The following is a 121,896-nucleotide window of genomic DNA, read 5'->3' on the forward strand; positions in this document are numbered from 1 at the left end:
ACTAATCATCAGCCATATTAGCGCCCCATATCTCCTTGGGTTATGTCCAAGAGATTTTCTCTTGATATGTTCCAACAAGATCTAATCTTGTTATGTTCCAACAAGATCTTATCTTGTCTTTTTCAAACAAGATCTTATCTTATCCTTTTTCGTAATGAAACAATTTTCATAGCCAATTCTAATTTAATTATTAAATTCAAATATTAAAATATTAAAATTTAAACTTTCAAACATTCAAATTCAAATTTCAAATTTCAAATTTCAAAATTCAAAATTCAAAATTTCGAATTCAAATTTCAAATTTCAAATTCAAAATTCGAATTTCAAAATTCAAATTCACAATTTAAATTTCAAATTTTAAATTCCAAAATTCAAAATTTAAATGTTTGATAATTAATTAATTTAACTAATTAAATTAATTAGTAATGACTTGGACTATCCAAGCTCATTACATTAACCATGCGCCCTCCACCCCTTTAGGTGGAGTTCCAAACTACTTCTTGGGATAATAACTATTATAAGGCCCAATACTTTTAATGCTAGAGCATCTAGACAATTAGGTGTTTGTGTGTGACCATTAGGTCCAACATAGCCACTGACATAAATGGGCTTGGGCCCAATAAGCCCACAACTCATCTAATGACAACACAGAGCACTAGCAATGCTTTGTTGCTCCAGAACTAGTTAGATTAATGATTTGATCATCCTATTAAACATATTTGGTTGTCGTATGTTTGTCCCTTCGTCTCGGTTACCTTCCCATAAAACCTAGGGTAAAGAAACGTATCATCCCTTGTGATTTAGGGTTAGCTTTTTATGAAATAGGGAGTCTTCAATTTACTGACTCTAAAGGCAGATCATCTTATGATCTCTTTTACTATGTATAGATTCCCGATCACTGTAAATGTCATCCCGATTTCTCCGGTTTAAGGATAACCTAATCTCTCACAGAGATTTGACGAATTCCTTCAGCTTATCACCCTAGCCCTGTGCCCTATCAGGACAAGCCCAAGAGCATACCTATGAATCTCCATGTTTCAGGCAGACGAGGTATACAGTCAAAGCATGCCTTCTAGAACACAGTCTAAGTGATAACTTCTGGTCTAAGGAAAGACATACCCAAATATAAAGAGACTACTCTAATGATACTATCTGTGAGATTTCCTCATAGAGTCTCTTTGTGGGTCCGTTCAGTGCGAGCTATACTCTTATAGGTCCACCCACGACTTTAGCTAAGACATCTCCATCTCTGTAGCACATGAGGTCTATACCTTGTATCCATATACAAGTAGATAAGTCATGCTAGTCTTACCCGAGATTACTGACCCCATTCTCAGTATCTCTAGACTAGGAACATAATATTAGGAATAAGCATCCGGTATTCTTGAATCCTCATGATCGTGATCTCATCACAGATATTCAAGAGATACCTATTTTATTCCACGGGGTTTATCAAGTTATTCATAATATATTAACATTAATATCGAGACAGAATTATGAAACAAGATAAAGAGTGCTTTTATTTATTTGCAACAATATTAAAAAGGTCTACATCTATGTCCTTATTTAATCATAAGATTGTCTCTAGGACACCCAAATACTAACAGTGCCATCATACAGAAAAAGTTTCCATCCAAACTCAGTGATCCATGGAGCTTCAATATTCGCATTGCAATTGGTAATACTGATGTTAGCAGAGCAATGTGTGATCTTGGGGCAAGTATTAATTTGATGCTGTTATCTGTTTGCAAATCTTTGGGAATTACTGAATTAAAATCCACTATGGTTTCGCTTCAACTTGGTGATAGATCTTTGAGGAGACCAAGTGGTATTATTGAAGATGTTCTTGTTAAAATAGACAAGTTCATCTTCCCAGCAGATTTTGTGGTGTTAGATATGGAAGAAGGTACTGAAATGCCTTTGTTATTGGGTAGACTGTTCTTGGCTACTGCTCGAGCCATGATAGATGTTGAAAATGGCAAGCTTGAGTTTAGAATGTATGATGAGACCATCACCATCAACGTCTTTGACTCCAAGAAACAATCTTCTGATAAAGGCGATTGCTTTCGACTTGATATTCTAGAGCAAGTGGTGGAAGAAGAGATACCTTCTAGTCAACAGTCTGAGGAAGAACTTGAAATGCATGAATTAGTTACTTTGAAGGAAGAAAAAGTTGAGGTATTTGAAGTTCTTGAAAAGAAAGATTCTGACAAGGAAGATGGTGCCCCAAAGGTTGAGTTGAAGGAACTTCCAGAAACTCTTAAATATATCTTCTTGGGTGCAGAGGAGACTTACCCTGTTATCATTAACAAAGGGTTGTATTCTGAGCAAGAAACCAGATTGATTACAGTGTTGAAGAACCATCAGACTGCTATAGGATGGTCAATTTCTTATTTGAAGGGTATTAATCCCTCATTCTGTACTCATAAAATCCTCATGGAGGATGAAGTTTGACCAGTAAGGCAGCCTCAAAGGAGGCTCAATCCAACAATGAAGGAAGTTGTGAGGAAAGATGTTGTGAAACTTCTTGATGCTGGTATGATTTACCCAATTTCGGATACTGCTTGGGTGAGTCCAGTGCAAACTGTTCCGAAAAAGGGAGGTATCACTGTAATCCACAATGAGAAAAATGAACTTATTCCAACTAGAACCATTACTGGTTGGAGAATGTGTGTGGATTACCGGAGGTTAAATACTGCCACAAGGAAGGATCACTTCCCACTTCCTTTCGTTGATCAAATGTTGGAAAGATTGGCGGGTCACATTTACTACTGTTTCTTGGATGGATATTCTGGGTACAAACAAATTCCAGTGGCACCAGAAGACCAGGAGAAAACAGCCTGCACTTGCCCGTTTGGAGTCTTTGCTTATAGACGGATGCCGTTTGGTCTTTGCAATGCACCTGCCATATTCCAGAGGTGCATGCTCTCCATTTTTTCTAACAAGGTGGAGAAAAATCTTGAGGTATTTATGGATGACTTTTCCGTTTTTGGCTCTTGTTTTGATTTATGCTTGTTAAACTTAACTCATGTGTTAAAAAGATGCCAAGAAACAAATCTTGTACTTAACTGGGAAAAATGTCATTTTATGGTACAAGAGGAAATTGCCTTAGGTCATAAGATATCTGAAAAAGGGATCGAGGTAGATGAAGCAAAGTTAATGTTGATTGAAAAACTTCCTCCCCCTAATAATGTGACTAGTGTTAGAAGTTTTCTAGGACATGATGGGTTTTACGGGAAATTTATAAAAGACTTTTCAAAGATAGCTAAACCATTAAGCCAACTTTTAGAAAAGGATTATGAATTTCAATTTGATGATGCATGCCTGAAAGCTTTCAATCTTTTGAAAGAAAAGCTCACTACAACTCCCATTCTTGTAGCTCTTGATTGGAGTTTACCTTTTGAGCTCATATGTGATGCTAGTGCCTATGCTATAGGTGCAGTCCTTGGCCAACGTAGGAATAAATTGTTACATGTCATATACTATGCTAGCAAGATTTTAAATGAGGCACAAGTAAATTATGCCACCACTGAAAAAGAGATGCTAGCAGTAGTATATGCCTTGGACAAATTTAGATCTTATTTGTTGGGTCCCAAGGTGATTGTTTTTACTGACCACTCTACTATCAAGTATTTGATGAATAAGTAGGATGCCAAGCCCCGTTTGCTAAGGTGGATGCTCTTATTTCAAGAGTTTGACTTGGAGATCCGAGATAAAGCTGGAGTGGAGAATAAAGTGGCAGATCATTTGTCACGCATCCAGGAGAAAGAATTACAAGATGGTCCAGAGAGAGAAATAAATGACCATTTTCCTGATGAAAGAGTAATGGCTATATTTGTACCTCCTTGGTTTGCAGATATTGCCAATTACAAGGTGATAAAAGAGTTTCCTCACAACCTCACTAGGCAACAACAGAGGAAGTTCCTCAGCAATGCAAGGAGATTTCATTGGGATGATCCTTATCTGTATTTCCAGTGTGCTGATGGAATTATAAGAAGGTGTGTGCCAGAATTTGAAGTTCATGAGATCTTGTGGCACTGCCAAGTATCAAACTATGGAGGACACTTTAGAGGCAATAGAACTGCTCAAAAAGTCCTACAAAGTGGTTATTATTGGCCTACATTATTCAAAGATGCAAGAGATTATGTTGAAAAATGTGATAAATGTCAAAGAGCTGGAAACATTTCCCGTAAGGATGAAATGCCTCTAAATAGCATATTAGAGGTAGAACTATTTGACGTATGGGGGATAGATTTTATGGGACCATTTCCTTCATCATATTCCAACCAGTACATCCTTGTTGCTGTTGACTATGTCTCCAAGTGGGTTGAGGCTGTCGCGCTCCCCACTAATGATGTTAAGGTGGTTGTAAATTTCTTGAGAAAGAACATTTTCACGAGGTTTGGTGTACCAGGGGCAATAATAAGTGATGGAGGTACGCATTTTTGTAACAAACAGTTTGATAACCTACTGGCTAAGTATGGTGTTAAACATAAGGTTGCTACACCTTATCATCCTCAAACTAGTGGTCAAGTGGAAGTTTCTAACAGAGAGTTGAAGAGGATTCTCGAGAAGACTTTTGGGAACTCCTTGAAGGATTGGTCTAAGCGGCTGGATGATGCTTTGTGAGCATATAGGATTTCTTTCAAAACTCCTATTGGTACGTCACCTTATCAGTTAGTATTTGGAAAATCTTGCCATCTACTTGTGGAGTTGGAGCATAAAGCTTTCTGGGCTATCAAATTTTTGAATTTTGATTCAACAAAAGCTTTAGAGAAAAGACAGGCTCAATTGAGCGAACTTGATGAGTTCAGAAATTCTGCTTATGAGAGTGCCAGAATCTACAAAGATAAGACAAAGAAGTGGCACGACAGAAAGATTCAACCCAAGGAATTTGTGCCAGGACAACAGGTATTACTATACAACTCTCGACTGAGGTTGTTTCCAGGTAAGCTTAAATCTCGTTGGTCTGGTCCATAATTGTGAAAAATGTATTTCCATATGGTACAGTAGAAATATCTCCTCTCAAAGCTGAAAGACCTTTTAAGGTCAATGGGAGTAGATTGAAATTTTATCATGGAGAACATGTGAATAGAGACACAATTTCTGTCCCTTTGGCTTCACCTGAATCTTAAACGGTTCCAGTCAGGCTCGTGACATTAAACAAGCAATCACTGGGAGGCAACCTAGCAAGAAGAGTTAGTTTAGTTATTTTAATTTAGAGAATAACAAGCTGGGAATTTGAAATGACGCTACTGGCGTCATATCCACGCTCTAAGCGTGAGAATGTGAAACAAGTCCCACGCTATCAGCATGGTATTGACGCTTCTAGCGTGAGGAAACAGGAAGCTCCACGCTGTCAGCGTGAGACTCACGTTGGAAGCGTGAGAAATTCAAAAATGGCATCCACGCTATCAGCGTGGTTTTGACGCCACAAGCGTGATCGTTCAGAGAGACCCACGCTAACAGCGTGGTGTTGACGCTATGAGTGTGGGATTCAAAAATCAGAGTTTTACTTTTAAAACCCTAAAGGGGCCGTCCATTTTTTCCCCTCACTCAGCCGTCACCACCATCCTTCTTCTCTCTCCCTCTCATCACTTTCTCTCTCTCTCTCAACAAATCGACCTCCACCGTACACCATTTTAGCACCGTCACACACCACCCATAACCACCGTACATCACCACCATCCCTCTCCCTCTCGCTCGATCTCACCGACCATCACCTTCACCACTCTCCTTTACACCAACCCACTCAACCCCCATCAACGACCACAACTGATTCCAAAACCCATTCCCTATCGCGTAGTGGTGGCTGTCACAAGCTAGGGTTCTAATTTTAAGTGGGCATTTAAGGATTTTCCGAACGACTGTTCAGAGCTAGGGTTCTTAGATTTTTCTTGCAATTCTTCAATCCATCAAATGGCAGGAGACAAGGTAACAATCGATTACCTTTATTTCCTCTTACTCGATGATGATTGCAAGTGTAGGGTAAATCTGAACTCAATACTCCATTGTGCTAGCATGTTGATTTTCTTGATGTCTGTGTTGGAAATTCGTGTAGAAATTTGAATTAACTGTTTCATAAATCCTCAAATGTAACAATGCATGCCAAGTGTTTGTCAATTTTACTCAGAGATTATATGGAACAAGTAGGGCAAGTCATTTTTCAAGGTTGCATGGGGTTAAAATTGATTCATATTGTATGGACCTGGTACTTTTTGGCAAATATAGTTGGCATAAGGCAAGAATATGAGTTACATTAGACACTTGATGTTTGGCAATTGGATTATTGAAATGGATTTTTGGCTAAAACTTGAAACCTGGCATGTCAATTGTTTGACAGAATGTCTCAGTCAAATTACATGTAATTATTTTGGTAGCATTGACTGAGGGCATAATTTTTATGGAACTCATTTTACATTCTGAATTTGGATTTTGAAATCTTCACAGTTGTAGTGTGAACCATAGTGATTAATTCTCATATCATTGCTTTTAGTATTCTGGTCAAGCAGCTGATATTGTGATGATTTAATTGTTTTGGGAGAACTTCTGATTTATTTCTTTCTTTGAAAGCCTCTGTTTAAAAGACAAATCTGGGAATTGGGTTTTTGGTTTCCTGATATGACTAAATTTTGGCTATTGTTTCATGACATGATATTCACTGATGCATTTTCAAGTTATACATACATGGATTCTATTGTGTTGAAACTTTTCTGAGTGCAGGGAAAACAGGGTAAAAAGACCACAAAGGGAACTGGCCCAGGTAAGAACACGAGAGAGAGTAGTGCTACTGGCACAAAGAGGCCCAGGACCTCTTCTTCATCTGCATTTGACAGTACTCAATTCTTATCACTTGAAGCCTAGTACCGGTACTACAAGTGGTTTGTTCCAAAGAAAATCATTTCAGAAAGGTCAATCAGTTTCTTCCTGGATAGGGATTGTCCAGTTAGATTAACAGCAGAGAGGAGGGAATGGGAGAAGTTGGTGAGATTCCTTGACCGAGATCCAGCACAATTCTAAAAGAATTTTGTGCAAATGCTAACAAGGAGAAGGTAAATGAGACTCGGAAAAGTTGGGTGAGAGGACAGGAAGTCTCTTTCTCAACTGCAGCAATAGAGAGATTTCTGCATACTACACATGATCGTAGTAAAAGTTGCCATTTTGTGCAAACATTTAACATGATGCAGCCATCTAAAGGAAGAGGTCTTTATTGGGAAGACATACCTGAAATTGCTGAGAAAATCCATAGTGCTATTACTCATCCTTATTCTACATGGAAGCCAAAGAGTGGACATCCGGATGTGCCAGAAAAGTTGGATAGATTGGATCTTAATCCAGAAGCAATGTTTTGGCATACATTCATTAATTTTACTGTCATCGCATCCACTAATTTGAGTGATGTAAATGTTGAGCGAGCGGTATTGTTATATACCCTTATGGGAGAAGAAAATCTCAACATTGGCGCTATTCTATCTGAAAGGATAGTGTATATCATCACTCAAAAGAAGGCAGAAATTCACCTTGCACACATTTCTTTGATTGAGCAGCTATGTCTACAGGCTGGGTTGGAGATTTCTGATGACGAGCCCTATGATGTAAAGATCAAGTTAGAGATGACTCAGGCACACTTTACAACTATGAGGACTGAGTCCAGCCGTCATGCCCTCTGGAAGGCATCCCATGCCGCAGATGGAGCACCTCCAGAACCACCACCAGCATCAGAGCCTGAGGATGAGCCAGTGGCTGAGCCTTCTGCAGATTCCCTTCTTCTTCAGACTTTGGATCGCCGGACACAGCGGATGATGATTGAGCACCAGTATATGATGAGTATGAGGGAGAGATTATGCAGTGATCGAGGGATTGATACTGCGAGTTTTAAGCCACAGTTTTCACCTTCCCCACATCCAGTGGAGGCTGCACCACCGACAGTTCCAGCTGATGTTGATGCTGATATGGAGGATTCTTGATGATTTTGCATTGTTTCACATGTCACCCACTTCACCATCACATACATTTTGGTGGATATTATGGTTGGATTAGTCTCCTTTATGCAGTACTCTTTGATGTTTAATATGTTTTGTTGTTTAACAAATGTGTGTGTGTGTGTTCCACCTAGCAGAACTAGCTTCTTCGACTAGTATAGTTTGTTGCTGGGGACAGCAATATTCTAAATCTGGGAATTGGTCGCATGTTGTATATGCGAGACCTGCTAACTGCGGAATCACACAACAGAACGGAACAAAAATTCTATCTGGAAAAAGGGAGATACTTCAACTTTTGAATTTTTGATTGTTTAATAATTTTGCTGGTTATTTCAAATTTATCTTTAAAAAAAAATTGAATTCCTGAACAAGCAATCTCAGATTTGACAAAGCTGGCTTAGTACTATTGTGGATTGAATCATAACAAGCATCATATCTGTGAAGCATTCATTTGTTTTATATAATCTGAGCATGATGATTGCTCGTTTGTATGAATGTTCTTTGGTGAATTATTCTAAGATAATGCTTGATGTGAATTCTGGAAATTAGATTCTAGCTAGACTTATTGCTGTGAGGATTGAGCCTAAACAGACATTTTTTTTTTAGAACGGCCTCACTGTAGCAGTTTTCTAGAATTTGAACTGTTTCTCTGGCTTGCATGCAAGACTGATATGATAAGGGCACATTTATTCTTGTGAGCTTAGAGCCAAATAGCCTACCTAGCAAGAATTTCCATTGTTAAACCCCTTTGAGCTTGAGACCAATTTGTTCAAAAACCTTATGAAAGTTACTTAACCATGTTCCATTGACACACCTTGAGAGAGATTGAAATGCTGATTCCAAGAATTAGAATCAAGGTACTTCTCAGAAGAAAAAGTTAAGTAAATGAAAAAGAGGAAAGGTCTGAAAAATTTAAATGTAGCTTAGAAGAGACAAGAAAACAAAAGAAAGAAAAGGTAGTGAAAAAGGGAAAAGAATCCCAACATGTCAAAATGGCAGAATTGAAGAGCTGAGAAGGAACTAATGCCAAAAGTATTAGGATTTCAGTCTCTCCAATTTAATCAGTCTCTAACCAAAAGATTCTTACCCCTAAACCAGGCCAAGTTATAACCTATCAAAGACCTTTTGATCAGTCTATGCATGGCAAATGGGTTCCTCACTTTTAGGAACTTGAGAATATGTTCAAGATCATGGAATTATTGCTACATTGATGGAATGAGTGCAGAAACCTCAGACACTGAGTGATGAGAATGTATTTATCTGGTGAGGAATATTCAAGCTAGAATCCAAGTTCTTGATACAACTGAAGAGCTTTATTGTGAAGTTTTTACCAGGAAGTTATACATGCATAGCAGTTTGATTTCTTAAGATGTTTATGTTCATGTGTTCTTCACAGAGTTGATCTTGTTCTTTCTCTTTAATCTATTACATTGCTGAGGACAGCAACGTTCAAATCTGGGAATTGTTTGATATGCCTTCAGCATATGGGTAAATTCAAGCCAAAAAGAGGAAGATTAATTGTTAATCCTGAGTAAAAAGGCAATGCTTATTGTTGTTTTGCTGAAATTCTAAATCCAGGATTGTTCAACTGATTTTATGCTGATTTTGTAGGAAAGCATACAAATTGGAGTCAAATGGAGACGTGCCAAAACGAAGATCCACGCTCATAGCGTGGATTTCACGCTGATGGCGTGAAGAACCAGAAACTCCCACGCTCATAGCGTGGTGTTCACGCTGATGGCGTGAAACCATCCTTTCTCCCATGCCCAAAGTGTGGATTTCACGCTGATGGCGTGATGATTCAGAGGCAACCACACTCTTGGCGTGGAACTGGAGCTGAGAGCGCCAGTTTGCGAAAGTCAAAGACTGTCTTAAGAAAGGGCAATTCTGGAAAAGGAAGAAAGGGATTATAAAAACAGGCTTTCTATGACAGAAACGTCAGATTTTTGACGGCAGAGAAGAAGAAAAACAAGGATTGCTTCAGAAGGAGAGCTCCAGAGAAAATTTCATCTTCATCTTTATTCTTCCATTCTTTCATTCCAAGTAACATTGAATATTGATTTTTTAGCCATAACAATGGTTGGCTAAGTTTTCTTTTATCGTAGTTAGGGTCACAAACCCTATGTGAACCCTTGTTACGCGGATTGATTTATAATTGCTCGTTTATATAATTATCTTTATCTCTACCATGTTCGTATTTTATATTTTCTTTATTAGAATTGATCACTCTAATAGTTGATAATAGTCTGAGGGTTAGAACCCTAGATAGGAATATTGGGGTTTTCATCCTGAAAGGGAGTAGGATAACGGTTCGTATGCATGCTAGGAATAGATGTGTATTGTTGCGGATGTCTAAATTATTGAGTTCATCGCTTAATTTTCATGAGGGGTTGCTAAGGGATTAGGATTCCAATTGAGATTAAAGGGTTAAATTGCCAAGGGATTGGGATTTAACTAATTATTTTAGATAATAAATTATCCGAGTAATTTTATAAATGAATATTGTAAATCAATCCAAAGTAAGAAGTGGGGATCATAAGGTGAGTGCGCTCTAGCTACAATGTTTTTCTCATATTTTCACAAACCAATTTTTATTTTTATTGTCTATTTCTCATAAGCAAAAATTACAAAAATAAGTCTTTATTTTCAATTCTCAATTTCACACGAATCGACATTATTTGTCACAAACAAACCATTTGAACACTTCCATTCTTGAAAGGAACAATTAATTGATATACGATCACAATCCCTGTGGAGACGATACTCTACTTACTTTCTATATTACTTGTGCGATCGGTATACTTGTCGGTGAGCATCAATTGCACAATTACCCTATGTCTATCCCTAGATCACAAGGATTATGATAAATTTTTCAAGTCAGGGTTCATGCACCAACATCCCTATTGTCATACAATTTCCCTAAATCAATCTATAAGGAGCAAACTCATAGAAAGCATTAAAGACAGATAAATTTATTCAATTATAAAAAGAAAAGAATTCAAGAACAATTTAATCCATAAACATAAACGATTCAATTGGGTTCCATCTACCCCTAACTACATAAAAGACTAGCCTAGCATACTGAATTCAAAAGCAATAATAAAGAAAAGAGAATCCCAAGCCTCCGTTGGTAGGATGTTGACTTGGTTCCTCTGTGTAATTCTCTGGATTGGTTAATTGGTAAAAGTCTGTGAATAAGTGACCCTCAGCTCCCTATTTAAAACCATTGAAGACATATCTCCTAATCCTCCATTCAATCTTCTCATGAATCCCTATCAAATTTGTAATCAAATCTTTAATTGCTTCCTTTTCTTATTTAAGATCTTGCAAATTGGGTGACGGATTGAGCTTCGAATCTTTGTTATGATCCCTCTTCAAATCTTCCCAGGAATCTCTATCAGTTGATAAATTAAGACTGATTTGTTTCCGCTTCATTCAAGAAATATTACAATTCTGTATCCTGTGGCAAATCTCCTTAAATCTTCATTAAATCTTGGTTGACTGGTTCTTGTTTGGGCGCTCAAGCGCGCTACTGGGCGCTTGAGCGTCCTATTGAGCATGAATTACTGGATTTTGCCTGCCTTGACGCGCTCGAGCGTCCACTTGTGCGCTCAAGCGCGCTCCTCGATGGTGGATTTTTGTGAATTTGGGCGCTTGAGCGTCCTGAATTGCTCAATTAAGCTGTTTTCCCTGCCTGCACGCGCTTGAGCGTCTATTCTGTGCGCTCGAGCGTGATATTCTGGCCTTTGACTTGTAATATTTTGGCTTCCTTTGGTCCATCTCGAGCCGCAACTCTTTCTTATGAGTTCTTCATCACTTTTTAGCACCAATAAGTGTGGTTTTACCTTCAAAATGCAAAGAACTTCAAAACGTTAGCTCAAATTCATATCTTATGACTTATATGTTGTAAAACCTTGAATTCCATGCAATCTATGATATATTTCTCATATAATTTAGCCTAAAAATATGGTAAACCAAAGGTATATCAATATATATATATATAAATTAAAAATGCTTTAAGGACTTTATAGTCTTGGAACATTGCTTGGCCTAATGGCTCAGTCTCACATCTGCCTTTCTTTTGTTCCGATCATAGACCCCTCTTACTTGCTCATGGCAACTCATTTCCCCTTCCTAATTCTCAGAAACCCTTCAGATTTCTTGATGTTTGGCTGTTGGATGAGAGATTTAGTGGGATTGTCAAAGACTGTTGGGATGGAAATAACAACTGGTTGGAGGTCAGAGACTCTTTCCAAGATAAAGTCCTTCACTAGCATCATCATTCCTTTCAAGCTTTTCCTAGACAAAAAGGGCAGATCTTTGTCAAACTAAGAGGAATTGATAGGGTCTTATGCATTAACCCTGATCGTGATCTAAAGAGTCTCCAACGCTCTTTTTGGAGAAACCTTGGGAACATCCTTGTTCGTGAGGAGCTTTCCTGGTATCAGAATTCTCGCTTTAATTAATTAAATTTTGGTGACAGAAACACCAAGTTCTACTACTCCGTAATGATTATTAGAAGGAGGCGTATTAGAATTGACACTATAAAAAATGACCAGGGAGTTTAGATTTCCGATAAAGAGGAGATGGTTAACATTGCAGTTTCCTTCTTTAAAAATCTTTACTCCCAAGACTCCTCCCCTTTCATGGCCTTTTCCCTCACAGGAGCCTTCCGAAGCTTGAAAACCTTGACCATCTGAAGATTGGTAGCTTTTCTAGTGCGGAAGAAATCAGACAGGTGGTCTTTAGTATGGGGAAGCTTAAAGCCCATAGGCCGGACAGAATCTTCGCGACCTTCTTCTAATCCCATTAACAAGATGTTGGTATGTCTATTTGTAAGTTGGTGAATGAAATTCTTCACTTTTCTGAGAAAGTCAAAGAGATTAACCATACCCTTCTCTGCCTCATACCTAAGGTGGAGAAGCCTGACAATATGAAGAACTTTTTCCCCACTAGTTTATGTAACGTCTCTTACAAGATTGATACTAAACTCATTGCGGGCAAGTTGAGATGCATTATGACTAAATTAATCTCCCCCAACCAGTGTAGCTTTGTCCTAGGAAGGCATAGTGCATATAATATAGTCATTATGCAAGAAGTTGTTCATTCCATGCGCATGAAGAAAGGAAAGAAGGCATGGATGGCCGTTAAACTTAACCTGGAGAAGGCTTATGACTGCCTCAGTTGGGACTTCATTCAACAAACTCTTGTAGATATAGGTCTTCCCAGCATAATTGTTAATGTTATAAATAACTGTATTTTCGGTGTTTCTTATAACTTACTTTGGAATGGGAATAGGAATTAGACAAGGTGACCCAATGTCACCTTATTTATTTGTCCTTGTGTAGAACATTTAGCCCACTTGATCCAACTTGCAGTTGACAATAAGGATTGGAAGCCTATTTTTTTGAAAAGAAATGTCTTTCCCATTAGCCATTTATAATTCACGGATGACATAATCATGTTCTTTGAAGCCTCAGTTGAACATGGCTATGTGATGAAGCGGATTCTTGACACCTTTTGCAGTGCATCTAGGCAAAGGATTAGTAAGGCCAAATCGAGAGTTTATTTTTCCAAGAACGCCAGTTTCCCGAGAGCTAAGGAAATCTATGATAAACTTGATTTTGGTATCACATCGGACTTAGGCAAATACCTTGGCATTCTTCTCCATCATAAAAGACTCAGTGGGAACTCATTCTCTCATTGTATTGATCGAGTACAAAGTATATTAAATTCCTGGAATGCCTCGTCCCTTTCCCTCGCTGGGCGCGTTACACTAGCGAAATCTGTATTAGTGACTATCCCCAGCTATACCATACAGACATCTATATTACCTTTGTCAGTCTGCGATGCTCTTAAGAAATCCATTCATTATTTTATATGGGGCTCTAGTCCTAATAATAGACGCACTCACCTGGTGAACTAGAAGAAGGTTTGCAGTCCCATGCAGATTTGAGGTCTAAGGATGAGGAACTTACGTAACCTTAACTTGGCTTATATTATGAAATTGGGCCACAGTCTTCTTACCAATAAGATTTTTTTATGGGTTAAAGTCCTTATAAACAAGTACGATCTAGGATAGGGCCTTGTCCTAGAGATCAAAACCTGTAACCAAGCTTCGAACCTCTGGAGAGGAATTATGAAATCTTTGCACCTCATTCAAAAAGGATCGAGGATCATGCTTGGGAATGGTTAGTCTACCCGCTTCTGGCTGGATACGTGGCTTCCATAGGGGCATACTCTTGTTTTGGTTGCTATCACAAATATCCCAGCTGATGCAATCTAGCACAAGGTAGCTGAGTTTGTTTACTCGAATGGTAATTGAAAATGGCATTTATTCCAACATTTAATTCCAGATGAAACCTCTAACTACATCTCCTGAGTTTTTCCCCCTTCACCTTTAGATGGAGAGGATCATGTCATTTAGAGCTATTCTAATAATGGCTGCTTGATGAGTCTTGAATTTACTAACGGGTTAATATGAGCATGAAATTGATTTAAAAGTAATTAAAAGTTATGAGAATTATAATTAAATTGTTATTTTATTTTCAATAATATTCTCATAAGATTTCTTATATTTTGCAGTAAATTTCAGCTCAATAAAGAGATAAATTGGAGAGATCAAGTAGATTGCTTTGAATTTCTGAATCATTCAAGATCTTATCAAATCTTCGTGAATATTTTTAAGAAAAGCTTTCCATTAAAGATTTGATCAAAGATAAGATTAGAGATTCTAGTGAAGATTTCTTTGAAGATATAATGAAAAATTAAAAGATATGGTTTTCATCCCTATAAAAGGCATCTCTTGGAAACTCAAAGACAATTCGACAGAGGCAACAATATTCAGAGGAGGAGACTCATGCCAAAGATCAGGATTCCGGAGAACTTGAAGATTGAAGACCATTGATCTTTCTTCTTCATCTTTTTCTTTTCTTTCTTTGTTATGAATTCTTTTTACTATTTGAATCTGTTTAAGTCAGACATAAATATGTCTGGCTAGTTTCTTTTTGTAGTTGGGATCACAGACCCGATGTGAATCCTTTATATTTTCTACATTGTTTTTATAATTTAATTAGTTAGTTTGTTTTATTCTACCTGTGTTAATTTTTCCATATCCTGATTAGAATTGGCCACTCTAATTATAAAGCTTTGAGGGTTAGAATTCACAATAGACATATTGGGGTTTAATCTGGACAAGGGTAGAATAACAATTTGTGTATGACCTAGACATAGGCTTACATAGATTGCAGACTTATAATTCTTTTGCTTAATGCTTAATTCAAGAGGGATTGCTGTTGTGCAATTGTGTACCCCTTTTAGCAATCACACATTATATAAGTGCACGTGTCACAAGTAATAAAGTGGATGTGTGAGCCCAGATATCGTTCCCACGAAGAAAACTATAAAGTTGGGATCAATGTGAAGCAATAAAGGTAACAATGTTTATGAAAGTTTTATGAAATAAGAACTAAGGACTAAAATAATACTAGCTACTGACTAATAACTAAAAGCAAAGTAAAAATAAACTAAGAGTGCACTCAAGAACAAAGAAGTCAAGTTATAAAGTAGATTGGGATCAATTTCCCCATTATTGCAGTTTCACCTGAATGCAGCCACAATGCTACAACAATCATCCAACCAGTAATCAGAACACTAATGCATGCAAGGACTCTTACCAACAATACATGTATACTAAGTCCTACATTTCTATGGCCAACATAGTTATAAATCATTAAGTTCAACTTGCATATGATTTTGTGATGTGAATGATCTCTCTACCCACAATTAACCAATTAAATTAGTTAAACCACAATGCTTAATAACTTTCTTTCTTTTTTAAATAAAGGAAATTACATCAGCTAGTTACATATTCTGAGATTCCCAAACCCCAGTTCATCCCTACAAATAAGTGGCACACAACCATCAGGGGGTTGTTCTAGAACACTGAGGCTCCAATCTTCATGGTCGTGGCTGAAACCTTCGAGCCAATGGCCACCATGTTACCTTCTCTAAAGGTGTGGGTTACGTTGATCGACCAAGGGCCAGATAAACATCTTCTAATTCTGGAAACAAGTGCAGCGAGGGGATGTTGAGCTCTGCAACCAGATAAAATGAGTTGAACCGCCGTAACAGAATCACTCTCCAGCCAAACATGTCTAAACCCTGCACTCCAGGAAAGCTCGACTCTATGGATTAGGCCCCAAAGCTCCGCTCGAAGAGCCGTTCCACTCCCCGTGTTTCTATGGTAGCCCATAATCCAGTTGCCATTCGCATTCCTGATAACTCCACCACAGCTAGAGTTTGAGCCTCCGTTCGAGCATGACCCATCAGCATTTAGTTTAACCCAGCCAGATTGGGGAGCTTTCCAGTAGACTAGGTGATCCGCTTTGTCATTCACACGCAGCCCTCCTTTAGCCAGTTTGCTGTTAGCGTCAACCCAGTTCCTGGCATAGAGTAGAGCCTTCGTGGTTATGGACGTAGGCTAAAGGTTTCCCCCTCAAAGATGAGTTTGTTTCGTGCTTGCCAAATGTGCCAACAAAGAATACCAAACAAGACATTCCACTTCATGCCTTGCACTCCTGTCTTGACCGTGGCCTTGAGATTACCCTCAATCCAACCGTCCGGATCAAGTTGGAAAAAATCCCTACGCAGCGACATAAGAACCCAGTTGTCCCAAATGATTCTACTTCCACTGCAGTCTCTAAGGACGTGTATGCGATCCTCACTAGCGCCATGATATCTTGGACAAGCAGCATCGGTGACAAGATGCCTATCTCTCCTATTAGCGTTCGTTAGGAGGTTGTTGCCTTTGAGAAGCCAAAGAAAGGCCCTTATACGCTGGGGACCCTCCCATTTCCACACGATCTTCCAGTTATTCATGCTGGCAGATTGGGGGCTGTCTATAATAGTATCATATGCCGATTTGATATATAACTTCCCATCATGAGAGAAGTCCTAAACCACAACATCATTTCCCATGGTTGGGTCGGGTGGGGCTATGGCAGCTATTCTAGCGCAAGTGTCATCATCAAGGAAAGCTTGGATGTTGGGCCATTTCCAGGAGCCATCAGAGGTTACATACCTATCCACCATCCAGTCCGCTTGGTCTTCAGGGATAGGGATTATAGTTTGGTGGGCTAAGGTGTTCCATCTAAGGATCTATTTCCCAGCCCAGAACTTTGTCCATTTCCCATCTCCAAGCTAGCTACTTGATCCTTCCAAAATGTTAGGCCAAACTTTAACAATTTCTTTCCAGATAAAGGATGAGGACCGTCTAGATGAGACGCGGGGAAAAAGGTAATTCCCAACATTATATTTATTCTTGAGGACCCTCACCCAAAGGTCATTGCGTTTAGTGAGTAGGTTGTGCCCCAACTTCATCATAGTGGCTTGGTTCATCTTCTGAGTATGGCGAATACTAAGTCCCCCCTCCTCTTTGTGCCTGCAAACTCTCTCCCAGGGAACCGCATGGATCTTACGGCTTTCCGCATCAGAGCCCCAAATAAAATCCCTTACCCTCTTGTGCTGTAAAGCAGGGACGTTGCTGTAGCACTGCTCTTGCAGCAACCATGAGCTCCACCACCATCAACCTTGCCTCAGCCGTCGGAATAGTGCAGCAAGTTACTGGGTTCGATTATCTCTCTATTGAACCCTAGCTCCTTCCTTTGATTCGCTGGATCTCTCTCAATGAACCCTCAAATTCCCTCTAAGTGTTTATCCCAGTTTCTCTCTCTAGACCAGCCTCAAAGAGAGACTATCCAACCTTGTTTGATATGTGTAGGCTTCCTCTTTTTATAGACTTTGATGAATTGGGCTCCAATTAGCTCTTCAAATCCAATTCAAATTATGTTCAAAACTGCTCTGTTTTGCTGCAGCTATGATTGAAGATACAACTCTGTTTTGCTGCAGCACTGATTGGAGATTCTTCCTTATTTGTTGCAGCGCTGAATGGGGATACAACTCTATTTTGCTACAGCGCTGATTGGAGATTCTTTCCTTATTTGCTGCAGCTATGATTGAAGATACAGCTCTGTTTTGCTGCAGCACTGATTGAAAAAAATTTCCTTATTTGCTGCAGCGCTGATCAGGGACAGCGCATAATGCTGCTGCATATCTTCTCCAAATATACTTCAGATTTGATTTGGATTTGTTCGCACAGATTTGTGGGATATTTGATTAGGATTCTTGAAGATCCTTGAGTGATTATTCATATCAGAATATCTATTTTCGTGCTCAGAAGCTTCCCACCATTAATTTGGGCTTGGGTCCATAGCTTGCTGGTGATGATGACAACCAGACATGCTGCTGACCTTATCTTCGATGCTACAACATTGTTTTTCGATGCTACAGCACTGACCTGCAATAAAATAGAAAATGAAATAAATGGTTCGTACACTCAAACTATCTTCAAATATCAACACTTAGCATATTTCTCATTCAAATCATGAAAATATAGAATTCATGCATTAATCATATAAAACCAAGAGAATTATGTATATTTATGACACCAAAACATCACAAATAAGCCTAAAAATAACTCTCTTTCAGAGAGTTATCAATTACTAAGACATTAGAATTCTGATTGGGTTAAAGGGTTGAAATCACTAAGACATTAGGGTTCAACTATTTTATAGGAAAATAATGAATTGTCTGAACAAACCAATTAGTTAATTATAAAATACAATATAGGAAGGCAAAATGATTTCTGCAGCTACTGTACCTACAGCTAGCCAGGATCCGTGTGCGGATCCTAGGATACGGCAACGGATCCTTTTTTTTTTTTAAACGCCGTGGGGCCCACTTTTCTGTGTCAACTGTAGAGAGTGTTATCTACGGTGGCTGCAGAAATGTTAAGCCCGTATAGGAATATAAGGGAGGATCAGAGGTGAAGTGCATCCTGGCTACAGCCTTTTTACAAATTTTTAATCAATATTCTCTTAACGTTCTTGATCTTTTCTTGCATGCGTTCAAATTTAATTGTTATTAATTTTCTGTTTTAATTTTAGTTGTTTTTAAATTCTATTTTGAAATTCCATAATCACTTTCACAACACAAACGAATTTTCTTTTCCAACTTAAGGGGAATAGTTGAATTAATACTTGGTGCATTAATCCTCAAGGGAACGATACTTCACTTATCACTTTATTACTTGAAACGAACGGTATACTTGCCGTATTCGCAACACTGCTTCTCAGTGAAATTTTCCTATGATTCAATTGGTGTTCATAACATTACTCCTTGCTCAGTGGATTGGTCGGTTGTTTGGAACTAGGAAGGACCACAGAGGGTGAAGAATTTTCTTTGGCTTCTTTTGGGAGATAAACTTTCTCACTAATGAAAAGAGGATTATTCGGCACATGAGTGAGGGTGCATCTTATCCTCGTTATGGCCACATGATGGAAAGCAACCAACATTTATTCAGGGAATGAGCTTGGGCAAAGGACGTGTGGTGCAAATTTGATCATTTGTCATAGGATGTTACTCTTCAGTTAACTTTAACCTTTGGATTACTTCTAATCTTCGCAAGGGCCAGGGGCAAACACAAGGTGGTAGCTGGGCAATGTGATTTGGGATCACTTGCTGGATATTGTGGCTTGAAATGAATAACCTGGATTTCAGTGCACAACAAAGTCAACGCTTTTGTCTTTAGCTTGGAACACCCGAATACCCTTTTATCTTCTTCAAGTCTCTCTATCATGACAAAGAATGAGGTATTTGTCAAATGGGTTTTCCCCAACCATGGTTGTATCAAGCTGAACACGGATGGGTCGTGCAATGTTAACAATAGGAGAATGTGGTGGTGTTTTCAGAGATAGTGCTGGGAACTGGCCTTTGGGATTCACTAAATATCTTGGTAGTGGCAATTCGCTCCTAGAAGAGATTTGAGGGGGCCTTAGTTGGCTTGGAGATTGCATGGAAAAAAAGCTTTAGGTTCGTTTAGGTTAAGACCGACTCCACTGTTATGCAGAAACTGGTCGTAAAGGGTGTGACAATCTCAAACCCTTCTTCACGTTAGTCAAAAGAATCAAAAGTTGTTTGCAAAATGATTGGAACGTGACTGTATCCCATGCTCATAGGGAAGCCAATGGGAAAATTCGCTGGCTGGAAAGCCATAACATCAACCAAGATTGGAATCCTATTCTTTTTTATCATCCTCCTCAAGGATGTAGGGCTCTCTTTGCCCAGATTAATTAGTTGCTAGTTTGTTTCTGTGTTTTTCTTTCCTTTTGTATCCAAAAGAAAAAATTAGTCTCATAGCAAGACTTTATTGTGCTTTGTAAAATAATTATACCATCAAATTAAAATTATCATGTTGTATTATTGCTTATTAAATTTAACTATATGTTTTTCTTCACATAAATCTGGTAGGTATCCTTGATAAGATGATGCACTTCATGTCTGCCCATCAAGCTTAGAATAATTAATGCAATAGTTTCAGCCCTACCTTATACATAAGACAATGAGTACATAAAATTTTGATGTTTGGTAGAAGAGAATTTTTTTTTTTTTTACCCAAAAATCAAGATTTCGGGGAATATGGTGGAAAAGTAAGTTTTTCAATAATGTTACCAAAAAGTTTTTTTGTATGCCAAAATATTATTGGAATTTTTGTCAGAATTTTGCATCTAATTTTCCATTTTCCCGGGAGAGGGTGGTATTTTGGTTTACATTTTGTACACAAAATAAAATCCAAAGAAAATCATATTTCTAGGAAAATTTTCAGAAATCTTTTACCATATATGAATAAATTGGATTATTGCAACGCTCGGCTGCTTCAAGAATCAATGACTATCCCCATATACTAACACGAGACTTTTCAGTGTGTTTTATACTCACTCACACTCTTCTTGAGAAACATCATCCATACTTAACTATGGAGTTCTTCCGTTCCGGGCCTGCATGTTATTGCAATGCAACCTGCAATTAAAACTACTAGGCTATTGTTTACCGAAAAAAAAAAAAAAAAAACTAGGCTATTTGTAACGAACGCTGCTTGGAGAAAGCCAATAACAGAGTGCGGATTTGCAGCTTGAGACGCTGTTCAAACAGACATTCGCAACAGATAATATCCTTATGAAAACCTCAACGGTCAACATGACTTTTACTTTATATCTTTCTGCTTTGTTTCGATTTTTCTTTATTTTGTGGAGTTCCACGTTTGGAAGCTTAAACAATGACTTGTGAAAAAATAAAGCCTTTTGTTGTCGGAATATCTGATTAAATATCCATTTTGAACTTTATAGATCCATTAGATATAAGGAGAACGATAGAATTTTTGGTTTTCTAGCATGAAGATGATAACTTGGAGTGGTTTATAGCGATGGAATAGTGAGAACAGAGGAAGCAATCTACAAATATAAATAGTAGTAGCAGGTTCATGTCACGTGGCCCTATTGAATTCATTATCATTGGGGTGGTCGCCTTCAAGATATCTAAGCGGATCAATGACAAATCTTAAGAATAGGGTAGCTATAACATGGGACCAGACCCAATTGAGAATGATAGCCGTGCAAGCTATATAACACACCCGTGATTGCATCACTTTTCCTTTTAATGAACAGTTGTCATATATACTTTGCAAGCTGCATAATGAATGTGCAGCAGCCAAGAATTGTTCCTTTTAATGGAAAAGGATAAAAGGTGAATTGGAGCAATGAGGTTGACGGAGCTTGTCCTTGTCCTCATCAAAAAGAACTCCGAACCTCTTCCATTCATCAGTATCAAGCCATTCGTCTTTGACCAACTGAATAATTGAGAGTAAGATATAAAGTAAACGAACACACACTAAGCCACTAGGATTGATTGATCAAGTGGTAAAGGATTTAGGTTAGTTGTATTAGATCATGTATTCAATTCTCACTTGTATAAAAAAAAAAAATACACACACTTACATCTACCTCCCTTTCTCCTCATATAGTCCCTTCCCATCTATCTCTTTCTATCTGGTACAACAAGGCACAGCTGCCTGCTGCCACTGTCACTGCGGCCTTTATCCATAGATTCCCTACTGTTGTGTCAAACAAGTAAAAGAAAAGATTCCTTTGTTTTCTCGCAGTCCAGCTATGCCTATAACAGTCCTTTTGGACCATCTCCTTTCATCTGCATTCTGCCCCCAAACCTCCACTTTCCCTATCTCCCATTCTAATTAATTTGGAATCTTTCAGAACCGTGGACCTGCGAGCTAGTAGAAATCACAGCAGAAAAAAAAAATATGCATTCTATGTCGCACTTTTTATCTTCCCACTTTATAATTATAATCTATGTACCATCATATATCATATTACACCGTACTTCGAAACAAGATTTCATGTTTTCAACTCCAAGCATTATCTAGTGGTAAATACGCTGTTGTCATGTGAGCTGTGACTTAGGTAATTGTTCTGCCGAGTTTAATGGGCGACCCTGCGAGTTTGGAGGGGAAGGAAATGAATGTAAGAGGAGGAAGGAAAGAAAATTGAAGGTATTTTTCTCTCTGGTTTGGGAGTTAAAAAAAACGGTAAGAGAAAAAAAAAATAGAGGGTTAATGAAATATTTTTATCTTTTTACCCCATTTTTAAAATTAATATAATTATTATGTTTTACAAATTAAATTAAATTTAAAATTTCTAACAAAATTATTTATGTACTTTTCTCAATACTAAAAAAGATCATATTATTGTCGGAATACTTTTTGTCGAAAAGCGACAGAATTTTTCTATGATTAAAATTTTTACAAAAATAAATTTTCTATCGAAATTTTCAACGAAATTTAGTTTTCGTCAAAAGTTTTGACGAAAATGATTTTCTCCATCAAATGTTTTAAAAGAAAAAAAAATTTGACAAAAAAATTTGGCAGAATATTTTCCGTTCAAAATTTCGATTGAAATGTGTTCTGATATAAATTTTGACGAAAATTGTTGTGTCAAAACTTTTGAAGAAAATGTTTCATTCAAAAATTTCGATAAAATTTAGATTCTGTAAAGATTTTTGACAGAATATTCTTTCCGTTAAAAATTTTTACAGAAATATTTTCTGTCAAAATTTTTTGACAAAAATGTGTTCCGTTCAAAATTTTGATGGAAATATTTTTTATCCAAAAAAAATTGACGAAATTATTTTCCGTCGAAAATTTTCATTGGAAATGTGTTTCGTTAAAAATTTCGACAGAAATTTTTTTTGTCAAAAAGTTTAACAAAAATGTTTCCATCGAAAACTTTCGACGAAATTTAAATTTTATAAAGAATTTTGATGAATTTTTTTCCGTCAAAAATTTTCGATGGAAATGTGTTTCTTTGAAAATTTTGATGGAAATATTATTTGTCAAATTTTTTTATAAATATGTTTTTTTGTGAAATATTTTGAGGGAAATGTTTTGACGAAATTTAGATTCCATAAAGAATTTTGACAAAAAAAATTTCCGTCAACATTTTTTTACAAAAATGTTTTTAGTCACAAATTTTGTTGGAAATGTTTCCGTAAAAAAATTTGACGTAATTGTTTTATGTCGAAACTTTTCAATGGAAATGTGTTTCGTCAAAATTTTCGACGGAAATATTTTCGTTGAAAGTTTTGACGAAATTTAGATTGTATCAATAATTTTGACGAAATTTATGTAAGTGATTATGGCAAAATCTAGTTCTGTATCTAATTTCGTCTTTAGTATTGACAGAAATTTTTTGACGTATTTGATTTTCATCAAAAATTCCATCACTATTTTTTGACAATATTTTTCGTCGATAAATTCTGTCGGTATTTTAGTCTTTTCTAATACTGTCACATTTAAAAATTGTTCACATTTATGTAGTTTTCACATTTTAATGTTAAGGGTAGATAAGTAATGTTCAATATTTTCTCCCTCAAACCCTCCAAATTGGGGGAACTATAATTTTAAGAAGAATGAGGGTTTTGGAGAGTTTAGTAAAAATCCACAATTTCTTTCCCTCATTTTTTTATACTCACAAACAAGGGAATGACTTACTAAAACCCTGTTTTTCCTTTATTTCCCCTCCTAAAACCAACTCCAAAAAAAGCCTTAGATGCCTACTTAAGGGGTCATTTGTTTACTTCCTTAAATTTAGACTTTATATCTCGCTCCTTGCAAAACTCACTTACTACATGTCTGGAGGTGCGTTTGCCTCACAAATTGCACTCTGGCCCATTGGGCTAAACAACTGTGGTTCTATTTCTCATAATTAGAGAATATTTTCACATATATAAAGACCTCACTTTTAGCTTCTGAAAATACATATTACATCCAATATTTTCATGAGTTGTTATTCTACTGAAAATTAGAGTCTCCATGTCTTTTCACCATCCTCTTTCTTAATCTATGGCTGAGATACTCACAGTGTCTCTTCCTTAGAACTTTAGTCTATACCACTCATATAAAAAAATGTTACATTAAGATATTTCACCCTGTTAAATAAAACATACCTAAGTTCCTTATTAAACAGTTCATTGCCATTGTCTGTAGGGCAATGGTAAACTCATATTCTTATTCATATGCTTATAAAGCTCAAGCAACCACCAGAAAACACAGATCTCACAAAAACTTATCAGCTAAAATGGTTCAAACCAAAAGAACCCAGCAACCCAAAGCTCACACCCTTGAGTGCCATGTAGATACTCTCTACAAAGACTTGTCTCATCTATTCAAGCCCTAAGGGCTGGAGTTGTTGTTGTGCAACCTATTGCTCAGGTTGTTACTATTGTCGCTGCTAGCCCAGTCATCTTCCTGTTGTCTTAGAAGAAGGAACTTGTGCGGTGATTGATAAAATAAGCAGGTAAATTCAGCACCTTACCTTTGTCAGTTGACCCTTCAGAACTAGCAACAACAAACCTGATTGAAGCTCAAGCAAAGAGCATAGGTCCATCTCAAGTTCTCAACCCCTTCACCAAACAATTGTTCCAGCAGGATAGCATGTTGTCGTAGCGCAGCAACAGTTTGTTGTGTTCTCGAGTGCAACAAGTGGTCGTTCAACTTACTCCATCAATATCTGTTGCGACTTCGGCAAGTGTACCAGTCGTACAAGTAATAGAGTAGTAAAATGAGTGGGGTTGTCGTTTTCACGAAGACTGATTACCAATCACTAACTTATCTACGCGATTAAAGTTGTATCGATCTTGAAACGGATTTGTTGAGAATATTGATTTAAATTATAAAGACAGAATTCTAAAGAAAATATTTTTAGTTTTCAATATTAAAATTATAGAACAGTATTCAAGAACGAAGAATGCGAAGAAAAATGGATTAACTTTTAATTAATAACAAACATAGCTAGGGATTCTACTTCCCCAACGGTTTCCTAACGAGTCAACTTTCATGCAATCAACATTCACAATCAATTATCGACAATTCTTTCTAAACTAACTAAACTAGCTATCCCTTGGTGATTTAGTTCTTTTCTTTAGTCCAAAGCCCTAACAACTTAGAGCCTTTTTCTAGAGCAAGTATTAAGGTCAAGAATCATAAGTCATAGAACTTGTAAGCCTATGCCTAGAACATACAAACTCTAGCAATTAATCAAATGGAATCAAGAAAGCAAAATTCCCATTAACATCAAGATTCTAATGCCCATTCAAGATTGGCCAGATTATAAATGAGAGTAGAAATTGAAAACAGATTAATTGCATAATTGAAACATGAAAATAATTGCAAGAAGGATTAAACAGCGTTCAGGGACCCATTAATTCTGTCACGCCCTAGCTACATAAAAAGAACTAGCCTAACATGTTCAAGAAAACCAAAACAATAGATAAAAGATAAAGAAAATGCATGATAAAACTGAATTAAAGATGATCCACGGTGAAGCTTTGAGTTGTTCTTCTTCCTTCTCCTTTCCAAGAGCTCTCCTTTGTTTCTTCTCCATGTCTCTAGCCGCTTGAATCCCAGTCATAACCCTAATGCATTCTTTTTAATGAAGCGTGTTGGGCTATTGATTTGGGTTTAGCGAGCCTCTTAGAGAGAAATTTTGTTACACTCGCTTAATTTCCCGTTGGAGCGAGCTTAAGAGGGAAGGAAGAACGAGATAACCAACGTCCTCAAAGACCCTCCTCACTGAACCGAGAAGGCCATCGTGCAGGAACAAATTTAGAGTTTCTTTGGGCAAGCTCGCTAGACTTACTCGCTCAAGCGAGCAAGCCAGCGAGCATAAAATAACATTGATTTTTCTTTAATTCTTCCATTCTTCTTGAATTTCATATCTTCTAACTTCAATAATTTCTAATAATTATGATTTATCATATTAAACCTGAAAATAACACAAAAAGATATCAGAATCATATTCAAATATTAAAACTCTAATTCTTTTTCATTTAATTAATTTAGACTGTTATTGACCATTTTTAACATTATTTAACATATCTTTGATCTAAGAAACAAAGTGTACTTGACACTTATCAATACCAAAAACAAATTCCCCTCCAACAAGTACAAGTACATCAAGGCACTACGAGTGCATTATCCAAGGAGAACAAGTGATTGATTGAGGTTATCCATTTGGTCCTCATCCTTTTAGGATTCAGAAGCATAGAGGATTACTTGATATATGATCCATGGAGAATACTGCAAGATTTGGAATAAACTGAATGTTTGATTCAGACGAAGAATGTTGAAGAGTATTTTTAATTTTGTTAGTGTCAGCTAGAAAGTTCAGTAGCTTCTTATCTTTTAAGTAAAATATATTGGACATGTGGGTGCACTAAAATTGTGTAATGAGTTTTTTATTGGGGATGTTATAGGTCACTTATTGATAATATATTGGAGCTCTTATTAGCACTACAAGAAAATAGGTAAATGTCGCCCATTTATCAGCGAAATCGCCTCCAATTCACATTTTGATGTAGTTCCTTCAACGTTACATTGCTTCGAGGTGGTTACATCATAATTGCCTCTAAATACACATTGGGGGAAGTTAAAATAATCGCCCCAATTGAACATTTAGAGGCAGTTAAAATACGTCAATTAGAGGCAGCTACATCACAACTGCCTTTAAATGTTCACTAAGGCCGGTTATTTTAACCGCCTCTAAAGTCAATTTAGAGGCTGTTACGATATAACCGCCTCCAAATGTATATTGGATGCGGTTAAAATAACTGCCTCCTATGAACAATTGGAGGCGGACAAAGGCTTTGCTCACACTGTTTCGGGCAGTGATATTCAAAGAGTGTGATCTCTTTGTTCAGCCGTTGGATCGTCCTCAAATTTGATCATTGTATTCTTCTCTTGTAATACTTTTATTTGACCGTTCAGATTTTTTAATTGAATCATCTAGTGTTATATATAAATGTCCAAAGATAGTTGTTCCACATTAAAAAAATCATCTTACCTTCACTTTGAAGTCCCACCACATTGGATGACCGTTGCTCATCCTTCTCCATTCCCTTTTATATAAGAACCCACACTTAGACACTAACACACACCTACACTTGAATACAAGTACACACCAAGAGACTTATTGAATAATCCATCAAAGACACTTGAGCTTAATATTATAAAGTTTGTGTTATAGTAAAAAACTGCATTATACAGTACCATTAGGGAGACGTTTTAACTAACTGCATTTGGAAAGCTTGAACCCATTATTGAGGCGACACAAAACTATAGAACCTCGGTTACACATTATTAGGAGGCCGTGATATTAATTGCCTCATAATGTCATTTGGAGGCGGTTATTCCAGCGGTTCTTGAGAACCACTTTGATTTACCTCTCAACAGTGTTCACAACGATGATTCATGAATCTCTGATTTGAGCAATTAGTGACGGTTAAGTCCCTGTCTAACCGTCGCTAAATACCTTTTTTTTGTAGTGTGGTATTATAATGAATCATTTATATAGTGTTTATTTGGGTTATCATGTGTCTCTTCATTTGTTACAGTTAAGTTCTATGTTTTACCTATAATAGGTTTTGTTGTCTTGTAGGATGAAGAGTGCATAAAGAATAAAGATTCTCTTTTCTAATATTGTGAATTCTAGTTTCTGTATTTTATTTTAGGGGAATATATTTCTTATGTTAGATGAGATAATTTTATCCCATGCAATACACAAAAAAGTGGGTGCGACCTACTAAGGAGAAGAGAGAAAAAAAAGTAGATCTAACTCATTTTTTGTGTGTACATGAGACAAAATTGTCTCATACAATATAAAAAACATATTTCCCTTTATTTTATGGGAAAAATGTTTTTGCAGTTAATGCAGATATGTTATCTGCATTTATTCCTAAAACAACGTCGTTTTGGTATTGAAATCTTAAAAAATTATAAATATAAAGACTATTATTACCCTAAAACAAATAAAAATTACAAAAACACTATGATTTTCGTCCCAAAATGACGTCGTATTGGGCTTACTGCAGAATAACTTATCTGCAGTAACTGCAGAAAAAACGAACCCTTATTTTATACATTAATTATCAACAGAATTGTAAATTTAATAACTTGAATGTTATATATAAATTGGGGAAGGATCCGTTTACAAACTTTTTTGAAATTTTTTTACAAACTACACTGTAAATTTACTTGAATGTTATATATAAATTGGGGAAAGATCCGTTTACAAACTTTTTTGAAATTTTTTTACAAATTACACTATGTTCTTCCGGGAGAACATAGTGTAATTTGTAAGAGTTTATAAACAAAAAAGTTTGTAAATATAACCTGCCCATATAAATTTTGTTTAGTTTGAGAGGGAGAGTTTGTTACGTTACATCTGGTAAACCTTACAAATTATTTATCTGGGCAAAATCGAATATCTAGTGGATTTGTTATAGACTTATGCTTAAAAAATTATAAATTAGTACTTTTATATAGTGATTCATTATTTTCGTAAGAAAAATATAGGATAATATGAAATATGTTGAGAAGATATTCATCAAAGTTGTAATATTTTGTTTATTCTATCTTTTCATAAAATTACCTATTGAATATTCTATCTTTCTCAAGCCTTATGATGCATTTTTTAAAATATTTGTACAAACTTATAGATGAATTAATTTATTTCATATGCTAACTGTGTTTTTGTGTTTCTTGAGTTGTTGAGCTATAGTTGTTGACAAGTTTTGAAGTTAGCATGATTTGGGTGAGCTTGTAGCCTCCCCTAGTTATGCACTCGTAATGGATCAATGATATCGATCTTAAAATCCACAGTGATTAATGGAACTGATAAGTAAATTTAAATTCAACAATTAGTTCAATTATATATATATATATATATATATATATATATATATATATATATATATATATAGGGGAGGGTTCTTTTTCTACAAAGTAAGACTTTTAAGTCTTACTCCCTATCTCAAATTTTAATGTATGGAAGTCAATGGTTGTCATTTGTAGTATAATTAATAATTAATTAATATAACTTTCTAAACTATAACGGTTAGATGGGTGAAAATTAATGATTAAGATGGAGAGTAAGACTTGTGAGTCTTACAATAGAGTCAAAATATTTCTCTCCATATATATATATATAGAGAGAGAGAGAGAGGTAAAATCGTTTTTGCAGCTGCTTTACGTACAGCAACAACAGGTGTATGGTTATGATTCCTCACATTTAATGCTTTCATCTTTTGTATGATTATGATTCCCCACATTTAATGTTTTCACGTATATATATGGAAAATATTTGATTGTTGTACGTACAGCAGCTGCAGAAATGTAAACCCCATATACATATACATATACATATATATATATATATATATATATATATATATATATATAGAGGTAGGATCATTTGACACTGGTGTCAAATTTTAAGTTTGACACCTCATCTGAGAGCCGTTAGATCAAAAAAGATCAACGACTCTGATTTGTAAGCATGTGACACCATTGATCTTTTTTGATCTAACGACTCTGAGATGAGGTGTCAAAATTGAAATTTGACACCGGTGTCAAAGGATCCTATCTCATATATATATATATATATATATATATATATATATATATATATATATATATATAGAAAAATAGATGTATCATGTTGTAGGAAATTGGTTGTGTCATGTTATAGACACAACCAATATGGACCCCACCACTTTTAAAATAAAAAAAAAATAAAAGAAAGTGGTGGGGTCCACATTGGTTGTGTCTATAGCATGACACAACCAATTCCCTACAACATGATACATCTATTTTCCTATATATGTGTGTGTGTGTTTGTATATATATATATATATATATAAGGTAGGATCCTTTGACACCGGTGTCAAATTTGACACTGGTCCTGAGAGCCGTTCTATCAAAAAAGATCAACGACTCTGATTTGTACGCATATGACATCATTGATCATTTTTTATCTATCGGCTCTCAGATGATGTGTTAAATTTGAAATTTGACACCTCATCTGAGAGCCCGTTAGATCAAAAAGATCAACGACTCTTATTTGTAAGCATGTGATACCATTGATCTTTTTTTATCTAAAAGCTCTCAGATAAGGTGTCAAAAGATCCTACCTCTTATATATATATATATATATATATATATATATATATATATATATATATATATATATATATAACATTATCCGTTAAGAAATAGCAATAAACAATTAAAAGAAAAAACAAAATAAAGTTAAAATAAGATACATAAGAGGAAAAAAGAATAAGAAATTAAAAATGAAAAAATAAAGAAAAAATATACATAAATAAATAAGAGAAGAAAGATGAGAGGAAAAAAGAGAAATAAAAGAAAAGAAGGAAATAAAGAAAAAAATAAAAAAATGGCAGGTAAAGACTGAAATAAAAGGAGATAAAAGAAAAAAATAATACTAAAAATGAATAATCTGGATCATAGGAGAAAAAATAGATATAACCCTCCACAATATTAATAGCTCTCTTTTAATTAATTCACATTGTTTGCCAATTTATATCTCTCTTCGTTAAGCCTTATTTTACTACAATCTTTCAAATAAGTTTCGGTCTTCCTCTTCTTATTTTAGTGTCAAACTCTTGGTAACAAAATTTTATTCTTACACAAACATCTAAGAGGTATCTTTTTATTTTGGTATAAAAATAAGAAATTCTACTCCCTAGCTTAGAATTGATTTTTGTGTATCTAATGACGGAAATTTATTATGTCTTAATAATTAATTAATGGGTATATTTTAATAAATTATAATTGTAAGATGCAGAGGTCAATGATTGAGATGGAGAATAAAATTTCTTAATTTTACACCTATATTAAAAGATACTTCGAAATTTTTTTTTACCTTAAACCCAAGTTATATTTAATTTGATACTTATTCCTTTTAAAATCCGGAAGAAATGTCTTTTTCTCAAGACACGTCTCTAAACTTGATTATATCTGCATAAGTGCATACGCTTTCTTAAATTATTTAATTGTAATACTTGCATACTCGTAGATATCATATTGCAAAAATCAGTTATAAACACCTTTAGCCAACTTATTGCTTAAATATCAATCTTTCCGAAATCCCATCAATATGAGCATATGTTCGAAATTTGTCTGTAGTGTCCCGTTGTGTGTCAGGCCTTCTTCGAGGTTGGTAAATTATAATTGTCCCAAAGCTGAATGTGCAAATCGGCATGATTATTTTTTAGGGATATATTTTTCTTATGTTGTAGGAAAAAAATTACTTCATGTTGTAGAAACAAAAGTATAAGTGGGACCCACAGGTAAGAGAAAAAAGAAAAAAGAGTGGTGGGACCCAATCCATTTTTGTGTGTGTAGGAGAGTTATTTATCTCATGTAAAATAAGATAAACATAACCCTATTTGGGTTTAAGTTTTCTTATGTATGTTGTAGGATTGTAAGAGAGAAAAAAAATAAAGAGAAGTTAAATATGGGTCCCATATTTTATATTTAAAAAGAAAAGAAAAATTAATTAGCACAGAAAATAAATTTGTGTAAGAAAATGATTTACTCTCATGTATCATGATAGTATTATTTTCCAAAGTTGAAACCGTAAACTCAACTTCTTTAATAGCCTGGTTGCCAGTAGAAAGCTATCATTATCATAATTAATACTCACAAAACAATAGTTTATAGGTTATCCACTATTCCACTTCATGGACCGCTGGAGGAAAACCTTAGACTTTCCCCTAAAACCTGAACTTCAAAATTATTGAAGAGTAATGTAAACAACCACAATATATATAATCACATAAGAGTTGTATCCAAAAAAAATAATCACATAAGAAATGAAGGGCTAAAGTTGAAGAAATACGCCTAAAAGCTGAGGTAAAAGGTTGGGAAGCAAAAGAAATATTATAGCATTGGTCCAATATGTATCTGTAGTTGGCAATAAGTGACTAGAACAAAAAAAAAAAATAGAAAATTGCTTACTACACATCTCCTTAATAATCTCCCATTTCTCATACATGCACACGTAATAAAATTAAAAGGTAAGTATGAAAAAATGAAATAAATCGAAATGTAAAAGAATAATAAAAATTATTCAAATATATAAAATGTTATGTAAGTTTATATGAATGGTTAAATGTTTTATTGTTAATTGCGCAGCCACTCAAATCATTGACTCACGCACTCACAACTCAGCCACCATCAAAGCAAAACCTCCTACATCCTCACTTCAATCTTTTTTTCTTTTATTTTATTCTACTTTATTCTTTCGGTTTTGTCAGACACGCCGAAGCAGTTGACCAAAGAAAAACCCAACCTTACCATAACCAGATGATGTTATTTGGCAATTTGGGAGGATCACTTTTTTTTATAAACTAGGAATATTCTCTAAGGGAATCAATTTTGTTCGGAGTGAGTATAAGATTAAGGTTTTAAATTTTTCCTAAAAATTTGGAAGAATCGAATACATCTCTCTCCATCACATACTCACCTCTTATCACTACAAGAAAACTGGTATTTGGAGGCTGTTAAATTGAGCGACTTCACTTAAACTGCCTCCAATTTTTTACATAGTGGCGGTTTTTCCGGCGATTTAATTGATTCGAGGCGGTTCACATGAAACTGCCTCCAAATATAAACTAGAGACGGTTAAAATAACCACCTCTATTTATCATTCAGAGGCGGTTACATTAAATTCACATCTAATTGCTATCTTTAGAGGCGGTTAAACCATAACCATCTCCAAATGTATATTAGACGCAGTTAAAATAAACGCCCTCATTGACCATTTAGAGGCGGTTAAAACCGCCTCTGAATGGTAAATAGAGGCGTTTAATAACCGCCTCTAGTACACATTTGGAGGCGATTTCATGTGAACCGCCTCAAAATGTATATTAAAGGTGGATAAAATAACCGCCTCCAAAATATATTTAGAGGCGGTTCAAGGTGTATCGGACAGTGACATTCAAAAAGGAAAATCTCTTTGTTCCACCGTTTGATTGTTCTCAAATTTGATTAGTGCGTTCTTCTCTTGTAATACTTTAATCTGACCGTTCAGATTTTTAAGTTGAATTATCAGATGTTATATATAAATTTTCAAAGATGACTCTTACACATTGAAAAAAACCATCTCACCTTCACTTTAAAGTCCCACATTGGATGGCACTTGTTTCTCCTTCTCCATTCCCTTCTATATAACAACCCACACTAACACACTCATATACAAAATTCTATAAGTTATTTATATTCAACTAATAAAGATTATATTAACTTTTAAAAATATTTTTTTAAAAAAAAATTATACTAAAAATAAAAATTATATTAACTTTTAAAAATAACAATTTTAATATTAAAAATTTAAAATTCATATAATTTTAACTATTTAAAGGCGGTTACACGTTATTTGGAGGCAGTTAATATAACTGTCTAAGATTATCATGTAGAGGCGGTTATTCCAGCGATTTTTTAAAACTGTCGTATTTTGCCTCGCGACGGTGGTAAACGAGGCGGTTTATGAACTGTCAAACCTAGCATTTAGAGGCGGTTTGAACCGCCTCAAAATGCCAATTTAACCGCCTCTAAAAACCAATTTTCTTGTAGTGTATACGCCAACAGAAATACCATCATTCGGTGGATAATAACTTCTCTACCATTCGTTATCAATCCGGAAAAGAATTGTCCAATATAAAAAGAAAGTCGGGCTATACTGAGCATCACTCTATGCCTATCACATCTTATCATCCCTATTACCATTATCTAGAGGTGTGCAAAATAATCAAAAAATTGGGTCGAACCATGAACCGTATCAAACCGCTCCATAAAATAACCAGTTTTTAAAAACCAGTTCATGAACCGAACCGAATTTTAGAACCGGTTTAAGAACCGAACCGAACTACTTTCAAAACGAATCAAATTAATTTTTATAACTTTATTTTTTAAATTTTTAATGTTTTTTCTTTTCAAAAGAGGGTCGACCCGAACCGGTTCTGAACCGAACCAATTTTGAACCGAACCGAACCACTTTCGAATCGAACCATTTAAACCAATTCGATTCGGTTTTTCAAAATAACTGGTTCGGTTCGACCCATGCACATCTCTACCATTACCAATAGATCAATAGAGGAGGTGAATAACAGATCCCGAGGGTTAGATTTAAATTTAATCCGACGATAATAAAAATTGGGGTTGATAATTCATTACATGACCCATTGATATTACACAAACACGATACAAAATTTTCATAATCAAGTTTATCGGGCATTGACATTCGTATTATATTCATGTTACAAAAAAATGATATAAAAAAGTTTATGTTGTGTTATGTATCAACTTGAAAACACAACATTGACTTGCGTTAAGACTAAATGATGGTAACTCGGTTAGTGCATGAGAGCTGAGCACGTGAAAGTGAGAACAAGTATTCAATTATCCCCAATATCATCTTTGGGAGAGGTTTAAAATCTTGATCCTGGACTCGTCCTAAACAAGATTGCCTCCTACGAAAAATACATGTGGTTTATCCAAAAAAAAAATAAGTGAAACATCTTGAGCTAACTAGTTATTCGTGTATAGTGTCAAACTACAAAATTCACAAGTCATGTTTGTGTTGAAGGTGTTGATATAAATCTATATTCGTGTTGTGTTCGTATTGAATATACCAGAATAAATGGGGCAAATAGCCTATCGAGGATCTACATCAAACCAAATCTTGTCTAGCAAAATAAAATATACTCAAATCTTAAAAAAATCATTTACAAACTGGTCATAACCTTACTTTTACAATGCTTGACCCATAAGTTTATAGATCGACCTATATCGTATTATTTATTTGAATTAAATTAAAATTTATAATAGAATTAATTAATAAAATAATAATATTATATATATATATATTTTTTAATTCTTGGTAAATATGGAAAGCTTGAAAGACTTAAATGGGCTCATAAGCCTAAATTAGATCTTTTGATTTTTTTTAATATAGATCAGCCCAGACCTATAATTTAGTTTAGACCAGATTAATATATTAGGCTCAAAATATTTATCGTAGACTATAAGTTTGACCTATTTATACTTAAGTATGGTCCAACTCATTTACATCCTAATTGAATGCATATGTGTTTTTATCAAAACTAACACAAATTGTCACCCCTAATAAAGGTGATAATAAAGTGATGATAAGTATATTCGACCTCTAGAAAATTAACTAAACTATTGCATTTTATTTGAATGGTTACTTTATTTGTTTTTGTTTTTCTATATTATTTTATAATTATTATTAGTATAATTATTATTATTACTATTATTATATTTAAATTTATCGACAGTCGATCTCAATTAATTTGGAAAAAAAAATATTGTTGACTTTTTCGTTCTCCATTTAACGGTGTATTATGTAAGTCACATCTCCTAGTAGCCCCTCGAATTGTACTCCATATATATGAATTTAAATCAAACCCTATGTATACGGCGAGAATATCGAATGAAGATAGTGCTTATCATGATAACAGATCAGCCATCCGAGGTTGACTCCATCTTTTTTCTTGAAATAAATTTCTTTATGCACCAGAAAAAATTCTTTGGAAATCTCTTTTTTTGCGTGAATAGAATTGTTTACGAGAAGTATTACAACTGGAAGCCAAGATTATTCAACTCAACAAAAACACCCGCGTAAACGAGATTGTTATTTAGACATTCTGAATTCGAGGCTTCTCTTTCGACTAGAGATAAAAATTGTCAATTGGGACGCCTCAATTGCCCGTAACACACACGGGATGGTATTCATATGCTGATTTTAGAGATCTTTTGACAAACACGAAAGAGAGAGAGAAGGAAAAGACAAAACCATGCATTGATGCATATGTATAAAAAAATGAAATAATCTACGAATGGCACTAAAGTAACTAAACTGGACCTCAAACGGTAAAATATAAAAACAAAAGAGACAATACATTGATCTTAATTTATTTATTTTTAAATAAATGAAAAGGCACGAACGCAACACGTCGCAATCATTACAAATATTATTCTTTCGTTCTTCTAAAACTGACCTTACTGCCAGCACTGTAGAACTTGACCGAATATATGTATTTTTTATTTATTGATGACCGAGAAAAACAACAAAATGTTAAATTAATGACAGTAATTTAATGAAAATTATATAAAAAAAAAAGTGAGAACAAATGCAGACCTATTCTGAAGATCCAAACACAAAGAAGGGTCTCTTACTTGAAAAGATGAAAAATTTCATCCTAATAATAAACAAAAAGAGTGTGTGTGAGAGAGAGAGAGAGAGAGAGGGAGAAGAGAACTATAAGTTCACACTAATTGGCGAAATGAAAAGGCGGAAAAAAAAAAAAAAAAAAAAAAAAAAAAAAAAAAAAAAAAGACAAGGAGGGGGAAGGGTGGAATTGAGAGAAGAAAAAATGGGAATCATGGAGAGCCATTTTCGGATCGATCAAAGTGGAGGAGTTTACCAGTACACTTTGGGCAGTCTTGAACGTGTTTGGGCATCATGAAATACATGAGACAGCTCTTGCACCCAGCCACCACCAGAACATTCTGTTTCTCTACGATTCCCTGAAAGTGTTCTTTGGATGAAGAGGGGCATGACTCCGATGAAGACTCTTCGCTGTCGTACCAGCTCTCTTCTTCCGACTCATAATCCCTATTCACACTATACTCTGCTGCCCTTCTTGGATCCTCCTTTGCTTTCATCCCGTTCCTCCAGTTTATGTAATAAATTTCCCCCGTCTGTAACCAATCAATTATTCATTCATTCATTCACACTCATTTCAGTACTTTATCACAAATAACTTAACAAACCCAGGCAGTAATCACTCAAATACAAAATAGAAAAACCAAACACACCCTCTTACCCGAGAATATATAGGATCGAACAAACAAATTAATTTAAGGAACATCCTACTTCTCTTCTACAAGACTAGAACACATCTTATAATTACTTACAAATAAAATTTCACTTTTCCCCCCTCTTCCCAAACAACAGAACCGAAGTTATGCTATCTAAAATTTTCAGGATGGTCAAACCCAGAAAGTTGCCCCTTACCTGATAGATGAAAAAGGGAAATGAAAAGAAATGAGAAAAATAAAATAGCAAAATTCATTTTCTAGGGCTTTCGTCCGTGCAGTGTGCAGTAGTGCTGTTCTCATTCTTGGGAAAAGGTATTGGATGCACAACAACCCTTGTGTGAACTAGAAACACAAGAGGGAGACCCAAGATCAAGTTTCATGCAGAGTACAATATTTATAGAGAAGAGGGAACAAGAAAAAAGGTAGAGAAAATTGTATGTTGCTGTAGTAAAAGGGGAGGGGGGAAAAGAGAAAAGAGAAAAGAGAAGAAGGACAAGGGAATTGAACCTTTAAATCTAGGCATTGTTCCCAATGGTAAGGGAGTGAAATGTGGGAGTTGAGCTCTAAAGTGGTGTCGGAGTTGGATATATGATTATCTGGGACATCATCTGAGCTGGATGAAATTCCTATGCCTGCTGCATCTGCGGCTGTGCCGTCTTCCCTCCCGGTTTGGTGGTTGTTTAACGAACAGTTTTGAAGAGACCTCTCTAAGGAAGCCGCTATGGCCTCCATATTTGGAGCTGTCATTGTTGCCAACTACAATTAATGAAAACCACAAGCATGTATATATATATGTATAACCTTAAATTTGTTATCTCATATCATATATTTATATACGGGGGGATGCGCCGCTATTACCTGCCACTGCCGAGCAAAATCAAATGAACAGCTACACTAAACTAGTTGTATTAAACAACACAGATACCCACCAGATCAGAGAAAAACAGAATCAAAAAGAGAGAGAGAGAGAGAGAGAGAGAGAGAGAGAGAGAGAGAGAGAGAGATTTCGGAAGCAAAACAAATGAGAAAAGAGAACTAACGAGCTAGGGCCTCAAGGGTGCGAGGGAGAGGGGTATGTTGACATTGCTCTTGATTTAAGGGTAAATTAGACAGATGCCACACGCCCTCCAAATGCGCTTGTGAAACGCTCATATTAACTGGGTGGGGTAGTAGTAGAGGTGTTTGCTTTGCATATATCATGTCAGACTCGACCTAGAATATGCTAACGCCTAAAAAAAAGTATATTTAGAAAATAAGCTATAAATTTTCTTTTACTAGTCGAGTTTATAAGTCTACTAGTTGGCTTATATTCTATTTGTTTACATATCGGGCCTAAAAATTTACTAGACGGCTTATATCATATTATTTATTTTAAATAAAATAAATAAATTATTATTTTAAATAATAAAATAATATTATTTTAATTATTCTTTAAATTATTCAATGTTTACTAGATTTAAACAGACATAAAATAAGACTTTTGTTTTTTAAATATAAACCAGATCAAACTTATAATCTGAATTTATACAAGGCTAACATATCATGCTAATCCTAAAGTATTTTACACGGAACTAATTACTTTAAAGCAAAGTCTAACCGGCTAGCTTATTTACATCCTTCGATTTGCGGGAATCATGCGGGGAGAATATATTTAGTGCTATGAATGTATTGAATTTTTGGTGCATCTTTCACCTATGATGTGATACTATTTTATATTTGTCAAATAATTAATAAATAATTTAAAATTAGGTGAAAGAATGATTTGATAAAAAATAAGACACGTATCATATTGTAAATAAAAAATATACCGAAAATTCAGTCTATCATAACACTAAAAAATTTCCCACTGTGGGTTGCATTTTTACCCGTTTGGATAGGTTTTTATTCCTAAAAAAGTTGTTTTTTTTAAAATAAAAATCCTTTTGAGAATTTTTAGATGTTTGGAAAACAAATTTTTAAATAAGCAAAATTTAAAATGAAAGTTAAAATGCTGATTTTTTTTAGCCAGTAGTTGGTTGCTTTTGAAAAAAGCATAAATTAAAAGATAATATAAAAAAAATTTGAAAAACAGATAACATAAATTTTTTTTGAAAAAAAAAGATAATATAAAATTTTAAAATACAATTTTAACTTCATCCTATCATACCTATTTTATTTCTCTTTATCACAGGACCATGCTATTTTATCTCTTCTTTATTGTAATTTTATATATAAAAAGTATTTTTTTTTATTTTAACATCCATACAACTTTTTTTATGTAAAAATAATTTTTAGATCATACATCTAAACATAAAATAACTTCACCTTTTATCAAAAGTTCTTTTAAAAAAATAATACATAAAAAGTCATTTTTTAAAATGTTCATCCAAACGCGTCCTTCTCCTTTTGCTACTTTCGCCGCAAACTTCACGCGCTGTCCGGGAGCCTCGTGTTCCGCACTGTTAGCTCACAAATGAATCCAAAATTAAATATAACTGTAACAACAGTATAAATAAATATGATATTTATAAAACTATAACTTTTATACCTTAATTAAATTGACAATAAGTTTATTTTATTTTAATCTTTAATAAGGGTACCCTAAACCCAATATTATAAAACTAATTCTTAACAACTGTGCCTTGTTTATTATTACATATAATGTTTTTGAGACGGTTCTATTGACCAATTTTTTTTATTAAATTTATAAATTACATTATATCTTATCCGTAAAATTTCATTCAAGATGTTTTACCGGTAAGACTGTAATTTATAAGAATTTGTAAACAAAAAATTTGTAAATATAATACTGCCTAATTTTTATTAGTATAATAATAATGTATTTGAATATTTATTTTTATTTACAACTTCTTATTTAGTAATTATTTTTATGAAGAATGCTCATTTTTTATTTTAGAAATAAAAACTTCTGCTCTTAAAAAATATAAAATAGTTTTTATTTAAAGTTATTCATCTTGTTGATTAATGCGCTATAGCTCTTTTTTAATACAATTTTTTATGGGTTCATTTTTTCTGCAATTATTGTAGATAAGTTATCTGCAGTAAGCTCAATACGACGTCGTTTTGGGCAGAAATCATGGTGCTTTTATAATTTTCATTTATTTTAATGTTATAACAGTGTTTATATTTATAATTTTTTAAGATTTTAATACCAAAACGAGTCGTTTTAGGAATAAATGCAGATAACTTATCTGCATTAACTGCAGAAATATTTTACCTTTTTTTATATAAAGATTGATAATTAATGTAATTAAAAAAATGATGACATTTTATATGCTTGAATATGACTAACCAGATCTGAAATCGAAAAATCTATTTATCAAGAGAGAGATAATGGGATTGGTAATCCTTGAGATTATCCCAAAAAAATAAAAAGCGGAGGTAGAATCGCGAATGCCGAAAAGAATGCCAGGACTTTCCTGAAACCGTTTCTCGTCTTTACTTGCTCTTTCAACAGTATATATTATTATACTGTTTCCAAAAAAAAAAACAGTATATATTATTAAAACAACAAAGAGAATGGAGTACTATATTATTATATATAATACTACCACAACACCCAGCTCGCTGCTTTCTTTCTCTCTAGTAATATACTAACATAAAGTTATAACGATATGCTAATTAAGCAAGCAATAGTAGTAATCCGTTCAACTTCCAATGGTAAAATACTGTGTAAAAATTTAAAGTTCGATACTGATTGAATAAGAAATTATATATATATATATATAATAACATAGGATGGAATTGAGGTGCAGTGAAGTGATGCAGAAATATATTGAAGAAAGAGAAAAAGAATTTTAGGGGTGTGAGAATAAGAAAGTAGAAGAGTGGGACGCACAGAAACGGACACCAGCATGGCCGAATGTATTGGGGCTGCTGCTGCTGTGGCTGGTGGCAACTAAAAGGTGAACTTGAGAAACACACAACACAACAAAAATCGGGGAGTGACTGAGAGAGAAAATACATGGGACAATCAGGATAGGAGGGAAAAATAAAAAAGAAAAAGAAAGAATATTTTGTGTAAAGGTGCATCTTGATTGTTAAAGTAATTTGAATTGAAACTTCACTCACGAGATGGCAAAGCGCTCATGACTAGGAGGCTATAGATTTTAGAAAACTATTGTTAAAAAGGAGATGAAGTGAGGGGTTGAGAATTGAATCACAAAATGCTAATGCGTAGCGGGGAGGCCCAATGCACATCCGTCTGCACTTATTCTGTTTGTGGAATCTTTTCTGAACTCTTGCGGGGTCATCTGACAGCAATGCCTCTATAATGCCCCCACTCTTATCTCTCTCTCTCTCCTCCATTCCCATGCGCTTCCTACTCTTTATACCAAAACTATTCCTGCAAATTCTATCTTCCTTCGCAAATTATTTTTACTATAATTACCTGACAGTCAAATGTTAAATTCAAAATACAATAATGCCTCCCATCTTTGCATAATGCTCAACTCTTAACATTTTATACAACATAATAATCCAGAGGAAACAGTGATGCACGGTAGAACTTTAACCTGTACCCACACGATGCAAACTTATCTTTATCGTGCTATGATCCCCCTAATATTTTGAAAATAAAATACGACGTGTTTGATCAGTTGGCAATATTACTAACTGTTATATTGGTATTGAACAAATCTCAATTATATAATTTATTAATTAAAAATATAGGACTATCATACATTATAGATATCAAAGAAACCTCACACGTCCGGTGCACTTTAGAAATATAGCTAGACTGGAATCTTATGGTTGTATTCCTTCTCCAACATCTAAAAAAAATATGTTAGAGAGATACAAAAGATACAACAATATTAATTAAGTCTCATCTAATACCTTAAAGTTATGGTTAAAGTAGCATTTATCATATTTACTAGGGAAAAAATAGCATTTATCATGGTATCAGAATTGAAATGACCACGAGGTCGTATGGTAGAATAGAGATGCAACTGAGAAAGAAAAGGGGAGAGAAGATAGAGAAACAGAGAAAGGTGAGAAAAGAATTTCTTTATTTCAAGACTAACTGAATACATGCCCCTTGTGTAGTTCCACTTTTCCTTTTATTTCCTATGTAACCACCGACTTTACTAACATTCACATGCTTTATTAGTGTTCCTAATTACACGTCATCATCTAATACAAGTCATCTCTAAATCTACGTGGCTTCCTTCTTTCCCTTACAGCTTTCCTTTCAGCTAAGCTTGGTTCCTGTTGCTTATTTTCTTTAGTTGCTATTGCAGTTACCTGTGTTGCTATAGCAGTTTCAACTTCCTTTTCCACCGCTTGATTAGCTTGTGTATCAATACCCCCACCATTAAAAATAACCTTGTCCTCAAGGTTCAAATGTGGAAACTGCTGCTGGAACTCATGTAATGGTTCCCACGTGGACAGTTCTAGTGGCATTCCCTCCCATAACACTTGAATTTCTTCAAGTCCTGCAACATTCCTCCGGAAAGCAAGCACCTGTTGGGGTTGAAGAACTGGTAAACCAGAAGTAAATATCTCTGGTAACGGAAAAGGAGGTGTATCATGGTCTCCTCGAAATGGTTTTAAAAGAGAGACATGAAATGTATTGTGAATTTTTGCAGCTGATGGCAGAGTGAGTTTGTAAGCTACTTTACCTACCCTTCGCTCAATAGGAAAGGGTCCAAAGTATCGACGACTAAGCTTGTGGGAGCTACGAAGAGCCACTGATTGTTGTTTATAAGGACGAAGGCGAACCCACACAAGGTCACCTGCCTTATACTGAACATCATGTCGATGCACATCTGCATAAGTTTTCATATGACATTGAGCTTTCTCTAGATTGATCCTTAGTTGCTGGAGTAATAGTTGTCGCTCAGTAAGTAGGGAGTCAACCTCTGGAATTGTGGCTGTGGTAAGAACATAATCCAAAAGAGAGGGAGGATCACGACCATATACCACCTTGAAAGGAGCCATGCCTGCTGCAGAGTGAAATGCAGTGCTATAACATAACTCTGCCCATGGTAACAGCTTGGACCAATGCTTAGGAGAGTCAGCCACAAAACATCTCAAATATTGTTCAAGCACTCTGTTCACCACTTCAGATTGACCATCTGATTGTGGGTGATAGGCAGTAGACCTCTTCAAACTTGTGCCACTCAAAGCAAAAAGCTCCACCCAAAATTTGCTCAAAAAAATAGGATCCCTATCCGAGATTATGGACCTTGGGATGCCATGAAGCCTGCAAACCATATGAGTGAAAATAGTGGCTACCTTAACAGCATCCTACTTCTTAGATAACAACCCAAAATGTGCCATCTTCGACAATCTATCAACAACTACTAAATTGTAGTATAACCAAAAGAATTGGTCAATCCTATAATGAAATCCATTGAAAGATCTTCCCAAACTCTCTCAGGTATAGGAATTGGCTGAAGAAGTCCTGCAGGGGATTGCATTGGAACTTTAACTTGTTGGCAAGTCAAACAAGAGTTAACAACTTTTTTGATGTCTTGTTGCATATGAGACCAAATGAAGCTTGTAGAGACACGTGCAGATGTTTTTTGAACACCAAAATGGCCACTAGCCAATGTTGAGTGACACTCCACCAAAATCTAAGGAATTAAAGGTGAAGAAGGGTCAATGAGCAATTTACCATTCTTCAATAGTAAACCATCACGGATTTGTAATTTTGGATGTGAAGTTGGGTCTGACTGCAATGCTTTATATTTTTCCTTAAATAATTCAGAATTCAGATTTTCCTGCTTAAGAGCTGTAAGAAAATCATACTGGTTGATTGAGAGAGACATAAAACTCATGACATCTGGTTGTCTTGATAATGCATCTGCAACACGATTATCCTTGCCTGGCTTGTACACAATAGAGTATTGGAAACCAAGCAATTTGGAGAGATAATATTGCTGCTCAGGGGTTTGAACTACTTGGTCTAATAATGCCTTTAAACTTTTCTGGTCTGTTCTAATCAAGAACCTTCTTCCTAACAAGTATTGTCTCCATTTCTTCACGGCCTCGGTGATTGCATAAAGCTCCCTGACATATGTTGCAGCCCTTTGCATTCTAAGTGGTAAATTTTTGCTGAAATATGCCAAAAGGTGATCTGCTTGAAGTAATACAGCACCAACACCCAAATTTGAAGCATCAGTCTCAATTATGAAATCTTGATCAAAGTTAGGTAAAGCTAAGACTGGAGCAGATGTCATAGCCACCTTGAGATTGTCAAAAGATGATTGGGAAGCATTACACCATAGGAAAGCATCTCTCTTGAGTAACTCAGTGAGGGGTGCTGCAATGCTAGCATATCCTTGCACAAATTTGCGATAATAACCCGTTAGGCCAAGGAAACCACACAATTGCTTAATGTTCCTGGGAACAGGCCAATCTAACATGGCTTTTACTTTATTAGGGTCCATACTCACACCCACATTGGAGACAACATGCCCAAGGTATTCAACCTCTTTCTGAGCAAAAGAGCATTTGCTTTTCTTTATAAAAAACTGATGCTGCTGAGGTATGACTTCTGTGGGAGTTGAGTCAACAGAGGAATCCAACATTTTCAATTGGAATAATGAAGCAACTTGCCCTGTCTGTTGAAGGCGCCTAAATTGATTCAATGAAATTGGACCCGCATGAAACTCCCCCTGTAGCTTTATAACTCCACTGTTGCAAAGAAATTCCATAGTCAACTTGCTATAATCCAGTGTGACTGGTCCCAACCCTTGTAACCATTAAACTCCAAGAACCATATCAGCCCCTTGGATTAGTAAAATATAGAAATCCACCAAAAAAATATGTTGTTGAATCTTAACTGGTACTGCTGGACAAAATCCTTCGCATTGCAAGATTTGTCCATTCCCCACCATTACTTCAAACCTCTTGTCAGTGATAATTGGTAAGTCAAGATGAAAGACAACCTTTGGTTGAAGGAAGTTATGTGTGCTTCCCCCATCCACTAGCAATGAGAATTCTGACTTGCCAATGTAGCTTCTGAATCTGAGTGTCTGAGGTACCACTACACCAGCCAAAGCATGAAAGCTAATTTGGGGCGTGGACACTTCCATACCACTAAAATCTTGTTCAGAATTTGCTGCTGGTTTGTTATCTTCGGCCAATATTCCTTCTTCTAAACTATCTTCATCAGGCATTATCAAAATATGAACTGACGCTTTGCACTTATGCCCAAAAAAATACTTGTCACAACAAGTAAAACACAAATTCTTCTCCCTACGTTCGTGAATTTGACTTTGAGTAAGGCGTTGGGTAATAGGTTTGGCGTGATTGGTATTGGGGTTTGTAGCAGTGGTCTTAGGAAGGTTTGTATTCTGAGTATTTCGCAATTGGGGTGTGGGCAATAATGGAGGGTAAGGTGAGTGTAGTTTTGGTGGGTTATTTTTAAGCTGTAACTTGGATTCCTGAATTTTGGCTAAGGATATTGCATGTGTCGGAGAAGAAGGACGGAAGGCAGAAACATCATGTTTAATTTCTGGCTTTAACCCTGAGATAAAACAACTCACAAGAAACAATTTGGAGAGTCCATCTACCTGGTTGGAGAGTTGTTCAAAGGCTTCTTGGTATTCCAGTACCGTCCCTGTTTGCATCAACTTGGATAGCTTACCTTGATAATCTTCCATGTCAGAAGGACCAGATCGCACTTGCAGAGCAGTGAGAAATTGTGGCCATGAATCAATTTTGGAATTTTTATTCAACCATTGAAACCAGGCCAATGCCTTTCCCTCAAAATAAAATGGAGCAATCTTCAATCTTTGTGCATCATCTATATCATAGAATTCGAGAAATTGATTAATTTTGAAAATCCAACCTTGTGGGTCGCTGGATCCATCATAACGTGAGACTTTGAGGCGCAAATTTTTTGCAGCGACATGATCTTTCGGCATTGAGGATGGTTGGTGGGATGACCCACTAGGAGATGGTTGTCGCTCCCTATAGTTGTCAAAAATAGCATCCAATTTACAAGTCAGTTCTTGGAAGCGTTTGGTCATCTGTTCTTTTAACACTTCTACCTCAGCCTGTGTGGTGTCAATCGATCATCAAGGGAACAAGAGCGAGTTTCAGGTGGAATGGTTCAATGATGAAAGCACCAAATTGGTAGAATAGAGATGCAACTGAGAAAGAAAAGGGGAGAGAAGATAGAGAAACAGAGAAAGGTAAGAAAATAATTTCTTTATTTCAAGACTAACTGAATACATGCCCCTTGTGTAGTTCCACTTTTCCTTTTATTTCCTATGTAACCACCGAATCTACTAACATTCACATGCTTTATTACTGTTCCTAATTACACGTCATCATCTAATACAAGTCATATCTAAATCTATGTGGCTTCCTTCTTTCCCTTACAGCTTTCCTTTCAGCTATGCTTGGTTCCTGTTGCTTATTTTTTTTAGTTGCTGTAGCAGTTACCTGTGTTGCTATAGCAGTTTCAACTTCCTTTTCCACCGCTTGATTAGCTTGTGTATCAATATTAATTAAGTCTCATCCAATACCTTAAAGTTATGGTTAAAGTAGCATTTATCATATTTACTAGGGAAAAAATAGCATTTATCATGGTATCAGAATTGGAATGACCACGAGGTCGTAACTACGATCTTCACCACCCTCACTTTCAAGTAAAATCAAGAAAATCACAAACAAGGTAAACCAAAAATGAGCCTATGCAACATAAGATAGACAAACAAAAATGGACATGTGTCATATTTACGCTTCAAACTAAGTGAATTCTTGCATGAGGGGATGTATTAAAAAGATACAAAGGAAATAAAATAATTAATATATCCTCACTAACCCCTCAAAGTTTTGGGTTAAAATTGGTTCTTATCATAGGTAGACAAAAAAAATGGATGTGTCATATATATACTTCAAGCTCAAATAGCTCTTATGTGAGTGGGTATATTAAAGAGATATAAAAATATAAAATAATTAATTAAATCTCACTTAAACCTTAAATTTTTAGATTAAAATAATTTTTAACAAAGCGCAAAGAATCAATATATATCAAATTCAAAGAAGAGAACCTTGAAAACCTCACGCATTTGCCCCTCTCCAGATACCTCTCTCCTCTAATACTCGTGGTCCGTATTGTCTAGCTGGTTGAGACAGATGGAAATGTCGTTGTGCTCTTCTCTCCTAAACAGATCCATGGAATTATGGAAATGCACTCGTAAGAGAAATTAATTCAACTCACCAACAATTCTATATGCATGCAAATAGAACACAAGTCTTGAACCTTGACAGATAGGTATCAGAGATCAGTCTGCCAAGGAGTGCTAGTAAAAATGCAGTTCCGAATAGTTGGTCAGAGTTGTAGCAGATTTTGTTAAGCTGAAATTCATGTAACCAAAGAAATAAGTTACAAGGCTCACTGCGTTGGCAACGAATGCCATGTTCTCTAGCCCTTCCATAGCTGCATGCACAAATTGGAATTTCAATTTATTAGAGTAACACAACAAAATGCTTTCCCACACATAAAAGGGAACAAGGCAGAAGAGGAAGTGGGAATTTTCAAAGCTGTTACCGTATATAAAAAGTGTGCAGCTCTGTTTCCTCCTACCCTTCTTTGTAGCCTTAGTTGGGTACTCATATTTCTGCAGATTCCCTGGTGTGTGATAAAAAAAAAATCAATCAACCAAACGACCAACACACGGAAACACATAAATGAAGAACGGAAGAAGAACGTGTCCAACGTCCATTTGCCACCGTGTCTATTTCAATATTGAGGGGTATTTTCAAAAAAAATTCATATTTCCCCATCAATCTTTTACTTTCAACCAAACATAGTCTCAGTAAATTTTACATAATTTTTCTGATAATATTTCGGTCGACCAAACAACATTTATAAAATTTCCCCACTTATTTTAATTTACAACCATTTCCCCACTAATTATATTTACTTAGTTTAAAAAAAAAAATTCCTCTACCAAACATCCTAAAGAGAATCTGGAAGTTGCGGCCGTTTTCATTTGACGAGAAATGGTTTCTTATAAATTATTTTCAAACATTGAAGTTGAACGGCATTTACTGAATAAGAAATTAAGAGGAAGGAGGGGTATTTTGGTCCGTAAGGAAAGTACAAGGAAGAAGAGGCGATGTAAGAAGAAAAGCAAAAGAAACGCGTTTTGGAATTGATTTATTATTTTGAGGAAAGGAAGGGAGGGAGAGAGAGAGAGAGAGAGAATATGGAGAAAAAGGGGGAAGAAGTGGTGATGGGAGTGCCAGTGCCGTATTACGGGGGCGAAAACCCGTATCAGAAGGGGGTGATCCCTCCTAACGCGGTGGTGGGCGATCCCAAGGGTATCCCCATCCAGCAAACCATTTACAGGGACACTCCTGCTCCTTTTAATTGCCTTCACTGCGGCAACACCGCTCTCACTACCGTCAGGTTTCTTATTTCATTTCATTTCATTACTATTCACTATTCCTCGATTGCCCCTACTAATTTATCGATTTACTACCTGCAGTGCCCAGTCCACCCATGTCTCATCTCATACCCCAAACCCAAATCATTCATATTTCTTGTCCTTTTTAATTTTCCATATATCATTTCTCATTTACTATTTTTTATTTTGTGTTCATCAATTAAAACGATGAGATGTGAATCTTGTAACGTATTAAAAATAATTGTGTATTCTTTCTGTGTCTGTAGTATTCTATTCAACAATAAATAATAAATACTACGAGGTCCGCTCAGACTGCTCTTGGTAACTCTTAACAAAATACAAGGCTGACTTTTACAGTTTTTCAGTATTGAATTTGTAGTTTAACCTTGATTATTCTACTTTTGACTCTTCACCTGCAATCAATATGTCTATTATATTATTATCAGGAATCAAGATTGACCTTTTTCTTCTGCAAACAAGTTAAAAGTTGGTTGGTTTTGTTTGTCTATTTATCTTGTGCTCACTGTCACTGGCTGTATCAGTATGCATGCGTGGGTTAAAGTGACTCGTTATGTCAATTAACATCATGTTTGAGGTGTACATGTGATAAGAAAGCATATGCCAAAATTCATATTCATCCTTTACATATTTAGGTAGGGTTGTCAAAGACTATTATTGGCTTTGTGTGTGAGAAGATTTCAAGTGACTGACTACAATCACTTGAGTCTGGAGACTTAAGGCTTGGTTGAGTTTGTTTTAACTTTCAATTACATAGACACACACAGAGGCACTGTTTTGACAACTAGTCAATCGGGATTGATAATCACGAGCAACATTTTGCAAATTTCTCAATTTTAATAAAATTGTGTGCATAATCTGTTTTCCAATATTAGTGGAGCTGGCTGGACCCTAGGCTATTAGGTTGAAGATCATTCCGTTGGTCGTCCATTTTGAATTTCTGTTTAAGTTTTATCAAACTTGACCGGCTTTTGTTTTCTTATGGTGTTTTGCCTGAAACACAGATCAAAGCCCAGTCTGGCAGCATTTGTTGGATGCTTGATGCCAATGATGCTTGGAGTTTGCTTTCTTTGTCCTTCAATGGACTGCCTCTGGCATAAATATCACTACTGTCCTAAATGCCACGAAAAGGTAGTATCGTACTAGTTATTCCATTGGACTGTCTCTGGCATGAATATCACTGATATAAATGTCTAATTGCAACTTAATGTCATTGCTGTTATGTTCATGTGTGTGTAGGTTGCTGATTTTGAGAAATCAGATCCCTGTGCTGTGATGGATCCACCACACTGGACGCAGGAGAGTTTTGCCTTGTCTGGATAGTATGATAATTCTTGTTACTGGCATCTTGACTTGCATTGTCTGCAAGTAGTAACTTCGTATGTGCTTTATTCCTTGTTAAGTTCGTTAAAAATTAGCTGTTACATGTGCATGGGACAAAGAGAAGAGTGCTAGTTACTTTTTGCTGTTGAAATTGATCTGGAATTTATTATCTAGTTGTACATCTGTTACATAGCTGCAATACACTCGTGTCTTGTGAATATTATATTTGAAAGAGAATTGCTGGTATCCACGATCTGCATGGCTTTTTTCGGCCTGGGTTACCTTGTTTAAATTAAATAATAAAACAGTTGGATTGAGTTGTTTGGTGAGTACCCGATCTCTTATTTTCATATTACAGTTGTGGCTCTGTGTGTATTTTGTATATTTGAATTTCTCTTTAAAAAAAATGTTTTGTGTGTGTGTGTGTGAATTGCAAAAATGATTTATCGTTTATCATGGATAACTTATATTTCACCTCCTTTTGTTTCAAATGCTGTTTCAAAATATCCATTTTTGGGCTCCGCTTGAACTCCTTAAATAAGATGTGTTATCTTGTATCAAAGTATTGTGTTGCTATTAACAGCAATAGCACAACAAAACAAACACAAATGCTATTGAAGTTAGCTGAGGTCTAGAACGATTTTCCAAGTGTATGCATAATTCCATGCTACATTTCTACTGTTGCCTCTTTTTTAAACAAAACTTTTTGGACAGCTAAAGTTCTTTTAGGGCACTTTCACCTGTAAATTATATACAGTAGCTCCCACAAATTCATTTGATCATGTAACATACAAAAAGGTAATACTCGAACACTATCGCCCTGATTGAATATTGTTCTAAAAATAATTTTTTGGTTTTCAGAACAAACAAAAAATCTATTTGATAAAGCTTGTTTTGTAAAAAAAAAAGAATTAAAAATTGTAACTGTTTTTTTTTTAATTAAATTTAGAGAACATGTTTGAATTGTTTTTATTTTTTGTTTTAATTTTTAACTTTCAAAATAAAAATATATATATAAAATACTTATTTTCATAACTATTCTATAAAACAGATTTAAGAATAAAAAAGTCAAACAGATTTTTGTATACTTGCCTTTATTTTTTTTTAAAAAAAACAAAAGAGAAAAGAAAAGGTGATCTTTCGTGCTTCTGTCAAATTTCGATGACTGGTGGGTCCTTGGTATGTACTTCTTGGGCTTATTGACCAAAGTATTTATGAATACTCAAAACCCAGTTTGGAGTGATTTTATTCCATTCAAAAAAAAATTGAAAAAAAAAATAAAAAATTATTTTAATTTTATTCCATTTAAAAAATTTACGACGACTCCATACGTTTTTTTGTTACAAATGCGTTAAAGTTTAAACACCTTATAAATGTTATCTTTTATATAGTGGACATGATGTATGTAATTTATTTTTTGGTTTGTGTTTGTCATTTTAAATGACATAAGTTATATCATTTTAGGAGAGAGACAGATACAAAAAAATAGAAATCATGGGAGAGAGAAAGTGAGTGATTTTTTTTAATTTAAATTTTAAATAAAAAAATAATTTTGTGTCTATCTATCTGTTAAAATGATATAACTTTATGTCATTTAAAATGATAAACACTTTTTCATTATTTTTACTGCATTATATTCTATAAATTATAAGTGATTAACTAATATTATCAGCAATTATTTTTTTTTCTTCGCCAACAAACTTTACGATACATCTTAGCCTTTGTATATAATTAAGAATAGATGTTTACAAAAACGAATACGACTGAGGTGGACCAATTATATTAAAGGGCGTTCAATCCCTCATCTCATAGGAAAGTGAGATGTTTTTCAGCAGATGTATGTGATGTTTGTTTTTTTTTGTTTTTTTGAAAAACTAATGGCGGGGCTCACTTTTGGTGTTTCTATGACATGATGTAGAGATTTTTTTGTAACATTATATTTATAAATCCCTATATTAAATTAGGGGACTGTAGTTTGTCCTTTAACATGACACCATCAAATTTCCTACACACACAACATTTTGTGAGACCCGCACTTTTTAAAACAAAAAAAATTTAAAAAAGTTAAGGCACGCAAAACGAATCTCTATAACATTACACAATCTCTTTTCCTACAACATAACTCTTATAAAACCCTTAAATTAGATAAAGAAGGTAAGCATGGGAAAAAAGAGAAGTCAGTTTTTGTAGCAAAGTGATGCCGATAGCACATGGAAAAATGGCTAAATAAAAAGATAGAATTTTTAAAAAGAGTGAATTTCTGGTTCTCAATTTCGATTAACAAAAGAAAAAAGTGTTTGTCATTTTAAATGACATAACACTCTGTCCTTTTAAGAAAGAGACAGACACAGAAAAAAAATATATTTAAATTTTAAATTAAAAAAATCACACACTTTCTCTCTATCATGATTTTCATTTTTCGGTGTCTCTCTCTCTCCTAAAATGATATAACTTATATCATTTAAAATGACAAACACTAAACCCTTAACAAAATAACAAAATTCAACTTCTAGAATAAGGGTTATCAGTACTCATTTATAGACTAATTACAAATTGATCCACAATTCAAAAATCTAAAATCCTAAAAATAAGAAAATTTCTAACATAGATATAACGGTAACTAACTTCCAAAATTTTACGTCTCAAATCTTAGATATCAAATCATGTCAAATGTGTTGCTTTCCATTTTTTGCCAAATAAATCACAATCATATCTGCTGCTTTAATTGGATTTGAATTTAATCGTAATTTGTTATATTTCAAATCACTACTTCTTTCAACAATTGGACCATCCTTATTGGTTCACAACTTGAGTATGATATTTTGAATCAATGGTTAGACCATGTACAATGGGTCAACTGTAAGTGCATCGCTCTCCCTTCCTAGGAAAATATTCGTCCTCGAATCTGCTTCATATTCACTGCTATCAATTTCTTTAGATAAAAACACAAATGATAAATCTTCCTCTATTAAATCTTCATAATCTGATTCTCCATCAGATTTATCATAAACTGGATTATTATCATAAACTAAATGTTCATCATAAGATGGATAATCATCATCAATCGAATAATCATCATAAACTGTGTTATGATCATAGACATCAAAGTCAAAAATGTTGATTTGCATCTCGATATCTTGAAAAGTGGACTGAATTTTAGATTAGACTTCTCAATTCTGTCACTGGTTTAGAATCCCCAAGGGACTGACGTCGTGTCATCAGATGCGTCCTATAATTTCATTTATTCTTCGAATTGAATGCCCAACTTTGTCCCCGGAAGTCGCCGCTCCACATGTTGGATTTTTGCTTTGTGCCTTTAGAAGTTGTCACTTCAAAATTTGGATTTTCTTGGTATGGGCCCGCACGAGTTGTTGCTCCAAATCTTGAATTTTCCTGCTCTGCGCCCGCTCGCTCCAAAAATTGAATTTTCATGCTCTACGCCTCCACAAGTTGTCGCTTCAAATATTGAATCCTCCTTTCGAGCTCTTCATTTACTATGTTATGCGGGTCTATATGACACAGTTATCTGTCTTCTTTAGGAACGAATCCACGTCCCTTGCCTTCACGACTACGCCGTCGATGACATCTACAATTCTGTTCAGCCATTGGTTGAAGGCAACCTAGTGCTCTGATGCCAAATGATGCGGAAAACGCATAGAAAAGTGGCTAAACAAAAAGTTAGAATTTTCACAAGAGAGTAACTCTCTGGTTCTCAATTTCTATTAACAAACTAACAAAATTCAACTCTTAGAATAAGGGTCATAAGTACTATTTATAGACTAATTACAAATTGATCCAAAATTCAAAAATCTAAAACCCTAAAAATAAGGAAAATTCCTAACATAAATATAACGGTAGCTAACTTTCAAAAATACATAAATAATTACATTTAAGTCATTCAAAACACGTCGCAAATCTTAGATCTCAAATTATGCCAAATGTGTTATTTTCCTTTTCTTGTCAAACAAATCACAATCATATTTGCTGCTTTATTGGGACTTGGATTTGATCATAATTTATTATATTTCAAATCACTAATTCTTTCAATAATTGAACCATACTTATTAGGTCATAACTCTAGTTATCTCTGAACTTCTTGAATGAAGGAGTGGATCATATATACAATGGGTCAACTATAACTCTACAAGTGCATAAGAAAGGCTCCCGTAGGTGGAGGTGGCTGTTGTCCGATTCAATTAAGCCTAAGCGGTGAAGTAGCAAAGATCAATTTGGCTCACCCTATAAGGTGTAAGCATCTTACTCGTCCCTTGCTAAAAACAACAATGGAGGAACTGGTGCCCCTTGACCTTAAGCATCTATGATTAGCCACTGGAAATTCCAAATTGCTAGTTTCAACCTCCTTAATTGTGAAGATGGGATTTACTTTTTTATTCGCCTTTTCCACACTGCCCAAATAATGTGCCCAATTTGAGCATTATTAAGTTTAGAAAGGTTATCTGGAATTTGCTTGACCTCAATAACAATTTATTGGATTGAACCCGTGACCTGCAAGCAGATGCTACACATAATGGGCCAAGGAGAATGGCCTCATACACGGTTTGAAAAATTGAAAGGTGACAACTTGTTTTAGTAGAAGAATGGCAACTGTGTCATCAAAATGTGGGCAGAGCCAGAATTTGGAAGCTTCAAGTCTATAAAAGGAATTCGGCCAAACAAGAAAAATGGGTCCAGACATCATAACCAAATATCTTTCATTATTCTGATCATATTATCTTTGCACTTCCATTTTTTATCAGCCTCCGTGCAGTTCAAAGTTTGTTTATCCACTTTTTGACCATTTCTTTACAACTTTCAAGTTCAGTTCATGTTATTTGTTAGTGTTCACTTGTTAGAAATGCAAACATCGGTGATAAATAATTCAGTCACACATTATTTAGGAACAAATTAACTTAGAACTATATAACTGAAAGTACCTATAAATTTAATGTTAAGATTTTTAGTTAAAATATAATGTTGAGTTCATTTATTGTGGTTTGAGTTTTATAGTTAACCCACTAATATAAATCTTAACCCATAAACTTAATGTTTTGGATTAAGATATCACATTGAATTCGGTACAAGCACATCATATGAATATTTTGTTAAGAAGATTTATTTTATTTTTTATTTTATTTTCCAAAATCTCGTACCGAAAGGCATAGTTTCTCTGCTTGAGAGTTTCTAAGCAAAACTCTGTTTTACACACCGATAAAAGGGTCAAGTGGCCCGTGATTGAGTCAAGATTTCTAGATTCTAACTACTATATGTTCTACTTGCTCGTACAGTGGAGATGAGGTGCGCATGAGTGGTTTGCCTTAATACTTCCCTGCTTTTAGTTAATATACAAGCACTTGGACAAGGGCATTGTCATTCATGCTTTTTCTATGGAGGGAACACTATTTGACCGTTGAATTATTGGATCCACGTACTAACTTTCGTCAATTGGACAAAAATTTGATCACCTCGGAATCTTCAACTTGACAAACATTCATTTTACCAAGCCTTGTCAACTAATATTCGGGTGCGCTGGTAATCGGTCAAAAATGAGTTGAGTTGGATTGGCAAAAATAACCTGCCGACCCGACCCGAGCTAGGTTAGGGAAAAAGCGAGTCAACCCGCGAGTCAAACGAGTCAGTTCGCAGGTTGAGTTTTTTTTTATATATAAAAAAATACAAAATATAATATACAAAATTGAACAAAACTCACACATGTTGTCATCGTCTTTCTTCCATCTCTTAACCTAAGTCCATAATCTTCTCACATCACTGTCATTTTTATATTGTTATGTTGTGCTGGCTCTGTTTGGTTCAAATATCTTGCTCACTTTGTAGCAAGTGGTTCTGATTGTTTCTTGATGTTGGTGCAAATTTGTTGTGAAGAAAATTCGAAATTAGAACATTTTGCTTTTATTTCTCATTTTGTAACCCTTTGTTTAAGCTGATGGAAGCCACATAGCTGGTGCATTAATACTACATGTTCATTTAAATAGGCTGAAAACGAGCCAACCCACGAGCAATTTTTGAGCCAACCCGTGAGCCAACTCGCTAGCTATTTTTTCAAGCCAACCCTAACCCGACTTGGGTTTGATTTTCTGTCTCATTTTTTTTTCGAGCCAACCCTATCCCGACTCGTTTTGTGCGTTTTGTCAACCATAACTAATATATATGTTAAGAGGTTAGTATATCTCTTTGTGATCACATACATATTCTTATTCTGATTTTTTTTTTTACATTCTTTTTTTCTCCTTGACCTATCAAGAAATGAACAACGTCAATGGTTTATACTCTTTGGAGTGCAGGAGCTTCAAAAGTGTTACTCTCTTGCATTTGTCAACAAAATTAAATTAAATTAAATCCAATGTCAATGAGAGCACGATGATGATATTCAAATGCCTAAATTGCATAGCCCTCGATAACTAACAAAAAGTCACTTTCAATAAAGCGTTGGAATGAATTTAAAAGAAAGTGTGGCGGGAATTTGGGTCCTTGAATGTCAACTTTGTAAGCCTTTATTCAAACTAAAAATTATCCTTTTATAATAGTCCTCCTTTTGCCCAACTTATCATGGTGCTGTCCAGCCCCATCAAATTACAGGCTCACACCTCCCTTCTCTAAGTAAATGTATAATTTAATTCTTAAAAGATGTTCCTTATATTATCTTAAATTCTTTGAAGTTTTTGTCTATATAAATTGATTGTGGAAGTAGTTTGCTAGTAAGTTCATTCTTTTAATTAAATAAAAACTTTTGAAAACTATAGTAACATAGAATAACTTCTCTCATGTATCAAATTACTTCACTTCATTTTTATACATCTAATGGAGATCAGCTCAAGTTATACTAACATTTTCCTTTACATTTTTATGTGAATGTCAAGTCCAACCTCATGCATATCTACGTTTTGTTTTCGGCCATTGCTTTTCTACAACTCAATCTATACTTTCCAAGCATAATTCAAAGTTTTTTTTTTTCTGGTAATTTTGCCTTTTCTTTAATTTAAAAACAATGAGTGGGTGGGGGCGTGGGAAATTTGAATATATTGGTGGTCAAAGGTCAAGCAACCAAAATAATTTCTTTTACACGTGAGGTGTTGATTATACACTCAATTTTCCGTATGGAAAGTTTTTTCCTCTTGGAACAATTGGAAGAAGCTGAAGAAAGGAAGATATATAAAGATGGCTTTTTGGTTTGTAATAACTTTTTCCCTATTTTATGTATGGTAAGAGTGAAAAGGAGTTAACATGAATAATGAGAGACAACGACAGTGGTGCGGTCTAAGTCTGAAATCTCCAAGTCACTTCTTTTAATGAGGGAGATCATAGCATTATCTGTCTAAGATTACAAAAGGGGTCTCTTTCATGCTGTTAGTGTCCCTCCCACTACCAAAAAAGATGATTGAAGGAAGACAACGTACAGTAATTTGAAAGAGAACAAACCAGCATGCCTAATGCTGTCAAGCAATTTAACTCATTGAGCCGTCCCAAGTCAAAACCAAAGTGTTGGACTTGGACCCATTGTCATGCATTAAAAGACGAGTATTTCACATGGAATGGCTAAACACAAAGTAGAAAGTATTCACTTTCTGGATTCCTAATGTGCTACTTTTACTTGTCCAATCATGAAGATTAAAACTGTAAACAACTAATTTAATCTAAAAATTTAAGTTGTTAAATGAAGTCTTATCAATGATTTTATACGAGAAAGTGGAGGCAACTCATACTATATAAAGAACCAATTCAATTCAAAAATTTAAACTGTTAAATAAAGACTCATCAATAATAGTTTATATACTTCTCGAACAAAAACTATGGATGACCAAACAAAAACTAATTAAACAGTATCTTTATCATAAATTGGAGTTTTAAGTATGATTATTATTCATCAGTGCTCTTCAATTTTTGGCGCGGATAATTTTTTCTAATAATAGAAAACAAAAAGGCTGGAAGAACCAAACAATTATTCTTTTGCTTTGAAATTGCACCACCCATCAACGAATCTAAGCATAATTAATTATTCTTTAGTTTTCAAATGAAAACAGATAAAGTAAGAAGAACAATTTAGTTAGGTATGTGGATTAATTGAGTAAAACGATACAGGTATGCCAGACAGATTGTTTGTAACTTTGTATACACATTATACTTGTACCTCTTCTTACAAGTCTCGCTATGTCTACACATGCATATTAAAAGGCTGATATACTTGTACCCACACACAAAAAAAGGTTAATATAGTGTTTATGGTCAGAGACCCATCTAATATTATTTACCCACACATTATATGTACAATCTACACGGAAACTTGTATTTTAACCAAATCGCTAGCAAAAAATATATTTGACTTTATCCAACTAAAAATGAATTTGCATATGAAAATCAAGGAGGATTTTATATAAATTAAGGATGAAAGAGGGAATGAAATAGAATAATGATTAAGCTGTGTACACTTCGTAATTAAGCTTCAAGTTCACTTTTTTAAATTGATACATTCTATTTTATTTTATTTTTTAGTAATTAAAAAGATACATTCTATTTTAATTAAGCTGGTCACGAGGAAGCATTGTAGACTCTAGAGACACTTTAATCAAAAAATTATAAATTATAAATTTTATCTGAAGTGAGTAAAAACTTATCGAGAAACGTAAATAAAAGTTCAAACAAAAACTTGCATAATTGAGAACGAGAATAGGTACAAATAAATTTTTTCTTAAATAAAAAAACGAGAAGATATAAATATAATAGTGTTTTTATTGACACATTTTTTCCCACTCATCTCAAGGGTTGCAACTGTAATTAAACCCCAAGTTGTAGAAAAATGAAGGGAAAGAATAAAGATGCACATGGCTATGATAAGTGTAAAATTTGTAGAATTTTGCGGCCTTTTTACCCTTTTATCCATAATTAAAATAAATATTAACGTTTTGCATCTGTATCAAAATATTTCACTCATCTGCCATTGTATGACCGTTGACCGAGTTATATTCTCAAGTAGAGCACAATATATTCGAGTATTTTTCGTAAAACAGTAGATACTCAAGTATTCAAGTTGTATACTCGAGTATTATTTGTTAGTGTTAAAAAGAAAATTTAAATAACATCATTCACAAAGATAAAAATATGTCAAACAAGGTACAAAGAAGCATTATTTTTTTGGAAATTTTTTTGACCAAATCCCCTCATGAATTTGTCAACGCATAGATCTAGAAAAGTCATGTGGAATAAAAAAAAACCTGATTCAGACACGTTTTATGTTAAAAGTACCAAAATTTTGTGCCACCTTAAACTCAACGGGAGTAATACCTGATTCGGACACCAAAGTCATAAGTTAATTGATTACACCTGCGGAGTAACTTAACAATCAAACAGTTTGACATGGGCAAAGTTAATTGATTAAATAAGATTACCTTATCATACCGACACTTAATCAATTAAGTGGCTCTTATATAATCGATTGTTTGATTCAGTCAACAGTCAAACAAAAACAGATTGATATATAATTTTGAGATAAGGGCTTCGGACCGTAAGTTACTCGAGTACAAGACCTTAGTACTCGAGTATCTTGTGACATACTCGAGTATAAACATATAACACATCCAGTCTGCTTCATCCCAAGAGATTTACTCGAGTATGTAGGTTACGTACTCGAGTATGAGATCCAGTCAATGATCAAACTTCAGCAGATTAATTTTATGTATGGGAAAAATGTCAATTTTTTTAAATAATTTAAAAAGAGAACAAAATAATGATTTTTAATATAATAAGGGACACAATAGTCAAAAATCGAACTTTGCTATGTATAGATACATATACTTACACATACAATTTAATAGTTGTGGATACATAAGGGAAACATTTGTATGTATGTTTGAACATTATTTAAAGAAAGTGTAGTGAAATTTACACGTAGGATTGCATTGCTATTTGTGTGTCAACAGTGGGAGAAACTCCATTTACGGGCTCTATAAAATTCCCCATACAAAATTGTGATTTCCATTCCAAAAGCATAATTGCATTGAAGAAAGAGGAAACTCTCGACTCTAGTACATGTTCATGTTCGTGTTATAGAACCATCGGTCGGTGTCTGTCGGTGTGAGGGTTAAGGCTCTCAACTCTCGTCTCTCTCTGCAATCAGGGTCGCTAGTACATGGAGACCAGCACGCTCTTTCATGTTCTTTCCATTTTTCTTCTCCTATCAGATCTTTTTGCTGTTGCAAGTGCAAACTCCGAAGGTAAACCCCTTTTGATATATATATATATATATATATCTATATATATTCTATCAGGTCATTTTGAAGAATATATTTTCAGAATTTTCTGCTTTGTTGAAAATGAACAGGTGATGCTCTGTACGCGTTCAGAAGAGCTGTGAAAGACCCAAATAACGTTCTACAGAGTTGGGATCCCACTTTGGTGGATCCATGTACATGGTTTCACGTTACCTGTGATGATGATAAGCGGGTTATCCGACTGTAATTCACGTCATCTTATCCTCTGATCTCTTCTTTTTTCTCTGTTATTTATTTTCCAATATTTTCTCAAATCAAGTGTAATTATTATTTTCTTTATGCTGCCACACAGCAATATATAATAGAAGAAGAAAAGAAGATTATGATTACTGATTACTGATTAGACTGTAATCTTATTTGAGTTTGAACTTGGGAGGGCCGTGTACTGTTGTGTCACTCAAGTGTCAAGGACGCTTCTCCATATGTCCCCCATAAGTTATTAGGACAAGTACCTCTTAACTAATTGTTTGATTAGTATTATTTGTTGAAATGACTTTTGACCATTAATTCTTAGATACTGGATACAGTCACAGTTACACTAGTTCCTTTTCTCTTTTACTTTAGTTCTTGAACCGCAAAGTCTAATAATGCATACTCATGCAGAGACCTCGGGCACGCAAAACTATCTGGGCATTTGGTTCCAGAGCTGGGGAGACTCCATCGCCTTCAGTTTCTGTAAGGGCTGTTGCAAAGTTATTATATTTCTTTTTTTGGAAACTGTCTTACATCACTAAATGCATGGAGCTGATTTAATGGATTGGTTGAATGATGAATGAGAGTTTTTTTATGTTATTCAAAAGAGTGAACATGAGATTTGGTTTGACTATGCAGAGAATTGTACAAGAATGACTTGGTGGGTCCAATACCAAAGGAAATTGGAGACCTCAAGAACCTGGTTAGCTTGGGTCTCTACCATAATAACCTCACTGGCTCCATCCCTCCCACCCTCTCCAACCTCTCCAATATCAAATTCTTGTGAGTTAAAGTAATCACTCATCAGTAAATTAAATATTAATTGAGTAGTGAGCCGTTCACCAAGCCTAACCAAATGAAATGATGCAGGCGACTCAACAGCAACAAGCTCACAGGAAGAATACCAAGGAAACTCACTAAACTGCCAAACCTCAAAATCCTGTCAGTCTATCCTATATTTTTCAATGATTTTGCTTTCCTGAACTTAGATATGCTACGGAATTATAACATCGATCTTAGAAAATCAACCGAAACAATTTCAACCATATAAATATATTTTATCACAATCTCAATTGTTAATTTTCAGGAAGTCAAATTCATTTTTCAGGATTCCAAATCTCTTATTCTGATTCTCTTCTGTGTAGAGACCTATCAAACAATGATCTTTGCGGTACCTTCCCCACATCTGGCTCCTTCTCCAAGTTCTCTGAAGAAAGGTGAGTCCAAAACTAATAATCGTCTGAGTATTTACCAAAAATATAAAAAAGGCAATGAAGTGAGGAAGCTATTCAAATTCTCTGGAGGGCCGTGAAGAATCTCAATAATTATATATTGACTTTGTTACTATTTGGCAACATATAATATGACATTCATATAATTTACTAACGACTTTTCAATGCTATTCTTTAGCCGAATTTAGTTAGTATTTAATATTTTCATTCCTTAATTCCCCTCAAGTGGTTCATCTAGAAGTGTGAGAGCATTAACTGATTGGTTTCCTACAGTTTCCGGAACAATCCAAGACTTACAGGACCAGAATTAATGGGATTCGTCAGATATGATATTGGAGGAAGCTGCAAATGAAAGATTATATCTACCATATAACGACCTGATGGAAACCAATCCTCGTGCAAATGGCGTCATAGGAAATTTCTATTTTCCTTATATCCGTTCCTAAATGACTAGCTTGTACCAAACTACCAATACTATGAGTATGCATTTGAATTAGGACATCAGCGATCCTTTTCTCGGTCTCCGATCTCTACAGCTAGTATGGATTGGTTTGAGATGTCCACTTGTAATATACATAGAGATAGGATATTGTGACACCCAAGTTATGTTACACCCACGTGACACCCACTTAATCTCACCGTTAGATCACTTATGTTGATCCAACGGTTATATTTATTTTCATCTTTGTATGGTCATGATTTCCCAAATTTAAAGTAAAAGAATTAAATATGGGAAATCATAACCATACAAAGGTAGAAATAAATATAAAATATTAAATTTGGGAAATCATGACTATACAAATATGGAAATAAATATATTGGATCAACATAAGCGATCTAACGGTGAGATTGACTGGGTGTCACATGGGTGTAACATAACTTGGGTGTCACAATATCCTATCCTATATATATATATATATATATATATATATATGTGTGTGTGTGTGTGTGTGTGTGTTTACATTTCTGCAGCTGTTGTACGTGTAGCATTCAAATACTTGTCATATATATACTTGAAAACATTAAATGCGGGAAATCATAACCATACAAAGAATGAAAGCATTAAATGTGTGGAATCATAATCATACATTTGTCGTTGTTGTACGTAAAGTGGCTGCAGAAATCATTTTACCTATATATATATATATATATAGGGAAAAAAGTTTCCGATGTTACTTTAGATAACTTTATCTAATGTTCATCGAAACGACATCGTTTTGGGGTTGAAAAATTAAAAAATTAGAGTGATAAAGACTATTATAACCCTGAAATAAATTAAAATTATAAAAATACCATGATTTCCGTCCCAAAACGACGTCGTTTTGATGAACATTAGATAAAGTTATCTAAAGTAACATCAGAAAAAACAAACCCATATATATATATAGGAAAAAGTTATATTTACAAACTTTTTGTTTACAAACTCTTACAAGCTACATTAAGTATGACCGGTCATACTTCAATCAAAAGTTTATGACCAGTCATACTTAGTGTAATTTGTAAAAAAAAAATTATAAACGGATCATTGTTTAACATGACACAAAAAAATTTTCTACGCAGACAACATTTTTTGGGGCCCACACTTTTTGAAGCAAAAAAAAAAAACTACGGCACACTAAACGAAACTCTATAACATTACACAATCACTTTTCCTACAACATAACTCTTATAAAACCCTATATATATATATGGGGAAGGATATTGTGACAACCAAGTTGTGTTACTACCAAGTGACTACCAATCAATCTCACCGTTAGATCGATTATGTTGATCCAATGGTTATATTTATTTCCACCTTTGTATGGTTATGATTTCTCATATTTAATGCTTTTAGCATTAAATATGAGAAATCATAACCATACAAAGATGAAAATAAATATAAAGTATTAAATTTGAAAAATCATGACCATACAAAGATAGAAATAAATATAACTGTAGGATCAACATAATCGATCTAACGGTGAGATTGATTGATAGTCACTTGGTAGTAACACAACTTGGTTGTCACAATATCTTTCCCATATATATATATATATATATATATATATATATATATATATATATATATATATATATATATATGATGATAATAACAGACCAATCCAATTTGGGACTCGGATTTTCCTTACATCTTCTAAAGAAAATCACCCACCACAAGTCCACAACAAGAATACCTAATAATTGGCTGATCTAAACTCAGTATACCAGTACAAAGAAAATGCTACGGTACAGGTACCTATACCCCACAGACTAGCAGTTTAAGGCGTGGTTCCACTCACTCACCCGTAAGTCATAATTGCATGCCAGTCCATTTCACTTCTGCTTTCTTCGATGGTTACATGCAGCGTAAACGTGTGATCAACCATTTAACATTCCAAAAACAAGGCAGGGAAATCGTGTCAACATTTACAAGAACCCTACTCACTATCTTACCACGAACTCCACCTGTTGGCAGATAAATCAAAAGCACGATTTGAACTCAAATCCATAAAAGATTCTCTGAGGTTGTTTTGATTTGTTCTTAGAAATGATTAAATAAAAAATCGACCGAAAACAACAACATTTACCGAAGGACACACAAAACTTAAATAGACAATTGGATCGCGTGAAAGGGGAGGCGTGATTGACTGGTTATTATCAATTGCTTAAATGCATATTTTAACAATAGAACTAATGGGCATTTATTGCAATAAAAATTCGACAAACGCCCATTATAAGGTTGATTTAACAATGATAGTGACAGATAAAAGAATAACAAGAAAAAATAATATTTACAAATTTGCAACGAAGCAAAACTTGACCCTAAGCTTAATTTCCCAGGTTGTAAACATGGCTTGCTTCTGTCGTGAGCGGAACTAATCTGCACAATTGTCCATACCTGGGTTCATAGCTTGATATTAGTATAAACATGCATATCCCTGAAAAACAGAAAGTAAAGATAAAATCTTTTGAAGTTAAACTAAAATTTCCTAAAGGATTGTAGTAGGAACTAAGAACAATAAAGGCATTTTCTAAATTAAATCATCTTTTAATGGTATCATGACCGTATTTAACCATTTGGAACAACAATTTCTACAACCAACATTTTTGAACTAAAAATTCCTTGCCTATAGTAAAACTGGCTTATCATGTCCTAAAATATGTACCCCGCCAATTGGACATGTTACCAAGCAAACGGTATGAAATAGAAATGAAGTGCGTTCTACATGTATCACCTGATATTGTAAATAACTTAGAACATAGTTAAATGTCAAGTCCATTAAATATCAAATGCTTGCACCGTAAATATATTTAATCCCAACGTGCATTTCTAGAAAGTATATGTATGGAGGTCAGCTAGTTTATTTTGAAGATAGAATTTGCTCAACAGTAGTTTGTCCATATACTAATGGCGTTTCATGTACTTGATATAGAATTAGGGATTAGCTCTCACTTGCATTTTATCCCACTGCAAACCAGGCAAATTGAGACAAAGGCTTTGCCATTTATATATGAAACTTAAACTCTTTCCACATTGTCTAAATTCCATACTTAACATCGACTGCTCAAATAAATCCACAGAAAAGAAAACAGTAAATAAGAAAAAGTAAACAAAACAACCCTGGTTTAAAAGTTACCTCCAGTCTAAACATCCAGAGCAACAAACTCAGCCATCTGATGATGGCCGACTACTAGATAATGCTATTGGCGTCAGAGGAGGGGAAGTAATATCCTCAGATATAGACGATCTATGAGAGGATTCCAGTGCCCTTGACCCATGTAGTGCTGCAACTCTAGCACCACTAGAAGGTATGGAGAAACTACGAGCCATAGCCTGAGGTGGCATTGGCAGTGGAGATGCTGCACTTGATGAAACCAAATTATTTGCAGCCGAAAACTTTTGACCTCTGGACACCAATGGACCTGAATGACCCACCAAACCTAAAAGCCCGGAATTGGATTGGAAACTGGTTGGAGGCCTCGGAAGTTCATGAAGCTCACTAATTTTAGGTGAAGACACTAAGGTAGGAGAAGCACTAGGAGATACTTTTGGAGATGATGATGGAGGCTGCGGGATTGGAGTTGGTAAAAGAGGTCCAGAGAACAGTTGAACATTTTCTGCTGGGACATGCTTGGTGGGCCAAGGATTACTTGTCAGTGGGCCAGAAAAAGCTTGTCTTTTAATCTTTTTAGAGAAAGCAGAAACATGATCATGATTTGAGGATAAAAGACCATCTACCAAAGGAGGCGGCAATCTCGTGGAGGCAGTATTGTTGTTACTCTCTTTGAGTACAGACTGTGCATTTCTAACAGCAGGACCAGAAAACTCATCTCCGATAAATTTTTCATGTTTCTTTTGTTCCAGTGGGGAGGAATGCCACAAATTCTTTGTAGGTTCATTTAAATTTGTCTGAATTTTGGAAGGCACTGGATTATTTGACCCTGAAGAGATTGAACTCTTTGCATCAACCGGTGTGGGTAGCACATATGAACTGAACTTCCGTGATAAAGATGGGCGCATCTGTCGCAGTTTTTCACTAGAATCAGGTTTATTATCAGGAAAAAGTGGGGCAGATTGGCTCCCTGGCCTAACCCTAAAGGAAAACAAATTCCTTTGAAGCTTATCCAAGTTTTCCTACAAATAGAGCAACAAAAATTCATTAGGTATACTCTTATGTATTATAAATTGTATATTAGAAAGGAAAATAAAGATAATTGAAACATCTTTTAGACCTTAGCAGCTTCAGCTGTTGAACATCTGGGAAGTGTAAGTTCCACCTGGTCCAGCTGAAAGGAAGCAAAATGGTTAAGCAGTATGTCATGAAACTTAAGAGTAATTTAAGCTAATAGAAGTGTTTTATAGACTTGAAAATTAAAACCATATCTATAATTCTGATGCAAAATCTTCATGATCAAAAGTTTGTTATATGAAAACTTCCATAGCATTTTTATGCATTAGTTAATACTCCATAGTTTTCTTCTAGAGTTCTTGTTCAATCTGTCCATCTAGCATTCCAACCAAATCATATTACTTCCGCACTTAGAGCAATTAGCCACATTCATACAAACAAGGATGTCAAGTTTCTGTGCATAAGGCTACAAAACTACTCTACCCACAACTCTGATGCTCGTGGACTTTGGTCCCTAAAGGCCTAACAACTTAAGCATTTCTTCCCCATGAATTCATTCATTCACTATTTAATTTTGTTTTTACTTATGTTCTGTTTAGCACGCAGTAGGATTTAAACCCCTCACCAACCACTGCCTGTGTGCACAATCACTTGCCTGCTAATATTTATGCCCGTTCGTAGAGGTAGTTACTCAGTCTTCATTAAACATCCGTTTCTAAATAAGTTTGAGAAGCATAGAATGGGGAGAGAAAAATTACAAATTCCTGGTTACTTAAGGTACCTCCATTGAGTTTCGTGATGCAGAAACATCTCGTTCTTGTTCAATTGGTCCGCAGTCAAAACTCAGCTCCCCGTCATCATTCTCATCATAACCATCGTCATGGTCACCTCCATCATCACCTTCATCCTCATCCTCCTCTTCAAGACCACTAAAGTGGTAATCAATGTGTTGCTGTTCACTTACTGATTTTACATGTGGTTCTACTGTCTCAAGAGACTTGACTGCTTTCTTGAAGAAACACAACTGTTTTGGGGCATAACAGAAAGCAACAGTAATCAACATACAAATTAAAACTTAAAAGGTAAGAACTCCCGGTTCTTAAGAAGAAATAAGGGAGTAAGAAAGACCTGAGCAGCATGGTGACGTGCTGCCTGTGTTAGAAGACTACGCGATTGTCCTTGCTTCAGAGATTTCAATCGGAAAACAAATAATGTAGCCTCTTCATCATATTCATCACGAGCAGTTTGCAATTGCTGCAACGAAAAAGTTTCCCCTTTTCCACCTTTAGACCTACCTCTTTCTCTATATCTTGATACCATATACTCATATAGATCTCTGCAGATCATTAAACAAAATGATAAGACATGTATCACATTCAAAGACAAAATTAGATCAAACATAACATTTCAAACCTTTTTTCATCACATTGTCGCTTCATCTCCTGCTCCAGCATTAAGACAAAAAACAAAACATTGATCAAAATTACTAAAGGTCCTCCATAAAGAATTATGCGGCAAGGCATAGTAAATTGAATGATCACAGTCACCACAGTACCTAAGTTTAAGAATTAAAATAAATATATTCTTAAGTCATAGACTCATAGCAATAACAAAGAGTTGCGATTTTAACCAGCATTGACATTTATACAACAAACTTGAATAACACTTCAAGATGTCTCCATAACCCCAAGAGTGAACTTATGAGTTTATGAAGTTACTAAAGGTGGGTGAGAAGAATAACTAAGAAGCAGCTTGGTACAGCTGTGTTTTCAGGCAGCAGATATCCCACTACTGCTATATCTAGATTAAGGAGTTGAAGGAACTTGTGTAAAAGGCTTAAAAGATATTGCATTTTGTGATTAAATCCTTCAATAATCTAACATTCATCACAGAGCGAAACGAGCTTCCAGCCGTACTTTGAATCCTCAAGCTTCAGGATTCCTATATTGATATGTATGAAGCCCTAAAGATAAATTGCCTATCTCACTAGGATGTCTCAGTAATTGTCTGATCAATCTTCTAGTCACAGGCACTTTATATTGTCTCAAAGCTTAAATAAAATCCAGAATAAATACAGGAGAACACGCACGTAAAAAACTTACATTAAGTAAAGAATTTAACTGAGGCAGGACAATGAAGAAGGAGAAAAACAGAAAGTGCAGTTTGAATTTCAAAATTCAAGGAAGTTGATGTAGAAGTAGACACAATATTTTGTGTAATAGATGGAAATAGCTAAGAAACAGGGTTAAAAGAAGAAACCTCAACAATTCGAAGTTCATTCAAGAGAGACTCGGAGGGAATGGTGATTGTCTGGAATATGTGAGAACGCTGAAATTGAAAAGCAAAAGAGGTTAGAAAATGAAAATGGAAGGAAAAGATGAAATAAAAAGATGGGATTAGGAGTGACATAGTTATCAATGAGTTTTTGAAGTTTGAAGTGGATTTTGCCAAGCATGAGGAGAACTTTTCCTGCAACAGGGAAGTGGTTAGTTAAAGAGTTAAGAGATAGAGGATTAGAGATGGATAAAGCGTAATAGGAAGGAATAATAATAGTAACAGTAACAGTACCAGTTTCTTCTTCATGATCATTTAAAGCGGTTTTCTCAAGAAGACAAGAGCCCATGTCCCGCAAGGACTCGGCGAATTCTGAAAGCAGAGATTGTTGTTGTTGTTGTTGTTGATGATGATGATGATATGACTAAGCAGAAACTGTCGATGAATTATGAATATACCTACCATAAGCACTGCTGGCGGTTGCAGCGGCGGCGGAAAGCAAGGTATCATAGCAATCTCTCATGTCTTGCATGTCCTGCAATTAAGATTCAATTCCATGAAACCCTAAAACAAGTTTCTAGAAGAGAAGAGAGAGAGAGAGAGAGAATGCGCACGTGCCTGGGTAGCCTGAGCCAGCTCGTCTAACTGGCCCAGAGGCAGAATGGTCTTCGAATCATGCTTGTGATTGTGATTGTGAAGTGCCAGACCTCGCAACTTTTTCAGAGAGCTCTTCATTCTTCTTCTCTTTCTACTTGCTTGTTTCTACTTGCTTGCTGTTGTTGCTTGTTTTGTTTGTACCAATGCTATTATTGATTGTTATTGCAAATTAGAGTGAAACAATCGGAAATGCCAATGCCCAACAACCAGGTCAAAATTCCCAATCCCAATCACACCAATTCTTTCTTCAACCGCTTCCTCTGCTTACGCAAACACCACACCCATGACCATGACCGAACCTATCATATTATTATTATTATTTAATCCTTGCATTGTCAGATTACATAGGCTGACTTTCCATTATCAGCATTTAAATTCGAAACCTCGGAACTCCTGAACATTTGAACCAAGGGTTATAATAATTATTGATTAAATATTATTATTATTATTATTATTATTATTATTATACTACAAATAACAATACAATTTCTCCTAACCTTCTTATTTCTTGACTTTTTCCTTTCCCCTTTTCTTTATTCCTTTTTTCTCCACTTTCCATTCTCTCCATTTTTATGACTCATACATTGCTATAATCGGCCTAAAATACTAACAAAAACTTGCTTGGTCAAAAGACTCAAAACAATACCTTCCATGAAAATTAATTATCTTGCACGAATTTAAAACTTTAATCTTAAATCCGTCTCGTACAAAATTGTCATATGTGAAAAAATATCTATGATTTATCTAAAAAAATAAAATAAAATAAACTCTCTTTTATCCCTCAAAACAACAAAGAATAAAAAAAATCCTATACTATGAGATGCAAAAGCTTTTATATTAATCATTCAATTTTACTTTTTGGTTAAAGAATTTTCACTGTGTTATATATTATTATTTTTCTCTTCCTACGAGATATTTATAATCTAATTCAAGTTGAGAGGCTCCTAATTATATTTTAAATTTCAAGAAAATATAGTAGTAAAAAGCTACAAAGAAAAGCTTTTTAAGTTCACGTAAATTAACACTAAAAAATAATTCTATTATTTTTTTCCATTTTAAAAGAAACCAGTAGAATTTAACTTAATTTTTTGGGAGCACCATTCATCTATTGAATGTCATTTATTAATTTCTAAACATTCCACTCTTTGTTTTGGTAATTATAGAAAGAAAAAAAAATGGGATGGTCAAGGACACGACACTTGTTGTACATGAACATGACCAGTTTCTATATTTCGTCCCCTTTGGAATCTCCTTAATTTTTATATCATGCAAAAAAAATAGATGTTAATGTTGACAATGACGAAAACTGCTGCACGTCTTATTTCTGAAATAGCATTACATGTTCAAGTCTAACGAACCACCAGATAAAATTCAATATTGGTGTTCTAAATATATTGACTGGTCTTTAATAATGGAACATGACTAGTCATTTCTCAATTGAGAAATCAGGCCATAGAGGCTAAAGTTACTTAAAAGAATAGCGTTACGTAAATACGCATTCATTTCTAAAACAGTCCAATTTTCAAACAAAATCAATTTTCATTGGCTATTTACTTAGTTAGGATATTAAACAGAAGTTTAAGGCCAATCAGTTTCTCATTATCGGCAATATTTGTCAAGTAGAATTATGGTAAAAAGCAGAGAATGACTGACTGGGAGTAAAGGCCAACAAACAGTGTAGGTTTTTTTTAAGTCTTTTAGAATTTAAAGCAGGTACTGATTCTCCGTTACTTTCCTTATACATTTCTATAGGCTCTGTTAAAAAAAGATTTGCAACTTAAGCATCAATCAAATTAACCCAAAAATAAAAACAAATGAATTATGTTATATTTTATATCATATTTCTAACATAATTGTTTGCAATTGAAGGTCAAGATTTGAATCTTTAACATAAATCATTATACTACAACAAATTAAACATAAGTAAGAATGTAGCTTTTTATAAACTAACTTACAATTAATTCACTTGTGCATAGCTCATAACTAACACATTTAATTACATTCGTGTCCTTAATGATCCTTCCCTTTAACATGTATATATGTACAAGTCCCATTTACTGTTAATTTTAAAATTTAAATTTAAAATTATTTTCTCTCATTCTTTACACTCTCAAAGGTTTTTAACTAATTATTATTATTATGCAACGATGATACCCACCTAAATAATAATTATTTTTAAATTTTATTTATACTTTTATGTGATACATGAAGGCTATCTAATTTGCTTTTTTTTTTAGTTAAAACACATCTTTTTTGCATTCTTTCTGTCATCAAAAACACATGTGCAAATATTTGAGTAATTGCACATTTAGACCTGACCCACAAAAAATAGAGGAGATATTCTTACAACTAAAAAAATTCATTATCAACCCATTACCTATCTAATTACCGTTGAATCAACATTTTCTTTCTCTTCCGAAACTTTTCAACATTCACTCTGTTTGATCCAATGATGATCAAATAAGTAGTGAATTTTTTTGGTAGTAAAAATATGCCCCTCCAAAAAAATAGGGATCACATCGCATCGCATTAGAAAACAATGCAACTAAAATCATACAAACCACATTGCATATCTCTAGTTAGCAGATGAAACTAAACAAGGATTAACCCAAAACAGCGAGCTAGACTTTGCTTTAAGTGGTCCCCTAGAAAGAAGGGGGGAAAAAACTCGATAATGTAATGAAAAAGATGACTACTTGGTTATTGCCAATCACAATTCAAAAAAATGCACAAAACTTCCCGCCTTGTGTCATTGTTAGCCAAGTTATTAAGCATGAACTTCCTCCCAGATATGCAGAGAAGGGGAAAAAATGTATAGCATCTGTTACTCCTGAAAATTTGGACAGTATTATGCATACATCAGAATCTTTTAAACCATATCCTAACATAATCCACGGGTAAAACCAGCATTCTCTGGTTGCAATTTCTTTCTGCTGCTTTATGGTGGAAATTTGGCGAAAGATTGTTTTTGGTAAAATCAAGGATTACCAAAGAAGTAACCAGGATATGAAAAACTTTAGGACTAGATAAAATCAAGCAGCTGCAGCCAAAGGCACAGATCTGTAGCATGCTCTCTTTGCAGCACGAACAATATCTTCAACCTGAACATCCACATATACCAATAAGAAACCAGATTTAAATGATCTATACACATATATCAAACAGGGGTGGAGCAAGGGAGAGGCTAGCAGAGGAGTTAGCCCCCCTTCACTTTTGTATAAACCTATAGAAGTGAGCATTATTTTTAATTTTTTGGTTATATATATAATGTTCGTCCCCCTTCAAAATCTACATAAACCTTGAGTTGTAAGCACCATATCTATTATTTGTTTGTCATATAAATAACTATAACTTCAAAGAAAAAATTTACAGTATAATTTTGCCCCTTCAAAAAAATTTCTGGTATCAAAACATTCAACAAGTTAGCATCAGGTTTTTCTACAGATACAAAACTCTGTCATACAAAGTCATCACCTCGGCTATTATTTCACCCATTTAAAAATAGAAATACTTTTTTTTATCAATTTGCGGATAAAGAAAACTAAAATATTCCAAATCAGGTTGAGAAATTTACAGAAAGCAAAATTAATATTTAACAAGCATTACCTGTGGTACAGCCATTCTTTCCAGATTTGCTGCATAAGGCATGGGAACATCAGCCCCAGCAATTCTCTCAACTGGTGCATCAAGATAACCAAAACTCTCCTCTATGACAGATGTGCTGCTCAAGAGAAGTAAAAAATTACATGATTTCAAAGAGTTAACCAGAAAGATACAAAAAAGTCAATGTAAAGAGATAAACCAGATCTCGGCGCCAACACCATGCTGAGGAAACCCTTCTTCAACTGTCACCAATCTGTTGGTTTTTCTGACAGAAGCATTGATAGTGGATCGATCAAGTGGCCGGATTGAACGCAAATTTATAACCTATTTGTACAAGACCATCAGTCAGCATTATCATAACCAAAATATAGTTTTGCAGAAAGGGGGAAGTTTATTAATAAACTATTGCAAGGCTTACCTCAGCACTGATTCCTTCCTTTGCCAGTGCCTCAGCAGCCTAAATACCAAGCAAAAGAGTTATTTACAAATGTTCTCTTCATTTTGAGGACAGAAAGGGGTTAGAGATACTGATTTTTTTCTAAAAATAAATTTAAAACACTACATATCACACCAACCCATCCAAAAATATTTACTGTTCCTTGTTTCTTCTCTAATTATTTAATATTTATATGCAAGACAAACCTATATCTATTTGACATACTTCTCAGCAAATGATAAATTGAGCACACAAGCAAACAATACACACTAGAATAGTCAACCATTTTTGAAAACAAACAAACCTTGAGAGCATAGCCAACCATTTTTGAAAAGGCTGTAATAGTCACATCTTTTCCTTCTCTCTCAATCTGTTAAAGGTAAAATGCATGAAGCAAACAAGGATTCAATAAGATTTCATTATTACATAACAAGTATGACTCTAACAATCAAAAGTGAGGTTTATTTCATATATCACAGATAATTGAATACCTTTGCTTTTCCTATGGGAAGGCAAAAACTGGAATCAAGAACTTCAGCCGAAACAGGGAATGACTCACCGTATCTAGAGGGCATATGTCATCAAATTAAATATTTTTAAAACAAGAAATGATGTTGAAATTTTCCGACTACTCATTTTCATGTACTAATCAAAGCAGCACAACTTACAACAACTCATTTTCAAGGAAAACAACAGGATCAGGGTCCCTTATAGCAGCTTTAAGCAAACCACGAGCATCTTCAGATGAATATGGTGACAAAACCTTCAACCCAGGGCACGAGCCATACCAAGAAGCATAACACTGCATAAAAGCAAAGTTGCAGGGTACTAAGTGAGGCAAAACCTACACTATCTATGCTATTAGGTCATAACCATAGTAAAACTCAATGGGTAATGCAAAGAAATAGTTAAGAAAAGTTTGTACAGAAAAGGAGCTTGGAGATTCATACATGAGAGTGCTGAGCACCAACCCCAGCAGCAGCACCATTGGGTCCTCTAAAGACAATAGGTACAGATATTTGCCCAGCAGACATGTAGTTTGATTTTGCAGCAGAATTAATAATGTGATCTATTGCCTGCAACACAAGTTAAAAAGATGATGAGACAATGAGTGAGATAAAATTGATCCAGAGGCTAATAAGCCAACAAGATGATACGGCAGTTTTGCCTAACAAAAAAGCCCAAGAGTAAATGTCATTATACATGTTGACACAACATTCTTTACAATTCGTTTGTATTTCAATATTCAAGGGAGCAATGCCCAATATTAAGATTGCAAACAAAAGGGTATGCTGTCATGCAGGGGAAAGAGATTTCACCTTCCAAGATGATTCAGATCTAAGAATATACTTGAACACAGAAGCAAATAAGAGTTAACAAGTAACGAAATTCCAGCAAAAAGGCCTGCCATCTAACAAACTTGTTTGATTAATATGGCATCCATGTGACATTCAATGTACTAGTTAAAGACCACAGAACTGTTATTTACAAAGTCAACTATGAGTGGCACTGTTAACAATAGGCTGAATCTATTATTCCAATATAGAGATCAATAGCTTGCCTCCAAACACAAATCCATAATTTTATATCTTTAACAGGGTAGCCAATCACAGGGATTTCATGGCGCGACGTGCAGAGCATTACTTCGTATTTTAACGGAGAGGACATTGCAGCTCCCAATCACAGAAAATCACAACTGTTACTGCTGATTTCATGAATTTCATCATCATCATCCCCCCCCCCCCCCTCCTCTCTCTCTCTCTCTCTCCTAATTTCTGAGGTGATTTTTGTTGTGCCTCCCCTTTTGGTTCGAACTTCACCATTTTTTCCACCCAAGCCCTTTGTCATTTTCCAGAAAGCTTCGTTTTCCATCCTGCCACCCCCTCTGATTTGAGCTTCACCATTTTCCATTGTTTAATGTCATTTTCCAGCAATCCACTAGCATTATGTGTTCTGCATAGCAACTCCCATCCCATCCCACCTCTGTTATAGGCTTAAACTTAATTAGGATTTCATACTATACTTCTTTTCCTTATTCTCCTTGACTTTTTAGTTATTGACTTGTTAATTATGCTTTAGATTAATGGTGATTGTGTGCAACTATGACTTTTGATTGTTAATGATGAATATATCATTGATTTTGAGTATTTTTTAATTTTTTATCATTGATTCACATGTTGTATATGTTAGAAAAATATAAAACCATTAATGTGGCTTTCACCTAACAGCTAAAGCTTTTGAGTTGAAATGGTTCTTTACATGATATCAGAGCCTTTGCGACCAAGTGGTCACGAATTTGATCCTCATTGCCGCAATTCTATTAATAAATAATTAAATATTGAGAAATTTGTTAGTACATGTGCATTGTCCACCCAAGTGTTAGAGAAATATAAAACCATTAATTTGACCTTCACCTGACACCTTAAACTTTTTGGTTGAAATGATTGTTTACAGTATAGCTTATTACTCTTGTATATGCAGTCTTCAATAGAGCAGTCATCTCGCTAATCGGTATAGCATTTTTGGGGTTGGTCGCTCCATGCTTCCATCCGGGATTGCCAACTATGATGTTCAACACAGACTCACAGGGAAATAAACACTTGTCCTTGTGGAATTAATCACTATTCGCTGGAAACTTCATAACTTTGGTATTCTTATCGCACATAACTCCTAAGATTCCATCTAATAATTTTTTAGGGTGACCATTGACCTACTTTATAAGACATAATATTATACATAAATTAAGTGGTTCCATAAGAAGTAAATCACCCACTTAAGTGCACGCTCAGAGAGAAAGGATGCAATCAAGATAAACTCTAACCTGCATGGAGAAGTTAAATGTCATAAATTCCACAACAGGCCTTAGACCATAGTAAGCAGCGCCAACTCCAATCCCAGCAAACCCCGCCTGCATTATATTTAACAAACAAATTACATCAAACCAACAGCTGCTACCATGTATAAATCATGTTCTTTTTCCTAGAAATTATAAGTTTAATTTGATTATTAAAAGTCCATCTGTCTATCTAATTTTTAAGATTGAAAAAACACCACCCATGGTATTGAAAACGTAATCAAACATGGCAACTTAAAGTATTAATTTTAAGCAGCGACTTAAGAGTTAAGAAGAAGGAAAAGTCAATTTTCATGTTAAATGAGAAATCCATTACAAAAAGTTAAGAGGCAGCAAAGCATGAAGAAGATAGCCCAACATAACATCCCATGCCCATTTCCAAGGAATTCATATCCCCATGCCACCATAATATTAAAATTATGATTTGTTTATTTTGTTGTATGATTCCATTAATGGATCGTCGAACATATTAAAACTTGGCCCTTGGCAAGTACAGAGAGAAAATCAGAAGTGTTTGGATACCAAAATCTTGCAAGTTTTATTTGAAGAAGGTTCAAGGTAAAAACATGTGCTTTATCACCAAATCTATCTCATTACATTGTGCTTGGGACTTTTTATGCCAGTTACGAAGTCATGCCAGCACCTTACTAGCTCAGAAAATAAAGCAAAAATACCAACAATAAAATATTCACTTTTGCAATAGTTTGGATTTTGCAATTTGTTTCGAATTCTATAAATTTCTAACTGAAAATAGAATACCAATGAATTTCTCATTGCAAAAAATTGAGTTTCTTGTCATATGATAATGACTAGGTCTAAAAGACTAAAACTTGGAGAGGGCCAGAGACATAAGAAGTACCAAATTTGAATCAATTTCGATGCGCTATTAAATAAAACTCAATGTAGTGACAAGATGATTTATAAATGTACGCATGTAAAAGAAGGGGCAGAAGGACATGATTAAGAACTCGCAAATCAGAGGTTGCAAAAGTATAAAAGGAATGAGGAAGTCTGTTAAGAAAAATCAACCTCAGTGATCGGAGTATCGAGAACCCTCTCGGGGCCATACTTCTCGAGCAGCCCTTTGGATATCTAAAATGAAAGAAGAAAGAAGGTTAACAGGTAATGGTTAATCAGGTTCTTAAATCCACAACTAGCCAAGAAACAGCACCAACAACTGGAAACCCATAACTAACCTTGTAAGCACCCTGATATTCCCCAACCTGCACTTAAATACAACCAAAAATGAACATAAGAAACGGGGAGGGGGAAAAAGAAGGAGAAGAGGCCAACAATAATTCATTTGCAATATATATATATATATAAGGGAAAAAGTGGGTGACCTCTTCACCCATCAAGAAGACTTTAGGATCAGCTGACATTTCTTCATCAAGTGCAGAGTTCAAAGCATCTCTGACAGACATCTGCATAATTTCCGTTTGAAAATCGAAAGGTGAATCAGAGTTTTCTATTTTCTAAAGTGAATTTGTTGTGGGGGGGTGGAGGCAGAAGGAAGAAAGCAATACCTCTTTAGCGGCAGAAGAGAAAGGTCTGAATGCTGTTAAGGCAGGGCGAATAGTCTGCAAAAAAAAGTGTGTGTGAAATGGAGCTACAATGGAATAACGGAACCAGACAAAGGCAAATATCTTACCTTGTGCCTTATAACACCCCACATCTTGCTTTCCTTCCTTAAACTTGAATGAAACAAAGCTAGTCACAAAAACCGTAATCCATCAACAAATTTCTTTAGAATAGATAATAATTAATCTAGAACACGCATAAGAACTAGATATAAAAACAAAGGGACAATAGAAAAATCTAAGGTGGGGTTTAGTTAATCTATGAGGCAAGAAACCCTAAGAGGCTTGTGGATCGAAAGAAAGAAAGATCTGTGACAATAAGCTATACCTGGATCCGATTCCGATCGCCACTCACTCGATGGTACACAATAAACCAGAATCCCCCGCTACTCTGCTCTATATAAATTCTCTTTCCTTTTCCTTTTTCTATTTTTTTTAATATACATTTCGATTCCTAATAATATATTATAATATTCAACCCTAAACAGCCGCGAGTAAGTCACTACACATTATATTTAGAAAATGACGTGTGTCTTTTTATAATTAATAAAAACATAAATAATTATCTTATATTACATGAGATAATTATCTTATACAATACAAATAAAATTGTATGATTTATTTTTATTTATTTAAAAAAACAATAGATTACACTATTTTATTTCATATAAAATAATTATACTAATGTAACATAAGATAAATAATTTTGAATAAAAATTATAAATTCTTTTCTCCTTTTTACCAAACTAGTTTTTTTTTGTAATAAAAATTAAATTATTTGATGTCTGCACCACATGAGAAGGATGATTCAAACTTAGAGAAGTAGGTACACGAGGCAGGCTTCCCTTCGCCCTGCAACCAACTCACCAACCATAGACACACCTTTTCCTAGTGCAAAAATAAAAAATACAACTATTTCCTATATTATATTTTCAGCTCTTGTATTACACTCAAATCATTTTAGCTAATTTAATTAGTACCCAAAAAACAAAAAAACAAAACTTATGTAATTTAATTTATGGAATTTGCATTTTTCATTTATCATGACACAACAAACTTTTCTATACACACAACATTTTGTAGGCCCACACTTTTTGAAGAAAAAAGAAAATTACGGCACGCAAAACGAATCTCTATAACATTACACAATCAATTTTCCTACGACATAACTCTTTTAAAATCTTCAATTTATTTTATGCCGGTCGTGATAACTTGTGTTTTTCGAGAGGAGAACGGGGTCGCAGATTTTTTTACCCAATTCCTCTCTTCCTACATAAAATTCCTTGTCTAAATATAATTTATAAAAGTTTTTAAACTAAGTCATTTATAAATTAACATCTGACTATTTTAAGGGAAAAATGTTTCTGCAGTTAATGCAGATAAGTTATGGCTTTTATTCCCAAAACGACGTCGTTTTTGTATTGAAATTTTAAAAAAATATAAATATAAAGACTATTATAACTCTGAAATAAATTAAAATTACAAAAATATCCTGATTTTCGCCCCAAAACGACGTCATATTAGGCTTACTGCAGATAACTTATCTGCAGTAACTGCAAAAAAAGCAAATCCCTATTTTAAATATAAAACATTGGAAATAATTTTTCTTATATTGTAGAAAATGAGTTATCTTATGTAATAAAAATAAAATTATAAGTAGGATCCATATATAAAAGGAGAGAAGAAAAAAGAGATCAAATTCACCTCGCTTTTGTGTATATAAAAAATTTATTTTTCTCATGTAAAATAAGATACATATAACTTATAAAAAATTCAAACGATACTTACAATTTTTTATATATTTTTTAATATAAAACAATGGGATAGGATATTGTAACAACCAAATAGGGTTACTACCAATGTTACTACCAATCAATTTCACCGTTAGATTGGTTATTTTGATCCGACGGTCCTGATTTGGTCATTATATACCCTCTCTTCCCCCTTCTCTCTCTGACCACACTCTCTACCGCCGTTGTCGCCCCGCCGCACTATTTCCCTACTCTGCGTCTTTCATCACAGTTTGGGATTTTTTTACTTCATAGATCTCTACATCATATGGGAAGAATTAATAATGGCTTAAGATATGTGTATCGCATTTTGGTTCTTTGGAAAAAAATGATTTCAGAGTCTTCCAAGAAGTTGCTGACACTGGCTCAGTTTCATGCGTGATTTGGTGTACATAAACTTTATAAGCTTTTGGTAAAATATCTAAAATTGCCTATAAAAATTGTATATATTAATTGAAAACCCAAAATATAAATAAATAAATAAGAAAAGGGTATTCATAAGTGAATTAGATCAAAAGATTGGATGATTTTGTTCTTGTTAAACAATTTCTACTTTGGCTGCTAGACAATATGTTTCCTCATTTGCTAGCCTAACCATTGAAGTGCATTGGAAGTAGTAGATTTTTTAGTTCTGAAATAAGATTATGTTGTCTTGAAGGGTTTGGTTTCATTCACAGCATCTGGATCCACTATCCTGAGGATGATGTGAGAAGTATTTTGTTTTATTGCAAGCTATGGGTAGCGGCGGTAGAGTGCAGCAGCGCGACGACGGCGATAGAGAGTATAATCAGAGAGAGAAGGGAAAAGAGAGGGTATATAAGGATCAAATCAGGACCGTCAGATCAAAATAACCAATCTAACGGTGAAATTGATTGGTAGTAACCCTACTTGGTTGTTACAATATCCTACCCCTAAAACAATAACATATTAGTTTATAACTGTTTTAACCAACAATCTCCCCTTGATTGCATGTTCCGTATAAACCTCCCTTAAAATAGGAGTATAAATAAATTAGTCAAATCAACCCATTAAAACTTAACCTTTTTTCGGTACATCTTAAGGGGTGTTTGGTAAAGAGTTTATTTTGAGATTTCCGGGAAAGTGAGAATAATAATCTTATTTATCCATATTTGTTATGGGATTTCTGAAAATCTTCCAAAGAATGTGATTTTTTCAGGATTTTATTTTGTGAGCAAATTGTGATTGAAAATCTCATTCAGGAATACCACTCTCTAAGGGTATGTTTGGTAAAGAATAATTTTTTTTCTCAAGAATTTATAATTCCCAGGAATATTGTGGGAAGGGAATTTTTCCGGAATGTTATCAAAAAATTGTTTGGTAGGCTAAAATATTCTCAGAAATGTTGGGTCAATTTTTCTGATACTTTGTTTAATTGATTGTAAAATATTGCTGGATATGTGAACCAAATTAACAAAATTAACCTCTGAGTAAAATAATTACAAAATTATTCAGTCTCAACTCTTTCTCTCTCGCAATCGATTCAGGTGAATGGAGGAAATTAACAAAGCTCAAACCGTACAGAAGCTTAATTGAAGGAGGCGAATCGCTAGCTTCAAGCTTTGCGAGGAAGACTCGTGGTTCTTATAAGTCCCTAAACCATACAGAAGCTCAACTATCTCAATCTCGATGCCTTCTTGATTTGAAGAATTTTGCATTTAACCTAAAAAAATGAATATTGTTTCTTTTTGCCATGAATTCATGTGAAGCTCTTATTTCCCCTATCTCCCCCTTCTCTCTCTCTCTCTGTGTGTGTACCCACATTTTTATTTTATCCAATAATTTATTGTTGCATGTGAGATAATTTTTTTATTGTATTGAATTTTCAGTCTTCCAATTTTATGAATGTTTTGGGAAATGGGGTTTAACATAGAACCTGAATTTGTATCTTGTTGCATTGATAAGTGTGATTTGGAGCTTAGTTTTCCTTCTTATTATGGTGTTGTGATTGCCCAGGGGTGGGGGAATTTTTCAACTTGGAAGAGGGGTTTTGACATTGAACAAGAGGGAAGGGCGTGGTAATTATGGAGAAGAAAAGGTAAGGTTATTTTAGTAATAAAAATCATGTTTCATTTTCTCACTGGGTGGGAATCCCAAAATACCACCAACCTGGTGGTATTTTTTATGGGAATCTGCTTCACAAATTGAAATCCCAGGAATATGATTTTTCCGGAAAAAAATTTATAATCCTTATACCAAACATGAAAAAAAAAGAATGCCAAGGTCACTTTCCAAGGAAAATAAAGTTTGCCCATCTACTAAACACCCCCCGAGTGGAATTCTTGGATTGCCAAGAAAATGGAAAATGGCAAGGGAAAAAGTTGACTAAAATAATCCTCTTTTAAAGAATGATGATTGGTTCACTATAACGCACCTGGTTCACTCCATTCAACGTAAATCTGTGAGACTGTGACTGTGAAGAAGAAGAAGAATGCTTCTCTTAACCTTAACTTCATGCTCTCTTCTTTCTTTCTCTTCACCTTTCAAACAGTAGTGAACCCAGGACATTTTCCTTGTGTCTGCACAATTTTTTTATTTATTTTGAAGATCATGATTATGATTTAATTTTTGCTTCCACTTCAAAAGTAAAATTTTGGTGAATCAACCAAAGTTTTAAGGAAATAATAGATAATAATTTTAAAAAATAAACACCACAAAAAGATATTTGTAAAATATAGTATAATTGTAAGAGTTAATCAATCAAAAACTCACCTTTGTCGATATCTATTTGATCCAAAGTTTGTCATTTTTGTTTCACAAAAAAACGTGAAAAGTCTCGTGTGATTCTCTTTCACCTGATGAAGATTGAATTTCAAGAATGTTGATGTTTATTTAGATTTGGAGCTAATAAGGTTTATAAAAAAAAAACAAAGCAATGGGCTGGGGTTTACGCTTTAGGATGGTGTATTGAATTGAGATTTTAATGGATTGTTTTCGAAAAAAAAAAATCCGTTGGTATTCGATTAGGATTTTAATGGATTGAAAAAAGTCACATGGTATTCGATTAGGATTTTAAAGGATTATTTTAAAATTCATCTAAATCCGTTGGTATTCAATCAGGATTTTAAACAATGGACTCACAATCTCGTGGTATTCAAAATTCCGACAATTTTAATGAATTTTCTGTAACAGCCTGTTGTACACCGGTATTGTTAATATTAATATGATATTAAGCGCAGTTACAATCACAGCAATTCATTTACAAAAATGCGAATAAACTTTTTCTGATTATTACGCGAGCCTTTAAAACATAAAAAGCGTAATAATTAAAAGTTGTGACCGTAACCGTAAACTCTTGCGGAAGACTTATTTAAACTATTTTTATAACTTACTTTACTTATTATAAGTTACTAAGGGGTTCCCATAAACTCACTTAGCCAATTACTAAACTTTACGTTTTTACCTCTTCGAACATGGTTCACTCATTAATTTTCTGCGAATACACCGCTCACAACCAGACCTTCTTCTTAGATTATATTCTTGTCTTACTTAATTCCCTTTCCAACAAGCTATCACACGCTCAATTCGAAGCTCATTTGCTCCGGTTATCGCCGTTTGAAGTTGGTTAAGCAAAACAGCCAACCAACCCCAAAACAGCTCAAAACCTCTCTCACTCTCGGAATTACTGCACTGAATCCACTACTCCAATTATCCTCAAATTTTTACACCATAAACTAGACACCTCAATCTTCTATTTGATATATCATACGCTTAATTTTACCAAGAAACGAGGCGGGAATAAAATTCCCAAAACTGGACCAGAACAGCCCCCAAGTGTAGGGCAAAACAGGGCAGTTGTGTTCACTGACCTCCACAGGGCTGCGCACAAAATATAAAATTCTAATATTTTGACACCATGTAGGGGACATAACAAGCTTCAAAACGGCATATGACACGTCCCTATCAGACCTCTGTGGAGGGAGATATGCTCTCCCGAAATTCGTCAAAATATGCCAATTCTACAAAAAAATTCGCCAGAGTTTCCTTTGTTTTTCCTTAAAATCCCCAAATTGTACAAGCTCACTAATGCCTCAAAGGTACCTAATAATCCAGTAATAATCCAATGGGTGGCACACACAAGGACCAACAACGCCTTGGGGAACTTACAACCCAATCCAGTTTATATTTATCACACCAATAGCTTACTTTAAAATCCATACGTAGTTTCAATCACTAATTCCAATTTCATGCATATTTTATCATACAAGTACTCGTAACCTAAAATAGGCCTAAAGCCCTTTCATCATATCATGCATCAAGTACAATTAAAATATTTGCTTTACAATTTACAACTTAAAACTTTAACTTTAACTTATAATCTTCTAATATTACAACTTAAATACAAATGACAACATAAATCAAATAACATAAACTACTAGACTTAGGCAAAATGACATGAACAAATATGCTAATGAAACTCATACTACATACATATGAGATGTTCATGCCCTAAGTCTAGCCTAGGCCACATGGCCAACAAAATGCAAAATACTAAAGCACTGCATTGATCACTCTGCGGGCCTCTTGCCCGCTGCTCCAGCTCCACTGCTACCTCCTGAAATAAATGCCCCGAGACGGGGTGAGATATACGAATATATCTCAGTAACCCAGAGGTTCTAGAGAAAACTCTGTCCAATGGTTCACTTCGATGCATAACAATAGTATAAAACAACCACTTTCAAAACGGGATAAAGCAAGGGATTTAGAGAAACTGGAAAATATCGGGATATAAAATACGACGAAGCGGGATGGTAGCTACCAATACCACGCAACGTCCTCGACATATATAAGCCTACGGGTATCATCCAAGGTGTGTTCCAAGAACCACAACCATGATGCCCCAACCATCCATAACACCCGAGACATTCCTAGTGTGCTCCTATCCAGATCACACACCACGACCCTAGGTCAACTGGAACTCCCTCTCGGAGACCTATCCAGTGGAGTCTGAAACTGCCCGAAGGCTAACTGTCTACTGGCCAGAGACTCGATACATATGTACCCATTGTGATAATGCATGCATGCTCATGTTGTTCTACATTACTCATATACACTTCCTACCGTTGCCATCAACTAGCAAGGTGGAACAGAAAAAGGGAACAAGCCCCAGTACCAAGAGGTTACCTTAATTTGTTCCTTCACTTAGCTCCGCAGCAGCTTAAGTTCCAAGTCTGCTACTCAACAGAACGCCTACACATAGGACGTTCCCACTTACTCAAAGTTCACAAAATGCATGCCAATTCTCAATTTCACATGCATAATACAATCACTTACCTCAATCCACTTGGTCCAGGACCAAGGGAAATCCACCGACTCATCGTTCGGGGTTCAAGTCAACATATGACAACCTACAACAACCATGTACGAATCATCAGTACACGGCAATTCTATCAGAATACGAAAAATGTCAAAACCTCCCCTACACCCTTGTAGGTTCGGCCAAAGTAGTGTATTTTTACAATTTATTTTTCTAAATTTTCTTTCTCATTTTATTATGCTCCGTTAGGTTGCCAAGAGGCTAATTCATGTGTCGTTTTTCCGTTTTACGTCTTTTAAGCATCGTTTTGCTAAACAATTCACTCTAGGTTCTTTTATGTCCTTAAACACAAATTATTATTTTCCATTGATTCTTCCACTATAAATCCACCACACAACCCATCTAAATACCATTTAATTACACAACACATCAACCAAATAATTTTTCAACACAATATCACACTTTTCTCAATTATGGCCGAAATTCAAACTATGTCCCTCCAAGGGATTTTCATTCAATTTTCACCACTCTACACCTCACACACTCCCATTTTATCAACATACAACTATACCACAACTCAATAATCAAAGCCCAACAAAATTCCAAAATCCTTAGTCATGACATTCCTCAAAATTTCTAAGTTAAAATCCATATTTTTCACCTAAATTTTTCATGGCATTTCTAGCTTTAATACATCATTCTAAGGTATTATCATCTAATACACATTTTCCAAATGAGCTCTCTAACATCACCAATCATGAAATTAAAGTGTAGGGTTAATGAAAATAAACTACAATCAAACCATGTAAATGAGATGGAAATACACTCACAATCAAGGCTAGATGCTAACCCAAGACTCCTCCAAGCAATGGAAGCTCAAATGACTCCATGAACCTCCATTTTTCCTCACAAATTCAGAACTGAAAATGCCAAGGATCTCCTCAAATACACGGTTTCAAGGCTCAAGAGTGGTACCAATGTGTTTAGAAGGTTGTTTCCAACAAATTTCAACACAAAAATCACTTGATTTGGTTAAGAAATGATCAAGTTATGGTGAAATGAAATTTTGGATGCAAATGGGGTTTTTGGGGGAGGGGGCTGCGGGTTTCATGAAGGAGGAGGGAAGAGAAGATGATGAATAGTGTCCTAGGATGATGTGGCTTAAGTGGTTTAAGTGGGGTGGGTCCCACCGCCACCTCATGCAATTTCAAACTCATTTGAATTTCCCTCCGATTCCACTAAACGTTCATAAATTCAAAACCTATTTAGAAACTCTAATTTTTAACATTAACCATTGTCCTTTAATTATACTTGATCAGATGAATCCGGAGTTTTCCGGTCGTTCGGAGAAAACACTGTTTTAAGCTGTTGCGCGCGCTGTTTGCACGCTTCCCCAAACTGGCTTAATTCCATCAAATATTATCAGAAATCATATTTCCTAATTTTATAGACCATTTATAACTCATATTTGAAACCTACAGCTCAAAATTCAACAGACACATTTTACGGTGCAATCATACCGCAATATCTTTACCCGGTAAAAATACTATTCACTGATTTTTCTGAAACTTGCCTATCCACTCAATTTTTCGTTCTGAATCCATTTCCAGGGTTATTTTTATCACCTGAGACCTTCTACTCAATTTTTATCTTCCTAGGGTTGCGTGTTGGCTAATTATCGTTTTGTCCTTTCTTTGTATTTTAGCCTAATCTTCAGGATTTTTCACTAATCCTTCACTTAATTACTCACTTAATATTTTAATACTTAATTTAGAATTGCAAAGTGTTATATTTTCTATTGGTGTGGATTTCGTGAGACTTTTTAGTGAAAAATATTAATAGGATGTCTCTCTTACAATCTCACTCTAACCCCTAGGATTTCTTGAGATTCTTCTATTGCAGTGTTTTCTTCTTCCTTTGACAGGTTGACTGCTCGAAATTGGGTTCCGCCATGGGAGCTTCATTAAAACTAAAAAAAAAGAGCATATTTTTGAGCGATTTTCATCACAAAACAACACAGAAACAACAAACCAACGAGATTTTAATATAATCTATCTCAAAATAACATATTTTTGAGCCATTTTTTGAGAAATTTTGGAAGTTTAAAAAGTGATTTTTCAAGCTATGGGTCGCGGTTTTTCTTGGAACAAAAACGTGTGATTTTTGTATTAAAAACAACATAAAACGATGAAAAAATAACAGGGGAACTAAAATCCTCAAACCAATTTTTTGTTTTACATCAATGAAACAATATCAATTTAAAGAAAGATTGAAACTTTCATAATATGAACCCTATATTTCGTAACAATACATTCAAGAACGAAATTCCTTCACTAGAGGAAACATTTTCAAACAATTTTTGTGTCAATACATAACTAAAAACTTGTTTCTTATCGATTGAAAAAAATTTGAGAAATTTTTTTCTAAACTTTCATGTAATTAAACCCAAAATTTCAGATTCAAAATTTTCTTAGAATATTCAATGAAAATATGCATATGATATATGGTTAGAAAACTCTCATCACGTAAAACAAAAACCCAAAGGTTTTCAAAATCAATTGGAAAAAATTTCAAATGAAATTTTATCATGAACTTTAGGTTCTATATGCAAATTTAGAATTATTTTTATTATTAAAAAAAAATTGGGTCTTGTAATCATATGTGCATAACTTTGATAACAAATGAAGAAGATAATTTTCAACCCATTAGATATGTGAAAAGCTGTTGTTTAGTAATTTTGAATGTTTGTTAAAAATTATATTAATGTTTGGGGCAAGATATACTTACCATCTTTTTTATTAATATCATTGCATTTCTTTGTTATTTGTTTTTATTGACTCTTGTAATTTTGAATATTCTTTAAAAATTCATATAGTTTTTTAAAATCTTATAAATGCATATTGTCCTTTCAAACTTACGAATTCTATTAAAATCCTTTTAAATCCAATCCTATGAAATCTTGATTGTAAAAAAAGTCTTTTAAAAAAGTCTATAAAGTCTCTCCAATTCTAAAATGTCTTTTAAAATCTGTAGTATTTTTTATCTCAAAAAAGTCTTTTAAAATCCTAATCCAATACACCTCCCTTAAGCTTTTAATTGCAGGAGTTGGTTGGGTTGGACATATTTTTACCTTTTTCTTTTAATCTTCCTAAAATTTTTTTTTTACTTGACTTGAATCACCAATCTCATGTGAAATTATTTTTCCCCCAACTTTGTGTCTGCAAGTGCAGGCACTTACACTCACCTGCGTCCGTCATTGCCTTCAAACCTTCATCTCTTCCTTCGTTCCTCATTCCCTTGTCCTTCGTTGCATCTTCCCTTCCTTCCTCTACTTACCAAGCAACCCCACTTCACTTCCATACCCCACCACACCTTCACTCAGGATTTTCTCTAGCTAATCATACACATTGTTTTTCATTGTCAATTTAGAATGGTGCTTTCACAGTTCATTGCTAAAACACTTTTATTGGAATTACTAATTGTTGGTTTTTAAAATGATTATCCAGATGTACAATAGCTTGTTGTACTCCGGAGCAAATTGTGTTTAAACAAGATGGGTGAAGAAAACCCAAATCTCATAATATCCATATAGAAAACCTTATCGTGCTTGAAGAAAATAATGAAATAAAATAACTTCGAGATTCTCTGTAATATTTTCAATCAATCAAACATATACTTAGTAAATTTGACCCAATATTTTGAAAAAAAAATTGGTTACTAAATGGCTTTTTGATCACATTCCCAAGAATTTTATTTTTTCACTATATTCCTGCAAATCATGATTCCTGGACAAAAAAAATATATTCCTCTACCAAATGTCTCCTAAACTTTTCTTGTTGAAATAATAGGTTCTCCAAATCTAATTTATTTATTTAACGAACTATAATTAAAGTTTTGTTTTAGTTTACTTAAGAATATAAAAACATCAACTTGACCTGTTTAGTCTATTTATAATTTCAATATTTTCTTCTTCTTTTTTGTCAAACCCTTAGTTGGAATATTTCAATTTGTTCTAGTATATTATAGAATTCTTTATGCTAAAAAAGAGAGTTAAAAAACTAAAAATAGAACAAACAATTTTTTTCATCATAATCTATTATATAAATAATTCATAACATTCCTATAAATTTTTTTATTACTTAATAAAAACAAATAAATTATTATTAAGGTTTTTTTTTCTGCAATGAACCCAAAGGATATGTTAGACGAAAATTAAGATATTTTTATTTGAGATTATAATAGTCTTTATTATTATAACTTTTTTAACCAAAATAATTTTATTTTGCAAGTGAATATTAATAACTTATTTGTATTCGCTATAGAAATATTAAAACTTATTATTATTATATAAATAGAGGTAATGCCCAAAGTCTAGCAATAATATCAGACCGCTCTGCCACTTGTGGTGTTATCTGTTATGCTTTGCTTCGTGGCCTTCAACTAGATGATACGTTGTATATTTTCAGAACGAAAATAACATAATTTATCAACAAATAAAAAATAATATATCAATTGATATATATATATATATATATAATTTTAAAATTAAAAGATGGAAAAATATATATCACATATAAGATTATAGTATTTTATATAAAATTAGTTGAATTCAAAGATGATGTATAACTATATCAAGATATATAACTTGTAAGAAAAACAAACGTTTTTATAATAATACAAAATTTTGAAGGTATTATTACTAGTTAGATATTTGGTGTGTGCACGAGTGGTACGGTAGTATAGGTGAAAACATGATAAGAATGTAATGTGCCTTTCCTTTGAACTTATAATCAAATAAAGGGAATATAAAGTAATTTGGTGTAGAAATATTAGTGATGAAAGCCCAAATGGAAAATGGGAAGATTTAGCCCAAGCCCAAGCCCAAGCTGGAAATAAAAGTAAGCGGAGCCGAGCTGCAGAGCGTTTTGGTTCGGGCGGTGTTGGAATCGGATCGAATTAGAATCAAAACCCCAGGCAGAGGAAGAGGGGAGCGCTCGGCTGCAGTGGAGTGGAGGTAAGAATAAGAGAAGGTGGTGTGGTGATGTTTGTTTTGTGAAATGAAATATTGATATTATTATTGATTGTTTGTATAATTTAATCAGATAGATAGATAGATAGATAAATGGGTGCATTTTGGGGGACGCGGGTGATGGAGATAGTGAAGAAGCATGATTCTGCTGGACTCCTTTGGAAGAGAATCAAGCTCACCACCACCCGTAAAGCCAATGCTAAGAAACGTCTCCTCCGCGTTTGGCAGGTAGTTTTATATTTCACCCAACTCCATCATGTTCTATGATCTGAAATCTGAATGTATTAAAGTATTATTGCATGCTTCTGTTGTGTATTTAATTAAATATGTTCATTATACCTGGAGAAAATGTTTAAGGATCTTGATTTGTTGCTTCATCTTGCATGATACATTTGATTTCCTTTATTTACGGCACAACACAACACAACACAATTCCATTCTTGGTCACAGACGTGTTATGTATTAATTTTCGAATGACTCCCAGCTGCATGTCTATTTTGTTTCATTTCATCTATACCAACTTATTCTTGTTCGTGTCTTCTTTGTTTCATTTTGGAAGAATGAAGCTGTTCTGAAGGCATGTTCTGAACCATCTCCTTCAATAAGTTCTTCTGCCAGTATCAATAAAGCTCATGACAATGTTACGGAGGGTAGTTAAGTTGAAGGGCATGATGTTCGATGACATTAGCCCAATCTGAATGTTATATATCATTGGTATTTGGGCTCCCAATTCTAAAATATTAGCTTTTGCTCGGATAGTTGTTCTCAAACTTTACCAGGATGCTTCAATTAGCTACTTGTTTACACTTTATTTTCCATTAAAAAAAGTTAATTTGTACCTTTTTTGGGTCTATGACCAGCGAAAATGATATGACAACTCTTAGAGCTTGAGCTGCATGAAGAGCTTGAGTATCATCTGTTATATGTGAAGATTATTATCTATCTTGCTTGCTGTAAAATGTCTCTTGCCTATTTTATGAATCTAGGCATGTAGCTGATTGCTGCTATTATGATTTTGGTTTCCAGAGCACCCATACGAATTATTTGCATCAGCAACTTGGGTTTGTGGTTTCCTTCTGGTTTTGAACATGATTTATTTATCTTGCTTGCTATGATATCATGATCGCTGATACTAAAGATGTTGGGAATTATGGGATGTTGATTTATTGTCTGGTAGCTGAGATTTTTAAATTTTATGTGTACATTCAGGAAGTAGATTAATAATTAAAAAAAATGTAAAGAAAACATGAACTGCAGCGAGGTCCTCCAATATTGGTATTAGAAGAAAGGATGAGGATTCTGTTTATGGGCCTCAGTGTTGTGGGGCTCATAAGTTACAGCCCTTCAACTACAATAGGGTGGATTACTATGGATGAAATTCAAATTTTTTTATACTCGTCGTGGAAGAGTACTGCTGAAGGCTCGAGCCTTTCAATTTGTATTGGGCCCCATGTAATTAGACTTATTTGATTAGCTTATATGATATGAATGGGAAAGAATTAGGAAAATGATAAGTCCTTGTTGCAGGGATACTAAGAATCGCTTATGAACTCAACTCGGTCCAAGCAAACAGCATTAACAAGTGGTTGGTTTTGGAACTGGTCAAAATTGATGGATGGTTATATATTCCCTTTATTGCAAGGCAAATGGAAGAGCAGGGCTTATTACCTTATTTATGTGATTGACCTAATCAGGTGAGCCTACCAAGTTTAGCTTGGAGTGAGTGGGGCATGTGTGGTCTCAGGTCCGCCATGATAGGCTGCCCACGTGATTGACAAAAATGTTGCTCTAAGTCAGCAATTCACATACCTCTCTCTCTCTCTCTCATCTTTTATTTCCTTCATGAAAATGAAACTTAATAGAATAGGTGACGTGAAGAACTCTAACAGCCTCATTAGATGATTCTAAGCCACTGTCACAAGAAAATCTGGTCGGCAATCAATTCTTTTGAAAAAATATCATTTAATTACACTTTTGTCTCCTTAATTTTGTAAGCTTCTTTTGGTCCCTAATTTTATTTGCTACAATACTATCATTCAATCATTTTTTCCCTTAAGAGTGTTCTTATTCCAAATAAACTAAATTCTCAAAAGATGATTAATTGACAAAGGTAAAAATCTTTTCCAACGGTATTTTTTTTCATTAATTTGAAATCGAATTCAGTATAATAATTTGAAGGAATCTAATTTCTTTATATTGGGACAATACGTGCTGGTATTATCATTCTACTAATTAAATTCTAACAATATTGGTGTAACCTGATTATCTTTTCCTCAATTGACCAGATGTAATGAAATTATATTGATTTGACAAGAATATGGGTTTATAACTCGGAAAAGTGTACCCATTCTTTGTAACAGTTAACGTAAGGCAGATTTTAAAGACACTTTTAATGTCAAAGTTCTTGATCAGCAAGATCTACAATTAGAAGATCGGACAACAGTTTGACTAAGATTTATTCAATTTTAATGTTAGCTAGATCACATATTAGTCATTAGAACCAATATTAAAATCGTACAAATTACAAAAAAAAGAAGGATAAACATGTTATTAAAACCAGAGTTTTCATCTTCTATGCCTTCACATGCTACGGTACAAGGCAACAAGCAAACAAATCCTGTAATTTTATGATAAACAAGTTTTATTTATGCCGACCCTGCTCTTCCCAGTATCCACTTGGCAGGTTTAGAATGGCCTCTTGGCATCGTTTGTTTTTGGTTTGAGAGACTCTGACTAAATGGCCCTTAAACTGATATTTTTACTGTTAAATATATTAGTTTTATAAATGTAGACAATAATTGACAGACAAACTTTATTATTTTATGGGTCTATGCATTTGTTAATTGGCGATGATGATGCCTTTGTGCTATTTAATCTGCAAATTGCATCATTTCATTTGCCTAGGCTAGGCTAAATTAGATTTTGACTAAAATAAGTTAATCCAGTGTTGTATGCACCAGACAGACAAATTTTACAAGAGGGAAATGAAGCTTTCATTTTTTATTTTTATTTTGTAACATTTAGAATTGGATTGTGTTAACACTTCTGGAGAAGAACAGTCTTAATACATCGAGTACAGGATATACAGAAATCTCAACGTAAAAAAACTTAAGGTTATTATGTCCAAAGCACTTAATCACTTGTTTTGTAATTTTAATATTGCCCAATGTTTGGTTAACTCAAATTCCACTTCATATATATGTTTTTGTTATATGACCTCGCAAAGGAAAAGTGATTGTGAATGATTGAGTAGTGGCAACAGGCAAGTGGTACATGTTAGACAAGCAATTATCATGTTTAATAAAAGTCAATATTGGTGATTTGGTAAATCGAAGAAATCAACTAGCGGACTCGTTAAGAATTAGAAGAAAAATAAAGATATGGATAAATTACTTATACTTGTGGAACAAGGTAGTTCATTTATTCTAGCGAATTTCGGGATTTTAAAAATTTGTGAAGATCCGCCAAGTTATCTTACAATACCGAAGGTTTTTCCGTACTTGTGAAGTTTGGGATGAGGTCATTAATTAATTTTTAGAACAAGGGATTCTCACCAAAATATGCTTCCCTATGGAAAAAAATTATATGTGAAGTAAATTTGTACAAAAAAATTAATGTAATGCTGTGTATATTTAAAAAGTAATTTTAAAAATATGCAATTCTTATATAAATATAGTATTGGATATATATCAATTTATGCTTGTAAACAGGTTAGTCCCAAACTTTAATCTAAACCGGTTTCCCTCGACCAACATACCCCCCCATCTACTGCTCCACCTACTGTCTACTGATATTTAGTCAAATAAAGGATGAAAATTCCAGAAATGTTGTGGAAAATATGTCTTGAATGTCTGCATGCTTTAAAGAAAAGAAAAAATTAATTGTTGTTTTATCTTAGTTGCAGGCTTTTCTTGTTTAATATATTTTTTTTTTCTAAGATGTAGTTGATTATAGATACGTAAATATCAATTCTTGCAAATTCCCAAAACGAAAAAAAATCTTGAAAATCAGATCCGCCAAGAATAAACATTGAGGAACTGGGTTCACTTTTTTATTTATTTATGGAATTGACCATTTGCAGGTTCTTCTTTCCCACAAGGAATAATAAGCAACTAACTAGTGCGATGCTGATCTCGCAAAGATTATGTTCTTATTCTATGCTTGTTATCCTCAAAATGGTGTTTTATTGTTGGACAAGATTGTTTTTTTTTTTTTTTTTTTCTCATGCTTTCCATCCCTTTTCTCTTTTCCGTTCCCCCCTTTTCCTCTGTCAAAGGTTCTCCTTGGAACTGAAAATGAGTAGCTTTTTGCTAAAAGAACCATTGAATGGCGATGATGGGCATTACTAGTATCTGGAAAAAGGTAGAATTCAGAGGGAAATTGAAGGAAAATTAAGAATCGTATTACATAGTAAGTAGTATCAGTACCATAACTCTTCAGAGTTCAGACTACCCTCAATGCCGGTGTCGTTTGGGATACTATACTTGGTTTGAACAAGTGATGGTAATTAGATCTAATTAAAGAAAGAAAGAAAGAAAGAAAGAGGCGAAGCTTGATTTCTTTTAGAGACGGAAAAAGAGAAGTGCAGATACTAATACAACAACTAGAGAAGGGAAACCGTAACAAAGTTTGTTGTTAAGGTTTTCTTCTAAAATAAGGGAAGGTGTTGGAGCTACTGCTCTCTTCATGTTCATCTGATTCATTGTCATTGGTGGAAAGCTCAGTGATTCCACTGGTGCCGGAGGATGAGGAAGCAGGTACACGGTTTAAATCAGTCTTGTTTTGTGCCAAGAAGTCATAGAAAACCATCCTAGAGTTCCTCACCTTGCGGGTAATGTTATCAAGGGTTGGTCTCAAAGCGTCTCTGTCGTCCCCGTTTTTAGCACCTCTCCTCTTCCAAAATATCCGACACAGAACCCAATTTTCCACGGGAAGCAGAGGGGTCTGCACAACCGGGCCAATACACAAAGAAAGATTCTATGAATGAATAATGTCTGTATATCAATATGAAGCCAGCAGATAAAATAAAATAAATAAAAATTGTTGGTTGAAGACAAGACAAGACAAGACACACACCTGAGTGTGAGCGTGAGAGTGAGAGGTGGTGGTGGTGGTGAGGAGGCGATATTCGTGCATGATCCAATCAGTTCTTGAACCATGAGGAGGCTTGCCTCTGTAGAAAACGAGAGTCTTCTTCATCCCCACAACTTGGTTGTTCCCTTTTGAAGTTAGAATTTGTTTGTCCAAACCTGTTGCCTTCCAATAACCCGAGTTGGTGGCTCTGTTGGATCTGTTCCCATTAGGATATTTGGCCTCCTTCGTGCTGAAGAAGTACCTCTCTTGCTCCAAATCACCTAAACCCACCACAATCACTACTCATTTAGTCAAATGGGATCCACATGGCATTCCAGTTAAGTTGTGTTGTTGTAGTTAGATGAAAAAAGAAAAAAAGAAAAAAAGTAGAGAGTAAGTGAAAAATAGGTAGAAACCTGGCAAATCCCAAGGATCAGACTTGCAAACATCAACCTCAGGAATAAAAGAGGCCGGCAAAGGGGAAGAGAAGACCTTACGCTTCAAGTATTGCAAAACAAGTTCCTCATCAGTCGGGTGGAAACGGAATCCAGGAGGCAATCTAAGTTCCCCATTCTTCACAAAATTGAGCTTCTCCATAATACTACTACTTTGTTAATTGGAACCCCACCACTCACCACTGCACAACACAACACAACACTTTCTATTATTTGGGTGACACTCGTGGGAAGTTCTTATAAGCTCATCAAAGCAGAGGTCAAGAATAAACAAAGGAGGGAGTTGAGGGAAAGAAGATAAAAAAAAAAAGGAGGGGGGCGATTATTATTGGATAAAGAAAGCAAAAGTGTATGGAGAAGGGTGAAGTGTAGCTTCTTTTATAGTAATGGGTCTGACACCGAGCAGAAGAATAAGACGACACATTTGGCGTAAACCAGACTCAACCTTCCTTTTACTTTGACGTTATATTAACTATGGTTTAAGTCTTTCCTTTGGTTCCTACACAAAAACAAGCCTAGTTCCGCTCCACCTCTCTCTCTCTGGCTTAGATTGGACGAATCGGTTTATCCAAACAAAACATTACTCTGTCCTTTCCTTCGATAAAACAACAAAACCCCAAAACAATATAAATATAATATATAAATATTTATTTTTTATTTTTTTCCTCTTCAGCTTTATTCTGCTCTTTCTCTCTTTTGGAGCAAAAATCTAAAAAAAGAGATTTCTTTTTGAGATGTAAAAATACTTTAGGAAAAGAGGGATAAATGGTATTTGTTGTTAAGTTGTGGTGAAGTCGTCAGCTTATGTCATTTGGATACAGCTGGAGATGACCTGAACCGAGAGGCAAAGGAGCTTTATCAGTGAAAGTACATAAGTACCCCTCTCTCAGTTCTATTCTATCCCTTAATGGGGAACAAATGAGTTGAATAGTATTAGTATTAGTATTAGTATTTCGTGGCCTAATGGCCTTGGCTGGCTTTTTGCAACGCCCCCTTAAAAGAGGCAACAGTTAATTTGTACGGAAAACTCAACCCATCCACCACTCTGCTCTTTGAGACTCATCCTTTTCTGTCGGTATTTGTTTTAACCCTTTCACTCTCTATCTTTTTGTCCTTTGGAAAATTTAGGTTGTAAATTTTAGAAACACTTTTACAGCCTACTCTTTTACGACTTTAATACCCTATGCACATTGATTTTTATTTCTTTATTTTTTCAGCTTGGAGTAAGTTTTAATTTTTAAATGCAATCAAAAGGTTTGGACTTGCTCAAGATTTTTTATTTTTTTTTTAAATATGACTTGCAATTTATTATGTTTGTGTGACACTTCTGAAAAGTTATTTCATTATAATTTATGAATTTTGATAGCATATCAACTTAAGGAGCCGTGAACGCAAACATACATTTGCTAAATCATTTTCAAATCAATTAAAATATTCTGTTAGCTTTTCAATAACTTAAGGGTCTAAATCGCGCTGAAATCGACTAACCATACAAAGAGGCATATATTCTTATTAAAGCTACATGCATCAAAACTATGGCCATATAAACTAATAAGAAAATCTATTCTATCTCGGACATGATCGTTTGAATTGTAGTCTTCATTGTCATATTATATTTCTACGTCGACCTAATGCATTGTTTATCTTCTCCATTTATTTATTCTCAAAATAATGGAATCATCGAAGTTAACTGCCACTGTAGAAATTGGTTTTTAAATTAAATTTAGCATTAGTCAAACACCACACAGTTCACTTTATATTCAGTATTTTTTTTACATTAATTTAACTTTTTAATTATATAAAGTGTCACTAAATTGGCTGTTCTTCGTCAAATTCAGAGAAATAAGAATAAAAAAAAATCTTTTTTTTTTGGTAATCTATTAAAATCTTTATTGAGGGACTAATTTGATGACTTTTTGTATAATTAAAAGAATAAATGTAATAACACTATGCATTCTTAAAAAACCTGATATTACCAAAAACACAGATCAATGACAGAAGTTTTTCCATGACTAAAATAACCAGACTTATATATTTTGAGAATGAAAATATAAGTTTACCTAAGGTAGTGTTTGGTTAGGGAGAAATTTTTTTAAAGTGAGTAGTTGTCTTTACTAGGAAAGACGTAGAAAAGTTAGTTTGATAGGAAAATGTAAATAAAGCTGTTTGGTTGTGCAAAATATTACTAGAAAAATTGGGTTAAATATCTTGATGTGTGTTTGGTTGAAAATAAAATTGTGATGGGAAAAATAATGCAAAAGACGATATTAACCTTTTTATAAAATTATGCATTTTCTAACATGTATTCTCGATTCTTTTTCCTGGTTATGGATCAAAGTTTGGTTAGGGGTTTGAAGGACAGTGACGGAATGGATCAATCATTCCTGGTAATGTTATCGAATCTCCTCCACCTCCACAATTCTTTAGACCCCACCACCTCTCTCCTCTCCGACACAATCTCTTCCACAACTGCCACCACCTCCGCCTCACCTTCCTCCGCCACATCCCCAACCTCTCTCCTCTACTCTTCCTCCATCGCCCTACTCTTCTTCACCATCGCCTCCGTTCTCTCCTACGTCGCCTCCACCCGCCCCACCACCTCCACCACCACCACGACTCAACCACAACCCAACGCCTCTGATTACTCCGTCTCCACCTTCCGAGCCCTCACCACCGAACACATCTGGTCCCTCGAAGCCCCCCTCCGCGACGCACATTGGCGCTCCCTCTACGACCTCTCCTACCCAGTCTTCACCACCGTCGTCGACAAACTCAAACCCCACATCGCCTTTCATATATGGTTTTGGATATCACTTGCTCACGTGTGATCAAGAAGGAGGGTATATGTGTCATGCCCTTCATCACTTTTTCAGTTATCCGATTTTTCACACGAATTCCACATGTTCAGAGGCTTTCTCAACAGTGTCAAAATTCGTTTTTTACACTTCTTCCTGAATTGCTGGGCAAACTGCATCGATGGGCAAATTTACCAAAAATCTTCAACCATGGTTTAATCAAATTCTCACATCCACTTTGCCATCAAAATTTTAACTTCTCCCCAACCAAACACTACCTAAATCTTTCTTCAAATGGAGTATAATGAATTAAAGAATAAATATTCTCCCGCAAAAATTAGATTTTATTGAATTTTAATTTTTTGTCATCCGGTCGATATGATAATAAAAAGAAAAATAAAGATTCATAAGAACTTGATAACACAGCAAAACTCTTACTAAAAAAATATTATTAAAATACTCTTACTAAGTCACCGATAAAACCCACAAATCTCTAAAATTTATATTATTTTAAGTTATAAATTTAAAGTTGCATCAAATCAAGAATTATAAAATCTAGTTGTCAAGTAAAAGGCTGCTGTCGAGTGTCTAAAAAATTCTTCTTAAGAAATAAAAAAGAAAATATTTAATAAAAAGTACATTCAATATATAAGACACACATTAGTATTTGCGTAAGTGACAAAGCCCTTTGGGAGAAACAAGATACTCGTGATTTTGGAAGCATACCGTTGGCGAGTGTAAAATATTAAAATTACTATATTGGTGTACAAAATATAGTGTATTGTAAATGTTATCTATATCTCCATTGTTTCTTTTATTCAAGGTTTAATTCACGTTAATTTTTGAAAAATGATAGATGCGATGTGATGTTTCATTTCGATTTGCCCTATGAAGAACCCTGTGAATATTGCCTGAATAATTATCTTTTCAATGAGTCGAGATGATGGAGATCATGAGCGTCCCAATTTCTCATACTGCCCATGAATAAATACCACCAATAAGGCTAAGGCTCCATCGTTAAGAGTTAATACAATAATACTATATTTGCAAAGAGTTGATGATGATTACAACCCTTCACGATCAGGTTACAAGAAATAAGGAATATGTTACTTACACTAATTTGGGAAGAAAATAGAAGATTTGAGTTCAAACGACGGAACCCTACCTCAAGCATATAATCAAGTGCATAAAGTATTTGTTTTTCTTTGATGATTTTTATTCTAATATTTCAAAGTTAGATAGATAAAACAAGTCGGCCATAAAAGTAACTACTCACTAACATTAATTAGACTCCACTAATAATTATCACTTATCATTTAGCAAAAAAATTCAAATAACAAAACAAACAAAATAATTACTCACTACTTAAACAATCCAATAATTTTGAAAATAATAAAATAATAGTAACATTCTCTTCTCCTAAAAATGACTATTGTCCTCAAGAGTAAGACCAATATCAAGTAATTGAATCATCCTCGATATTTATATCCGCCTCTCCATTACTTTTGTCCATCACAACCTCGATCGAAAATAACTTCTTGCAACAATGATCACGAGCAAAAATTTTGTTGTAGCAAAAACAAAGCCACGTATGTCACCTATCAGAAATTTCTTCTACTCGTAGTGAGTACCAAACAGCAAGATGTAAAGGTGTCATACCATTATTTGCTCTGGCTTCAACAAAAGCGCCATGAGCTAGAAGTAACCATGCGGCTTCACGACATCCATTCTTTGCTGCCATGTGCAATGGAGTTTCTCCATACATATTCTTGGCTCCAACAGTATCTGGTCCTTGCCACTCAAGAAGAAACTTAACTATCTTAGCCTTATTGTGACCAGCAAGAATATGAACTGGTGTCTGTTGACAACATTCTCTCAAATCGTGAAACATCAAATTTCACCACTTTGGAGTGTAAGCCACATGCAACCCCGATCCATTATGTGTTCGGTTTTGATAATTGTTAAAATTGCTCACTGAATGATCTCCTCTTTGTCGTGTCTGCTTAACCACCAAGATGTTTAACCGGATGCAGAGTTGGATAAGCATCTCCTTGAATTGTTCCACCAAAGACAGGATCGTTTCTTCCAATCTTTCCAATTGTTTCTCCATGTTTGCTGTTTGTGCCTGACTTTGATACCAAGCTGTTACGTACACTTATTTTGGAAGAAAATCAGGGATTTGAATTCAACTGAGAGAACCCTGCCTTAAGCACACAAACAAGTGCACAACGTATTTGTTCTTCTCTGATAATCTTTATTCCAATATTTAAAGTTTAAATATATAATATAGGCCAACTCATAAAAATAACTACCCACTAACATTAATTAGACTCCACTAATAACTATCACTTATCCTTTAGCAAAATTCAAATTCAAATTCAAATAACAAAACAAATAAAATAATTACCCACTACTTAAATAACCCAATAATTCTGAAAATAATAAAATAACTGTAACATACCCTCCAACATCATACTTTCTTGAAGCCCAATTTCCATGCTAACTCAAGTTCAAGTAAAAAGCTCCAAAGCTTTGATGATGAATTTCTGGAACCGAGGTTCCTTGAATGTTATCTACTATAATTCCTTCACATCCTGATCGTTTTTCCTCTTTCCTTCAGCCCCTTTGTCACCTATATTGACTTTGATCCAATCCTATGCTGGGAATGTTCAGTAAATTAATTTCTCCATCCCTCATAAATAGGGAATCACTTGTTATTTTAATTTGTTATGTTATTGATCATATACATATATGTATTTGGACATATTTCCAAAATAGTTATTTGACAATGGAATATAAATCACATTTACGATGCATTTTATTTCTCTTAATTTATCCTTTTAAAACCATTATAATTTGTGTTAGGCAAATGACTTCTTGACGTGGATGCTAAACAAACTCGGGAGATTGAATAAGTGTACCAGTTTTTTTAAAAAACTATCAAATGGACTTAAACTTTAAACAATTCAGAGAATGGTAAATTAAACAATTATAATGAGCACCAACTCAACTAAGACACCAAACTTATCAATTTTATAGAGTTGTATTCTGAAATTAGTCAATCCAATATTGACAAGTTTAATTCTAACTATTAGGTCTCTATATGCCCAGAGACTTATACAAGTGTTATATGATGTTTAGGGTAGATAATACTGTTAGTAATTAGTGGTTAAAAATACTAGTGGTTAGTGGTGTGATCTGGTGTGACCTTATGTGGTCCACGGATATTGTTCACTACTGATAATGGAGAGGTGATATGGTCTACTAATGTTGTCCACTTCTTCATCACTCATTGGAGTGGTTCACCTGCTTTTGGTTTTGGTCTGCAATCATCTATAATCATCAACCATTAATTTGGTTCTTGTCTGCCATCAACTGATCCCATCTTCGGTGCACTCTTGAATAAACTCTATGATGGAGGAGTCTATAAAAAGGGTGCATCTTCAGCTTCATGAGTCACTGAGCTCACTTTACTACATAGCTGTACACCATCTGGTCTATAAAGAAGAGTTTGGAAGACTCAAGAGAAGAACTTCATATCAATGTTTACAGCAACCTTTTGAGCAACAAGAGAAGCAATGGCGGGAGGTATTCATGATCTTAATTTTTTCGCACTTGATCTAATTGTTTCTATTATGTATAAACATGATTAGATCATCAAGTATAAGTTTAGAACTTACAAATACCTCATCACTTTATAGTTGGATTATACACAAACACAGTTGAGCAATTCAAGTATCAAATTAAAAATCTTAACAAAACATAATTTTTACAACAAGTATTTGATGTAATCCGTAGAAAAAATATAATTAATACTCAATTATGTCGATGGTAGAATGCAAGCTAACACACATACTCAGCTTATTATATATAATATGAGGTTTATATATCTTATGCCACTGCACCAAAAAATCTTCTGCGGCAAAGACAATAAAGAAGAAAGAGAAAGTGACATGAGGAAAGAGAAAAAAATTGTGGGCCCACAACTTTATTGTTTCTGCTGCAGAATTTTTTTTGGTGCAGTGACATAAGATATATAAACCCCATATAATATACTAGACAACCAATTTGTTTCCTACACACTAGAATGTAGAATAAAACTATAATAAGCTTTTAGAGACTAATGACCAAGTACTAAAAATCGTTAGGAATGTGACTTCTATTCTCAAGAAGGGGTGGGATTGAGTATGACAAGATTTTATGCAAATATTTGATTTTTATTTTCAAATTACAATATTGTACTCACTTTGATATACACAAAGCTTATCAAAATATATAATTTATCTCAATGATACAATATACACTAGCACATATTAAATATAAAAAAGTGCTAGAAACATAGAGTTAAGGGTTAGGAAGATTGTAAAGAGAATTTATCCTAGTTCGATCACCAATACTTGTACCTACATCTAGATTGCAAGTCGCTCAAACGATTCTTCCACTATAGGTCAAGCTTCATAAGTGCTTGACAAATTGCTACAATCTCCAAACTTACATGTGCTTAGAAACCTTACAATCCACTAAGTTTCACGAGTTCTTAACAACTTTATAATCTTTAAGCTTCATGAGTGCTTAAAAACCTTCTAACTCTTAATCTTATTAGATGCTTGGCAACCTTACAATATGATTTTACAATAGAAGGATGATGATCAAGTGATAAATCTCTCAAAGAGCAAGTATACAAGTTGAAGCTCCGAGTGAGTACGGTGAATTTGTAAGAATGAGCTCAAGATTAATAGATTTGTATATATGATTTCAATTAATGTTTGTGAAGCTCTTTCTACTTTAAAAATACTCTTATAACATGTGCAAATAATGCCCAGTATTTTTAAGAGCTGTTAGAAGTGTATATATAGTGATTTTATTAAAAACTAGTCGTTGTATGTGATCTGAATGCAAGATCCTATTTCATATAATGATTATAATTTATTAGTCACATACTATTAGAAACAAGTGCGATCAATAACTAATATTAATAGTGTAATTTATAATATTAAAAGATGATCGTTCCCAAATATACTAATAAAATTCCCCAACATACTAATTAAATTTTTTATATTTTTATTAAAGAACATCATTACATGTACTTAAACATTTTTACTTAATTTCGGTTCATATTATTATCTGAAAAGACAATGATTGATTATGGTGCAAGCACGGGGAAGTGGGTTTAACCAACTCAATAATTATTCGGGATAAATAATGAAGAAGGTGCCCGAAGGCCAAAGGAAAGGAATTATAGTAACGACTAACGAGGTTATTTTGAAGTTGATAATGAAGCATCGGGACACTTTTGATTTGTTTTCTATATTTTAATACATTTTACGCATTTCTAAACAAAATAAAAAATAAAAAAACTATAAGATAGGTTTCTATAATGAAATACGATAAGAAAATAAGAATTTCTAAATTTAATAATATCATATTAGAAAACTAAAAATAAAAGTCGCAAATATATATTTAAAAATGAAAAATATATTCAAAATGAACTTAAATGAATTAATAAATGATTATGGCAATGGGGAAAGGTGGGTGAGGGAATAGAGGTAAGGGACCCAGTTGCCTCCAAAACGACGGGCACCCACATCGGATTAAAGGTAGGTGACAAATATGGTATCTTCAACTGATGCCCCATTTAAAGATTTCCTCAATCTTCTTGTCTCACTGTTTGGATTTCATGATGCAAATTATGGGACAATTCCTCTCGCGCCATTCTCCTATAAACTCAATCACAATTATAACCCTATCATAATTCATCACCGATTAGTTTTTCCTTTTTATTCGAATCCAAGAACAGATTTGGGTAACTGGCCCATGAAAAGGTAATGGACGGAGGAGAATGAATGAACTATGCAAGCGTTTTCAAGATATCTATTCCGATTTTTGAGTCAACCAAGGTTCAATGTTCTGCCACTTGACATGAAAATAATGAAGAAATCAATCAATTGAAAGATCCATTCAATAAAATAAGTTTTATATTTCATCATGGACAAAATTATCCGTTGATATTTCTTTTAAACCATTACATTTTTACTCATTTAATAGAAAAGAGAATAAAAGAATTCAATCACAGTGAAGAAAGAAAATATTTATGTTATGCTTTTTAATATCTTTTTTATCCTTTTTTATTTGATGTATAAAATCATATTATAAATATTTTAACAAATTTGATTATGCGATTCAATAATAAAAAATTAATGAATAGATAACCAATAAATTATTATATATTAATAAATATTAAATAAAAACCATTGCATACAAATTTATAATTATTTAAATAATAAGCAAAGCTAATTTATAAAGTTCAATATGCAAAAATTAATAACCAAAGTTAATGATAAAAATAGATTTTATATCTTCATTAAAATTGAATCAAGTACTCTCTCTCTCTCTCTCTCTCGTTAAACTGTTAAAGTTAGCTTTTCTTTTCTTTTCTTTTAATTTAAGGGGAAAATATTGTAACAACAAAGTTATGTTACTATCAAGTTACTACCAATCAATCTCACCATTAGATCGATTATGTTAATCCAATGATTATATTTATTTTTATCTTTGTATGGTCATGATTTTTTAAATTTAATACTTTATATTTAATAAATAAATTACCTTGAATCATTAAATTAAATTAAAATAATTGGTTAAATAGTGTAAAAGATTAGAAGATTAAAAGAAGACGTAAAAGTTGTTTATATATATATACTCTTAAAACATAACATATCATTAGCTAATCAATTAAACATCACATGTGCCGCTTAGAAATAAAAGTGAGCTGCTTTGAGCCAAGTTTTATCTCGAAAAATTTTAAGTTTATGTCAAAAAAATAATATAATTTAACCTGATCTAATAGAATAGTATGAGTCTAACTATTAGCATGCCCTGACCAATTTATAAAAAATAAATAAATGGTCCAGCATTTTCTGTTAGTCTGTTAATTTTTAACTTATAAGCATAACATGAATCAATTTCACAAAATACTCAAATTATGTTGTTAAATAAGTTGGTAAACAATTTGTAAATGTAGAAAATAAAAAACAAGATGAAAGATAGAAAGAAAGAAAAAAGATTAAAAACAAAAAATATTTTTATACCTTTTATTTTTTCATCAAGCTATACTTATTACATAACCACTCTCCACCACATATTAAAGCTTGGATAATATCTTTAGCTAAGTTAGAACGATAAGCATCAATTACTTTTCCTCTAGCACTAAATGTTGATTCTGATACTAATGTAGAGATTGATACAAATCTTATGCCACTCCAAAGGTAGTATTGGTGGGGATTGAACCTAGGTCCTTCCATCACCTACTCAGTTCACATGTCTCATCTGAACTATCACCATTTGGTACTATTATAAATTATTATTTAATTTAATTTAAAATAAATAATATGATATAGGTCATATGTAGAAAAAACGTATGACATGCTTTCTAAATAGACTTTTTTAAATGTCCGGGTATGTTTTATTTGATAATATATAATAAGTCGAGTTTAACTTAATATAGGCTAGACCATAGATCTTTAGACCGATCCGACCTATTTACACCCGTAATGCCGGTGCAATTGGAATTAATATGTAAATGAAAGTATTCACTTTAGTAATAGTGTGATGTACATGAGTTATGAGTTTGTAATTTTTATTAATTTTATACTTGTATTCATAAATTACACACTTAAAAAATTACAAAATTTATATTATAAAAGCATAACGAAAAGTTATAAATTCATAACAATAATCTTGATACAGCTGTAATATTGAAGTGAACCCAAAGATATTTTCCAGTGATATCTAATTTATTAAAATGGAAGAAGCAAAAAAAAGAGAATGGCACAATGATAAAAGTGGGGAAACAGAGGGGTGGTTTTGGAATATGGAAAAAGGGAAGAAGAAAAATGGTAAGTGGTGGAAACGTGGGACGGTTGAGATTGGTGTTAAACCGGAGCCTCAAAAATTGACAATTGAAGAAGCCTAATTCCGTGGGGAGAAGGGAAACTTCTTCTCCTAAAAAATAAAAAAATTGAAGCACCGAATTGGGAATTAGAAATCAATGTACAAAGCAAGCAAACCAATAAACTTAATATATACTTATTAGGATGAGATGAGATAAGATTCCCACAAGCAAAATATTATTGTGAGCCCACTTGCATAGATAGGAGTACAAGTAGGGAAAAAGGGTTTCGTATGCCACATTGCGGCTCTGATTTTTTTTATTTCTATTCCAGTTCCATCTCTCTCTTCTTAGAGGGTCAAAGGTGTTTGCGTGTGGGCATTGTCGTGGGGGGCTTTAAAATAGTACAAGAGAGACGTCAAAGGTTGCAATTATTGTGTTTTGAGTATAAAATTATTATTCAGTGGAAATTGTTTATGTCAAAAAGCTTTTGGGGTTTGGGTCTTGGCTGAGCTAGAGTCTACCCATCCTTTATTTTACTCTCCTCTCCTATTTTTTGTGGAACTTCGTTGGTTTAAATTCACTTTCTTTTTTAGGTTGCCCTCTTTACAAGCATCTTCAACTCCGCTTGGGTGTTAGGTTTTCAATCACCCTTACGAATATGTTCACATTACATTAATTTTCAGAAACATAGGGACGAGAGATTTATTTCAAAGGGGCCCATGTCTCATGCTTGTAAAAACAGAAAAATGTATTGTTAGCATATCATATATTTGAAATTCTATCTTATGGCAAAGACATTAATTAAGATTTGAGAACTACAAGAAAACAATCCCTAATTACAACTAATATATTCCGTGTCTTCTTTTAATGATATATATTATTTATTCCAACATAATACAATACAGTCATTATCATCTTTTCGATGGCCTGACATTTGGAATTAATATTGCTAGGTTTTGCATTTAGTAGTAACAAATAATTATTAGTATCTGTTTAGCTGAAAAGAGATGCAAACAAAGTAGATAGAGAACCTGATGTTGAGCTAGAAACGGTGCATGACACCTCACCCTTTACGTCAATCATTGACGCATTATGCCCTGTTTTACGTTTCAGAGTAATTCTTCTTTAGCCATCATTTGCTACGTTTAAAAGATCATACCCATCATCAACTTCTGCACGCAAATCATGTGGACAATTATGAACTATTGACTTCTACACTGTGTGAAATCAAAAAGCCATAAAGATTAAAAATGGACCCTTTGATTTTTTTTTTTTTTTTTTGGATTTAGGACCCTTTGATTCTTAGATCCTCTTGTGTGTGTCTTTGTTTTTTTTTTTTTTTAAATATGTGCGAAAAAAGAGTTAATATTAATTAAAAATATTGCCAACAAGACTCGATACAGTTGATCAAATTTTCTGCCTTTTCGCCCGTTAGTGGCTAGTAACTAACGTTTATTTTTATTTTTATTTATTTAATTTTTTTTTTTTTTTTTTGTGTGATAGGTAATATGTAATTCCATTTTAAAGCATCAGTGAGGTTGATGGTTTTTACTGGTCTTGAATGTGGGCATGCTTCTCCTGATCTAGACTTTAATCTACCAAAAAAAATATTATGTGTTACAAAATTTGTTTTGGAGTATGTTTGATGAGTGGAGGTAATCTCATGTATATACTATAAATCACTAAAATTAGACTCGTACGTATTTACATGTTAATATTTTGCAAGGTCATTGATATTTACGTTGATGTGGAGTAGAACAAAGTACAAAATAAGATATGTTTTGAAATAAATAAGAGTACAAGAAACCAATGTCCAATGAATAGTGTTTCTAGAACAAAGGGGATATAGAGAAATTAAAAAGTCTCCATAGATTTCAAAGTTGACCCTGGTGTTCTTTATTTATTTATTTTCAATTCTAATGTTGGACGCATAGAGATGCCTTGAGAGTGGTCCTTAGCTTTTGTGATTGGCCACTTGAAATAAATAAGTTCCTTGATTTTGAAGCCAAATATTTGTCAACCCCGAAAGCCAAACTTTGCAAAATGGCAAGGGAATAAGATAGCAGCCATTCTTCAGTGTCTCTCAAAGCAAAATTATAATAAAAGAAGGACAAGCATATTACACATATAATTTCATTTTTATGATTTAAACAACAATTACATGACTAATTAATAATTGTGTACGAGTCATATTATACATAGTGGGTGTCAATGTGTCATACAATTGTAGCTGTATAGAGTTGTAAGAGGAAATGCCTCCTTGTCTTAATTTACTTGTTTCGTCACGGAAGCTTATTTATTTATCACATGTATGGGTATCCCACCCGTGACCGCAAGGTTGCATTGCATTCATCTTTACCATCTCCCCTTCAAAACCCAATTTTGCTCTTTCTCACTCTGTCACTCATCAATCATACAAAATTAAACGAATCCTAAGTGACTTTGCAATATATTGCCAATTAACTTGATTGGTGTGTTTCACCCGTCTATTATGCTTCACAAATTTGAATTTAAGTTGGAAGGTTCAGATACGCTAGTTTGACTGTCAAACTATTTAGGTAGGATTTTTTCGATCATTAATCCCAGTTGTTTTGTTTAATTGAATTTAATCAATTGATATAGATATATAATTAAGTTGTCGAATAAATTTAAGACTAGGACACAGTACAAAGAAACGTACTATAGTTATTGGTATTTGTATGAGTTAGTTGTTGTTAAGTAAGAAGGGGCAAGTGGTTGCCGGTGCCGGTGGCTAGGGAGAAATTAAAGTAGCTTTCGGAGAATCCGGAAATACAAAAATCTTTTGCAAATTATTCGTAAGCAAACTTTGCAGCAGCAGTAGCTACAAAGAAACTTCCTCAAAAGGCCCATCCAATGCGATGGTATGTATAATAAGTGCTGTGTAACAAACAAAGAGATTGGGGTGTCTTTTTTTTTTTTGGGCATTTGTGGCAGCCAGCCCAGCTGGTCCCTCTTTGATTTCATCAATCACCAATTTCTCTTTCACCCAACCCATTCTACGAAACTTACAAGGTACAGATTCCACTTTCTCTAAGCAAATTACATCCTCCAACTTTATTCCTGATTCTAACCTGCTACTTTTGGTAACCATTTTTATCCCCTTGCAAAAATAAATAGGTAACGTAACCGTGAAGACAACGAAACCCAACCAAAGTGTTACTTGCCTAGGACACCTCAATCCTCCAATGCCCTACTGTTACCCATTACCTATACTATACAACTCTCTGTTTTAATTTTTTAGAAAACTAATAATACATGGCATATTTGTACAAAATATATAGAGGGATTGTTTTTCTCGTTTAACATAAGAGGAAAACAATCTCCTGCACTCACAAATGGAAGATAGAGGAGAGAGAATAAATTTAAATTGAGTCTCACATTCAATTTGTATTTGGTACATAAGATAATAATCTCATACAACATAAGATTGTTATTTCCCAATATATATATATGGCATGTGCATTTCATTAATTCTCTTTCTTCCACATCCATATATCATGGTACATGATTTCTTTTTCAACATTCTTAGCTGCAAGTAATGGTACCAGTGAGACCAAAAGAGATAGATAGAAAACATCTAAAGTGAAAAACAGAATAGTGATTTCTCATTAAAATTCAATTATGCTTTTTCCCCACCGTATATACATGAGATTTGTATTTGTCATTTAACATGACACAATAAAGTTTCCTACACACACAACATTTTGTGGACCCACATTTTTTGAAAAAAAAAAAAAAACTACGACACGCAAAACGAATCTCTATAACATTACACAACACTTTTCCTACAACATAACTCTTATAAAACCCTATATATATATATATATATATATATATATATATATATATATATAGGGTTAGGATCATTTTACACCAGTGTAAGTTACACTCTTAATCTTGTCCACTGATCCCATTTATATCTAAGAGCTCAATTTTTTTAGTAATGTGAGCCATTGGATACAAGTGGATCAATGGTCAAGATTAAGTGTAAGACTTCTAACTCTTACACCAGTGTAAGAATATCCTGCTCCATATATATATATATATATATATATATATAGGCAGGATCATCTTACACCGGTGTAAGAATAAGAAGTCTTACACCAAATCTTAACCATTGATTTTCTTCATCTAACGGTTAATATTTATTAGGTCTCACTCATTAATTAATTTTTAATTCCCAATAAATCTCAACCGTTAGATGCACGGAAATCAACAGTTAAGCTTTAGTGTAAGATTTATTATTTTTACACTGGTGTAAGTTGATCCTATCCCATATATATATATATATATATATATATATATATATATATATATATATATATATATATATATATATATATATATATATACACTTATTGACAATAACGGATTCAACAATTAAATTAGTCACTAACCATAAAGGGAGACTTATACATTTGAGTTATTTCTCTGCACTCCTTTCAAGTTTGTTGGGCCAGGCCCACACTTGTATTTTTTTATTTTCTGTTCCAATGACCAAAAACAGTTCAATATTAAAACTGAAAAAAAAAAAACAATTCAGTCTATTTGTCCGATTTTTATAAAGCTTATATTTCTATTCTATAAATGTAATTTGCACCAAAATTAATTTTCTTTAAAAACTAGGCTGACTTAAATGTCATTATTTTCATATGAAAGTGATTTTGTCCATATTTCAGTTTTATTCTATTTGATTTTATAGGGAAAAAACCCAAAATAGGTATCAGATAAATTCAAAAAAATATTAAAATAGAGCATATATATATATATATAGGGATAGGTTATTCTACCTATCATTTTTTCTGTTTACCTCTGCCTACCACTCTGAAACACTATTAAATCAGAATCTTAACTAACATTTATCTTTCTCTCTCTTCTTGAGATTGTGATCTAAGGATGTTGGATGGTGGTATGCAAAGGTAGCAAAAAAAATGGTAGGTAGAATAACCTATACCATATATATATATATATATATATATATATATATATATATATATATATATATAGAGAGAGAGAGAGAGAGAGAGAGGTAGGATCCTTTGACACCTCGTCTGAGAGCCGTTAGATCAATGTTGTCATATGCTTACAAATCAGAGTCGTTGATCTTTTTTGATCTAACCACACTCAGATGAGGTGTCAAACTTCAAACTTGACACTGGTGTCAAAAGATCCTACCTAATATATATATATATATATATATATATTGGATACAGTAGAGGAAATACACTGATATGTTGGTTTTAAACCCATGGGCCATGGCCCAAAAGTTAAAACAAATTTGAATTGTTGAACATCGACCTGGGAAGTCAAAATGGATGTTTGGCTCTTGGTAAAAGATTTAGCTTTGAGGAAAACATATTTTGAAATCTTCAGTGTTCATATCGGTTTGCATTGTGACGAACTGATGTTTACAAACAAAACAGAAAAGTTATTCTATACTTTATAGAAATTAATAAATATGAAATTTTGGATTTATCAACTTTAGAATTTTAATAATAATTAATAAAAAATCTTGAATTTATTATGTTTAGAATTTTGAAATGTTGAATTTAACTTTATAAAAAATTAATAAATCTATAAGACTTGATGCAATTATTACTCTTGTTTATAGTTATGGATGAAAATAGATGTGGCAAAACATGTCTTGATCCCGCAATATCACATGTAAAAATATGTGTTGTGTGTCGACTTATGAGATAAAAAGAGTCATGTCTACTTTTGAAAAAATGACATGAATTATTATCAGGTTGTGTTATGAGTTAATTTGCAAATTTTTTTTGTCCAAAAATTAAGATGAAAATAATAATTTTGGTGATTTTGATACGACCCGCTATGAGTTACAAGTCAACCCACATATTGTATTAAGGTTTTCTTATTATTTTAATTTAAAAAACAAAAACAAAATTTTAATTTTTGTGTGTCAATTCGTGTGACTCGCGACTCGAAGTGGGTCGCATTAGGGTTTCAGTTTTTGACCGTGAACAAAACTATATTATGTTCGAATTGAATGATATCACTTGTGTATCGAACTTTCACACAATACAAACCGATTCGAACATATTTTCCTACTTCTAGACGAGATTCATATAGTCTATAACAATATATGTTTTTTTTTTTGTATAACCCGGAGGGTATCATCATTCAACCTCCTCTGATTACCTTATTGTCGGAGCACGATTTTTTTTTTGGTATAAGCTGGAGGACTATCCCTCATTAGAACAGTAGACCCCCAAAGATTTTTTAAAAATTTATTTAAAACAAGGTTTGAACTCAAGTAAATACTTGAAAGCTCAGTTGTAAACTGAATTACCCTTAGAGGTTGACTATATCGGGTGCTTTAATATGTCTATTAGTGAAATGGGGTGTATCTAATTATAGTAGTTTATTTACAAAATTCATAGGATCGTTCCTGATATTTTTTTTTGAGACATTATATCATTTAAATTAATTTATAATTTATCTAACTTACTGTTCTTAAGGTAATTTAATGTTAGATGAAATTTTGGGATCACCTTATCAGTAAAAATCATTTTACCGACAAGTAAAATATTTTCCCCAATTATCATTTGATATCTACTCCCCTAATAAATTTTATCATAATTTTCTCCACGAGAGTTACTCTTCTGAACAATATTCAAACATTTGTAACGGATATTTTGTGCGTACAATAAGAAACTAGAAAATCAATATACCATAATTTAGATCTTTACAATATATATAATTTTTTTTTTGGTAGACAACCTTGTTCTTGGAGTATGACTTCTAAGGCTAGTTCCTTGTTGAAAGGATTTTCCTTTGATACACAAAGAATTCCAAGAATTTATTTTGATCAGATTTGAACTCCTAAGCAAAGCAAATTATTGAGCACTCAGTTATCAACTGTTATATGCTTTATTCTCTTAACTAGCATTATATGCTTTTATGCAGTTATTTGTTGAGTGGTATGCTTTTATTTTAAGGGAAATATTACTCTTATATTACATGAGAGAATTTTTTTTTCATGCACTCACAACTTAGAGAAAAGAGAAGAGAGAATAAAGGAGAGAAAAAAATAGAGAGTGTGCCCTACCCTTGATTTGTGAGTGCATGAGAGAAAAATTCTCTTATATTTCCCTTATTTTAATTGTATAAATCTAACTTGTTAGAAAAATGCTTTTGAATTTGAATTCATGATGAATAAAGTATTATTGTTAATGCACTTTCTCATGATCTTATATGGCATATCAATTTAATTCTTAAATATAATCACTGTTGAAATATGATTATTAAAATTCATTTTTTAAAATTAATTTCATAACAATGTTATAAATACATCATTTTAAAAAATTACTCTGTCTCACGTAAAGCTTGGTACAAAGATAATGGTCTGGCCATTAACTTTTTTTTTTTCCTTTTTGCTTTCATGTTTTGCATTTTTGTTGTTAAAACACCCTCCAAACTCTTATTCATATTTTCTAGTCATTCGGGGAGTTGAGTCATCATAGGTGTTGGGCCCAAGGTTTTTAGTCCGAAATTTGGCAGCTCATCAGGTTACGGGCCAACATGTGAGTTAGAAAGACTTTTAACCAATGAGTCCAACTCACTGAAATTGTAGACTCATTTCATTTATATAAATCACTATTTTTTTTTAAATTTAATTATTATATAATGCTTTAAACACATTTTTTAATTAAAAATATTTTTCTTAATAAAGCACAAACAAACGGCCTTAAATGTGCCAGCCAACGAACTACGATTTATTTAATAACTTCAACCTCACACATAGAGTAAATTTCATTAGTCCAGCTAAGTAAGAAAACCGTGCTTCTTCTATATTAAGTTTGGGAAAACATTTTCTCATGTTGCATGAGAATTCAATTTTATGTTGTGACCCTTCGATTTACGTGCATAACTTTTCTTTTCTTTTTCTTTTTTAATAAATGTGGGGCTCACCACTAGTTGAGTCACAATATGAGAATTCAATTCTCATGCAAAATGAGAAAATCAAACCCCATTAAGTTTATGGGAAAAAGTTTGGTAAGGTTGTGTTCTTTAAAAGATTTTCTCTAATCAGAAGTTGTTTACTGACAAAAAAATGAGAAAAAAAATGCAATTTTAATATTATAATTATGAGTTCGCTTTTTTCTGCAGTTACTGCAGATAAGTTATCAGATAAGTTATCTGTAGTAAGCCCAATATGACGTTGTTTTGGGGAGAAAATCATGATATTTTTGTAATTTTAATTTATTTCAGGATTATTATAGTCTTTATAATTATAATTTTTAATTTTTCAATCCTAAAACGACGTCGTTGTGGAAGTAAATATAGATAACTTATCTGCATTAACTGCAGAAATATTTTTCTATATAACTATATACTACTCGTAGTACATAATTATAACTACTAAAAAGTCACAACCTTGTGTCCTTTAAAAGGACATATACTAAACCCTAAGTTTATAGCCTTCGAATTTGTAAAAATTATTTCAAAAAATTACCTAGCCATATATATATGTTGACTGACTGTATTGTCAAACATGATTTCAAACCCTCGTGAATCTAAATTAAAACAAACGAGCTATCACTTGATGAAAAAAAGTACTTATGAAGAAATTGTTTTATTTATTTATTTTAGTGAAATGCTTACCTAAGAGAAGAGTATTCCACATTATAATATCCCTAACCCGTTTAATTAAAAAAAGGCATATGATTAAATATTTGACCATACATAAATGAGTTAAATTAAGTAAAAGACCTAATTAAATAAATTAGAGTTACTTTTGAGGTAAAAAGTACAGTCAGTGAGATTTTTAGGGTAAAAATGTGTGTAGAAATCCAGAGTACAAAAGAAAAGTTAAAAATATGACTGAAAATATATTCTAGTTCATTAGGTAAAGTTTGGTATTAAATGGAGGTGTGTAGATAAATAAGTTGTTACACAGTTAAAGTAACTTAACATATTTAGTTACAAAAAAAAAACTTAACATATTTAACGTTAGAAACCGTGACCCTCCTTCATTTTTCTTCTTCCGTTCCTGCGCGTAATCTGTCTTCTTTCTTCCATGGTTGTAAGTGGGTAAGGGTTTGCTTTCTCTCTCCTCTCTTTCTCACTCATCTAGCCACCAAAAGACAACGTGCCATACATGAAAGTTTAAGTAGAAGTCATTGTGAATCCATTCCATCTATTTGTTGGGGCTAAAATGCTTGTGTGAGGAGCTCTCTCCTTCTCAAATTTTGGTTATTCTGAAAATAGCATTCACCAAGGTTCTTATACTCGGCGTCATTCCTTGGAAGAAAATTCGTCCTTTCTCCCAAGATTCAATGCCATGTTGGGGACACTTCCGAAGTAGTCCTTTAAACCTTTCCCATGCCTCGTACAAGGATTCACTTTCTTTTTGTTCAAAAGTAGTGATCTTTGCTTTGAGCCTTGCCATCTTTGAACCTGAGAAGAATATGGCCAAGAACTTGGTCGCCAAATCATCCCAGTTGGTGATGCTTCCTTGAGGCAGTGATTGCGACCGCCTTTTTGCTTCATCCTTCAGTAAGCATGGGAAGAGTCTGAGCAAGATGGCATCATGTGAGACTGCATTCATCTTCAAGGTGTCACAGTAGAGCAAGATATTCTCTAGATGACTGTAGGGGTCTTCGGTGCTTCCTCCAGCGAAATGATCTTTTTGAATCAGTTACAGCAGTGCTGGCTTGAGCTCAAAGTTCTTAGCTTCCACATTGGGTCTAACAATACTCGCCGTCTGCGGAACTCGGGCTGGAGTCATGTAATCTCCCAAAGTTCTGGGAGGATTCTGAATCGCGTTGTTGTCAGCCATAGTTTTTTCCTTTGGTTCCGTCGAGCTTGATGCTTTTGCTTCTTTTGCTTTTCTTTCTTTTGCGCTTTTTCTGAGTTTTTTGGCTGTCTTTTCTATCTCAGGATCAAACTGTAAGGATCGTGGGTTAACAGTACCTCGCATAAACTAAGAGTAAAAGATTATGCAGAAAAATAGAAAATGCAGAAAACAGGAAATTTAAACAAAAAAATATAATGCAGAAAATGCAGAAAAAAAATTAAAAAAAAAATTAATGCAGAATTTAATTGATGCAGAATTTAAATTGCAAAAATTTAAAAACGTCCAATCTTAGCAGTTTTTAGTTACTTCTAATATTGAAGGATCCAATCACCGGTAACGGTGCCAAAAACTTGTTGCGACTCGGCAAGTGCACCGGTCGTTAAGTAATAAAGTGTACCGAAGTACGAGATAAACTCAGGATTATGATAAATTCTATCCCTAGATCACAAGGATTATGATAAATTTACCAAGTCAGGGTTCATGCACCAACATCCCTATTGTCATACAATTCCCCTAAATCAATCTATAAGGAGAAAACTCATAGAAAGCATTAAAGACAGATAAATTTATTCTATTATAAAAAAAATTCAGAGACAATTTAATTGAAAGCATAAGATTCAATTGGGTTCCATCTACTCAGTGCTCCAATGCTCCGCAATAGGATTCCTCCTTCAGGTCTTTGTGTAATTCCTGGGTGTGTCTGTGAGTTGGTTGGTTCCATTGACCCCAAGCTCCCTATTTATAACCTTTGAAGCCATATCTTTTAATTCTTCATCAAATCTCCCCATTAATCTCTATCAATTCCCAATCAAATCTTGATTTGTTTCTGTTTTTATTTAAGATCCTGCAGATTGAGCTTCAAATATTTGTTATGATTCCTTTATCACTTCTTAGCACCAAATCTTGTGGATCTACCTTCAAAATGAGCAAGATATCAAAACATTAGCTCAATTTTCAAATCTTTATGATTTTATCATATAACACCTTGAATTCCATGCAATCTACTATATGATTCTTGTAGAATTTAGCATAAAAATATGGTAAACCAAGGGTTTATCAGTAATCATTCTTAACTGGTCTAATAAGAGAGCTTAAAGATTATGGTCTGGACTTGTGAATTGGCGTATGTTTGGCATAAGTGTGAAGAAATGAAAGTAGACAATAAAATGTATGCCTTGTGTAAATTATATGGCATTGTATCATTTTATTGATTTTTGTTTTGAATTCCTCCTCTAGGTGTGCCTAGGGACTGAGAGTCTTTGGATTCCTTTGGAGCTAATAGGTAACTTGTGTTACAATTGAGCAAATTGGTAAAGCTTCAAGAGGTAAGCTCTATGTGTAAGGAGTCTTTTCCTACCTGAGTGCTCCACCATGGTTAATGGACTATGGTTGGATTGTATAAGTATATTTGATGCTTTGTATAGATGTATTCATATAGAGCTGTTTGATAATATGATATGTTTTGTTCTGATGTGATTTCTGTAATGATCTATGGCCATTGATTGTATGTGCACTGATGTCTGCTTGGGGTCCTCCTTCGGGACTGACTGTGTACACCTCTGATATGTTTTGGTTCTGCTTGGGGTCATCCATTGGGAATGACTATGTACGCCTCTGATAAGATATGTATATATGCTTTGTTTAGTTATGATATCTGTTATATGATGTCTTGTATACTTTGTATCTGACTTTCATGTAGGAGTGAGCCCAGGGGTATGGAAAATTCTCTATAAACCTGAAGCTTATTGAGATTTGTTATCTCACCCTGTTTGGGGACATCATTTCAGGTGTACAGATTGCCGGTGAGCCTACACGGGGCAGGGATAAGACCTGTGGATAGAGGACATCACAGGCCGAATTTTGGGTAGCAGTATGCTACTATTATTTTGGAGGATTTGTTATTTTGCTTTAGAATTCCATTCATTTGGAGGATCATGATGTCTGATCCATTACTTTATTTGTATATGGCCTGTATATGTTTTGTACATGCTTTCCGTTTTACTGCATGTACAATTATGTATTCATGCATGTTTATATTATGATCTAGTATTCAGTTATATGATTACATGTTGGATATGCATGCTGATAGACATAGTGGCACAGAGCCAAGTTATGCATGCGAACCATGGATGAATATATGGTCCTATATGGATATCTGGTAGTTTTGAAAATATATATTGTATAAACTGTCTATTAGGATATCTTGAGAGTGGGATTCTCAAATCCCCATTTGTCCGATTTATAGACGGTACTCTGTCTAATTTTCGTCTCTGTCAAATGAAAAGTAAACTAGAAGTTGTATGCAATATTGAATATCATGTGAATAAAAAAAAAGGAAAAGTTAGCTTGTAATTTCGTAAGTTAAGCCTTTTGTTGTTTCTGTTTAGTATCATATGTATGTTAATTGAACCGTCTCGAGACGGGGATGTTACACACATGGTCTTCTTTGTTGCCTTATACAATGGTATAAGAGGATAAGATATGATTAGATGGGATAAGTACATATTTTTATCATTTTAACTATAAGTTGATGTACAATTACTCGATAAATAAGTGAATAATAAGCGTAATTGCTGAAAAGGACACCTTAGGCTTTGGAACATTAGGGGACATACTATTGGAGTGAGAGTTAGCCATGGGTAATCTGTAAAATAGTAAATGCATACTGGAAAGACAAAATTGTGTGCGAGCAAGGGCACAGACCATGAAACAAGCTTCGATCAACACAAAAACTATATATCCAGGACTAGACAAGGAGGGTAAGCAAGTCTGTCCAGATCACAGCTGCCATATGCTGCCACAAGATTTGGAGGGTTGCGGCTTTGATCGGTGCGTAGATGGCAAATAGGGATGGGTATTGGACATAAGTGGTTGCCACGAAGAGATGATTCAAGTAATATATAGGTCGGCCAGAAAGGTCGTCGGAAAAATTCTTCGGTGGACAATGGCGATGGTGCGACTAGAGATGATATTGACTAAGATATGAGACGATTGCAAGACAGAGATATTGGAAATAGAGAGGACGACACTGTTTCTGGAAAAAAATTTATCGTCGGTAGACAGTGGGTTATCGGGTAAGCACGAATTATGATTGTCTCTCATCAGACTCTCGATGCCATGTTAATAGAGAGGAGAACGAAAGGTATATAAGATAATCCGCGTGCCTTAGATATGCGGCGGAAACATTATTATATAACTAAATAAAGGAGAATATACAAGAAAGTTATATGATGTGGGACTTTATTCTATACGCTACACTATTCTATATACAGTACTTTCAAGATATATATAAATGTCATTCATTCGTAGTTAAAACATATGGCGATAATGGTAATGTGAAGGTTGTTGTAAAGATGGCGATTGGGCAATGGTTATTAAGTAGGATTAAATTTACATAAAATTAAATTAAAAATATGTGTGCAATAAATATTGTCGAATTTTATTCGGATGTTAGACATATATAAGTCTAGGAAGCAAACAAGGATCAAGAGACTTAATTGAGAAAGGAAGATGACCAGGAATAGTACAGGTGCTTGTTGCTCTCTCGGCAAGTATATCGATCACAAAAGTAATAAAAAGATGAGTAGAGTATCGTTCCCACGAGAATTATGTATACCAATCACTATTCTCACTATTCCCCTTAATTTAGACGAATCAAGATGAATTTGATAAAGTAATATTTAAATGATATAAGATTAATTAAAAGTAACAAAGGAAAATGGTTGCGGAATAAGAAATAACTGTAAAGACAAGTTCAAGTAATTGGTTTTGAAAGTCAATAATAAAAGCCATAGTTAAGGTTTATTTCACCTTAAATCTTCCTTAAGGGGATTAATTCAACTAATTAATATCTTATCTCAATTGATTCAAACAATTCATCATTGAAATCTAATTGGTTAAATATTAATTTCTTAGTTCTTTAACCCCTTAATCCAATTGGACTCCTAATGTATTAGAAACCCCTTTCAGATTAAGCTTTAAGCGCAATTAATTATAAATACACAATTCTTGCAAGTCTATGTCGCGATTATTAAATTTATATATTTTAAAATATGTTAATATTAATATCTTAGTTTTTTAATTTGATACAGAAAATTGTTATAATGTAGAGTTAAAATCATACTTGTATGTTAACAAGTTTAAATAAATTAATTACTACAGAGAAATGTAAAAGTGATGTAAAGACAAAAGTTGGAAATAACAGCGCTCAGTTCTATATGTTATGTTCGATTGAGATTCAAGACTTAAATATTGTTACTTCGGAAGTTTCTAGGTGATATACCTTCAGAGAAGAAGACTTAGATTTATGGGCTAGCTACCATGCATGTTGGATTTGATTATTGTCAAAAAAATATAAAGTCATTCGTATATCTTTACCCAGTAACTTAAATTTTTGTAAGAGCATCTGTAATCAAATGATCTAAAGTTTTATGAATTTCTTAGAATACTTGAACTATTACATGATGGGACATGTTAGAAATATAAAATTATTTATTTGCCTTCACCTAGTAACACCTTAAATTTTTTGGTTAAATTGATTCTTTACAATTATGATTTCTTAATTTCTTACCTGGCACTCCGATTTTAATTTCCTTAATTTTGTTAGCTGATGGCTACATTGCTTTGTTATAGTTAGCTAGTTTGCTTTTGTGCCCGTTTGTAAAATATTATAGTTGCTCGATGGTATTATGAGGACAATCGAAGTACAAGTTCTATTATGTAACAAAAGAAAAAAGAGTACAAGTTCTATATAACGGTCCAACCCAAGGGAATAAGGCCCAAAAGACAACTACTAAAGCCTGCATATTTAAAGGATTATACCATTTAATAAGGCCCAGTAGTTATGCCCAAATTACCTTCTGTTTAGTTTATCATTAGTTATTGGGTTCGCTTTTTCTGCAGTTACTGCAGATAAATTATCTGCAGTAAGCCAATACGACGTTGTTTTGGGACGAAAATCATGGTATTTTGTAATTTTAATTTATTTCAGGGTTATAATAATCTTTATATTTATAACTTTTTAAGATTTCAATCCCAAAACAACTTCGTTTTGAGAATAAATGCAGATAACTTATCTGCATTAACTGCAGAAATATTTTTCCCTTAGTTATTATCTTCAACTTTGTTTATCTTTAGTTTTACCTCTACGGATTGTTATCCATGCCAGTTCTTTCAATTATCTTGTTTTTTTTTTTTTTGGATATTTCAATTATCTTGTTTTTAAATTGTAATTAGTATTAAATTAGGATTAAAATTATTAAGAAAACCCAGATTATAATCTGTCTATAAATTTGAGGCTGATGAGGAATAAAGGTAAGGTAGAATAATGATCTATCTTCTCTCCTTTATTTCTTTGCCTCTCCCCATATCCTCTTTTCTTCCCTAACCTTGTAACATTCTACTAATTAACTAATTAAAATTTATTCAAGCACGAAGGGAATATTAAGCTTTCATGCATTTTTTGAATGGTAATGATAATAATATATATGTGTGTGTTTTCTCATGCACAAACACACACTTGTATGCTTTACTTATGTTGTTATTTATTTATTTTTTGGTGTTAAGAACCTTAGGATATACCACCCCAAAAGCTAGCTCAAGAGGTGGGAGTGACCAAGGTCTTATAAACTCCATATTAGTTGCACATACAACCAATGTGGGACTATATATCTCAACACGCCCAATGTAGGACTATATATCTCAACATTTGGAAAAAAAAGTCACTCTATTTCAATACCAAGAATTAACCTCAAAGAAGACTTATAAAGATTCTTCCAGATGGTCTAACTATTGATTTAAATAGTGTAGACATAGATAAATATTCATAAGAGTAGTGGCGGTGCGTGGTACGTGTGGAAACCGACCGCTTAATTAGAATCAATAAATTAATCTTTAGTTCAAAGATTTTTAGTAACTTCATTCAAATAATTGGGGTACGTAATACCATCATCATAAATATGTAACTGTGCCAACTAGGGGTGTTCATCAACCGATCCAAACCGAGGTGACCGAACCGAAAAACCGATAACCGAATAAACCGAAAACTGAAAAATCGAAAACCGAAAAAAAATCGCAAATTTTAATTGGATTGGATCGGTTTTTGGATGTGCTGATGAAAACCGATCCAATCCAAACCGATCCAATATATTAATTCCCCTCTA

The 121,896-nt window shown here is 34.0% G+C and overlaps 9 protein-coding genes and 1 non-coding gene across 15 annotated transcripts; 5 read left to right on the plus strand and 5 right to left on the minus strand.

Moving 5' to 3' along the window:
* Positions 1-12,807: 12,807 nt before the first annotated feature.
* Positions 12,808-13,908, plus strand: LOC133310701 (uncharacterized). The gene is made up of 2 exons (XM_061511671.1): positions 12,808-13,237; positions 13,457-13,908. Exons 1-2 carry the CDS (start codon positions 12,808-12,810, stop codon positions 13,906-13,908), a joined length of 882 nt encoding a protein of 293 aa, XP_061367655.1.
* A 22,550-nt stretch (positions 13,909-36,458) lies between these two features.
* LOC133310708 (protein CURLY FLAG LEAF 1) lies at positions 36,459-38,301 on the minus strand. Of its 4 annotated transcripts, none has more exons than XM_061511680.1 (3): positions 38,196-38,301; positions 37,663-37,895; positions 36,459-37,035 (listed from the first exon to the last, which is right to left on the minus strand). In XM_061511680.1, the coding sequence occupies exons 2-3, from the start codon at positions 37,885-37,887 to the stop codon at positions 36,715-36,717; spliced, it is 546 nt and encodes a 181-aa protein (XP_061367664.1). In that variant the 5' UTR covers positions 37,888-37,895; positions 38,196-38,301; the 3' UTR covers positions 36,459-36,714. The 4 variants fall into 4 exon arrangements, with proteins under 4 accessions (XP_061367664.1, XP_061367663.1, XP_061367662.1 ...); XM_061511679.1 differs by having other exon boundaries at positions 38,014-38,207; XM_061511678.1 differs by having other exon boundaries at positions 37,663-38,207.
* Positions 38,302-48,171: 9,870 nt separating this feature from the next.
* Positions 48,172-50,192, plus strand: LOC133310692 (GSH-induced LITAF domain protein). The gene is made up of 3 exons (XM_061511659.1): positions 48,172-48,529; positions 49,550-49,676; positions 49,785-50,192. The coding sequence occupies exons 1-3, from the start codon at positions 48,327-48,329 to the stop codon at positions 49,866-49,868; spliced, it is 414 nt and encodes a 137-aa protein (XP_061367643.1). The 5' UTR covers positions 48,172-48,326; the 3' UTR covers positions 49,869-50,192.
* A 9,690-nt stretch (positions 50,193-59,882) lies between these two features.
* On the plus strand, positions 59,883-62,193 carry LOC133310695 (leucine-rich repeat protein 1-like). The gene is made up of 7 exons (XM_061511663.1): positions 59,883-60,091; positions 60,199-60,331; positions 60,752-60,823; positions 60,980-61,123; positions 61,211-61,282; positions 61,486-61,557; positions 61,846-62,193. Exons 1-7 carry the CDS (start codon positions 60,007-60,009, stop codon positions 61,922-61,924), a joined length of 657 nt encoding a protein of 218 aa, XP_061367647.1. The 5' UTR covers positions 59,883-60,006; the 3' UTR covers positions 61,925-62,193.
* Positions 62,194-64,283: 2,090 nt separating this feature from the next.
* Positions 64,284-69,336, minus strand: LOC133310689 (uncharacterized protein At2g33490-like). Of its 2 annotated transcripts, none has more exons than XM_061511655.1 (11): positions 69,075-69,336; positions 68,919-68,991; positions 68,751-68,828; positions 68,590-68,651; positions 68,442-68,510; positions 67,596-67,624; positions 67,311-67,518; positions 66,964-67,206; positions 66,286-66,339; positions 65,190-66,187; positions 64,284-64,450 (listed from the first exon to the last, which is right to left on the minus strand). In XM_061511655.1, the coding sequence occupies exons 1-10, from the start codon at positions 69,189-69,191 to the stop codon at positions 65,219-65,221; spliced, it is 1,902 nt and encodes a 633-aa protein (XP_061367639.1). In that variant the 5' UTR covers positions 69,192-69,336; the 3' UTR covers positions 64,284-64,450; positions 65,190-65,218. The 2 variants fall into 2 exon arrangements, with proteins under 2 accessions (XP_061367639.1, XP_061367640.1); XM_061511656.1 differs by having other exon boundaries at positions 64,284-64,490.
* A 2,439-nt stretch (positions 69,337-71,775) lies between these two features.
* LOC133310677 (pyruvate dehydrogenase E1 component subunit beta, mitochondrial) lies at positions 71,776-78,043 on the minus strand. The gene is made up of 15 exons (XM_061511638.1): positions 77,915-78,043; positions 77,658-77,716; positions 77,533-77,586; positions 77,350-77,430; positions 77,203-77,229; positions 77,036-77,098; positions 75,974-76,060; positions 74,103-74,228; positions 73,821-73,954; positions 73,644-73,716; positions 73,457-73,522; positions 73,135-73,173; positions 72,916-73,040; positions 72,720-72,834; positions 71,776-72,214 (listed from the first exon to the last, which is right to left on the minus strand). The coding sequence occupies exons 2-15, from the start codon at positions 77,679-77,681 to the stop codon at positions 72,146-72,148; spliced, it is 1,083 nt and encodes a 360-aa protein (XP_061367622.1). The 5' UTR covers positions 77,682-77,716; positions 77,915-78,043; the 3' UTR covers positions 71,776-72,145.
* An 11,484-nt stretch (positions 78,044-89,527) lies between these two features.
* On the plus strand, positions 89,528-90,708 carry LOC133310697 (uncharacterized). Of its 2 annotated transcripts, none has more exons than XM_061511667.1 (3): positions 89,528-89,665; positions 89,758-89,908; positions 90,240-90,708. In XM_061511667.1, exons 2-3 carry the CDS (start codon positions 89,774-89,776, stop codon positions 90,336-90,338), a joined length of 234 nt encoding a protein of 77 aa, XP_061367651.1. In that variant the 5' UTR covers positions 89,528-89,665; positions 89,758-89,773; the 3' UTR covers positions 90,339-90,708. The 2 variants fall into 2 exon arrangements, with proteins under 2 accessions (XP_061367651.1, XP_061367650.1); XM_061511666.1 differs by having other exon boundaries at positions 89,536-89,665; positions 89,754-89,908; positions 90,240-90,692.
* Positions 90,709-93,724: 3,016 nt separating this feature from the next.
* Positions 93,725-95,610, minus strand: LOC133310678 (NAC domain-containing protein 83). Its single transcript, XM_061511639.1, has 3 exons — positions 95,170-95,610; positions 94,757-95,034; positions 93,725-94,624 (listed from the first exon to the last, which is right to left on the minus strand). The coding sequence occupies exons 1-3, from the start codon at positions 95,348-95,350 to the stop codon at positions 94,316-94,318; spliced, it is 768 nt and encodes a 255-aa protein (XP_061367623.1). The 5' UTR covers positions 95,351-95,610; the 3' UTR covers positions 93,725-94,315.
* Positions 95,611-99,597: 3,987 nt separating this feature from the next.
* On the minus strand, positions 99,598-100,113 carry LOC133310702 (uncharacterized). The gene is made up of 2 exons (XM_061511672.1): positions 99,979-100,113; positions 99,598-99,861 (listed from the first exon to the last, which is right to left on the minus strand). Exons 1-2 carry the CDS (start codon positions 100,111-100,113, stop codon positions 99,598-99,600), a joined length of 399 nt encoding a protein of 132 aa, XP_061367656.1.
* A 15,101-nt stretch (positions 100,114-115,214) lies between these two features.
* LOC133310709 (small nucleolar RNA R71) lies at positions 115,215-115,321 on the plus strand. Its single transcript, XR_009751490.1, has one exon. It is a non-coding gene; the product is annotated as a small nucleolar RNA R71 (small nucleolar RNA).
* The last annotated feature ends 6,575 nt before the right edge of the window (positions 115,322-121,896 follow it).

Source organism: Gastrolobium bilobum, unplaced genomic scaffold (assembly GCF_033153095.1).
Source record: "Gastrolobium bilobum isolate Gb01-03AN ecotype WA unplaced genomic scaffold, APGP_CSIRO_Gbil_v1 utg11324, whole genome shotgun sequence".
In the NCBI taxonomy this organism is placed as follows: domain Eukaryota; kingdom Viridiplantae; phylum Streptophyta; class Magnoliopsida; order Fabales; family Fabaceae; genus Gastrolobium; species Gastrolobium bilobum.

Coding starts and splice junctions, on each gene's coding strand:
- LOC133310692 (XM_061511659.1), top strand. CDS start 48,327: ATGGAGAAAAAGGGGGAAGAAGTGGTGATGGGAGTGCCAGTGCCGTAT. Junction 48,530..49,549: donor ACCGCTCTCACTACCGTCAG/GTTTCTTATTTC, acceptor CCTGAAACACAG/ATCAAAGCCCAGTCTGGCAG. Junction 49,677..49,784: donor GTCCTAAATGCCACGAAAAG/GTAGTATCGTAC, acceptor ATGTGTGTGTAG/GTTGCTGATTTTGAGAAATC.
- LOC133310708 (XM_061511677.1), bottom strand. CDS start 37,902: ATGACAGCTCCAAATATGGAGGCCATAGCGGCTTCCTTAGAGAGGTCT. Junction 37,044..37,625: donor TTCTTCTCTTTTCTCTTTTC/TCTTTTCCCCCC, acceptor GAATAATTGATT/GGTTACAGACGGGGGAAATT.
- LOC133310689 (XM_061511655.1), bottom strand. CDS start 69,191: ATGAAGAGCTCTCTGAAAAAGTTGCGAGGTCTGGCACTTCACAATCAC. Junction 67,207..67,310: donor CACGTCACCATGCTGCTCAG/GTCTTTCTTACT, acceptor GCCCCAAAACAG/TTGTGTTTCTTCAAGAAAGC. Junction 66,340..66,963: donor CATCACGAAACTCAATGGAG/GTACCTTAAGTA, acceptor GCTTCCTTTCAG/CTGGACCAGGTGGAACTTAC.
- LOC133310697 (XM_061511667.1), top strand. CDS start 89,774: ATGGGTGCATTTTGGGGGACGCGGGTGATGGAGATAGTGAAGAAGCAT. Junction 89,909..90,239: donor GTCTCCTCCGCGTTTGGCAG/GTAGTTTTATAT, acceptor TCATTTTGGAAG/AATGAAGCTGTTCTGAAGGC.
- LOC133310695 (XM_061511663.1), top strand. CDS start 60,007: ATGGAGACCAGCACGCTCTTTCATGTTCTTTCCATTTTTCTTCTCCTA. Junction 60,092..60,198: donor TGCAAGTGCAAACTCCGAAG/GTAAACCCCTTT, acceptor GAAAATGAACAG/GTGATGCTCTGTACGCGTTC. Junction 61,124..61,210: donor CTCTCCAATATCAAATTCTT/GTGAGTTAAAGT, acceptor GAAATGATGCAG/GCGACTCAACAGCAACAAGC.
- LOC133310701 (XM_061511671.1), top strand. CDS start 12,808: ATGTCTATTTGTAAGTTGGTGAATGAAATTCTTCACTTTTCTGAGAAA. Junction 13,238..13,456: donor TGTTAATGTTATAAATAACT/GTATTTTCGGTG, acceptor TGTTCTTTGAAG/CCTCAGTTGAACATGGCTAT.
- LOC133310678 (XM_061511639.1), bottom strand. CDS start 95,350: ATGGAGAAGCTCAATTTTGTGAAGAATGGGGAACTTAGATTGCCTCCT. Junction 95,035..95,169: donor TGATCCTTGGGATTTGCCAG/GTTTCTACCTAT, acceptor TGGTGGGTTTAG/GTGATTTGGAGCAAGAGAGG. Junction 94,625..94,756: donor ACTCTCACGCTCACACTCAG/GTGTGTGTCTTG, acceptor CCGGTTGTGCAG/ACCCCTCTGCTTCCCGTGGA.
- LOC133310677 (XM_061511638.1), bottom strand. CDS start 77,681: ATGTGGGGTGTTATAAGGCACAAG. Junction 74,229..75,973: donor CATTTAACTTCTCCATGCAG/GTTAGAGTTTAT, acceptor CTTGTGTTGCAG/GCAATAGATCACATTATTAA. Junction 73,523..73,643: donor TTCCCATAGGAAAAGCAAAG/GTATTCAATTAT, acceptor TACCTTTAACAG/ATTGAGAGAGAAGGAAAAGA.
- LOC133310702 (XM_061511672.1), bottom strand. CDS start 100,113: ATGGAGAAACAATTGGAAAGATTGGAAGAAACGATCCTGTCTTTGGTG. Junction 99,862..99,978: donor GACAAAGAGGAGATCATTCA/GTGAGCAATTTT, acceptor TGTTGTCAACAG/ACACCAGTTCATATTCTTGC.